Source organism: Rhinolophus hipposideros, assembly GCF_964194185.1.
Source record: "Rhinolophus hipposideros genome assembly, chromosome: 6".
NCBI classification, from domain to species: Eukaryota; Metazoa; Chordata; class Mammalia; order Chiroptera; family Rhinolophidae; genus Rhinolophus; species Rhinolophus hipposideros.
Window position 1 is genome coordinate 85,185,072 of NC_138052.1, and position 101,553 is coordinate 85,286,624.

The window sequence follows — 101,553 nt, forward strand, 5'->3', positions numbered from 1 at the left end:
CTCAGGTTTTCTGACTTAGGCCGGGTGCCATAGAGGCTGTTCTTCCGAGGTGGCTTTACCGGACCTTCGCCCCTGCCCTCTGTGTCCCGCCTCTCTGGAGGCTCCAACCGACTGCCTGGCTCCGGCCGGTCCGGGAGGAACCCCTTGCGGCTGCACGCCGCCTGCTGGTCCCCGGCTGGGACGGCTGGCCTCCGCCAATGCCTGTGGGCGGCCGAGGACCGGATGCTGCACAGTTTGAGACCCAGGGTGCCGATCCCTTAGACTGCCCTACCGAGCTGAGCCCCGCAGCCTACCTGCGAAGGCCGACCCCGAGAATCTGCCACCGCTTGGCCGCTGCCCGCGGGTCAGTGGCCTCGTCATCAGCGCCGTCACTATTAGCGAGCCCTTGCCACTGCTACCGGCCCGCTTTCCTGCTGCCAGAACCGCGGGAGCTCTGGCCTAAAGCCCTTAGGATCTCGATTCACATTCTGACTGCCCTGGGTGACCTTGGGCAGGTGACTTAACCTCCCCGAGTCCTTGGCATCGGTGAAAAGGAGACAGTAATTCCAACCTGAAAGCGTTGTTGTGACGTATCAAGATGTTTGTTGACACTGAAGAGGAAAAAACATGGAAATTCTGATATCGTGGCTGATTTTGACTTTCCCATCCGCTTCTGTCCCTAAGCCGTGGCAGGATCAGCGACCTGCATCTTAACACCTTCAGTGCTCAGATGGAGGCCTCAGCAGAAGCTATTCTTTCTAAGTGTCATTTTCATTTCTTGCAAGAATGGGTTTTTTCATCTATTTCTGCTTTTCCTTATGTGCCTTTCATTTTCTAGCTGTCTCGCTTCACTGGGGAAATTCATTAGGAAATGCTCCATGTGCCATTGGCACACATTTGAGAAACCTGTCTCCCGGGCTAGTCAGTTGGAAAGGATTCACCTGCCTCTCCTACCATAGTGTTTCCTAGGGCAAGGGCTGTCTGACAACACAACACAGCAGGATAAAATAACTAGTATGGCAACTTTCTATCAACAAAATAGTTAATTGACTTAGGCAAGGCATGGAAAGAAATACAGTGAAATATGACAAGGTCTCCTTTCCCAGTGGACTTGCCATCTGGTTGGGAGAACAAGACTCATTCATAAAAAAGAAAACTGACAAGGGCATAGAGTGAGGCTGCTTTGGGAAATGGGGTCATGGTCTCCACAGAGCAAGAACCCTTGGTGATTACAGAACACGTGGCCTCGTGCAGACCTTCCTTGGCTCTCTTTTTCCATTGTCACTCCCACCCCAGCAGAATGAATATCATAAGAGATTTTAGCTATTTAGGCAAAACCCTAAAACTCTTTGACCTCCAGGTTCAGATTCATTTGTGAAACTGGGATAACTGCAGATTGTGAAGACTAGATGAATTTAGGGATGTGTAGAGACGCAGCAAAGCGCTGTGTAAGCAACTGTCTGGATTCTTAGAGCATTTTATTAATTTATTTTAGTGCATGTAGCACATCACACTGCATTTATTTGTGTACATGTCCATCTTACTAGATAGCAAATTTGGTGAAGGTAATTGTCTCAGCCATCTTTCTGTCCCTAGTTCCTAGCATGGTGCTTAGCACATGGTAGGCATTTGCTAAGTGAGCATCAGATGAATTGTTTCACTTCAGAGATGGGACTAAAATTAGGGTAGAAGTCTAAGAAGCCAGAAGTTACAAATTGCCTCTCAGAAATGTTTTGTTTGGCCCTCACAGTGTTAACCCCTGTAGCATTTAGAATATGGGGGAAAAATCAGAAATTGTCTTTGTGTTGGGGCATCCCCAAGACCACCCCCATGTTAGGAGGTTAGCTAGAAGGACTCAGCATAAAGTTGTACCCATAACTAAGGTTTATTACAGCGATATAGGAAGGATACACCACTGGATGGTAAAGGGAAAAGACACATGGGGAGTCTAGAGGAATCTATGCCCTCTCCCTCCCATAAGGGCTTACAAAGTGTGTTCCTCCTTCAGAATGAAAATGGAGCAACATTTCCCTGCAGTGTTTCTGCCAAAGGAATTCCATTAGACACACAGTACCCAAGGTCTTATTGGGGGCTGGTCACATAGGCACCTCTGCATTGCACATACCAAAATTCCAGACTCCTAGAAGAAAAGCAGGTGTTCAACATAAACCATATTATTTACACAAACAGTCTAGGCACAGTGAACCATCACTGTTTGTTAACTGCTGATTGGGAACACTCCAAAAGCCAAGTTTCCAGGTGCCAGCCAAGGACCAACCTTGCAAGCAGGCCTTTCTAAGGGTAGTAATCTCAGGCCTGCTATGTTAACTTTTTCTTCACGGTCATATAAAAATGCAGATTTCTAGCTTTTACTGAAAAGAACTGAAAGATCTGGCCAAAGTAGGCCTGCATTCCCATTTGGCAACACTGGTAGGCAGAATAATAGGTCCCCCCAACCCCCCGAAGATGTCCACATTCTAATCCCCAAGAACCTGTGACTATGTATGTTCTGGGAAAAAGGCTTTGCAGATGTGATTAAGGTAAAGATCTTGAGATAATTCTGGATTTTCTGGGTGGGCCCAAAGTAATCACAAGGGTTCTTATAAACGGAAGAGGAAGGCACCGGGTCAGAGTAAGGGAAGCAGAGGTCAGAAGCAGAGGTCAGAGTGATTTGATTGTTGGCTTTCAAGATGGAAGAGAGCAATGAGTCAGGCATATGGGCAGCCTCTAGAAGATGGGAAAAGTGAGGAACAGATTCTTCTCTAGAGTTTCTAGAAGGAGGCAACCGTGCCAACATCTTGAGTTTAGCCCTGTAAAACCAATTTTGGACTTCCAATCTCCAGAACTATAAAATAATCTGTGTTGTTTTAAGCTAAGAAGTTTGCAACAATTTGTTTCAGCAGCAACAGGAAACCAACAGGGCAACACATGGAGCTGGGTAGTGGCTATCTTCTTAGAATGGACAACAAGCTGCTCAGGTTCACTTCGTTCTCACCACTCTGTGTCTCCCTGACACAGGTGATGAGTGTTTGTTGTCATTTAATATCATCTGCTCAGCCCACCTTACACATTTATGTTACCCTGGCCCCTGTAGCAAGGAGTTCACAACCCCTGAGCAGGCCTTCTGGCAAGGAAAATGGACAGGACAAAGGTGCAGGGAGAAGTGCCTAAGGCATGTTAGTGGGATACAGGTTCTGCTTCTGAGTGTGTGTGTGTGTGTGTGTGTGTGTGTGTCCTCAGGATATATACAGATGCCGCTGAATTAGAGCCATAAGGTCTGGGTGGGTGTGCAGGTAACAGTTCATATAAACAGATTGAAAGCTTTTAGACATTCGCATACACGTACAGAATCTAGAAGATGATTCCAGGCAATTCTTCACTCCTGCCATTAAATAACCACTTAATTTATCTACCCTACATAGGTATCCAGCAGGCCACTCTTTGGATTTCTCTCCCTCTTCCCTTTGCCCATTGTTATCTCCATCTTTTCCAGCCCTTTCCCAGAATCTCACACCTTCATCTTGGAGCAGTGCAGCAAGGTCCTCAAAGTTTCAAATGACCCCACTAGTTGTACTGGGAGAAGTGGCGCTGAGCCTTAGTGCACATCCTACTGTTTTTCCAGGCTGGAGCATCGACCAGCTGTCCACCTTCTCACAGCACAACCTTTCTAAAGGGCTATCTATGTCTTTTCTCTCCTCCCCACTCTCCCTGCAGGCTTGGTTCCTGTGCTTCACTGAGATCCTCTTGCCAAGGTCTCTGGTGACCTCCAGTTGTCAAAGCCAAAGGTCACATCTCTGTCTTCATCTTTCTCAGCCTCTCAGCCGTGTTCAACAGAGGTGATCCTTCTTCCTTGAAACACTTCCTTCTTGGCTTTAATGACATCCCCTCCCCACCCCCATTTTTTGTTCTGGCCACTCCTTCTTGGTGGTTTTTGATGGCTTGCTTCTAAGGGTGTTCCCCCTAGCTCAGTCCCAGGCTCTGTCTTTTCTTTGTTTTTCTCCCTGCAGGAGCAATTGTTGAAGGTGGGTGATCTGAGTATATGGTGTTTTATTATATTATCTCCACTTTGGGAAAATTGTGTAATGTCCTTAGTAAAAAGTTTTTGTAACATTTCTAGAGTTATTCAAAAAGGAACAGAGTGAGAGTATATACATTCCCAAACCATAGTGAAAGTAAGGAATCATGAGAAAGCAATATGCTGATAACTCTCAAATTTGTGTCTCCGTTTGGGACCTCTCTGAACTTCAGACTCACACAACTATTCGCCTTCTTGACATCTCCACTTGAGAGCCTGTTAGACATCTCAAATATAACGCATTCAAGAGTGGAACTTCCCATATCCTGCCCTTACCCCACTCACGGCCAATCCTGTTTCTGCCCTAGGCTTCTGAGACTAAGGAACAATATCACCTCCCAACCACATGCTTAAGTGAAAAACCTAGGATCATCCTGCATTCCTCTCTTTCCCTCACTCCTCCTCCTCTTTTTTTAGTTAGAATGTTTTTCCCTACACACCACGCTTTAGGCATTTTTTTTTAAATTGGGGAATATTGGGGAACAGTGTGTTTTTCCAGGACCCATCAGCTCCAAGTCAAGTCATTGTCCTTCAATCTAGTTGAGGAGGGCGCAGCTCAGCCCCAAGTCCAGCGGCCATTTTCAGTCTTAGGTGAAGGGGGAGCAGCCCACCATACCCTGCGGGAATCGAACCAGCAACCTTGTTGTTAAGAGCTTGTGCTCTAACCAACTGAGCTATCCAGCCACCCAGTTTGAATTTTTTTTGGCTGCAAATAACGGAAAGCTTGACTAACAGTGGCTTAAACATTGAGAATATTTATTATCCCACAACAAATCTGAGTGTAGGACGATTCCCAGGTTGATTTAGTGCTGTCACCAATAACTCCGGTATTTCCAGCTTTCTGCTCTGGAATCCTCCATGGGCTGGTGACATCTTCCCTCATAACCATAAGATGGCTGCAAGCAGCTCCAAGTATCATGTCTTCATATGACACTGTCCTAAGGCAGGAAAGGGGGGTTTCCTCCCACATCTCTTTATCAGAGAGAAAAACCTTTCCTTAAACCAGACTTCCGCTTATATCTCACGAACACCATGCCTACACCAGTCACTAGAAGGAGGGAATAGAATTACCATGAATGGTTTAGACTGCCTTATAGCCATAGATCTAAGGAAAGGCCATCTTCCTTGAGCAAGTGGAAAGGTGAGTAATTAAACAAAATCAGGACCCTGCCAGCAAAGAAGTGAAGGCAGGGGCAGGTAAGGCTGTTGGGTACAGCTGCCTCACGCCACTTTAGCATGTCCCCTTACTTGGAACCCAGCTACTTCCCTTCATCCCTGCTGTAGTCCAAGCTCCCACCCCCTCATTTCTGGATGCCAACAGTAGCCTCCTAACCAACTTCCTGCTTCTGCTTTTGAACCACTATAATGCATTCTCCACACAGCAGCTGCAATACTCTTTCTGAAACACAAACTAAGCAATCATGCTTGCTTAACCTCCCCCCATTGCACTTGTAATAAAAGCCCTTCTCCTCCCAAGGCTCCTTTACCTGCGTGATCTCATATAGCTCCCTTCCTTATTCTATTTTCTTGAGTACATGGGGCTCGCTCCTACCTAGGAACCTTTGCACTGTCTATTCTCTCTGCCTGGATCACTCTTATCCAGATCTCGCCATGGCTGACACCTTTTGATTCAGTCTCTGTTTAAATAGTACCTTTTTAGAGAGCTGCTCCCTCTCAGTTTTAGCCCCCCCCCACCTCCCATCTCTTTCTGTGTCATTATCCTGTTTTGCTTTCTTCACGTGCCTATTGCGATGTGAAACTGTCTCCTTTATTCATTATGTATCTCCTCATGAAAACGTCAGTTCCTTGGGAGCATGCACTTTTTTGAGCACCGCTGTATCCCCGGTACCTGGAACAGTGTTTGGCACATAGCAGATGTTCAATAAATATTTGTGGAAGGAATTCAGAGTATTAATTGTCCCTCATTTTATAACTTAGATACATTAAAATGCTTTCAAAACCTCAGTCTCTCTATCCTGTTTTACATAAGAGCCCTCCCCGCACCTGCCTTTAGGATAATTTTCTTTTCAGAGTTGGTGATGTCTAGGTTGACTCTGAGATGCCCAATGTTGAAGACCAGTTGGGGGAAGTTGAAGTGCTGGACAAAAGAGTTTTGGGCCCAGTGAGCCCTCTGGGCCCCAAATCCCTCCATCTGGATAATAATTCCTCTGGATGCTAATTCCTGAGGTCTATGGCTTCAACTCGTGGAAGTCTGAGCTTCCTTAGACTTTGAAGTGGTGGTTGGCAGTGTCTTCTCTCTGAGGATTTTGACCTCTTACTTCCAGATAGAAAAGACCAGTCCACAGCCAAAGTTATCAAGAGTTAACCATCTTGATATTCTGGTTCACTCCTTAGTATATGATGAAAAGACTCTGACAAAACCCCTACCTCAAAATAACCCTTACCATTTGCCACAGTGACTGAAATTTCACATTAGCAATTACTTCCTGGATAGGGTTTCTAGGTAAAATTCTTTTATGTGCTAAATCTGGCATTTCTATTCTGGGTCATGGTTGCTATCTGGAAGAGTGACAGGAGAGATGTAGTGTGATTTCCAGGCAGCATTAGGGTCCATTTAATGTGACCAGTCATGCATTTGAAGTCAGATCTGTCAGCTTGGTTCTGGGTTTTTCCACTGTTTAGCTGGGTCAGTATAGGCACAGAGTTGGTGAAGAAATGGGTTCAGTCAAACAAGGCTGCTGACGCTAGAGGGAGGCAAGGAAGTTAGGGGTACACAAGAGAGTGATCACCACTGACCATGTAAGTTAAGATGGGAAGGAAGGAAATAAAGACACAGGAGGGGGATGAGGGACAATGACAGCTCATCCACGGGGACAAAGGAGAAGCACTGAACCTGAATCCCAAATGAATCTTAATTCTACCACTAATTAAACCCATGTAACCTTGGGTAAGACACAAGAGGCTTCAATTTCCTTTTCTTCATCATGGGAATGGAGGCCCCGCCTTGCCTACCTCACAAAGTTGCTGAGGGACTCAAAGGAGATAAGGGGTGAAGCCTGCCTTAAGAACTACAAAGCAGGAACAAATGCCAGAGATGAACATTTTGTATTTCATAATTTTGCCTAAGGCCATTTCTCCATACAAGGCAACTCTTTCTGTGGAGAAATCAGGCTAGGCTAGACCAGCAATGACTTGCACTAACATAGGGAGAGACACTGACAAATAGCCCCAAGCCCTGCTCATCAGCTTGCTTTCCCTGTGGAGAAAAACAGCAATTCTGGAAATGTTATCTTGTTTAACCCTTACAATACTACTTCTCCCCATTCTACAGATGAGAAAACTGAGGCAAGATGTTAAATGCTACAGACATGGCTCAAACCAAGCGGTAGTTCCCTATGTTCTATGATAGTCTGAGTTTCTACCCAGAAGGCCCTGAGGTTGATCTCTTGCCCCCGTTTTCCTTATTTCTGGTTCACTGCAGACTCTTAGTAGCCCCACCCACACTCCAACTCGTTCCCCTCTTTGGGCCCAGGCCTGGTAATCAAGTCAACAGGCCTGCCATCCTGGGGATGTTTCGAACAACATTCCCACCCTGAGAGCAGACCAGAGAGGATAAGGAGGCTGGTAGCTGTGGGTCTCTCACAGACCCATCCCCACCTTCCATCTAGCAGCAGACAGAAAGACAGTGTGGGGACAGAGCTCCAGAGAGCAATTTCCAGGCTCTCGGCCTCACATAGAAAGGTGCTGGCTCAGATAGTAAATGGCCATCAACTGTGATTGGATGGTCATCAGTTGTGGCTAGTTGGCCGTCAGCGGTAACCAGTGAGCCATTGGCCACTAATATAACTTCTGTGGCTACGGTAGCAGAAAATGGGGGGCTAGCAAGAAGATGGTGGTTGAGCCTGCAAGCGGAGCAGTGAGGCTTGTGAACAGTGTGGCTCCTGCTTCCTGTGTCTCCAACCCAGCCGCCATCGAGAATATAGTGGTATGACTCCCCTATCTATGGCTCCATGGGTGTTCCTTTTTGGCCTCACCATGTCCTGCCTTTTTATGTGGGGAGCGGGAGCTGACACCCCGCATGATACCAGACCCCTCACGACAGACAGATGACCCCAGCTAGCTCCCAGCCAGGCAGCATGGTGAGCAGGGGTGGGGTGCATGCAAGTGAGAGTCCCAGTAGGCCCAGGTGGGTGGTGTGAGGGACCTTTGGGAGTACAGATGTTTACGGGACTAGGTGTGAGTAGGTGCAGTGGGGAAGGGGAAAGGAGCCTTACAGATGTGAGTGCGGCACCTCCATGTGTGTTGGTATGTGGGGCATACTCAGGGGGTGCAGAAGAACAGGCGATGGTAACCAGGATGTGGCTCTGAGCCTGGGCTCAGAGGCAGGGCTGCTGAAAACCTCTAAAGTTAGTGGTAGGGAGTGTGGGGTAAGCAGGACTGCAGCAGAAAAATGTAGGCATTTTCCTACAAACCCTGGGCCCCACAGCAGACTCACCGTGGTCTCACCTCCCAGCTGTGGGGACACATCTTCATAGCCCTGCCATTTGCAGTTATTATCAGTGGGGAGAGAGAGAAGGAGGAAGGAGAGGGAGAGTGCTCTCATTTATCGAGAATTGGCTGGGCTTGGGCTCATCTGATATCTTTAACATGTCTCCCCACCAGGCAGGATAGAAGAGCAGTTAAGAGCTAGTTGCTTAACCTCTCTGAGACTCAGTTTCCTTATTTGTAAAATGGGTTAATAAAAATACCTACCTCGGGGGGTTGTTGTGAAAATTAAATGAGATAATGTGTATGAAGCACTTAGCACAGTGATTGGCACCTAACTAGTGCTTAATAAATGGGAACTAATCATTATACTCACAGTGATAAAGCTTGCTGGTTCAGGTATGAAACTATATTATTTTTATAGTCAAAAGAAAAAGGAGCTAGAGCAACTGAAGTGAAGTAACTTGTCTGAAGTCATAGAGGAACAGGGCTTTGAGGCCAAGTCTGTGTGACTCCCAGGGCTCAGTTCTTTGCCCCAATGTAAAGGGCATCATTTCCAGCATCACAGGAATACCCAAGAGGTCAGAGATGCTTGGCATGGGCCAGCAGTTGGGGGGACCAGGACTGTGTGTGGCTTTGTAGACAGAGCCTGGGCAAGCTTGGAAGTGCAGCAGCTGATGCTGGCCTCGCCAGCTGATTGGTGAGTTGGGTTGGCCCTTCCTCCTGGACCTGGGGATTTCTGAACTCCTTGTCCCTCAATCCCTCCCAGTTTAATTCATTGCCTCTCTTACTACGACAGAAAGAGTTGGGGGATGGGGAGCTGTAGGGGGATATGTATGGTGCACCCTAACATGTGTCACAAAACGAGCCAGGCCACGTGCATGCATTCTTTCATTTGATCCTCATAAGAATTCTAGGGGGCTCTTTTTTTAGGGGGCTCTTATTATCACCCCCGTGTCACAGGGGAGGACACCCACAGAGAGGTTAAGACTCTTGCTCAAAGCAAGTAGAGAAGTAATAGGGCTGGGATACAAATGATTTATGGATTAATCCCAGTCATCTAAAAATCATAAGAAGTCAAGGCCCTTATGTCATATAAAAATGGCAGTGACTTGTTAAATTTACGGAGGAAGCATCCTCATTAAAGATTTATGAAATATTTCAGACATGCAAAAAAGTATAAAGAATAATATAATGAATGCCTGCTACCCACTTTAAGAAATAGAATCTCTGCATTCGCCTGTACCAGAGAGAACCATTACTCCAAATTTGGTGTTAATAGTTTCCCTTGCCTTTTTTTAAAAAAGATTTTTATTAAAAATATAGCTAACATGAAATATTATGGGTGTACACTATAGTTATTCAACAATTATATACCTAAAGAAGTGATCACCATGATAAATCCAGCAACTACGTGACACTCTACTATGCTATCATAATATTATTTCCCTTGCTTTCTTTAGTTTTGTTGCAATACACACACATTATAAGGATATATAGTAAATATATAACTTCATCTGTAAATGATGCATCATATTATTTTACAAGTTAAAGATTTATATAAATGGTATCATATTGTATGATTCTTCTTAATTTGCTTTTTATCTGGTGAGAATTTTTGGGGTAAGATTCTGCCTTGTATTTCATTCATTTCCACTTCCAAATCATTCTTTAACCATTTTCTCCTGCTGAAGGACACTTAATTGGCTTCCATTGCTATGGTGCTATGAGAGTTTTTGCACCTGTTTTCTTGTTTACCTGGGTAAGAATCTCTCTAGAGCACAAACACCTTCAGCTTTCCTAGACAGTGCCAAATTACTCTCCAGAAGAGACGTACCACTGGCGCCTTCTACCACAGTGGAAGAGTTCACATTATTCCACACCCTCCACATTACTAAGCCTTAACGTTTGGGGAAACACGATGAATGTGCTCGTTTTGTTTTTAAGGTCTGTGGTAATCACTTCTCAAGCAGAGCTGGGAGACATATTCTGGTACCCCACTTACCCCACTGTCACACATATATCTGTTAACGTATGAAACTCTCCTTTCCCTACACAGCTTCAGGAGGGCAGCGACCAAGTATTAGGTGTTATGGATAGCCAGGGTCAGCACAGTGTTCAGCATAGTAGAGGCTCAATAAATGGGATACAGCGAGTGGGCCGCCTCCTTGATTCTCACGGGCTCCCCAGGAAGGACACTGACCTTTCTCATTTCTAGGACCAAACAGGTGATCCCAGTCCTGCATCAGGGCCAAGAGTTTGTTGACCACCAGCCTTGAATCACGTGGGGAAGACCTTTCTTCCTAGTTCCAGAACCATGCTGTGGGAACAGAGCCAGGACAGCAGTTTCCAGGCTCTCGGTCTCATGTGGAGAGGTGCTGGCTTGAGTAGTAGATGGCCATCAGCTGTGACTAGTTGGTCGTCAGCTGTTACCGGTTAGCCATTGGCCACTAATATAACGGCCGTGGCTGCACTAGCAGCGGATGGTGGCTGGCAAGTGCAGATTGTGGATTGCAGAGAGGCGCGGCTTGCAGTTGGCAAGTGAGGTTGGTTGGCAGAAAAGCGGACGGCAGGTTGCGGATCGTGTGGCTCCTGCTTCCTGCATCTCCAAACCAGCCGCCAGCGAGACTATTAGCGGTATGACTCCCCCATCCATGGCTCCGTGGGTGTTCCTTTTTGGCCTCACCATATCCTGCACTGTTATGCAGGGAGCGGGACTAGAGACCCCGCATAACACCCTGCATGACACATGCACACCCTAGAGAGGAAAGAATAGTGCGTGCACATCCATTTCAAGCCCACTTTTCCCTTCCTTGCTGGCATTTCTATCTGTAACAAGAATCCAGAGTTCCTTCTGCTTTTTCTACACCTCTTCCTTATCTCTGACCCATGAAAACTCACTTGTTTCCCTCAACAGTGGCCCTTAATTTCTTTCTGAATATGAGGGGGTTTATTCTGCCAGACTCATTTGATCCCCTCAACATTCCTCAAGACGCTTAGTCACTGAGCAGGACTCTGGAATCTTAGAACTGCCCACATATTCTGTTTTGGTCCAACCCCCAGAGCCAATGCCTGTTGGTCCTCAGTGCCACCAGTAAATACTGAGACACAGGAAGTAGGGCAAGGACAGCAGAGTCCAGGAAGCTTTGCGCTCAGCAGGAGAACTACTCAAGGAAGGAAGGCAGGAATCGTGTCCAGGCTTACTATGCTTTCTCTGTTCACTGTGTTCTCTGCCCTTTGCCCACTCAGCGTGAAGGTATTTCAGTCCACGTGGGGCAGGGTGGTGTGCAGACGGGCAATGCCTGCTGGGAGCTGTACTGCTTGGAATGGGGAATCCAACCACATGGGCAGATGCCCAGCGACAAGACCAGTGGAGGAGAGGACGACTGTCTCAGGGCCTTCTTTAGGGAAACTGGAGCTGCAAAGCACGTGGATTGGAGCGCACCGTGATTGGTGAGTGATGACCAGTCTGTGCCATGGCCTTGTCCCAGGTACCACAGCAAGCCTTTCTCTAGAACAGGAGGACCCTGGAGCCTGTGGCTCCCGGTTGCTGCTGCCGATTAGAACTCCAGATCGGCAGAACTACTGTCGCTCAGCTCCAGAGTCTCAAGGTCCCTCCATATCCCTTTCTTTTTCATTGAAGAACACTTAAAGTCAAGGACAATACAGTAGCCTGAATGGAGCTCCTCCAGGGTAGAACTTGGGGGCTTGGATACCCCACCCTATCTGGGTACCTTGGGGCTCTGGGAACCAGGCTGCGAGAGGAGGGCGCCTAAAACTCTGTTCATTACAGATGAAGTTCAGATGGGCACATACCACCAACTTTTCCATCCAGAGCAGCTCATCACAGGCAAGGAAGATGCTGCCAGTAAGTATGCCCGAAGCCACTATACCATTGGAAAGGAGCTCATCGACCTGGTGCTGGGCCGGATTCAGAAGCTGGTGAGAGAAGGGCTAAGGGCTGGGGAAAAGGGATTCTGGATTCCTGTTGTGAAGTGGTCTGGAGACCAGATGGGCGATGGGCCACTTCAGCCTTTGGGAGAGAGGCTCCTGGAAAAGTCTTAAACACACAGGATCAGGGCCCTGCATTCTGATCAGAGGAGGCAGGGCGTGCGCTCCAGCATGGAGCTGGCTGTCTTCTCTCTCTCTTATAGCAATGTGTCCAATGTTGGGCAGAGTGACCACCAGGGCAAACCTTTCCATGGGCTGCCTGGCCAAGCTATGGGGGTCCAGAAGCATTCCCAGAATATCATCTTGTATCATAGGGGTGTGGGCAGAAGGCTCTGTGAAAAACAGGGATCCAAATAATGCCAGTCCGGGGCTACAAGATGGACTTCTACCAAGGATGGGGATTGAGTTCCTAGATTGTTGATCTCAGTAGAGAAGCTCTGCAGAAACATCTGAAGTTGAATCAGGAGGACTCAAGTATGAAGTTGGGTGGAGCTGTCGAGTTATGATGACAATCCTACGTCACGGGATTCAAGAGAGCTGCCTGTTAGAGGCCTCAGGAGGTGTCAGAGGAAGAGGGACGAGGAGGAGAGAGAGTGGGCCTACCCCAGGGGACCTCTGTTGTGCTCTTGGAAAAGTCTTCTAAGGATTTTATGAAACTTTTGGGGCAATTTGAAACAGCACAAGCTGGTTCTTTCCCATTTGTCAGCTGTGCTTCACACCCCACATTTCTCTTTGCCTTCACTTGCGAGGCCAACCAGTGCACAGGACTTCAGGGCTTCCTGGTCTTCCACAGCTTTGGGGGTGGCACCGGCTCCGGCTTCACCTCGCTCTTGATGGAGCGGCTCTCTGTTGACTACGGCAAGAAATCCAAGCTGGAGTTCTCCATCTACCCAGCCCCCCAGGTGTCCACAGCCGTGGTCGAGCCCTACAACTCCATCCTGACCACCCACACCACCCTGGAGCACTCAGACTGTGCCTTCATGGTGGACAACGAAGCCATCTATGACATCTGCCGTCGCAACCTGGACATCGAGCGCCCCACCTACACCAACCTCAACCACCTCATCAGCCAGATCGTCTCTTCCATCACAGCCTCCCTGTGCTTCGACGGGGCCCTCAACGTGGACCTGATGGAGTTCCAGACCAACCTGGTGCCCTACCCCCGCATCCACTTCCCCCTGGCCACCTACGCGCCCGTCATCTCTGCCGAGAAGGCCTACCACGAGCAGCTGTCGGTGGCTGAGATCACCAATTCCTGCTTCGAGCCTGCCAACCAGATGGTGAAGTGCGATCCCCGTCATGGCAAGTACATGGCCTGCTGCCTGCTGTACCGTGGAGACGTGGTGCCCAAGGATGTCAATGCCGCCATTGCTGCCATCAAGACCAAGCGCAGTATTCAATTTGTGGACTGGTGTCCCACGGGCTTCAAGGTTGGTATCAACTACCAGCCGCCCACTGTGGTGCCCGGGGGTGACCTGGCCAAGGTGCAGCGTGCTGTGTGTATGCTGAGCAACACAACCGCCATTGCCGAGGCCTGGGCCCACCTGGACCACAAGTTCGACCTGATGTATGCCAAGAGGGCGTTTGTGCATTGGTATGTGGGCGAGGGCATGGAGGAGGGTGAGTTCTCCGAGGCCCGGGAGGATATGGCTGCCCTGGAGAAGGATTACGAGGAGTTGGGCATGCATAGTGTGGAGGGGGAGGGGGAAGAAGGAGAGAGGGTTTAATACTAGGGGGATGCTTTTGTATCTGTGCTAAATAAGGTGCTGTGGCCTTATTGTCTCACAAATGTCTTTTTCTCTTGGGAAAAACCATGAGAGGAGGGCTTCTCCTTCATGAGGGATAGAAAGGCTGGTATCTTAGTCTAGACTCCCCCAGAAAGCAGATCTGATTTTAGATTTCAATAAAGAGTACAATTCCAGGAAGCGGAATGGGGGCCCAAGTAAAGCAAGGAAGGAGGGAGAATTTACCCTAGCGAAAAGGTAGCTGAATAAATGGCATCTCAGAACCATTGCTTGGGTGAGAGAGTAAGAGAGGTGGTGAGGGTGGGGGAATTTATGCACTGGCTCCATTCTTCAGTTGGTTAAAATGTTGCCCTATTAAGCATGAGCCCCCCTCTGTTCTTCTGGGTTGCACACACTTGGGCTTCAGGGTCAACAGAGAAACCCTGGGGCAGGAGGCAAGATGATGTTAGGTCCGTGCCCCACAGGCTGCAACAAGTGCCTGGTGGGGCCAGGAGGTGCCTTAGAGTAGTCTGATACAGCTGATATAGCTGGTGTTCATCCTATAGATTCGGGTTTTGTTTTCTTCAGGCAGGAGGTTTGGGTTTAGAGAGTTCAGAAACTGGCATTAAGACAGAACAGTGGCACAGTGGCAGCAACAATTGGAGAATGGCTGGCAGTTGTGGGGGAAGGGGGGGTGGCTTCCCTTCCTCCAGTAAGCTCCATCAACCCTCAGTAGACAATTGACCCTTTTTTCAATCCTATGCCGCGTATTATGCAAGTACAGTTTCAAGCCCCACTTCCAACCAGATGGCTGCCCCTTAAATCCTTGTACATGGACTTTCTGTAGCCCCAGCTGGGCTGGAAGGATGGTTTAACCGTTGGAAATTTAGACAAGCCAACCTCACAGAGATTCAGTGCTCAGTGTTGCCTTCCGTTCTGTCCTTCCTGCAGTCTCCCCTTTCCCCAATATCTCACAGGAGGTGAGCTGAGGCCTTTTGAGAGGCCAGCAGGAGAGGCCAACAGAGAGGTGAGTCTTCAATGGCTGGGCATCCAGAGAGGCCGCCGGGCAGCCCTCCTGTCTGCTGTACCAGCCAGCCCACCCTGGGCAGCTGTAGGGTCGTCTCCTCTCAGACCCCGAGAGGCCACAGGCTCAGCAGGCCTGGGAAGGCAGCCCAAAGGTCAGCAACACTAAGAAGCTGCTATCATTCCAGAGCTGAAGATTAAGGGATGAGATGGTGATGGCAGAGCTTTGGAGCTAGAGCCACAGCAGAGCTACCCAGAGGGAGCAGGAGGGACCAAGGAGGGAGGGACATTGGGGAGGATGCAGAGCCATGCAGTGGACACAAGCACCATCAGAGATGCCCCCTGGTTTAGAGAGAAGGAGAGAATTACCCTGGCTTCTCCCTTCCTCTCACCCTCAATCTCCAGCCAGCAGCTCTGGTTGGCTGAACCTAGACAGATGCTAGTTGGCAAAAGGCCTAGAGAAAATGGGGTGCAGTCTTGTGAGATACAGAGCAGAGTAGAGAAGGTGGAGGAATAGATCTCAGAGAAAACAGACAAATAAAACACACAATCAGCACTGGAAATGGACTGACTCCTGCTTTTCCTTATCTGACCCATCACCTGTCCCTGTCACACTTGTCCCAATAATTACTTTGTCATAAGTAGTGGATGGAGTGGAAGCAACAGGATGGTGGGGGGTTTAGAGAAGAAAATGGGCATGCCCAGCGTAGCAGTTCCCGCCTCCTATTTTGGAATCATTTGCCCAGAGAGAGCAAATATTCTCCACTTTAATTTGAGAATTTAAGCTCACAGGGGAAGCTCTGTCCTAGGAAGACAGAGGCCTGCAGTTGTGTGTATATATGTATGTGTGGTGGTGCTGGGAAAGGGGTAATTTAATTCACAGGGAGTATTTAGAAGCCCATTTTGGCTGAATAGCTCAGCTATGTCCTCACACCCGTTTTATTTTTCCACTAAATGGACTGAATTCCAAATCTCTATTTGATTCCTGTGTCTTTCTCTCAACTGGTTTCAAACTTGGCAAAGGAAGAGGGGTTATTTTGGGAGCCCTTCAAACCCCAAGAAATGGCTGCCATTTATTGAGCATCTACTATGCACCAGACCCTGTAGCCATATTATCTCCTTTAATCCTGAGGTAAAGACAATTATACCCACTGGACTGGAAGCTTTATGGGAACAAGGCCTATTCTACTCTCAGCACCAGAATGTTGCCCAACATATATTAAATATTCAATATTTGTTGACTAGACTTGTGAAATGTGGCGACTGATGCTCAGAGAAGTTATGTAACTTGCCCAAAGTTACTCAGCTAGTAAAGGGAAAAATAAAGACTTACACCCAGGTCAGCCTGGGCCAAAACTTATGCTGATGTGCTCCCCTTCCTCATATGAACTCCCCTCCTGCCCACAGCAGTTCTAGGTACCCCTCCGGACAGCGCCTCTTCTGAGCCTGTCAAGTTCCCAGTGCCCAGACAGTGACTCAGGTGCCTTGAAGGCAGGGAGGGGGGTGACACTCCCCTTGACACTCCCATGCCCAGGCACTGTGGTGGAAGGCATGTGTTGGGGAGGTGCAGGGACCCAGCTTCTGAGCTGAACGAGGGAAGCGGCCTCTTTGGGGCCAAGTTTTGGGGCTGTAAGTGCCCTCTGGAAAGTCCTCCTCCCACCCCCGATCTCACAGGAGCTGAGGCCTTTGAGAGGCCAGCAGGGAAGGCCAAAAGGGAGGTGAATCTTCAATGGCTGGGCATCCAGAGAGGCCGCCAGGCCGCCCTCCTGTCTGCTGTACCAGCCCACCCTGGGCAGCTATAGGGCCATCTCCTCTCAGACCCTGAGAAGCCATCCAGCTAGAAACTGTGCTAGTAGAGACCAGCAGGCCTCGGTTGGACTAGGTGTGGGAGTGGGGAGGTGGCAATCCAGAGCTCCATGGGGCAGCTGGGAGTGCCATCCAGCCTGGCTCCTGGGCACTCCCTCAGTGCAGGGGAATGCTTTCATCCTTGACGCTTCTAAAGCCAGGCTACAATTACCTTCTGCAGACAGGTGCAAGAGACAGATTCCCAGCCATGGAATCCACTCGCCACATTTATTCCCTCGCCTCTGATGTGTCAGGAACATGCTTGCCTCCAGAGTTGTGTTCTCACCATTCCCTCCTTCTGGAATGTCACCTCCCCCTGCTTGTCTCGGTGTTGCCATTCCTTCCAGCTTAGGTCATGGTTACCCAGAACCCACCCAACCCTGGGCAGCTCTCCTTCCTCTAGATTCTCCTGGCACTTTCTGTGTTTCTATCACTCATTTGGTACTTGGCATGGACTTCCTTGTACGATAGCACTTAGCTTCTTGCCAATATCCTATTTCCCCAAATAGATTTTAATTCTGTATATGTTTGTACAGTTAGTATGTGCACATCCTTCAGAATTCAAAAACTACCAAAGCTGTTTACAAACAGCAAAAATAAGTCTATACAGTGAAAATGTCTCCTTATTGGTTCCCCTCTTGGCAGCCACAACTGTTGCCTTTTTTGTTAGTGTTTCCTTCCAGATACATCTACATTCGCATCTACATTCACGTATATACTAACGTGTGTATGTACATTTAGATACACGTTTTTCTATACCTGTTTTTTCACTTAGTAAATCTAGAAGATGGTCCATATCAGTTCATGTAAATGTACTCCATTCTTTCTGGTGACAGAATAGTATTCCATTGTATTCCATTCCATCACTTATTTAACCAGCCTGCTATTAATGAGTATTTAGGTTGATTCCAGTTCTTTGCTGTTGAAAAGAATGCTGCAACCCTTGTACATACTTCTTTGCACATATGTACGACCATAAATTATTAGAATTGGAATTGCTGGTCAAAGGCTATGTACCTTTAATTTTGATACACCTCAGATTGCTCTCTTTAGAATTTATACCAAATTTCCTTCCCTCTACGAGTGTATAAGAATGCCTGTTCCCACAGCCTTGCCCCTACGATGTGTTAAACTTTTTGATCTTCATCAATCATCTGATAAGTGAAACAGTATTTTGTCGCTGTTTTCCTTTATAATTCTCTTGTTAAGAGATTAAGCATCTTTTCATATATTTAAAAGCCAGTATTTTCTGAGGTGTCTTGTCTGTGTCCTTTGCCCATTTAAAAAATGGCATTCTTTTGTCTTATTAATTTGTTGGAATTCTTTGTGAACAAAGAAAATTGACCATTTGTTAGATGCAATTAATTTCCCCCAGCTGTCTATGTCCCAATTAGATTTTCATGTCCTTGAGTACAGGGACTGAAACTTAAACCTCTCTCTGTTCCTATTCTTAATATAATATCACATACTCATACATGTAGGTGCTAGACAAATGTCTGTGGAGATAAAAGAAGTAAGATAGAGATTTAGAAGATTTTCGAGTGACCTAACCTAACCTATTCCTTCCTCTTATACCAAGATCAGTCAGGACTCCTGTTGTAAAAAGCAGAAACTAGCTGGCAAATTACACACACACACACACACACACACACACACACACACACACACACACGGTAGCACACAGAATCAATACGAGGGCTGCCAATAAGGCTCCGCAAACAGGTAGGCACCGAGGTAAGCTGGACAGCCAGCACCATAGTCAAGGTCAGGGCACATGATAGCATGCTTAAAACACCCCTGACCCCTCTACGCACTGCGGGGAGGCCCCCTCCCACCTAGGCACCGAGGCTAACATTTCCTTCTGTAGACACTAGAGGCCGCCGCTGGCTCTGCCGCCATCACCACCCTTGCAGAAATGAATTCTCAACTGCCCCAGCTTCTCTGTGACTTGCTCCAGATTCAAAGTCCCAGTGGGAGCTTCTGATTGGCAGAGACTATGTCTTTTACCTGCACCCTTGGAGCCGAGAAGTCTGGGAGAGCAAGCGTCCGAGCTTTGTGGCAGGCCACCCATCAAGGCCTACGTAATGGGAATTCCCCAAATGTGGGCAGGAGACTCCAACTGTGAGCAGCCAGGAAAACTGGACAAATGCACACCACCCTCTTTTCTCATATCTGGTTCAAGCCCTTCTCTTTGGTGAAGCATTTCTGGGTCACCCGGTCTAAAAACACTCTTCTGGACTCACATAACAATTGCTTGGGTCAATCACGATGCCAGAGAGGATTTGTGCTAAGACCTACTATGAACAACGCCTCCTCTGACTTTCAAATAGCGCTGGTGTTACCTGTAGGGAGGACAAACTGAGTCCTCAGAGGTTTCCCCAAGTCACACAGTAGAGCCACCTTGCTCTATTGTTTCCAAAGCCTGGAGGTTTCCCAGTGGGCTGTATTAATGGACTGGTATCTTATCCAGTTGGAGCTCTGGGGAGGCAGGGATTGGGCCACATTCTTCTTTTTACAACGTGGCAGCATCTAGTATGTAGAAGATGCTCAATTAATACTTGGTGGATTGGCCTGGATGATATCAAACGGGAGCCTATTCTGGAGGGTTCGCTAACTCTCCCATGAGGTCTGAGCCCAGGAATCATTTTGAGGTGGAAGAATTCTATTCAGGATCACTTTGGGAAGAAAAACCTTGAATCCAGGGATTTCCTTTACTCTTTGTCTTCCTTTTACCCTTTAACCCCATCTCCTCAAACGTGTCAAAACAGGCAACAAGGGGTTTGCATTTGTTCATTATTTGATCATCAGTGATTGTTTTTTAACCCCACCATTGCCCTAACACTCCAGTAGGAGAAAAAGACACAATCTCTGCTCTGCGGAATTTATATTCTAGTGGAGGAGATGAACGTCAATTAAATAATCAAACAAATAAATGCTAATTCGTAGGATGCTCTGAGATGCTATCCGAGGCAGATCCGACCTATCCAGTTAAGTAGGGGCAGCCTCCTTTGAGGACCTGGCGTTAGAGCTGGGATCTGGAGGAGGGGGGGGGAGGATTTAAGCTCAGAGGAGAATCCCAGTTCTTGAGGTGGCGATTTCCTCAGGGGTGAGTCACCATGAATCATCGAGCCTGTTTATAGAAAAGCGACAGAGGGACCTGGAGCCGGGTGGCCTGTTTGTTTGCGAGTGCGTCATGCCTGGATGGAGCCGGCCGTTGTCTCGCAAGTCCCAGTTGGGAACGCTGCCGTCCCGGTGCAGGCCCAATATAGCCGGCTCCGCCCCCATCTCCCGGCAGCCCCTGCAGCAGCACCCCCACCCCCACCCCGGGTGACTGGCCCAGCCGGCCTCCTCTGGGTTTCTCTAGTAGTTTCCGAGCAGCTGACGCATGCTTGCGCGCACAGCTGGGCCGGGCGCGTCCTACGCAGCAGCCGCGAGCCGGACAGCCGGTGCCAGACGGTTCCCGGCGGGGGGCAGGGGCGGGGCGCCGCAGGAGCCTGGGACTCCGGGCGGAGGAGGTGTGGACAGGGTGCCCCGTCAGGCTGAGGGTCCTGGCCGGGCTGCGGAGTTACGGGTTTGCGCTGGGCTCCCCGGGCCTGGGCACCGAGATAGTCGGTGGCATCGACCTGCGGGGGCCGATAAGGCTGCCCGAGCGAGCCTAGTCACCGCCGCAAGCAGCGCTCAGTGGGCTCCGCTTCCCCCTAGGAGCGCCTCCCGCCACCCCGGGGCGGGGGCTCCAGCCCCAGGGAGGGGCGCTTGGGTCTTTCCGCCTGACTCGTCCTTCTCTCCTGCACCCCCGAGGAGGCCCGCCGGCCTGCTGACGAGTTGCCATGGCATCCTACTACGACATCCTAGACGTGCCGCGAAGTGCGTCCGCTGATGACATCAAGAAGGCGTAAGTGCCTCCGCTGCGCCTCACAAAGCCTTTCACCCCCCGCCCCCCATCCCCACTCTCACCATTATGGGGCCCTTCAGAGGCCGTGTGAGGGAACCAGGTCCTTGACACCTGTAGACCCCTGGATGAGTAGGAGAAAGTCCATAGAGTGAAGTTCTCCTGGGAGCTGCACTCTGTCCTCCAGTAAACCCTCCCTTCCCCTCCTCTCCACTCCTGTCTCACCCCCAGCCCCTAGGTGTGGGCTTTCTCAGGATGCAGTGCAAAAATGCCCAGGCAATGTGACCAGAAAGGACCCAGTGCCCCTGTACTGTCCCTGGCCACATATCCCCTGGACCTTTGGAACCCCAGCCCCAGAGATCCCCAGGGAGGGTTAGGGCTGGGGCCTTCTCATCCTCACGTTTATCGTCTGCGCATACAAACAAGTAGCCCTAGCACTGGCTGCAGAGGGGAGATAGGGATCCCATTAAAACATCATAGCAGAGGCAGCTCCAGCAACTGCGGTGGACTGGGCTCTGAGCGGTGAAAGGACAGTGGTTGGCTAGTGGGAAAATGGGTCATTCTGTTCCCTAGTGGGAAGTACCGCATTTGTCCCGACCCAACCCTCTAAACTCACGTCCTGCAGGTATCGTCGGAAGGCTCTACAGTGGCATCCGGACAAGAACCCGGATAATAAAGAGTTTGCTGAGAGGAAGTTCAAGGAGGTGGCGGAGGCATATGAAGTGCTGTCGGACAGTAAGGGCCGGGGCTCAGGGCAAGGCATCACCCGTGCCCCCCCTCATGCCCCATTGCACTCCTTCCCATCCCAAAGCCATGCTGCCACCACCCCTGTCTCTTCCATGCCTGTTCCAACCTGGCATTTAAGGGCCCCCCTTCCACAGGGACTCTGGGACTTTTTCCTCTTTTTGCTTCAAATGAGCACCTACTGTGTGCAAAGTACCTTTTTCTTCTTCCCCTCGTCCCCTGTGCTCAGTGTCTGCTCCCCAGGATCTGGTAGTTGCAGCATGGGCCCTGACAAAGAAGGACGCAGGGCAGGTAACCAATGTGTGCCAAGCCTCCTCTGTGCCAGGTGGTGGTGGTCATCACCTCCATGAGTCTTCACAGTCATCCTGTGAGGCAGGATTTATCACCCCCATTTTACAGGCAAGGAAACTGAGGCTGGGAGAGGTGAAGTAACTTGCTCAAGGTCACGCAGACCTGGACCATGAATCCAGGTCTTATATTCATTCAAAAAATATTTGCTGAATGCTTGTGTTGCTGGGCCCTTGTTTGGTACTGCGGAACAATGGAGTGAAAAATCGGCAGTGTCCTTGTCCTGATGGGTTTGTTACATCTGGTCAGGGAAGGTGGACATTAACCAAGTTAATATATAGACAAGAGTATTCCAAAGAAAAGTAGCAGGGGGATGTGATAAGGAACAATGGGCACTGATTTTTGTTACGGTGATCCCAGAAGGTTTCTCTGAGGAGGTGACATTTAGGCTAAGCCCTGATCAGTAATAACACATTAATAATTGGCTAACATTTATGGAACACTTACTCTGTTAGGCTCTGTGCTAAGCTGTTTGTGTGGAGTATCTCATTTCATCCTTGCAACAACCCTATGAGATAGGTGCTGTTGTCATGTCCATTTTACAGATAAGAAGGAGCCACTGTGTGAAGGGCTGAGCTACTGCTGAAACCTATAGTCTGTGTCCCCTGTGTACCGTGCTGTCCCCCAAGTGTCAATCTCTGGGCAACCTCTGAGGGTCTTAGCCCAGAAGGGAAGGCTGGCATCCCGGAGGGAGGGAGAAATGATCCAGTCTCTCTTTCCAGAGCATAAGCGAGAGGTCTACGACCGCTATGGCCGGGAAGGGCTAACTGGAGCAGGTAGGTGGAACGGTGGGGCCTAGGGATAGAAGTGGGTCAGGGAGGAGAGAGGAAGGGCAGGTTCTTACAACGGATGCTCTCTTGGGGATCCTACCCATGTTTTAGGTGGGGTCCCCTAGCTTTGGCAAGATGCACGCCCTAAGCCCCCTCCTCATCCTGCCTCTCCCCCAGGAACTGGCCCATCTCGGGCAGAAGCTGGCAGTGGTGGGCCTGGCTTCACCTTCACCTTCCGCAGCCCTGAGGAGGTCTTCCGGGAGTTCTTTGGGAGTGGAGACCCTTTTTCGGAGCTCTTTGGTGAGCTGACCCAGGAGGCCTCTGACTAGTAGACTTCCCCCTCCATGCCCACCCTCCGTCAGCTGGGAGGCCCTCAGGGCGGAGGCTGAGAGGGAAGCAGAATTCCAGAATGAAGATTTTGTGGGGGTGGATCCAGTGTGAGCTGGGACAGAACCGACTCACGTGACCCTGTAGTGACACTTCAGAGACTTGCCTTATTAAACGATAACAACAACACATTGTTAGACCTCAACAATGACAGCCATGAAAGCAAGATTCAAAGCATCACGTGACAATAATAATGCCATTGCCAACAACAGATACCATTTTTTGGAATGATTAATATGAACCCTGTGAGGTAGATAATTTTATCCCCATTTGCAGATGAGGAAACTGAGGCGCATTCAAATAACTTGCTTCGGGTCACAAAGCAGATGGCAGAGCCAGAAGTGGAGCAGTGTCTGCCTGACATCACATCATGCTGGTCTTCTTAGACTGAAGGAGCTATCTATCTGTCTTCCCTCTTTGCCTTCCCCACTCCTTCCTTTATTCTTTATTGTGGACAGAATTTACTAATGAATTTTTTCGTATATTAAAAAGGAATTTAATTTGTAAATAAGTCCAAGCAGAAAAGTTAAAAAATCCGAAATGTACCCCGTTGCTTAGCAGCTTATATTTAGACTTAAAAGCAGGATTTGCACATTTTTGGGGGGAAATCTCTTCACCAGGTGATGGTTAATCTGCTTGTTTGTTGTAGATGACCTGGGTCCTTTCTCAGAGCTTCAGAACCGAGGATCCCGACACTCGGGCCCCTTCTTCACCTTCTCTTCCTCCTTCCCTGGGCACTCTGGTAAGTGCTGTCCCTTCCCATTTTGCAAGCTCTGAGTTTCGGAACCCCTCATCTCAGTTTGTGGCTTTTCTAAGCCTTCTTTCTGGTGCATCTGGAGCCCTGCCTCCGGGCAGCTCTGCAGACTGAGCCCATAGGTACCTGGCCCATTGTGACTGCAGCCTGCTGCTTACAGCCCGTCTAACAACCTCTCTTCCTCCTCCTCCATCCCAATGCCAGATTTCTCCTCCTCATCTTTCTCCTTCAGTCCTGGGGCCGGTGCTTTTCGCTCTGTTTCTATGTCTACCACCTTTGTCCAAGGACGCCGCATCACGACACGCAGGTGAGGGCTCCTCTGGGACCGTACTGGGTGGAGGGGAGCTGCAGACAACTAGAAAGTCAGCCCGTTGAGGGCAGCGCCCAGATTGTCCTGTTCACTGTGGCATCCCAGAGCCTGGATGAGTGCCGGCAGGACTCAGACATGCCCACTGAATGACCTGTGCTGTCTCCCACAGAATCATGGAGAACGGGCAGGAACGGGTGGAAGTGGAGGAAGATGGGCAGCTGAAGTCAGTCACAATCAATGGTAAGGAGTAGCTCTGCCACCCAGTGCCTGGCAGGAGGCCTCAGCCCCCAAAGCTCCCTCCCCAAACTGCTCCTGTCTAAACTCCCTTGGGGCATGGAGGGAATGGCAGCCACAGGCCAGACTAGCAGGAGCCAAGATGGTGATCATGGGGAAGGGGGCTAGGACAGGGAATTGAGAGGGCTGGCTAATCACCGTCATTAGTGGGGTGTCTGGAGTTTGCAGAGCACTTTCCTGTTTTTAAAGCACTTGCACACATACCATACCCCCTGTATTGTTCAAACAGCCAGGGGGAAAGCACGGCAGTTGGTGTGCACCCTGTTTTTCATTTGAAGTGGCTGCATCTCAGCACAGTTAAATGGCTCTAATGTCCCAGCTGGACAAGGCTCCATGGCCCTAATCCCCCAGGCCCAAGGCTCTGTCCTGCTTAGTAAGTGGGAAATCCAGGAATGAAACTCAGGACGCAGTATTCCTAGAGCTGAACTGTTCCCCACAATGCCTCGCTGTACAGGGTAGTCACCATGGCTACCCTTTCATGTCTGCTGACCCTGGAAATACTATGCTGTCTTATTTAATCATTGGAACAATTTAACAGTATAAATACTCTCATCATTTCCAATTTATAGATGAAGAAAGGGAGGCTCAGGGAGGTTGAAAAACTTGCCCAAAGAGATACTAGGTTCATGCAAAAGTAATTGCGGTTTAAATGGTTAATTGCAAAAGCTGCAATTACCTTTGCACCAACCTAATAGCTCTTACCGGCTGGAGCTGAGTACCTGCCCATGCTCATAACCACGATACGAGGTGTCAAAATGCCTATGTGCTATTTCCAAAGGAGGGACTAGAAGTGGTCAGAGTTGTTGCTGCATGAGGCAGCCTGGCAGCATTTCCCTGGCCTGGGCCAGAGGGCCTCATGGTGGCCATGACTCTTGCAGGTGTCCCAGATGACCTGGCACTAGGCTTGGAGCTGAGCCGTCGCGAGCAGCAACAGTCTGTCACCTCCAGATCTGGGGGCATGCAGATGCGGCAGACCCCTGCATCACGCCCCTCTGACAGTGACCTCTCTGAGGATGACGAAGACCTTCAGCTCGCCATGGCCTACAGCCTGTCAGAGATGGAGGCAGCTGGGAAGAAACCAGCAGGTGGGCGGGAGGCACAGAGACGACGACGACAAGGGCCCCTCAAGGCCCAGTACCAAGATCTGGGCATGCAGGGGACCCATGAAGGTGCAAGGGGTGACACAGCCAAACCCAGCCCAACCCTAGAGGAGAAGGCCTCTCGCTGCCTCATCCTCTGATCACCAGGCCCAACCCACCCCAATTCAGGTTGACTAGGGTCCTGCTCATGTCAGGAGAGTGGAGAGGTGTGTGGCCCTTTGAACTCCATGCCTCCTCTGCAGGTTCCCCCCAGGTCCCCTGCACTCCAGTGTGGACTCAAGCTTTGCTCTGCTGAGCTGATAGGTCCCTGGTGAAGCCCAGGACAGGGGCCTCAGGGCAGTGGGAGGGCCTGAGGAGCCAGGATGCACTTCTTCTTAGGGGCATTAGTGGTTTGGGGAGGTCCTTTTGTGCCCAGGTCTTCTGCCACCTATGTTGCTGATGTCAAGGAAGGAGGACTTGGCCTGGGGTTCTCTGAGCCTGAGTTGGCAGCTACACTGGGGAATCTCTGGCTCTCCTTGTCTAGCTGCGGACACCCCCCACCCTGGTTTCTGTGCAGTGTTGAGCTCTGACTGTCTCTGTTGCTTCTCTTCTGGTGCCGTTTCTTCCTCACTCTCTCCTCTCTGCAATTCCCCATGGGCCTCATCGCTTGCTTTCACTGCCGTCTGGCTAGGACTCCCTTCTTCCTTCCCTGAGAAGGCCTCAGTGTGTCGAGGAAGATGCTGTGGCCGGTAGGGCCATAAGGTCTTCCGGGGAGGCTAGCTGGGTGGGGCGGGAGCCTCTCGGCCGTCCAGATTCGGAACCGGAGCCCACTCCTCCTCCCTTCCTCTTGCTGCCTCAGCCTGCCCCAGGCCTCGGGACTAGGCAGAGGTGAGGCTGGCCAACCCTGGAGAGGTGGGATAGGGCCAGGGTGCCCCAGGAGGGAGGCCTAGGAGGGGACTGTGCCCCGTCCTACTTCACCATGCATCAGGGTGCAGGGAGAGGCCACAGGGCTAGCCCAGGTCTGCATGCTTGGCACCATCCTCCACGGCTTGCTGCTGACCCTCTCTCCTGTCACCCGCCCCCGCTCTCTCCCCAGATGTGTTCTGAGCTGGATGTCCAGGATCCAGAGTTGCTGCACAGTTCCAACAGGACAGCGCTCTCCCCTGTGCACTGGGAGGGGACCCTCCATTCCTGTCCCTCACCCGTGCAGGGCTAGAGCTGGGCCTGGGTGGTGGGTGGGGGCTGGGTGGGAGGCGTTGGTAGTCTTAGCCTGTAAACTCTTCCCTGGGTGTTTGATGTCGTCTCTTGTGGACTACATGTCCCAGAATGCAATGCGCCCTCCTTCCATTTCTGCTTGCCGGAAGCAGTGAGTGGTTATAGAGCTGTGCATCTTGGGACAAGTAGTTCCAACCCAGTTTGGCCTGTTAACTCTCTGTGAGATGGGGAGTTCTTACCATTTAGTCTGTCCCTGGCAGGGGTGGTGAGAATGTGGATGAAGGGGTAATGTTCTGAGCTTCATTCCCCTGACACCTCTTGTTAGTGCCGGGGTTAGAGTGTACAAATCAAAGTCCCGTGGCATCTGGGAGAGGCTCTTTTCCTGTGGGCAGTACGGGGTCTGAGGCCTGGGTGGGATCACTAAGCAATGTAATGGGCTTAGACCAGCAGAGAGCTTGAATTAAAGGGCATTCCCGTGTGTGTGTGTGTGTGTGCGTGTGTGTGTGTCCAGGATTGGCATGTGATGGGTGCTCCAGGCATGTTGCTGCTTGTATGGCTTCTTTGGCCTCTGACCCTGCTGCCCATTCTCTCTCCAGTACACAGCTGAGCTGCCTCTCCTCCTCCCTGCCTGGGGAGCCCAGTGGCCAGGGAGGGGAGTGGTGGAGCCAGGTTGTTGCCAGACCCTGTGACATCGTGTCTCAGAGACCTATCAAAGCCAGCTGGGCTGAGCTCAGACCAGAGGGAAACACTGGAATTCAATAAAGCTGAGTTTTCAGAGCTTGGTGGTGTGTTGTGTTGGAGTGTTCTTCCTTTCCAGGGAGGCCTGGATGACCTATGGGACCAGTGGGTGACACGCCCCCCTTTATTGCCCAAACATTGAGGTTGCAAGTTTTCCCCACTGACAGCAGAAGTCCCCACTTTGACCAGGCTGCCCTCCCCAAGTATGCTGTGGAATCCCGAGAATTGCTCACATTCTTCTGTCCTCACCTCCTGGGGTCCCACCAATGGCTTTCCCCAGGCAGCTGTGTTTCCCTACTCAGGGACCCACTACCCAATACTCGGCAGCACAGCTAGGACCAGACTAAGGTATGATTTGACTGAAAGCATGGAGACCACAGAAAGCAGGGAGCACTTGAAAACCTGTAAAGACATGTTCTCGAGGTCTGTAGACTGAGCCTCTCTACAGGTTTACTTAGCCCAGAGCCAGGGGGGAGTCTCAGAGGCCCGCCTCTCCCCACATGGCATGGTACAAATCCACCCCACAGGGGTCCAGGCCCACAACTCTCCGGACACCTATAGAGATGCCCTTCTGGCCATGGGACAAGCATCTTTCCATTGCCAAGCAGGGCACTGTGGCTCCCCACCAACTCTCTTAATCCAGGACAAGCACTTGGCTTCATCTTCAATAGCCAAAGGGGCTATAGCACATTTTTGTCAAAGCAAGGAAGCAGCCTGCCCTGAAAGAATTTCAAGCCGAGAGAGAGACTGGTGGAAGTTTGTAAATGACTGTTGTGCTGATTTCTAGCCTTTGAGATGCCATACTGGAGTTGTAGGCACCTCAGCTGAGCCCAGGTGAGGCGTAAAAGGCGGTCTGCTTGCCGGTTCCTTCTCTCCCTGCACAAGGCAGATGGTACTCGCCCCGTTTTCCATGTGAGGGGACAGCCTTCTTGGCAAGGTTAAGTGGCCCTAACTTCCAAGTAGCACCAGACCCAAGACTCTTTCTGCCTCGTTCCCATGTCCATCACCATTGTCCAAGGATGCCTCATGAAAGGCAAGTGAGGGCTTCTCTGGGACCATACAGGGTAGAGGGTTCTGGGAGCCATGGGAAGGGGGTGGGGGAGGGAGAAGGTACCGCATGTCCCCATGTGAATGCCTGTTGTGACATCTCACAGGCCTGGTCTAATAGTCACTATCAGGCTAGGACCTCATCAAGTCCTAATCCAGTCTACGAACTTGATTCCTGAGGCCCAAGAGCACCGAGCAGCTACCCCAGAACTGAAAGGAGAGATTCAGCACGCCCAGCTGGAATCCTAAGAAAAGCGATGGCCTCGTTGTTAGCTTCCATCCAAACCCTGGGGAGCCTGACTGCAGCCTGGCTCTCCCATCACACTCAGCATCTCCGGAGAAATGCAGCAGGCCTGGCTCCAGACTGAGGCTGGGGCAGAGCAGACAGAAGTTGGTAGGAGTCCAGGTTGCAGCTGCACACACGACACTAACTTTATTCATATTGATACAAAAGTAGATTTTTCTAGAAATGTTCTGCGCCAGAGGGAGAGAGTTAGTTGAGTGGCATGTGGGAGGAGGGCAGGGGATTGGGGAGAGGAGCTCTGAGGGAGGGGACCAGAAGGGTGGGGGCCAGAGTGTGGGTCAGGGAGGCAGGACAGGGCAGCAGGAGCTAGGACTTGGAAAGCAGGGGAGCTGGGTGTGGCAGCCCCTCCACCCTGTTCTGTCCACAGAGACACGTTAGGATGTTAGGAGCATCCCGAATGGCAAGAGATGGGGCCAGGGAACTCCAGCAGGAGAAGGCACTGGGTGTGATAACTACCCATGACTTTCCTCCTCCTGGCCGGCTGCCAGCTCCCCCACAGGATACCCCCAGGCTCTGGCATGCACAAGACTGGGCAGGCCTGCCTCTTCCCACTAGCCCTACCTTCCTTACACACTCCTCTTGGAAGGGCTAAGCCTGCCCAGGAGGGGCCAAGATGCGGGTGGGGGACCGCAGAGTAGATACACAGATAGACGTTCACACAGGCAAGAAAGAGGGAATGGAGGCTGGCTGCCCACCGAGGGGACTCCCGGGGCTCATTGGGGCAAGGCCTTGAGGATGGCATTCACCTCCTCCGCCACAGCTGTCAGGGCAAATTCAAACTGGTCCTGGGAAGGGAGGGGGAGAGGATGGTCGTGGGTAGGCCTGGTTTCTGCTCTGGCCCCAGTGGGAAGGGCCTTTGGGGGAGGGGAGCTGGGGAGTCACTTGGAAGAGGGAAAAGTCCTTTTGGGGGAGGTACAGAGGCAGGTGGGAGAGGCAGGCGGGAGAGGCAGGCTGCTACTGGCGTCCCTGGGCAAGGGTGGCATCAAGGGTTGGGACAGTCACCTTAGAGCGGACAAGGCCAGGCCGCTGGTCACGGACATGCTCCAGGGTGGCGGCAATGTCAATCTCCTTCACTCCTGGGGGCAGGAGGCACGGGACTGCTCAGTGGATGTCCAGAGGAGGATAAGACCCGGAAACCCTGGGCCGTCCTGGGGTGGGAAGCTTGGAGGACTGGACAAAGCCTGGGGCTGAGCCTGGGCACTATGGGGACGGTCCTTACCTTTGGCCATGCGGTTCAGTACCATGTCGATGAGAACGTAGGTGCCAGTGCGCCCTGCACCATCGCTGAAACAGGAGATGGTGTCAGGCTCAGCTCAGCTCAGGATCCAGCAGAAAGGGGAGGGGGGCAAGGGACATGGAGGCTTGGGGTGGGGAGGACACTGGTGGAGCCATAGGGTTGGTTTGAGGAGGGAGTGAGTGAGCTGAGATGAAGGGAGTGGTCATAGCACCTGGGCCCTGAATCGGGCCTTGAGTTGGAAGCCTGTGACCCATGGCGTGTCACTTGGGCAGTGGGCCAATGAGAAAGGAGAGCCCTAGCTCAGCCGCTCAGCCCTGGGGTGGAGGCAGCAGGAGGAAATGGGATTGGGTTTCCAGGCTCTGGCCAGGCTTTTTGTTCAACACATTTTTGTGTGTGTAAATGGCCAGATGGTAAATATTTTCAACTTTGTGGGCCACATATAGTCTCCACTGCAGTCTTCTTTTTCCTTCCCTTTAACCATTACAAACCGTGAACACCATTCTTAGTTCACGGGCCATTAAAAAAACATGGTATGCTGAATGTGGCCTCCAGGCTGTAGATTGCAGGCATCCAGGGGACAGGCAGGCAGTGTAGTGTGCAGGGGAGCCGGGCACAGAGGGGCGGGAATGAGGAATGCCCACCGCAGGGCCCTCTGGCCAGGACCACCCTGAACCCTTCCATCCCCACCCGTCCCACAGCCCCTCTCCACGCACCTGCAGTGCACGATGATGGGGCAGGAACGGCCCCGGTAGCACTTGTTCACCTTCCTGCAACAAGAAATAGGTATGAGGGCCAGGGGCACTAGCAGAGGAAAAAGGGAACTGAAACACACACGTGTGGGCCTCTCTTTCTTTCTCTTCTACCCACATGCCCAGGACGGAGTAGGAAAGAGGGCTGGAGAAAGGAGTCAGGGCTGAAGACAAAGAACCAGAGATGATGTGGGCAGCACTGGGCTTGCCTTGTCACTTACAAGCTCTGTGCCCAAACTATGCACCTGGAACAACTGATTTCACCTCTTTCAGCCTCAGTTTTCTTACCTGTAGAAAGGGTATGATAATCATAATAACCTTCTCCTTAAGGTTCCTCTTATGATTACATGAGATAATCCATGTAATGAACTAAGTGCAAGGTCTGGCACACAGATGCTCAATAAATGGTAGCTATTATTAATGATAATACATAATAATATTAACAGCCACCTCTGCCAGAAGTCTGAGGATGGCAGGCTTTTGCTGACTTCAGGGGTGTCAACCATGCCGCATCCCTGCTCTGATCCTCTGCCCTCCTCTACGACTGCCCAGGCTGTTCTCCTCCCGACTCAGGCTCCCTTTGGTCCTCATCAGCTGTGAGGTCAGGCAGACCTGGGCACAAGTCCCTTTGGCCAGGGGAGGACAATCCCTCAACTCTGAACATTGTGCTGCTCCGTATCCCCCTGGATCAGCCTCATCTCAGCACAGGTGCTCTGTGGTTGGGTCATATTCAGACTTGGGGTCCACTTGGATCTCAGACTCTTTGCTGCCCTACCGCAGCTTAGCAAGGAGCAGGGGATTTCTCCCTCCTTTGGTGGCCCAGTCTAACTTGCCCTTGCCTGCACACTCCTGACACCTCCAATGGTTTAGGAATAGGGAGAACCTTCTTAGGGGTTAGCAGACTGTTTCAGGGGCAGCTTCCTGGCTCCACCAGCCTTGTAGGGACCAGGTGAATCTGAATAGTTTCACAGGAGCCCACCTGGTTTTCTAGCACATTGGCTCGTACGTCAGAGGGCTGGGGTTGAACGGAAGCTGCAACAGTGGCTTCCAACCATTTAATAATAATGATAATAAATAGTATCTAGAATTGAGCCTTGCTGTGTACCAGGCACTTCAACTGGATTTTATAGACTTTATCCTATGGACTCTTTCAACAACCCCCTAAAGTGTGGGTCATCATCCTCATTTCACAGGTAAGGAAACAGAGGAAGGTCAAAGAACTTGCTGTGGGTCACTTTCTGGGACTTTAAAACATTATTTTGCCTTCTCTCTGGTGGACCTTCACCAAATTATAGTTATTAAGCAGCAATGAATTTGTTCTGGGTACCTAATGCCAACTGACTTGACATAATTCTAGCTGAAAGCAAAGGAACGTAACCTTTTAGCTTCCCTGTCCAGTCTTAAAAAGGGTCCATGCTCTACAAGGATTTTTGAAATGTGGAAAACAGGAAATAGCTCCGGTGCCCCTGGCATTGCTTTGAAGAAGCAATGTGCCTCCGGCCCCAGTTAGAAACCATTGTTCTGAGGCTCAGAAACTATTCCTAGAAGCTGCCCGGCTCTGCTCCTCTGCTCTCCGCCCAGCATCGAGGGACCTCGGGCCAGCCTGGCAAAGCTAGGAGAAGCAGGAGGAGGTCGCAGGGTGAGGGAGGCCCCTGCCAGAGGTGACAGGCTTCTCAGCCACCTGTCTGGGAGGGGGAAGGCAGAGGAGCAAGAGGCCTGGTCTGGATGCGGTTTCAGTTTCGGTGTCAGGACGGTAAGTCCCTCAGTTAGCGTCCCAGGCCAGCCCCCAGCGTCCCACTGAGTCCCCAAGAACCCAGAGATCCTCCAGCCCTCCCTCTGGTAGTATTTGTCTCTTCCCTGTGTCCCCCGAGCCCTCAGCTCCCCCAGCGGCCTTTGGGGTGGTCTCTGAGTCCACATGTCCTGTCTGTCCCGTTCATGCAGCGGCCACACCTGCCAATGATCACTTTTGTGACTATGCAACTGGAGTGAGAGTACTAGTTGCAGATCACAAAAATGACACTGGCAGCTGTGAGAGAGAGAGAGAGAGAGAGAGAGAGAGAGAGAGAGACAGAGGAGGGAGGGGAGAGGGACGGACGGGGGGGGGGGGACAGTGACATGCAGGGGATGAGACACAGACAGAGGGGCAGAGAAGGGAGGGAAGTGAAGCAAAAGGGGGAGGGAAGAGACAGAACAAGAGAGAGAAATGGGACCGAGGGTAAAAAAGGGACAGAATGATAGAGACATTGTATCATTGAGGGAAGGTAGAGGGAGACAGAAGAGGAAAGGGAAGGGAGGGGAAAGAGAAGGAAAGAGAGCGGGAGAGAAACAAAAACAGGCAAAGAGGCAGAGGGATGAGAGGGGGCGATGGGCGCGAGCGTGCAGCGGGCACAGAGAACCGCCCTGCGGCAGGGGCCCAGCAGGGCCGGGGAGAGAGGGAAGCAGCCGGCAAAACGGTGAGCCGTGCTTGGAGAAGCGGGTAAAAGAGAAGGAGCCAGTGAGGCAGGGAGCAAAAGAGGCCCTGAGAGGGAGACAGCGAAAGGAGCCGGACCGTACGGGTGGCGGGGTGGGCACCGCGAGACAGTCCTGGTTTGGGTGCCTCGAAGGGGGCGGCGGGAGGTCAGCGGCCCGACCGCTCCTCTGCAGGAGGAGCCCGGCTCCCGGCCCCCGCTCCCGCGCTGCCGTCTCCGCGCCGCAGGCCCGCACCCCGCAGCCTTCCGGGCGCCCGGGATGCTCACCTACGGAAGTCCAGCAGGGGCCGAGTGGAGGCCGGAGTGCCCTCTGCCGGCCAGCTGAGGAAGTGGAACTGCGTGAGCGTGCGCGTCTCCTGGGTCTGCACGTTCTTCAGGTAGAAGCTCCGCACCAGGAAGTCCTCGCACCAAATGTGCTCCGACACCAGGTTCACCTGCCGAGGAGTGGGTTCGGGCCTGACCCATCAGGCCTCTCTAGGGCTGTGTGCCCGCCCCCTGCTCTCTCCACATCCTCCCCGCTGCCCAGGCCGCTTCAAATTCTAAATCTTCCAGGAAGCTGACCCACCCCCCTACCCGACTGTCCCAGGTGTCTCCAATGACCCTAGCTGTCTGTGTCACTGTTCTGCTGCTGAGGACAATGTGTGGCTTTTCCATCTACATATAACTATTGTGAGCTTCTCAAGGCCAGTCTTTTTCTTCCTCTTCCTCACAGAGTCTAGCAACGTTTCTGTGCTATACACACAGAAACGTTGCTGAAATTCTGTAATTTAATTTTTTTCTTTAACATGAGTAAGACCAAAAAAAAAAAAAAACCAACTTAAAAAAGAAAAGCTGTTGCGTGTTCACCTGGTAATGAATAATCTACTATCCAGTACTCACCTGGTGATGAGAAACTTCTGTTGTGCTCTTCAAGTCTCTTGTCTTACCGGGGGTCACCTTCTCTCACTGGTCCGGAATCTGTTCCTCCTTCCCCTGCCTTTTTTCAGCCCCTTTTCCTCTTACCTATCCCATCCCCTAATGAAAAAGTTTGTTTCTATTTTTCATAAGCAACATATTTCTTTCTTTACTTTGGCCTCCAGGGAACTCAGGCCTAAATTAGGCTTAATTGAAGTAAGTCTTAATCTTGGTCTTTTGGCACACTTACCCTCCCTGTCTCATACTCTTGGCTCTTAGCTTCTTACTTCAGTTTTGGCGGTTTTATAGTTTTATTTCTGTACCTTTCATGATAGGTCCCTACAAATGCTTTTGGGCCCTAGACTGGACACACATTCACATGTGTGTGTGTATATACATACATATATATACACACACACATATATATGTATATACACACACAGAGGGTGCCAAAAAATGTACACATATCTTAAGAAAGGAAAATTGTATTAAAATTGTAATAATATATACTGATAACAAAAGATGGATACAAGTCACGTTTGACTTCTGCAATGACAAGAGGTGCTCAAAGTGGTTCCCATCAGCATCCAGACACTTCTGATTACAGCGAACTACTGCCTGAGCAACGCTGACCAAAGTGTTCATTTGTATACATTTTTTTGGCACCCCCAGTGTAGAAATATATTCATGTATGTATGAATGTTTACCGTCCACTTTTCCTATTCCCATTTTCCCGTAGCCATGGGGACCTGCTGACCTCATATATATGGTAGAGGGAGGAGCCCTCATCTGGCCAGTAGCGATCACATTGCTTGACACCATCCTCCACCAGCGGGGTCAGCATGACAATGACGGTGCAGCCACTCTCCCATACCATCTAGGGACAGAGACTCAGGTAAGCTCCATCCTAACCTCCTGGGACCTGGCTGGCCCTGGCTGCCCACAGGGCCCGTTTCCTGGAGAAGCCTCCCTCCAAGAGCCCACCTGCCAGAAGTCAGCGATGGTATGGGACAGCGGGCCCTGCGTGGCTATGTAGGCTGGCATCCTAGGGTCGTGCTCAATCTGGGGGCAGGAAAGATATATCATGAGCCAGAATGGGAAATGCTACTATGGAGAAGCTTGGTCAAAGGGAGCAGGCCAAGGTCTGCGGGAGCCTGAGGACCCTCCATTTCCACGCTAGGACATCAGGCCCCATCCACGGCTTCCGATGGGGAGGATGGTGATTATATGGGAATGGAGTTTATAGGAGGATTATGAAAACGGGGCAGAGATGGGGGCAGGAGCCAGGGCCACTCACAATGGGGCTGGCATTGATGTAATCACTCCGAGACGGGCTGCTCTCCACCTTCAGCTTGATGCGGGCGTGGTCATCTGCACAGACCCCACATCCCACCCCCAGGTTCCCCTCTAGTCATTGGGGTCCTGGCACCTCTGCCACTCAACCTGAGCCAGGAGTCCAGTCCCTTCCCCCACGCCCTCCAGAGTTCCCAGCAGAGAGAAGCTGGGCCAGGTCGGCCAGCAGGACTCACTCACAGGGCAGGAAGTCGGGGTGGCGGTTCTTTTTGATGTTGCCCTCTCCCTGAGCCGTGGCACAGGTGTTGGGCTCTGCCTGGTAGGCGCACAGGGCCTGCCACTCCTTGGCCAAGCGGTCACGGTTCCGCAGATGGTCCTCCATGTATGCCTGCAGGGACACCACAGACTGGCTCTGGCCCGCCCCACCAGCCCTGCCCCTCCTGCCATCCTGTCCCCTCACACGCTCTGGGCCCAGGCCCCGTCCTGACCAGAATCATGTGTCCCGTGGAAATGTCCATGTTGGCCTGGGCGGGCTCCTCGCACCAGGATGGTGTGCTGCTGTGGGAGCTGGGGCTGGCCTGGGCCGCGTCGCTGAACTGGGAGGACACGCTGCTCACTCGAGAAGGCTCCGATGGACCCTCTGCCCGGTTGAACAGGGACTTCGTGGCCATGTGCTGGCGGCACAGGTCCTGCAAAGGAAGGATCAGGCAGGGTCCAAGCGTCCCTGAAGCCTTTGCAACAGGGTCCTGAGTTCAATCTTGGGTCCTAGGCTCATCCTTGATAGACCTGAATGACCTCCTCTTCTGCCCTGGTCCTCGTCCTTTTTGGGAGCTGTTCTGCTTGGGTGGTGCCTATGCCAACCTCAGATATTACAGAGCTGAATCTCAGAATGCCAGAATCGTCACACTGGAAGAACCTAGTGACCATCTGCTCCCAATTCCCATCCATTCAAAACACCCTCCCAACACCCCTCCTGGGGCTCCTCCAGTACCCCCCATAAAACATCCCAAGAGATGGGTGCTGACTCCCCACCCAACTCCCCACTCTAACCCCATGTGAGACCCAGGCCCCCACACCCCTTCCATTCCCTCTCCTCAACAAGCTTCTGGGCTGCACACCTGGTACTCAAATGTAGTGTCGCCATGGGCCCCCTCGGGTCCCAAGGCTGCCAGGCGCTCCTTGTCCCGCTGCCGTGCATGCTGCCGCATACACAGAGCCACTGCCAGAGCCACCAGCAGCCCGGCCACACCTGCCAGGGCCACCAGAGTGAGCAGCACTGAGCGCATGGGAGACATGCTGCGGGCCGGTCTGGGAAGAACTGCAGCTGCCTCCTCCCTCTGTGGGAACAAGGCTAGAATCAAGAGGGGGCAGTGGTGGGGAAAGATTTAGGAGCTGCTTCTGCTCCCTGCTGGATACCTTCTGGGGCAAAGCTAGGGGGCAAGGGGCATGCCGGTACTGGCGGAAGGGTTCAGATGGACCCAAGAAACTCCTTCTCAATCCCCATCAGCCCAACTCGGCCAAACTACACTGCCAGAGACTGAGTGGGTGACCCCCACCAGGAGTATTTGCATTTAAAAATGGACGTAGAGAAGTGGAGAGAAAAACCCAAGGAATGCAATAATAGAATATGAGGCATCAGCGTTAGCTGCAGGATAGAACCATATTTTGAGTTCAGTGTTCTGTGTAAGGTTGTCCCTTGGAATTTAGAGATGGCTCCGAAGGCTCTGGGCATCTCAGGCAGTTCTTGCCTAGCGGAAATTCCGCCTTCCTCTGGAAGGCTGGGACTGCAGGAAGAGCCACTGGGGCCATCTGCTGGCCAGAAAGAAAACGGCAGGGGGAGGGCTGCTTTGGAGAAGTGGGTTGGGCCAGCCAGGTATAGGTTCCAGCTTCAGTTCTGTCAAGTTTGCCTTGGTCTCTTGGGGGCGATGTCAGGCCTCTGGGGCTTTGCCTGATTCTCCAGTTAGCTCATACCTGTCCCACTCCTGTCTGCAAGATCTGGAGCCCTGTCTGTGCTTCCAGTTCAGACTTCACCAGCCCTGCAGGGAGGACACTGGTCAGGCTCTCTCCAGCTCCATGTGGTCCCCACCCCATGCCATGTTCGGCCAGGTGGCTGGCACAGCCCATGTGGGCTTAGACTATTTCAAGGGGAGCATCGGCCACAGCCTGGGTGTATCCTGCTAGGGCTGGAGCTGGGGCCAGGCAGTATTTACCAGCTTGCTGGGTCACATCAGCCAAAGACAGGTTCTGTTCGTTGTGCCGTATGCGGAAGGTGAGGGCTGGTCCCACCACACTGCCAAATACGAGTTATGTTACTACCTCACCAACTGTAGACCCCAGGCTCTAGAACAGCGGCCAGCTCTGACTCTCTCCACATTAGAGGGTGGGGCTGCAGCTGATCAGAGATGCCCTACAAAGGTGTTTGAGGCCAGGGAGATACTGGATGGGGCCAGCAACAGGCCTAGGTGTGGCTGTACCTGCAATGCAGCTGGGAACATCTCTGACCCAGAGCTTGTCTTCCCCTCTTCCCCGAGCTCCTCTAGCCACCCTCCCCCCACTCAAGGCACTTCTAGATTCCTGCCTCCCCAGCCAGACAGCAGCCCCACCTGATGTTGATGAAGCTGCCCGAGGACATGTGCACATGCTCAGCCAGGATCTCCAGCAGCTTCACTCCTGCAGCCAGACTCAGGGGCCTGGAGGTAGGCAGCAGGCAGAGGAAGGAAGGTGGGGATCCTCTTGGCCACCTTCTTGAAACGGGCCACCTCCAGGAGTGCAGAGCAGCCCATCCCTCTCTCTACTTCACATCTGGATTTCTACTCTCTGCTTCCTGCCAGGCAGGCCAGCCCAACCCCTAGGGGACTGGAAGACTTCCCCAGCTGGAGCCCTTACTTCTGGTCAGTGACAATGTAGCCATACTCCTCCGCTGATGGCTGAGCTGAAGGCTGCCCCGCTGCTGTGCGCTGGCTCTGGCCCAGTGGACTTTTCTTCTCTATCAGGACAGGCATGGCAGGGGGGCCAGCAGCTTTGGGGGGCTCAGAGGTTCCAGAGCTCAGCACCTGCTGGGCTTTATTGGAGGTGGGGCCGGCAGTGGGGTATCCCGGCTGGGAAGGTGTAGGGGGTGGAGGCTCTGCTGTGTCTCCAGCCTGCATCTGCTCCTCCACTGTCTGTTTAGAAGAGAGGATATGGTCTCTGGGCAGTAGAGGGGCTCGGGGGGAGGAGTCCACACCTTAGACCCTGAGTTCCCTACAGTGGAGCTTAGGACTTGCTTCTCTTTCTATCCCCAGGGCCCAGTTCAGGGTTGGATACAGAGTGGGCACCCAGAAAAGTGAGCCAAGTAGATGAATGAATGAATGAGTGAATGAATGAATGAAAGGAACATGATAAGTGATAATCCACAGGATGGTGCTGGAGTAGGGAGAATCTTTGGAGCACGGTTATAAGGTGAATAGGCAGGCAATGCTTTTTAGATTTTGGTTTAGCCATGGAATCTTAGATGTCCAACACATGAAACAGATAGAGTTCCTCAAGTTCCAGGGGTGTCAGGAGCCTGCCTGCTCACAACTCCCCTCTTCCCCTAGGGCTCCTCAGAGCATGGTCTCAAATGATTGTAGTGGAAAAAAGCAGTGAATCAGAATTCTAGCTTATTGCCACGGAGCTGCCAGAGGGCCAGCCAGATGGCTCTGTTGGTTAGAGCGCGAGCTCTCAACAACAAGGTTGCCAGTTCAATTCCTGCATGGGATGGTGGGCTGGGCCCCCCACAACGAAAGATTGCAAATAGCGACAGGACTTGGAGCTGAGCTGCTCCCTCCATAACTAGATTGAAGGACAATGACTTGGAGCTGATGGGCCCTGATGGGTCCTGGAGAAGCACACTCTTCCCCAATAAAATAAAATAAAAAAGAATTCTAGCTTACGATGGATCCCGGAAAAACACACTTAAAATAAACAAAAGTTAAAAAAAAAATTCTAGCTTATAGTCTGAGTTCTGCCATCAACTTGAGGTGAGACTTAGGCAATGCGCAGTCTGTGGGCCTTGGTTTCCCCAAAATGAGGGTTTGGAGGATTTAGATTCTGGGTCCTGATCTTGAGGTTTAGATTTCGGCAAGGGGGTTTGCTGCCATGGGGCATGTATGGGTCAGGGAGGTGCTGGAACTCACTTTCTTGCTGTCAGCTCCAATGTTTACCATCCCTCCTGTAGAGACAGGAAAAACAAGACTCTGGCCAAAGGGCCAAGGCCAAAGTCCACACAAGGCATGTGGGAGAAGGGGCAGAGGCCCTAAGCCTGTTACATCTGCTGTGGCCGCTTTCCTCTCAGTCAGTGACTAAGACCCAGTCACTGGGCTCATCCTAAGCATGGCCTCATGCCACTGTGCTTCTGTCTTATAATTCTTTGTTTTATCAACTCTTCCCTCTGACATTGGCCACACCTCTCAAAGCTATTCGTTCTGTCCTCCCTCTACCTATACATCGTTGGCTTCTCCTCCGCATTGGCCATGCCTGTCTTTAGGTCCTCACTGTCATCCACCCACCCTTCTCATGCCTCGGATTCCTGCTCACTCCCCTGTACCCCGCCCCCACCCCCGTTGGCTTCTTTGTCCATTACTTCCACCCTCCAGTCCTTTCCAGTCCAGCTCTAACTCCTCAGCTCTCATTGCACCCCCTTGCTCCTTGCCCTTTGCTGCCAAGGACCCCAGCAAAAGAACTCCCTTCCCTGACCCTGACCCTTCCCCTCTAGGCGGCTCCATGGGGGCAACAGGCTTCCATGGGGCTGGTAGGTGCTGGTCTCTCTGCCTGGACACTCACCCAGATTTCGTCCCGCACCCTTGGGCAGAAGCTGCAGCAGGGTCGAGAGGGTAGAGAGCTGCTCAGGGGTCAGCTGACGAAGCTCCACCCCGTAGCCCGCCAGCACAGATGCCAGTCTCTGCAGAGTCACATCTGCTGGGAGCCAGACACAGAGGTAAGAGCTGGTGGCGAGATGCACTTGTGGGTTACAGATGGGTGAGTTGGGGGTGGGAGGGGGCTAGCATATCTAAGAGCGTCTTCTCAAACACCAGGACACTGATGCCCGCCCTCTTCTTCCAGCCCTTGTCCACACTTTGGGGGAAAGACCTTCCTGGGGCCAAGACCACACTTCAGGCCCACCAGGGACATCTGGACTCTCCCTGTGAAGAAGAGTCATGTCACCTCCAGCCCCCACTGTACCCCTACTACCTACCTACTGCCTGGCATTGATCGGGTTGTCAGTAGACATTAGTTAAATGTATGAATGACTTAAAGGGCAAGTTCACAAGTGCATGGATAGTCAAGAAGGAGTCCCCCAAAGCAGCCCCCACAGGCACGGAGTGGATGAAGACTGTCACCTGGCTGCTCTGCTGGGAAAGGAGGCTTCTCCCCACGACCCTCGAGTCCTTCCTCCTCTGAGGAGTCTTCTGCCCGGCTGCTGCCGCCTTGCTCTGGCAGCCTTGGTGCCCTGGCCCTGCTGGGCACTGGCAGCTCCTGGGCCAAGTAGAGCAGCCCTGACTCCTGGAAAAGCTGAGCAGGTGAAGGTCCTGGAGGGTCCCCATAGGAGTGGCCAGGGTGAGCCCCAAACATGCCCTTGGGGGCAGTTCTACTGAAGAGGGCAGGGGGATCGGCCTTGGGCAGGGGGCCGACACTGACCATCCCTGGGGAGCTCTCTGAGCCCTGGGAGCCATCTCGGGAGCCAAACTGTGGAAAACCAGAGATCCAGGTAAGCAGACATTAGGACTGGAGGGTTGGGGTTAGTGTGGGGCCGGTTTGTGGGGCTCACCTGATGGAACAGGTAAGGCTGCAGGAGGGTAGGTTCATAACTCAGGGCAGGGTGGGGTGGCTGCGGGGGCAGCAGCAGATGCTCCAAGAGAGGGGGCAGTAGCTCAGCCTGCAGAGGAGTCAGGGAGGAGCCCGCCCCAGCTCCGTCCCCACCCACTGGAGGTCGAGGAAGCCGGTGCTGGGCAGCAGGCGCAGAGCCCGTAGGGATGCCTTGTAAAAGCAGTTCCCCAGAGGGACCAGGTCTCCTGGGCACCAAGCCGGATCTGGGGAGGAAAGCAAAGTGTGTGTGTGTGTGTGTGTGTGTGTTGACTGTGTGGCAAGGGCATACAGAGCCTATGAGGCAGAGCTGGTGAGGCCAGGAGTGTAGAGTGAGTCTGACCTCTGAAGAAATGAGGCAGCCTCCGGGGAGGAGCGAGTACATGAGGAGGAGGCAGGGGCAGAGGTCATTGCCTCCTGGTAAGCATGCCTGGGTCCCTGAAACACAGCGGCAGAGGCTAGGGAAGTGCGAGGCTAAGAAGGAGAAGGGAATGGCAGGAGCAGGGGGAGGCAGCTGGCAACCTCTCTAGGTGAACCGTGTCTGCAGCTTGCCCATTGTCCCTGGGTGCATATCTCACGTCTGGCTCTCCAAGTACAGGTTCAAATATTCAACACTGTGGCCTCCTGCTCTGTCCCCACCCCCATCCCTCTGCCTTCTTCATCCTGGTGTCATCACCTGAGCTCCACGCCCTCATTTACTTTGCTTCACAGGGCCCGAACGATACCTTCCGAGTCCCTAACCACAGAAGATGGCTATATCTTCTACCGGATACAATTCCACATAGTAATGAAACTGAACATTAAACAACTTCAATCCAACACATTTCTAATTTTCCCATGATGACTACTTTGATGCTTCTTTGAAAATACCAAATATCCAAGTTTTTCACAACATTTAAAAAATACCTCTGTTTTGCTGGATCCCCAGGAATGACCTCAGCTCCTCCTGGGTGTGTGGGCATGTCAGATGACCATTCTTGAACTCCTTGTACCCATGCCCCAGGCTGCTGACGTTGGTGCCCACACCCCTCCATCTTTCTCCATCCATCAGGAAGATGCCAGACCCACCAGCCTTGCCATGCTAGAGTGGTTGAGAAAGAGTACTTACCTGTCCTTTGGATGAGGCTCTGGGGGGCGAAGCCTGGGGATGCGTTCCATCTCCTGGGAGATCACATACTGGGTGAGATCATCATGCCAGGACAATCCTGCCAGGGCACAGGACAGGGTGAGATTGGATCAGGACAGCCTGAGGGCCTAGGAACAGGGACCAGTGGAGATCAAAACTGCAACCCCTGCCCTGCAGTGTATTGAGTGTGAAAGAGCAAAAGGACAGTGGAGGGAGTCCAGAGACCTGGTGGGTGATCTGAAGTGTCCTTTTCCTACCCTCAGGAACAGATTTTGGAATTAGACTGCCTCCAGTCTGACTGGGTTTGAATTCTCTGCCACTTACTAATTGTGTGACCTTGGGCAATTTACTGAAACTGTCTGAGCCTCAATTCTCTCATCTGTAAAATGGGAGCTTATGCCTCCTAAGATTGTTGTGATAATTAAAATAACACAATATAAAATGGTTATAATAGTACCTGTCACATAGTGAACTTTCAATAAATGTTATTATCATCATCATCATAATTATTATTCCTATTCTTCTTTGTGTTGATCTTGAACTTTAGTTTTCTTTATTTGTAAAGTGGGAATAATATATACTTCATGGGATGTTGTGAAGTTCAAGTGCGATGAAGGAAATGAAAGTGCTTAGAAAACTCTAAAGCACTATACCCCTGTTTTAAACCTCATCCTCTGATCCATCACCATCACCGCCACCACCATCATCATCATCACCATCATAATCATCTCATCCTGAGGCAGATCCCCTGTTTAACCCTTTCCCACCAGGAAAGGTCAGTCAGCCGTTCTAAAGGAATAAATCTCCCACTCTCCACTTCCATTCCTTCTTCCCTGGCTCTGGATTAACAGTCTGTGCTGCTCTTAACTCCTTCCTGGGGTCTACCAGCACTCATATCTCTCCTTTCATGCTAATGTCAACGTAATTAACATTACACGGACTGTGTTCTTATTTAAGGCCAATTCCTCCACTTGAGCCCTAGATCTCATCCTCCACCACCTACTCAAGAACATCTTCCCTGCAATTCTCCCTTATATACTACACCATCATCTCCTGTATTCTACAGAATTATTCCCATTAGCATACAAACAGGATGAAATTTCAAAAACAATGCTTGATCTCACATTCCCTCGCATCACCCCACCTCTTTGCTTTTCTTTATAGCAAAATTCCTGGACAGTGTTACCTATACTGGCTGTATCCAATTGTTCTTCCCTCCCATTTCCTCTCAGACCACTCTATTCAGGATTTTATTCCCAACTATTTATTCCCAAGACTGCTTTTATCAAGATCACCGGTGACTTCGGTATATCTAAATCCAGTGGTCAATTCTCAGATCTCATCTTTCTTAACCTACCATCTTTCCACACTGTTAATCACTCCTTCTTCCTTGATACAATTTCACGTGATTTCTATGATACCAAACACTCTTGTTTTTTCTCCTACCTCACTGGATCCCCTTTTTCAGTCTCCCTTGTTGGTTCTTCCCCTCCTCTTGGTCCTCTAAGTATTAGAATTCTCTAGGGCTCTTTTCTTCATAAACACTCAATCCTTTGGTTATCTCATCCACTCCATGGGTTGAATTACCATCTACATATCAAAGAATTCCAAATTTGTATCTCCACTGCAGACCTCTCTCCCTCTTTCAAAACCCAATCTATGTACTCAACCGCCCACTCTACTTGAATGGGCATCTTAAACTCAATATATTCAAAACCAAACACTCCTTCCCCCAAGCTGATCCTCCCACATAGTTCACGACATCTCCATCAACCCAGTTGTTTACTCAGTAAAACCTGGGTGTCATCCTTGACTCCTGCCTTTATTTCATAGCCATATCCAATCGTTCATGAAATCATGCTAACTACCTTAAAAATATATACAGAATTCTGTCATTCCTCCCTACCTGCCTGCAACCACTCTGGTCCAGGCCACGTATATATATCTCTTACATGAATTGTTGTGGTAGCTTTTAATGGTCTCTCTGTTTCTAACCTTGAATCCCTACATTCTATTCTCAACAGAGCAGCAAAAATGATGCTTTTAAAGTAGAAGTGAGGTCATGCACTCCATGCCGAAAACCTTGTGATGGTTTCCTCTTATTCAGAGTCGAGCTGATATCTATACATCTCCTCTAAGGCCCTGTAGTGAACTGCATCCCTTGCCCAGGAGCTACTAGAATGCATCTTCTACGCTGCCTCTGGGTCACTCTCGACAGCCACACTATAGAGGTGGTCTCCACGGTGTGCCTCAAACTCACACTTCGACCTGAGGGCTTTCATTCTAGCTCTTTGGTTGATGTGAACTACAATCTCCCCAGGTAACCTTCTGGAAAACACCTCCACTTCCTTGATGTCTTTCTTCAAATTTCATAGGCTCAATGAGGTCTGTCTTAATCAATTTAATACTGTAGCTTCCTCCCTCACCATTTCTGGTGACTGTAGCCTGTTGCAATATTTGCTTTTTCTATGGCACTATCACCTTCCAACATACTACTTATTTTCAATTTATATAGTGTATTCCCTCTCCTCACCCTGGAAAGTAAACTCCAGTAGACAGAGACCTTTGTCTGTTTTATTCCCTGATAAGTCCCAAGCCCCTAAAACTGTGTTTGCCACATAGTAAATACCCAGTAAGTATTTGCTGAATGAGTGAACTGGATGAGTGGGGTGTTCTTCTGACTGAGGACTCCAGAATTCATAGGTCTGGAGCACTCAGACCGTTCCAGGGACTGAGATGGCCCTAAGGGGATGGATGCTGGCCTCTTACAGTGGCTTCTTCTAGAAGCCTCCTTTGAACTTCTCAAGAGTCTACATATGAGCAGCCCATCTCTAGGGTTCCACAACACTCCTGTTTCGCCTACTTCTCCAGTAAGGTGTGGGAAGGTGAGGCCCTAGGAATGGTGTGATAGGAATGTTCCATGAGAGAAATCCTTGAGTCAGGTGACCCTTCCCTTTCCCATCCTTATCTAATCAAGTTCCAGTCCCTCTCCTCCAATGACTCTACACCTCACCTTGGGACATAAGCTGTCGGAGCACGCCTTGTAAGCGTTGAAGAACAGGGGAGGTGACCTGCAAAAGGGGCCGAGCCTGCCCCATTCCCACCTGGCACTGTCCAAATAAGCCATCTAAAAAGACAAAAGTGGTGTCAGTAGGTGGTTTGGACAACAGGCCTTCCAAAGTCCAGGTTGCAAATGGGCAGGACTCTCTTCATCTCCTCTCTTGGCTTCAGAGAGCTCTGCTCCTCCAGGCCAGTCCCCCATTTTCCCAAGCCCAGTACCCCTTCTCCCTTCCAGGCCTCCCCCCAGTCTTTGTTATTGTGTCCCCCCATCTTGTAAATCCTGTGCCTGGGCCTCACTCACCCTGAATACAGACTTCAAGGTGAGAGCAGAGTCTTCGGTCAAACAGACAACCTGTAGAGGGAAAAGTGAGCAGAGGCTCAGACACCCACACACATAGCATGGATGGACATGCTGAGCGAGTGGGAAGCATATGGGTCCATTCTTTCATTCTAAGGAAGACTTTAAGCTGAGAGGAGAAGAGGGAAAACGCCTAGAATACTTAAGAGAAGGAAACACAGGGTATGGCTTTGGATTGTAAGGATCTGTGAGTCTGGATGCTTTCCCTAAAAACTTCAGTTTGCTTAACTGAGTGATGGGGAGAAGAAGCCTTCCAGGTGCACGGGGGCAGTGACAGTGGAGGAGCACACACTTGTACTCTCATGGAATTACTATGGGGGACGTTTACCGCCAAATTTTGAGGAGAAGAGGACTTTCCTTCCCAAAGCTCCAAACACATCCTAACTGATGGCCTGGACCCCAGAAAAGGTAAAAACCCTAGCACGTCTCCCCCCTCATGTGGGAAAGGAGGAAGGATGGGGTGTGTTTAAGGCAATGCGTCCTACACTGTCCCTACAGTCCGTGGACCCTGTGACGCTGGCTCTGTCCGCGGTGCTGAAGCTCTGAGCCTGGGCCGCAGAGGACTTGCCTGGAAGCAGTTATGGGGGAGGGAGGGGTGACAAGGAGAGGAGTCTCCAAGTGACGTGACCCCTCCGCTGCTCCAGCATTCATCTACCATCCTACTAACCCACAGCGCCACAGGAAGTACCCTGCAGTGGCCTCCAAGCCCAGTGGTGAAGGAGGGAGTGTGACAGCTGGGCTGCGCCCCTTCCGCCACGCGCCCCTCGCCCCCACCCTCCCCTGGCCCATGAGTCAGCGCTGACTGTCTCTGTCCTCTAAGATGTGAGTCAGCACCGGGGCCAGGCTGTGGGGAGGGGGACCGGAGAGGACCCTTCCTTCTTCGCTCTCTTCCGCCCTCTCCCCCAGCTGTACCCCTTATCGGAGATCAGACCGAAGCAATTGACCTCTCGAGCGTAAAGAGAAACGCTGAGCCTTTCCTCGGCCCGATTTTCTACGGGGACCTGGGACCCCGAGGCTCTCGGCCCAGACTCCGACTACCGGGAGCTCGGAGTTCCCTCTCCCTCCCCCTACCGCCCTCTCCACCTCTCAGCGCCAGTGGCCACTCCTTTGGCGCCTCGGTGCAGCTTGCTTCGCCCGAGGTCTTGTAGCCCCTCGTTAAGTCCCTTTGTCCATTTGCACCCCCGTGCTTCCGCCCAAACCCGCAATCTTCCCGGAGTCCGCTCCTCCTGGGTCCCGCCCCCGTATTCCCAGCCCCACCTCCAGGCCTACGCCCCTTTCCTCTCAGACGCCCTCTCATCTTCCTCATCTCACAATGCCCCTCCTCACCCCACTCCACACATATTCTACGCGAGCTTCCTACCTTCGAGACACTTCCCCGCACCCCCACCGAGTTTTGCTCCCGGCACCATATTGCTCCCCCCGCGCTCCCCGGCTTTCTCCTGACCGTGGGCACTAATGGCGCTGCAGCCCCCCGGACGGCTGCTCAGCAGTAGGAGGCAGAGGAGCACCCGAAGCCCGCCGGATCCTCCGGGACCCCCAGGCCGCCGCGGGTGCCGCATCCCACCCGGCTCCGCGCGCTCGCTCTGCTGCCGGGGCCGCAGCAACGCGGAGCTCAGCCTCCCAGAGGGTCCGGGGCGGGGCCTGCCACTCCCCACCCCCCCACGAGGCGGGATCTACACGCCCCTGTCGCCGCTCCTCGGCCAACCGGGAGGGCGGTGACGACATCTCCACCCCCGGCTCTTACGCTTACTTGCGTCACAAGTGGCGTCAGAGCACTGTCTTAGCAGGGGACCTACCCACCCCGTCCCTCGTCCACCAAATAGGCGCCTCACTAGAATTCCCACTCGGCTTTACCCTCTTTTGACATAGGCTTCTCCCCAAAGACCACCACCTTTATTCCCCAGTCCCGGGGTTGACGAAAAGGGTTATTGTAGTTGGATGGAAACCAGGAAAGATACGGGAGTCGGGTCGCATAAACACTAAGATGACGAGCATAAAAAGGAATAGGACAGGTACTCTTACGCATGTCAATTAATGGCACCGATGTCATCCTCAAGAGCAGGAATAGCTATGCGTGTGTGCCTAGATTCCAGTTCTAGCGATGCCACCTACTAAGGGTATACCTTTGGGCAAGTGGATTAATCTCTCTGCGCCCACATTTCCTGATCTGTAAAATGGAGTGCTGATAGTACGTTGTTTACCAGGTGGTTGTGAGGATGACAGGAATTAAACTCCTGTGAGTCACTTAGCAGAACAACTGCCCTGGCACATGCGAAACACTCGACGCACATTCACTTTTGTTATTAGCCTTGACTCTCCTTTCTTTCACCCTCTTCTACCTCGAGTCTATCAACAATCTCATGGTTTCTACCTGCAAATGTTTTATGGTTTATATCTGCCATCAGACCACTGCTCTCCATACTCCTGTCCTATCCAAACCGCTGTGCTCTTTCTTCATGACTATTGCAGTAATCAACTAACTAGTCTTTTGCTTCCACTCCTGCCACTCAATAAGCTAGGAAGGGAGCTTTGTGATTTGCTCACTTTACTTTCAAATCTGATCACTTTACTTTCTTGCTTTTCAGTAAAAATTTTCCAAAATACAAAAAAAGATAGTAGTGCATAGGTAGTAAATACTCATACACTCATCATCTAGACTTAACAGTTACTGACATTTTGCCATATTTGCTTCTTTTTAGTTTTAAAAGTAAAAAATAGACATCATATTTCCCATATAAATACTTCAATATACATATCCAAGAAATAACGATATTTCCCACATAACAAAAATGCCACTGACATCCAACAAAATTTACAATAATGCCCAAGTATCATTTGATGCTCAGTTCATGTTCATATTTCTCAAATTGTTTCCAAAAATACCTTTTTTTCAGCTGTTTTGTTTAAAATAGGAGTCATAGACTACCATCGCTTTTTGTTGTTTCTTAATTCTGTTTAAATTCGCATAGACAGGGCGCCCCCTCCTCCTCCATCCTATTTTTGACATTTTGTTGAAGAGACCAGGTCAGCTTTTCTTGACAACTCCCCACCTTCTGGATTTGTCTTGGTTGTTTTCTCATGATATAGTTCCCTATAGTTCCCCTGTTTATATTCTGTATTTACCCTGCATTTCCTGTAAACTAAAAGTTATAGCCAAAGTCTTGTTTGGGTCGGGTTAAAATTTTTTTTAAAGCAAAATGCTTTACAGGTGATGCTGTATGCCCTGATTGCATCATTTCAGGAAGTGCGTAATGTCTGACTGTCCCACTATTAGTGATGCTAGATTGATCACTGATTTAAGGTAGAGACAGCCAGATCTCTGTATGTACAGTTATGTTTTCCTCTAGTGACCAATACGAGTTCTGACAATTAAGTTTGTGAACTTGTAACGACGTTGCTAACTTTTTTTAATATCAGAGGGATTATTCATTCTGAATTTGTACCAACTGGACAAACAGTTAACCAAGTTTACTATTTGGAAGTGCTGAAAAGGCTGCATGAAAAAGTTAGACGAAAACGACCTGAAATTTTCGCCAACAATTCATGACTCTTGCATCACGACAATGCACCAGCTCACACAGCACTGTCTGTGAGGGACTTTTAAGCCAGTAAATAAATAACTGTATTGGAACACCCTCCCTACTCACCTGAACTGGCTCCCAATGACTTCTTTCTTTTCCCAAAGATAAAGAAAATATTGAAAGGAAGACATTTTGAGGACATTCGGGACATCAATGGTAACACAAAGACAGCACTGATGGCCATTCCAGAAAAAGAGTCGCAAAATTGCTTTGAAGGGTGGACTAGGCTCTGGCATTGGTGCGTAGCTTCCCGAGGGGAGTACTTCGGGGGTGACCATAGTGATATTCAGCGATGAGGTATGTAGCACTTTTTCTAGGATGAGTTCACAAACTTAATTGTCAGACCTCATATGTAATCCATGGGAAAATATTTTGGCATGCTGAGAATATCTAGTTCCCTATCAACTTTTCACTTAATGGTTTGCCAGATACTTGACTAAATGATTTCATTAGAGGTTGCAAAATGGTGATTTTTTTCCCCTATCATTCCTTTAACATTTGTTAACTGATATTATTTCACAAAGAGGAGCTTTCTCCCATCTACTGGTCTTAGTTACCCTGAAATATAATTCCAACTGGAGAAGTGGCATACATTCTTAGTTTTTTTTTCTTTTTACCTACCACTTTTCAGAGTAATGAGCTGGTATAATAGTTACCTCCAACAATGACAAGGTTTTAAAAAAAAAATTTATGACTTTTCTTGTTTGAGCACTACTATGAAAATATGGATTTTTATATATTCAGTGTGTATCAATCAGTTGCAGTAATTATTCTCTTTGATATTCAAATTGTTCCCGAGTAAGTCAATAAAGATTCCTTTAAACTGGTTCTGGTCTCCTTCTGAAACATCTCATTAATCACTGAACGCTCCCTTGCTTTCTAGCACTCTCAGGTGTAGTGGGTTCATCTGTTTTTATTCCCTGACCGAGACCTGGAAGCAGCCATTCCTCCAAAGAGACTTGGTAGCTTTCAGTAAGGACTGATCTTAGGACTGATCTTTTAGGAGTGATTAATGGCTACCGAGCTGATGTGCTTCTAGGCCTTTCAGTGCACAGAGCTAGGATATTAAGACATGCACACTATTTCTGATTAAAATTTAACTGTGACTTTTACTGAACTCTTGATTTATACTTGTATCTCCTTATTCTTATACTGAAAATGTTGGTTTCTAATGACAACATACTCACTTCTATGTTCAGTGCTACGATACGCATACAATTTATAAATAATAATATAGTCTGCTAATAAATAATGAATACGTTTAAGACTTTTGGTAGTTTATTTTGTCCTTAGACTATAACCCCTAGGAGTATACCATCAAAATATTGTGTTCTAAAGTAATTTGAAACAGTTCTTTTGTTTGTGTAGTCATTTTTAACAATTTGATATATAATTTGGTATATTTCTTTCGGTTTGTTTTCAATTTTAGGGTTTGATTTTTTATTGTTATGTAATTTTATTTTTTGAACAATGTAAAATATTTATATTGTTCAAAAAATTAAAACTATATATACTCAGGGAAGTTTCTGCACCTTCCACAATTCCCCCTGCCCTCTTGATCACTTCATGCCATCTATTTCCTTTTTAAAAAACTTTGTAAATTGTGAAATAGAACAGACAGAAAAATGCATAAAACAAAAATAGACAGCTCAATAAATGATCACAAAGTGAATACTCATGTAACCCTAGACAAGAAATAGAACACTTGGGCTGGCCCAGTGGCTCAGGCGGTTAGAGCTCCATGCTCCTAACTCCTAAAGCTGCCGGTTCGATTCCCACATGGCCCAGTGGGCTCTCAATTCCTCGAGTCCCTCAAGGGATAGTGGGCAGCGCCCCCTGCAACTAAGATTGAACACTGAGCTGCCGCTGAGCTCCCGGATGGCTCAGTTGGTTGGAGCAAGTCCTCTCAACCACAAAGGTTGCCAGTTTGACTCCTGGAAGGGATGGTGGGCTGTGCCCTCTGCAACTAGAAATGGCAACTGGACCTGGAGCTGAGCTGCGCCCTCCACAACTAAGACTGAAAGGACAACAACTTGACTTGGAGAAAAGTCCTGGAAGTACACACTCTTCCCCAATAAAGTTCTGTTCCCCTTCCCCAATAAAGAAAATATTCAACACTCATTAGTTATAAAAAAAAGAAATAGAACACTTCCTGTACCCTAGAAGCTTTATCCGTAGAAGCCTTATTGTGTCCCCCAGTCATTATTTGTTTCCAATTATTTGTTTGCTTTTCTTTACAATTTTATAATCTCAGGACACATGCTTAGGTTATAAAACTGTAAAGGAAAGCCAAGAAACACGAGTTTTGGATTACCCCCAGTCTTGAGTTATCATTAATACATAGTGTGACTGTGTATCGTCTTATACATGTTTCCTATGGCACATGTGTGCCAGGGGAGGCAGACAACCTGTAACAACCTCACAGGGAGGAAGCTGGAGAAATAAATAATTGCTCCTCACTCTTCATTCTCTCTCTTTGATCTCTTTTTAGGTATTCCCATTGTGCTAACCTTATCATAATCCAGAGGAAGAAGGAGTTCCTTGAAGTAGTGCAGCCTCTTTGGGCAGAAAACAGGGTGAAGACAAGTGGAGAGTAGATCCAGGGGCCAAACTTAAGGTTTCTGTTCAGTTGATACCCTTCTCTCTGTTTAAAAACATTTTGGAGAAATCATTTGTCAGTATATTTGTTACTCTTTTGTAGGTAACTTGTCTTTGGTTGTTAACAGTTTTACTAAGCTGTGACCAGGGAGGGGTTTCTTTTTATTTCCTCTCCTTGAGATTCAAAGGATTTCTTGACTCTGTAGCTTGATATCTTTCATCACCTTTGAAACATTCTCAGAAAGAACTGCTTACATTGCAACCTGGGACTGTTGCAGAACTGTTTCTCGCTTCAGGCCATACTAGGAGAGTCTGATGGATTAATGGTAAATGGGTCAGAGTAGCACATTGAAATGTGTTCGTTGTATTTTGCCTCAACTGCCAAAGGGGCCCGTTCTTTCACAAAGGGTATTATCTCTCCCTCATTTTTTTTTATTGTGGTAGATATCCTAGGTGAAGTAACTTGTCTCACTTTCAAGAGGATATAGCAACATGCCACAGACAGTTGGACCCTAGAAAGTTCACTGATGTGGCAGGACTCTGAGCTTTCTTGATGTTCCTCTTCCATGCATATGTCTTATGGCATCTAGGGCACTTGCTGCCTCCTGCTCACCATATCCAGTTGGCACAATATCATCCAAGTAATGGACTAGTGTGATTTTCTGTGGGATATCAAAGTAAAAAATGTCTTTCCAAACCATATTTTTACAGAGGATGGACAGGGGAGATGACATAGCCTTAATTCTTTTTTACTTAAAAAAATGTGACTACTAGAAATTTAAAAATTATATATACAATTATAAATTATATTTCTATATAATTTATACAACCACTGACTTAGAAAAATCTTTCTTTTCCATTCTTGTTAGGAAAGACAGCTGAAAGAAGTTTGCATTCACATAGCAGCAAAGACAATATTATACCCTAAGACTGTCCTATTTAAGCTGTAAGAGTTTATAGATATTCTTTATTTAATGTACTATTTTTTACTTTATCTTTAGCATTTTTGTTTCCTCTTTAAGAAATTTTCTCCAACTCTTAGGACACGGAGTTATTTTCTTATACTATCTTCCAAATGTTTCATCCAGAAAGTTTTGTAGAGTAGGCGTTCCTAAAATCAAACTAAAACTGCCAAATGGCTTTAAGTTATGGAGTAAGCTTCATTGTTTAATTCTTCACATTGGCTTATAATCCACTGGATTCTATTTGTGTGTATGTTTTAAGTTATGGATAAAAGTGAATTTTTCTTCTACAAGGGCTCCCAGGGGTTCTTGAACTACAAGTGTGTATTAAAAAGATTACCCTTTCTTCTCCGCAGTACCATCTTTATTATAAAGTGTCCACATTGTTCTGTGTCTGTCTATCAGCTCTGTATTTCATAGATCTACCTGTCATCTTTGCATCAATACGACACTTTCTTAATTACTACAACTTCATGCTCAGTCTTGATATCAGGTAGAGCAAATCGTTCCATCTTCTTTTCAAAAACATTTTTCTCTTATTCACTTCTTACATTTTGAGAGGTTCATAGTTACTATTATTTATTATTAAAGCATAACTTATATCCAGTAATGTATATAAACTTATGTTTATAACTGTATGATTATTAATATAAGTGTACAACTCTGTTACTCCTTAGAAACAGTAAATCTCGATGTCTGTCTATTTGCTGACCCCTGTGAGTATCCAACGAGTGAGAGGACTTTGAGAAGTATAAAGCTTAGCAAATAAAGTATCCTGGTGTTTGGTTGGGCTGAGCATGGGTGGTCAGATTACCCACTCCCTTTTAAGAATTTAAGCTAGTAGGAGCAAACTGGCATCGAAATAGTTAATGTCTGTACACTTTAATCATAGCACGCCCCTGATGATTCCTGGTAACTAGATGAGTGGGAAAGCCCTGGTAGGGGCTGTAATGCTGGAGGTGGAGACCCCCATAAAACAGCAGGGTGCAGGCCTGTTTGATGGAAGGGCGGGCAACTAGACCACCCAGTGTAGCTGGGTGTGGGTGGGGAAGGCTGACATTCCAACTGTAGTACCATCCTCACTTTCTCCACTTCAGGAATGGTCCCTGAGAGGAAAACCAGACAGAGACCAGCCTCCATGAGCACTGTCTGAGGAGCTGTGCTCTCCTCACCCACACCCCTGCTCTGGTCCTGCCTCCTTTACTTTGGAGGCTCTGACCAGGTCCAAACCCTACCCATCCTTCCTCAAAACAAGGCACAGAAAGACTTTGCATGAAAGTCCACTTTCATGATCCAGAATTGGGTGGTCCTAGAACTGCCCCCTCTGGAGGGCAATGGAGAGGGCAGCGGGACAGAGAGCCTTCTCACAAGGTCTCAGTCAGTGACAAGGTTGTGGCTCACAGTGGGGGCAGCCCAAAGAAGGCCTAAAACAAGAAGAAACAAAGGATTGGAATCAGTTCGTAGGGAGGTGGCCCCTCCCTCACCTACTCTCCTTTCATAACAGCCTGTTTTGAGCAAGCCCACAGTGACTCAGCCCACTGACTGAGCTTGTCCCCATGGCTCCCACATATAGTTTATACTCACTCCTGTGATTTTCCCTTGGTCTCAGAGCTGAAGAAGAATGGCAACACCTTGTTTGCACTGGCAGAAGCACCACGGCAACCAGTCCCTCACAGGTGGGTCTGCCATTTAGCTCTGAGTGCGTTAACCCAGCAACCAATCCAGGCTTAGGAAGCCCAGCTGCCACCTTACAAGAGTGGGGACCAAGAGAACCGGTTTCCTAGGAGAGCAGGAGGGGCTGGAAGCCCCCTGAGGTATAGGCTGCCTCTGGATGGAGTGCACAGCCAGCTGGGGGTGCTAGCTCCTCTGTCACCACCCCCGTCCAGGCCACCTAGGTCTCCCCTGGACCTGGATGATCCATTTCTTACGGGCCTCTCAGTTTTCACTCTTGGTGTTTTCACAATCCATTCTCCAACATCACTAGAGTGGCCTTTTAAAATCGTCTACCAATCACATTGTGACATCTCCTTCCTTAAAATTTCCCAGTTAACCTGCCATTATACTTAAAATAAAACCCAATTAAAAAAAGTTTTTTAACATGATCCATGAGGCCCTGTACGGTCAGTCCTGAGCTTCCGTCTCCAATCTAATCTTCTAGCACTGACTTTTCTGTCTGCTTCTCTAACATACCATGGTATCCTTGTCTGAGGGCATTTGTCATTGCAGTGCTCTCGCCTGGGAAGCCCTTCCTTTACAGCTTCCTCTAGTTGCCACCTTCTTGTAATTTTGGTCTTAGTCCAAAAAACAAACAAACAAACAAAAACGACTTTTGGCAATGTGGAAAGGCCTGATGTTTGGCACAGCCCAACCCCCACTGTGGTCCCTATGAAAAAAGGCAGGAGCTGTGCAGGGGACCTGGCTCCAGTCTTGCCTCTACCATAAATCTGGTGTCAGTCTTAAGTAAGTCCCTTGACCAGCCTGGACCCCAGCGTCTCAGCTAAAAAGATAGATGGGAGTGCTAGATGGGTGTTTTCAATCTGGATTCTGAAGAATTCAAGCATCTCAGGGAAATAACTCAGAGCTCTACCCAGATGACTGGCCCAAGCCACAGAGTAGAGCAAGGTAGTGTGTGTGTGTATGTGTGTGTGTGTGTGTGTGTTCTGAATGTGAAAGTCCCTGAGCTACCTCTCCTATTTATCCAAAGGAACTTTGCTATCACTTGATATAAACAAGGGAATGTATGGAGCAAAGGAGGATCTTTAATTTTGAAAACTGCAGTTTTCAATGCTTATACATGAAACTATATATCATCTCACCCTTAGAGGCTCCCGCTTCCTTGCCCTCCCAGCCTCTTATGCGGATTCCCACAGGTGGTCTGTGAGAGAGAAAAGGAAAGCGGGGGTACCCTTTGATTGGGAAAAGAAATATCTTTTCTTCAGCTTATCCATTCCACCTCAATACCCACTCCCTTCTTCATGCCTGCCTCCCTCATTTCAACAGGTCCTTGAGGATTCCAACCTCCCTAGAAAAAGTGAGCCCCTCACCTTGACAGGCTTGGTCATCTCTTGTTTTAGGGCCTTCAAAACCACTTTGGAGGTATAGCACTGATCCTTGTTCACCTCGACCACTGGGCTCCGTGAGGAGGGAAGAAGGAGTGAAGGAGGCAGAAAAGGGTAACAAAGCCCCAGAAGGAAAGAGATGGGACCCAAAGTCAGAGACTTAAAATTCTTTAGAAGGTGTATGAGCCTCACCTTGGGGAAAAGGAGTCGAAGTTTCTCCTCTTGCTTGTCCCCTAGAAGAGGCAGGAAGCTAGGCTTTCTAACATCCACAGATATCATTAATGCCTCATGGAGTGGTTTCCTACAGATCCTAGGCATGACCTCTAAACCATTCTCAACATGCTCTTGGCAGCTCTTACCTGCAGTTTTAATACCTGTTCTCTCCCTGCTCTGTCTGTCCACCAGACAACATGGGCTGACCATAGACCTCATGCACCTCACCCGTGGTTTTGGTGGGGAAGGCTCCCTGCCCATCCCTCAGACAGGGATCTTGGGGGTGGAGTATGCTGATGTGCTCCATCTTCTGCGTCATCATATCCTGGGTGATGTCATCCTTCCAGAACAAACCTGCAGGGTGAAAGGATGCAGTGAATTGACCTGTGGGACACACAGGCCCACTCCAGGGACCAGGTGAGATTAACACTACTCCTCTCCCTCAAGTAGGTAAATGATCACAATTTGTGGAGAGAATTAAATGAGATGGCATATAAAAGCTGTTTAGCATAGCGCCTGGCATTTAATATTCACTTAGGATTAGGATTATATTCTCTTTGCTGAGTCATTTGATGCTATTGTGAGAATTAAATGAGACTAGGGAGATAAAGAGTGCTTACAAAACGGTAAAGCACTGATTCCCAACCTTTAGTGTGCATTAGAATCTCCTGGTTTGTTAAGATGCAGATTGCTGTTCCCCACCCCTAGAGTATCTGATTCAGTAGTTCTGGAATTAGCTCAAGAATTAGCATTTCTAACAAGTTTCCTGATACTTCTGGTCCTAGGACACATTTTGAGAACCACTGTTCTAAGGCATTATATACATATTAGACAACAGTAGTAGTAGTAGTAGTAGTAGTAGTAGTAGTAGTAGTAGGGGTAGTAGTAATATGAACTCTAGATAGAGTTCTTATCTGACCTTCTCCCCATTCATGAAACTGCTTTAAGGAAGGGTAAGCCATCTGTCTCCAAGGGACTCTCCACTCCCTTTCATTCCTCCCCTGTATTTGTCATACAATTTGCTCTGCTTCCTGCTCAGACACAGGGGTGGGTGTGTGTTCTCCTGGCTGAGAATTTAAGGATTCCTGACTCTGGAAACACTCAGATAGGGCCAGGGGTTGAGACTAGTCCAAAGGAGTTAGACGCTAACTTCTTTTGGTGGTTTCTTCTAGAAGCCTGTGCTGGGCTCTTTCCAAGAGTGTTTAAGGGCAAACAGCCCACCTGTACAACTCCACCCTGCCTCTGGTCTCACCCCTTCTCCATGAGATGAGCATGACGGGAAAGTTTCAAGTAGAGACATTTGAGAAAGGAAGGTTGTCGTCAGATCAAAGAGCCCCTCACTGTCCCTCCTGCCCTCAGATCTGACCAGCCCAGCCTCTCTTCTCTAGGTCTTACTCACCTCGGGGCACAATCTGCTGGAGTACAACTTGCAAGTGTTGGAAGACTGGGGTAGTAAATCCTTGTAAGGGCCAGAGCTGCCCCACTCCCACTTGGCCCTGACCTTCTCAGGGCAAAATAGTGGCTTCAGCAAGGAACTTAGCCAGAAGACTTCCAACTCCAAGTTGAAGAAAAGCAGCTTCCACTATGACCTCTGGGTTCCCTAGTCTCTCTTCCCCCCTCCCCAACCAGGTCTCTTCCTCCTTTCAAGTGTTCCTTCTTTTCATTTCTCCCTGCCCCCATCACCACCTGCCCTGTTCTTCAGGCCCTTGCACCTCATTCACCTTTGGTACCAACTTCCAGGTAAGAACCAAGCTTACAGGCAGAATAGCCTGTGGGGGTTGAGGTAAGCAGAAACAGCTACACACATGGAATGCATAAGCAGGTGAAGAGATGGGGCTTTGGGAAGCAGGTGAGCTGCATCTCGTGGAAAGATTTGAAGGTATGAGGAGAGGAGGTCTGGAATCCGCATAGGGGAAAGTACTGGTATGTGTAGGGGTTGAGTGTGTCTGGATCCTTGTCCTGAAAGCCAGTTTGCCCAACTGTGCATAGACAAAGGACAAAGGGTGAGGAAGGATAGTGCCTAATGCTGTACACACCTTTCTTATTCCAGGCAGATGTGGTGGGGTTGGAGGAGAGTCCATTTTTTTTTCTGTGGTGGAATTACCATGAATCGTTATGGATATGCCTTAGGAAAAGGGAATTTTCCCCCAATCAAATGGGTCCTAAAATCAATTTCCTGGCTTTAGGTAGGAGCAGAACCTCCAGCATCCTACTGAGAAGGAAAAGGGCTTCTGGAAGGGAAGAGGCAGCGCTCCCAAGATTGATAGGAAAAGAGAGTTGGACACCCTCGGTCAGACCCACGGGAGGCCTGGTGCTGTCCGTGGTGCTGAGAGGTGTCCGGAGCCTGGGAAAGAGGCAGCTCTGGGCGGTAAGCGGGCAAGGCATTCCCACAAGGCTTGACCTTCCTCCCTACCTCCCGCCCCCACCCGTTTTGTCATCCGCCACCAGGCCTCTTCCCACAGTTCTTCGCGAGTCTTCTGCACAGGCCTCCAAATCCAAAACTCGGGAGGGGTTGGGGAGGGTTGGCCGCGGACGAGGACCTTGCGCCGTCTCCCCCCAGCGCCGCGCACCGCATCCTCGCGTCTGCGCAGTTCGTCTCTGGCTCCTCATTTAATTCTGCGCTGCTCGGCGGGCGCGGAGTGGAGGGGGGAGGAAGAAGGATGGACGCTTTCCCACTCCACCCTCTTTTACTCCAGCCTAGCCTTCCCCTTATAGGAAACAGGATTGCAGACACCAGACTCGCGGGGCTTATGAAGAAGCCCTGGCTTGTCTCGGCCCAGCCTTCCTGCCGGAGCGAAGCCCGATACCCGCGGTCTCTGCGCCTACTGGTCCCCTGCCTGTCCCTCCTCCCCGGGCGTCTCGTCTCTGGCCCCTCGGCGAGTCTTGCTCCTCCTGTGGTCGCATAGGCCGTTTCTCCTTTCCTCCTCCCACTTGTTTTTGCGCCCTCCTCCCGATCCCCCCGTTTTCCCGAGTTCCCTTCTCTCTTAGGTCCAGATCCCACAGGCGGAGCCCCACCGCAAGCTTGCGCCTCTTTCTGTGAGACGTTCTCTACATGTATCTCTTTTCACGCCCCCAAACACATTCTTTTCCTATTAACTTCCTAACCTCGAGGACTCCTGACCCACTTCTTTGGGGATCGCTATCTGGCCCTGCCTGCACCCCCAAGGTTTCGGTTTCCTCGGGACTGTGGCCGCTGCTGCCCCCTGGGCGGCCGTTGTGCAGTGGGAGGCAGAGGAGCAGACGGAGCCGCCCGGAGTCCCCAGAGCACAGCAGGCGCCGTCCTCCTGGGCTCCGCGCCTGCTCCCCACCTACGTCTCAGAGAAGGTGGAGACGGCAGCTGCAGGGGCCAGGCGGGACTGGTGCTTTCCACCCGCTAAGGAAAACGAGCCTAGGCAGCTCCGCCAATCGCGGGCAGGCCTTGCCCCTGCAAAAGCCGACCCAACTCCTGCTGGCCTTTCGGTCCACGCAGCCACCTGACGCCCAGGGGCCTGCTCCTTTTTTATGTAAATCAGGTCCAAAGTTGGAGAAATGGATTGCAAGTAAGATGTGGGTGCGAATTGTACCTACCTCGTAAGTTTGTTGTGAGGAGTAAATATGAACAACGACTAAACTGTAGATACTCAGTGCCTTTAGTCCATTTTTATTACCCTTGACGCTCACTTTACCCTCATCCTCCTAAAGACCTTCAACATACACGGACTTGACCTGCAAAATACAGAGGGTGCCAAAAATATGTATACACGTTTTAAGAAAGGAAAAAACTGTATTAAAATTACGCTGATGGGAACCACTTTGAGCACCTCTTGTCATTGCAGAAGTCACACGTGACTTGTAGTCATCTTTTGTTATCATATCAGTATATATTGAGTATTACAATTTTTTAAGAATTTAATTTAATGTTATTTAAGGAGGGTGCCACTCACAGTGGTCCGTGTGGGGATGAAACCGGCAACCTTGGTGTTATTGGCACCACACTCCAACGAACTGAGCCAACCAGCCACCCTGAGTATTATAATTTTAATACAGTCTTTTACTTTCTTAAAACGTGTGTACATTTTTTTGGCACCCTCTGTGCACCACACATCCATCCACTTCTCTCCACGTTGCCGCCATTTCTCTGGTTCAGACCACTATGCTCTTCTTAATAGAGTTATTGCAATAACAAACTGGCTAACAAACTGACTGATCGTTTGTTTCCACTCTTGTTTAGTCATAGGTTAGTGTGTGAGCTTTCTAAACTCTGGATTGGCATTTCAATATTTTGTGTATTAAGCTTAAAAATTATTATGAAAATTTTCAATTAAAGCAGAGGATCTAATGAATGCGCACATAACTACCACCCAGACTAACAATTAAGATTTTATCACAATTGCTTCTTTCTCTTAATGAAGTATTTAAAGGTAATTTACAGACTTCATGACATTTCACTCCTAAATAATTCAATACACATCTCTTAGAATTAATGATAGTTTTACTATACATATCCACAATACTTATGACATCTCCAGTAGCCTGAATAATGGCCCCTAAAAACGTTGACGTCTGAATCTCTGGAACCTGTGAATGTTACTTTACATGGTAAGAAGCATTTTGCTGGTGTGATTAACCTTAGAAGGTGATTAACCTCAGATGAGAGAGGGGAGTGTCCTGGATTTTCTGGGTGTGCCCAATATAACCACAAAGATCTTTGTAAGAGAGAAGCAGCAGAGAGTCAGAATCAGTAATGGGACATGTGACATTGGAAGCAAGAGGTTGGAATACTGCCAGGAAGGGGTCCCAAACCAAGGAATGCAAAAAGCCTCTAGACACTGAAAAAGGCCAGGAAATTGGTTCTCCCTGTAAGACTCCAGAAGGATCACATCTCAGTTGACACCTTGAGTTTAGACTTCGGACTTCCAGAACTGTAAGATAAATGTTTGTTGCTTTAAACTGGTAAGTTTGAGGTGATTTATTACAGCAGCAATTGGAAATGAATACAATATCTAAAAATATTTACAATCCCTAATTTACATAATTCTCTGAGTACTTCTGGATAGCACTCCTTTATCAAATAAATGGTTTTTTTGAATAGTTTCTCTAGTTCTGAACATTTCATTTTAAGTTTCTTAATAGTGTCTTTTGAGGAGCAAAATACTTTAATTTTGAGGAAGTTCAATTTATTAATTTTGTCTTTTATGGCTAATGCTGTGTTCTTAGAAATATTTGTCTACCCCAGACTTACAAAGATTTTTCCCCTGTTTTCTTCCAAAAGTCTGGTTATGCTGGCCTCATAAAATCAGTCAGAAAGCATTGCCTCTTTTGTTATGCTCTGAAAGAGTTTAAGATTGCTATTTCTTCTTCTTTAAGTGTTTGGACCTGAGTTTCTTTGTGAGAAAGTTTTATTACAATTAAATTTTTGGCAGAAAAACCTTGAAGCCTGATTATTTTAGGGCCGGAGTATTTTGGCTCTGTCTTAATCCTCGGCTGTTTCCCTTAGTCCTGGCCTTTGTATTTACAGTATATCTAAGGCATGGTCTTTTAAGGATTTTCAATAAAAACCCCAAGGTGTTTACCAAGGCCCTCTCATGTTATGGGTCCTAACCTCCAAACTTGGTCTCCCTAACACTGTGGCAGCTTCTAAAAAATCCCTGTTCAGCTATTTAACTTTTCTACTAGGCTTCTTGAAATCTCACCCTGCATGTGTGCCATTTTAGAAAGTAGCTAAGGATCTGAGGGAAACTTGTATGTGGATATTGGGTTCACCTCTCTGTAGCTCACTCATTTCCCAGCTTTCTCCCTCAATTTCCAGCTACTCTGGTGTTTCTGTACTCCAGCCTCTGCTTCCTCGGCCAGGCAGACTGTCACTTTCTGCCTGAGCTCTGTTTCCCTGTGGGCTGCAGGGAATGGTGAAGTGTCTTTAGGAAAAAGCCTGTTAAATGTGGTACTCACCCCAGTAGGCTTTGCTTTTTTCAAGAATTAAATTCCTTCTATGTAGTCACACAACAGCCTAGCCAACTGTCCCCCCGTGTCTTTCCTTCAGGAAAGAAGAGTCTCTGAGACTGTGCCTTTCTCGGACTCTGTTCCATCCTTGTGTTTACACCTTATGTCTGTCTGGCCCCCAAGTATGGTTTGCAGCCAAAGACGGGTAAGATATCTCACGGGAGATACAACCTAAGCCAGGTGGAACCGAGTGGGGACCCCCAATGAGCTGCCTTAGAAAAATATGGGAAGGGGCCTTGCCTCCCTTCCCCACTGCCTGGGAAAAGCTGTTGTGGGCCCTGGCTTTTCCCTTGCACCTGTTTGTGAGAGAAGTCATGAGGACAACAAAGATCAGTTCTCTCCACTTATCTCAATGGAGCTGTTACAATATGAGAGACTTGACCCTGAGAGGGTACATACCTTAATTAAGACATCATGGGACCTTGTGCTCTGGCTGTTTACAGACAAAGGGTGATTGGAATAAACATTTTTCTGCTATGATGTATGAGTCTCACAGACCGTGTAAGAAACAATGTTACTTTCTTGTATGTGTATACCTATCAATAAAAACCTTCAGTTGGTCTTATCCTGGGCTCCAGTCCTCTGAGACTGAGAGACTCCTGGCCTTCTGAGAGATTTACTGCATTAAGTCTCTGTTTCTTTCTTTCTTAAAAACTTAACCCAAGCCACCCCTTCTCGCACCCTCACTGCCCATGTTGCGCTGGACGCGACACTTCTAGTTTGTCTTGCTTTTGGTAGGTCTCCATGCTTTCATACAGTTATTTTTATATTTTGTCATGTTAACAGGAGAGTCTGACACAAACTACTTGTCATGCCAGGAACTGGAGTTTTACCTGGTTATAATAGATTTGTGTTACCCATAATACTTTAAAATTATTTACAGAAACAATTTGAGGTCTAGGAGCAAATGAGTGTGAACCTTCTTTGAGAAGTATAATGCTACAGGAAAAAGGGACATAATGGCCTTTGGATGGGTTGAGCATAGGTGGGTGTGCTTCTCTCTCCCTTTTCAGATGTCAAACTACCAGGAAATAGCTACGAGAATGATGAATTACACATGCATTGATACTGTACTTTTCGCTATTCGTTGGAGGGGGCCCTGATGCTGAGAGTAATATCCTCAGGAGACTGAGTAGGTTCTCAGGCCTATTGGACTTGGGGTTCAAAGGAAGCTCCTTTCCCAAAGGGAAAAAGACCACCATAAAGTGTAGTGGGTAGAGGCAGGGGAGTGCTTGAGGAAAGATTGCAATTCAGTTGTGGTCCTACCTTGCCTTGCATTCACATTATGAATGATATGCCGAAGGAGAAAAGATTCAGAAACCAGGCCTCCGTCTGCACCAAAAATCTATATCCCTACTCCAAATGTCCCTTCTGTTCTGGTCCTACATAGTTTACTTCAGAGGGTCTGGCTGGAGCCCACCTTGTTTGGTGTCCTGACACCAAACAAGGCTACAGAAGGAATTTGAACAAAACCCACTTTAAAAGTCCAGAGCAGTTTGTCCTAGATTAGTCTGAATGGCGATGCAGGGGTGGGGGATGTGGGACACCTCCAAGTTTTGCTCAGAGAAGGAAACAGTTCAAGGAAGCTCTGGGACTTGGAATTTGTATGTTTATGTGCTGGAGGACCCCCCTCTGCAATGAAAACTCCCCCTCCCCAATAAATGACAGGCTCTAGTAGCAGTCCTGATTTGGGTAAGTCCTGAGGCACAGTGACTCAGCAGCTGCCTGATAGCTGGCTTCTCCTTGGTCCCCTTCTGATCTCTCCCTCCCCTGATTTTCCCTTAGTGTAGAGCTAGTCAAGGACCTAACCTTGAGAAGAATGGCAGATTCTTCTTTACATACTTTAGCACCACGGCAACCAGTTCCCATTGTGGGCATCAGTCACTTGGTGCTGATGATGTCACCCCAGCGACCAGTCCAGACAGATAAAACATGGTTGCCATGGTGACAGGAGTCAGAAGCTGTTTCCTTGGAGAGCATGAGGGTCTGGATGCCCCCTCAGTTTCAGGCTGCCTCTGGTAGAGTGCATGGCCCAACTGGAGGTGCTCAACTCACTGTGATAGCCCAGTCCAAGCCACCAGTGTCCCCTGGACCAAAACAATACTTCCTAATAGGTCTGTCTACCTGTTCCATTCTTGCCCTCTATCAATACATTCTCCAACAGTGCTAGCTGATGGTGTTTAAGTCCCAATCTGAGTTCAAAGGCCCGAGAACCAGGAGCACCAATGTCCAAGGGCAGGAGATGGATGTACCAGCTCAAGCAAAGAAAGCAAATTCACTCTTTTTCCACCTTTTTGTTCTATTTGGGCTCTCAATGGATTAGATGATGCTCAACTCCAATGGTGAGGGTAATCTTCTTCCCTCAGTCTACCTATTCAAATGCGAGTCTCTTCCAGAGAAACCCTCACAGACACACTCAGAAATCATGTCTTACCAGCTATCTGGGCCCAGTCAAACTGACATGTAAAGTTAACCATCACAGTGGGCAACTGGGAGTGAACCCTACTGGGAGCCCCCAAGAATCCGTATAGAATGTGTCTCAGGTTTACCCATCAAGGGAAAGATATGCTGGCATATTTCTCCAGTAAACTCAATCTTTAACTGGTTGAGGGCTGCCTTGGGGGGAGGGGGATTGTTAAATCCAGACACTTCATGGCTGTCTTGAGCACAGGTAGGTGACTTCTTCTGGTATTCTAGAACACCCATAGGAGAAGCAGAGAGCCCAGGGATTGAGGTGGGAAGCTGTCAGCATGTACAGATACTTTCCACCTGCAGCTGCAGGTAAGCTCGGATTCAGACCAGGGGATGAGGCAGGGCAACTGCAGGGTCTGCTACACAGGTATTCAATAACCATCCATCGCATGAATATGTTACGCTTATGACTCACTTCTCTGACTAGTCTTCAATTGCTTTGAGGCAGGAACCGTGTATTGCAGTGGCCAGGACAGTGAATGTATGATGGGAAAAAGTAGGGCAGGTGGTCGGAGTCAACATAACTAATGAGAACTAGATAGGTGCTGTATAAATTGATATGATGAATTAAGTATTATATTTAGTTATGTCCTTAGATGCAAGGATGAAGGGAGAAGATATACATTGGCAGCATGATTAAGCCTATATTACTAGAATGGTGTCTGTTAATTTCTATGGGTTCTATAAGTGGATGGGTGCTATAGTCTGAATGTTTGTGTTCCCCACCCCCACCCCAAATTCATATGTTGAAAACCTAAGCTCTAAGGTGACAGTATTTGGAAATGGGCCTTTGGGAGTGATTAGGCCATGAGGATGGAGTCCTCATGAATGGGATTAGTGCCCTTATAAAGGAGGCCTCAGAGAGATCTCTCGCCCCTTCCACCATGTAAGGTCACAGCAAGAAGGCACTTTCAACGAATCAGGAAGTAGGCCCTCACCAGACACCAAATCTGCCAGTACCCTGATCTTGGGCTTTCCAGCCTCTAGAACTGTGAGAAATAAATTTCCATTGTTTATAAGCCTCCCATTCTATGTGATTCTGTTATAGCAGCCCGAATGGACTAAGACAGTAGCTTGGATACTTCCCCATGTGCTCTCATTTGTGAGGATCCAATGAGCTGAGTATGAAGATGCTTTGAGAAATATAAAGCTCATGGTGTGGGACATCTGGAGTTTGGATAGGTTGAGCAATGTTGGCTGGTCTCCCGTTTCCCAGGGGTAAACTGACCATAGGCATCAAAATGTTAAATGTGCATAGCCTTTGGTTATAGAATTCTTTGTATGGTTTCTTGGCGTTGGAGCTGGTATGACTGCTCTGTACAGGACCCTAATGCCTGGAGGGTACTGTGAACCTCAAAAGGCAGAGCAAAGTCCAAGGCTTGCCTGATCTGGGTCTGGAGGGAAGGATTTCCTTCTACAAAAGGAAAGAAGATCAAGAAGACACATCTGAAAGCTGTAGGTGGGGATAGCTATCATTCTAGCTGCAATTCTGCTTTGCCTTCACCAGCTTTAGAAATGATCTGTGGGAGGAGAAAGGGATCTAAAACCAGGCATTCAGCACAACCAGGGGCTGTGTTCTCCATACCCCACACCCCATCCTTCCCATGTCACCTCAGAGACTCTGGTCAGGTCCAAACCCCACCCATCCTGCCTCCGGAAAAGTCTGTAGAAAGAGTTTGCTTGGAAATTGGCTTTAATAATCCAGTTTTGGGTCAGCCTGAAATTGCCCTTCTTGAGAGCACAAGGGAAAGTGTGGGGGATAAGAGGCTCCCCAGACTCCTTAATCAGCTATAAGGTTGTGACTCAGAATAGGGAATGGCTCCAAGACATGCTAAAATGGGGAGAAACAAGGGGTTTTCAATGAATGCACTGAGACACGGATTGTCACTTCCTCCCCCACCAAATTCAGAATAAGCCTCAATAGCAGTCTGGAACTGAATAAGCCATGAGACGAGACGAGTGACTCAGGCACTTCTGAAAGTTGGAAGACCTGTGAAATAGATTTCTATAGGCCGTTGCCTGGGCTCCATCTCTAATCCTGCATCCTTTCTGGGATTGTCCATGAGACAGACCTGGTTGGTCCCCTGAGCCTGGAAGAGAATGGCAGCAACTTGTTTGCATACTTAATAGAACCATGACAACCAGTCCCCATCATGAGGTCAGTCACAGGACCAGCGATGTGGTCCAGCAAGCAATCTAAGCTAAGGCGGCATGGCTGCCATGGTGACGGGGATGGAGACCAGTTTGTTCGAAAGGGATGAGGGGCTGGAGCACCAGTGGGGTGCAGACTGCCCTGGATGGAGCCCAGCTAGGAGCTTCCCAATGGCGCTGCCATTATCTCAGCCCAAGGTACCACCCGATCCCAACTGGACAACTCAAGAGCCCCAAACGTGTCTACCTGTTTCTACTCTTGTCCATTTCAGAATCCATTTTCCAGCACCCTCAGTATATCTTTATAAAATGTTTATCATATTGTCCTATTCCCTTCGTTTAAAATCCCCCAATAATTTCCCCCTGCACTTTGAATAAAACCCAATCCCTGCCTATAGGCTACAAGCCCTAAGCAATCCTGGGCCTACTGTCCAAGCTCACCTCCCACCACAGGCCATTCTGTGTGTTGTCCTAAGGAGACCTGCAATCTCAGGTAAGGGAAATTATTTGTAATTCTCTCTGCCTTGGGGACTCTTCCTCCAGATCTTTCCCTGGCTGCTTCCTTGCGCCATTTAGGTCAAAGTTCAAATGTCACTTGCTCAGGCTCTCCGTAGTATGGAGGGATGTATGAAACAGGTCACACTGTACTGGGGTCTGTGAAGAAGGGCTGCGGGCTGTGCAGGCAGAAGGCTGGGAGTCCGGACACCTGGTCCAGCCCTGATCCATGCTTGTCCACTCCATTTTTCAGCTGGAAAGGTGGGTAGATAACTACTAGATGGGTGGGTTTTTTTTATCTGGGCTCCAAGGAGCTCAAGGGTCCCAAGAGATGTCTGAGAGCCTTGCCCAGGTGACTTCCTCAACACCACAGGGCAGAGCAAGGGGAGGCTGAATGTGAGGGGCTCTGGGCACCACTCTTCTCCTATTTAACGACAGAAGCTATATAGGATGGGGATTAGTGTCATGTCATACTCAAGATTTTCTTAGAAAAACAGAGAGCCCATATATTTTAAAAGTTGGATGACCTCTGAAGTAGACTCCTACAGGCCCCTCACACTCTGTGCTTGATCTTCCAGAACAAGAGGCGGGTGCAGGCTCCCAGCCTTGGCACCCACAGTGGCTAAAATGTGTGGACAGGTGTCTGTGAGAGACTGAGAAAGTGTGGGCGCCCTCTAGTGGTAAAAGCAAGAATTTCCCTTCAATCCAGCAACCTTGGCAAGCATTTTTCATGTCTGTGATCTCCATAGAAACTTAGGAGAGTTGCTATTATTGCCATCCCCATTTCAAGAAGGAACTTGAAGAGCTTAGGTAATGTGCCCAAGGTCACAACTGGGCAGCGACAGAGCCAAGATTGACCTGGCTCTGTCTGTATTGAAAGCCCTGTTCTTTCCCAACCTCTATGCCCCCTCTTCCAGAAGGTTCTCCATCAGGCTCATTAGCCAATGTCTATCTCTTTCTTCATCCTGACTCCCTCTTTAAACAGGCGCTTGCTGGGTTCAGTCTTCCTGGACAAGGCCAGGCCCTCTCACCTGCAGCAGGGTCTTGCCATGGTTGGTCAGCTCTTGCTCCAGGACTTTTGGAACCACTTCAGCAGTGCTCTTCAAGCAGTGCTCTCTCTTCACCTCAGTCACTGGACTCTGAGGGGAAGGAAGCCAGGAGTCAAGGGTGAAGAGAAAAGGACGGAAGGGCCCAGAGGGAAAGAGATGGGGCTCATATGAAGGATTTCAAAAATCCTGAGGGAATCTCACCTTAGGGAACAATAGCTGAAGTTTCTCTTCATGCTTGCCCCTAGAAGACAAAGATTAAGCCAGGGGCAGCAAATAGGAGCCATGCATCCTAACCCCTTCCTTTAGCAGACATCACTAATGGATCATGGGATTGCTTCTGGCTGAAATCAGATAGGCTATTCACTGGACTCCTGACAGTTCCTACCTGTAGCCGTAACACTCATTCCCTTCCCACTCGCTCAGTCTACCAAACCACAGGCCTCACACACCTCAGCTCAGTGGTTTTGGTGGCAAAGTCTGCCTGCCCATTCCTCATGCAGGTCTCTGGGGCATGGAGCCTGGGTGTCTTCTGGGTCTTCACCCCTGGAGTGACACCATCCTTCCACAACAGTCCTGCAAGGTTAAAGGATAGAGTGAGTTTACCCTTGGGACAGTCTGATTGGCCCATGCCAGAAATCAGAGTGTAATTAGAATTTGTTTTTCCCAAAGTGCATAGGGACCACAGGGCATTGGAGGGGTCAGACTGGCTGGTGGACAGGAGTTTGCCTTCTGCCCACCTCTGCATTTGGATTCCTGCTCTTAGCTCTGTGACCCTGGGAAACTTAATTCAACTTGCTGAGCTTCAGCTTTCTTACCCATGAAATGACTAACATCATAGGATTGGTGAGAAAATTAAAGGAGGTAATGCATAAAAGTTTCTTAGCACAGTGGTTGGCATATAGTGAGCAATCAAATGGGAATTTAATAATGATGCTGTCAGAATCAAATCAGGTTGAGGATGGAGAGTGCTTTTAAAACACTAAGGCATTATACTCACACATCAGACCCTATGATTATTAGTAGTAGTGACTGGAACTCAAAGCAGAGCTCCCTTCTGAACCCCGCAACCATGAAAATTCTGCTTTCAGGAAGGGTCACACTTTTTTCCGAGGAATCACCTCCCATTCTCCATCCCCCATCTTTCATGTCTTCTATTTGCCATACACTCTGAGCATCTCACTGCCCCAGTTCAGAGTCTGGGATATGTGGGAGGGAGGGGTTCTGGTTGGGGACCTCATGATTCTTGGTTCTGGAGCACTCGGAGAGCACCAGGGGGTTGGACCAGTTCCAAGGAAACGGATGCTGGCCTCTTCCAGGGGCTTCTAGTTGCCTCTACTGTGCCTTCTAAAGAGTCCAAGTGTGAACAGTTCCCCTGTGGGGCTGGGAGACCAGCACCCCTGTCTCGCCCAGGGTCTGGGTAGGGGAGGCTCTAGAGGTGGGTATGATGACAAAGCTCAGGCAGAAAAGTTTGAGGAAGAAGCTTTCAATGCCAAGTTAGGGATTCCCTCTCTACCTCAATATCTGACAGGTCCAGCCTCTCTCCTACAGCGCTTCTGGTCTCTCCTGGAGGCAGGAGCTTCTGGAGCACACCTTACCAGTATCTCCCCACTCTTCCTTCACTTCCTCCCTTTGCCTCTTCGTCTTCTGGGTCTCACTCACCCTTGGCACTGACTTCTACGCAAGAGCAGAGACTTCGGGCAAAGAGGCAGCCTGTGGACAGACAGGTGAGAAGGGCCTCAGATGGCTACAAAAATTGAATGAACAGACAGACGGACAGGCTAGGGATGGAGGAAGGAATTCAGCTGCTTCCTGAGAAGAGAGCTGCAAGGAGTTCTGTAATCCTTGGAAGAATAAAGCATGGGACCTGGCTTCAGAGAGTTAGGGCTGGCCAGTCAGTTTTTTTCCTGTCAGCCACAGTATGCCCACCTACACAATGTGGGGAATGACCTTTCTACCATACAGGCTCTCCTCAATCCAGGTAGATGGAGTCGGATGGGAGAGAATCCAGTTTGTTTTTTTCCATCCTGAATCTCTCTCCTCCTCCAACTCACAAGCAGATCCTAACAATGATGCAAAAAGGTGAAGACCCCAATAAAAAGACAAATAACCCAGTTTTAAAATATCCATTCAGAAGGATCTGAATAGACATTTCTCCAAAGAAGATCGTCAAACAGCCAATAAGCACATAAAAAGATGCTAAACACCATTAGCCATCAGGGAAATGCAAATCAAAACCACTGTGCGATACCATGTCACACCTACGAGGATGGCTAGAATAAAAAAGACAGATAATACCAAGTGCTAACAAGTGCGGGTGAGGATGTGGAGAAACTAGAACCTTTATATACTGTTGGTGGGAATGTAAAGTGGTGCAGCTGCTGTGGAAAACGGTCTGGTGGTTCATCAAAAAGACTAAACATAGAATTACCATACGATTCAGCCAATCCACTCCTAGGTGTACACACAAAAGAAATGAAAACATATGTCCGCTCAAAATTTTCTATATGAAGGTTCATAGCAGCATTACTCACAAGAGCCAAAAAGGTAGAAACAAGTGTCCATCAACTGATGAATGGACTAATAAAATATGGTATAGCCATATGATAGAATATTATTCATTAATGAAAAAATGAAGTGGATGCATTTACAACATGGATGAGCCTTGAAAACATTATTGTAAGTGAAAGGAGACAGTCACAAAAGATTACGTATTGTATGATTCCATTGATATGAAATGTCCAGAATAGATAAATGCGTAGAGACAGAAAGTAAATTGGTAGTTGTCTAAATTGGTTGAGTGGGGCTGTGATTAGAAGGAAGAATGGCTAGTGATTGCTAAAGAGGATGGGTTTCTTTGGGGGATAATGAAATGTTATAAAATTGATTGTGGTGATGGTTGCACAACTCCATGAATATGCTAAAAACCACTAAATGGGTGAATTATGTCTCAATAAAGTTATTTATAAGTCACCAATAAATGTAGTTTATCAAAATGGAAGCATTATAGTTTAACACAACTGTCATGCGGGGTGTCATGCAGGGTCTCTGGTCCCGCTCACCACATAAGAACGCAGGACATGGTGAGGCCAAAAAGGAACACCCACGGAGCCATAGATAGGGGAGTCATACCACTATATTCTTGCTGGCGGATGGGTGAGACACATGAAGTAGGATCCACACAATCTGCAATCCGTCTTCCACTTCTCTGCCTGCCTGCCTGCCTGCAAACCAACCAACCACCAACGCAGTCGCAGAAGTTATATCAGTGGCCAATGCTAACTGGTTACAGCTGACGGCCAACTAGTCACAGCTGATGGCCATCTACTACCGGAGCCAGCACCTCTCCACTTGAGGCCGAGAGCCTGGGAACTGCTCTCTGGGACTCTGTCCCCACAACAACATTCCCCAAACTGCAGTTATTTGATAACCACTGGCATGATGTTTTGGCTTACCTTTGTGCCACTGTACTGTTAACCGCTTACTCCTTCACATTGATTCATGGTTTTCATTCAAGTAAAATTATTTTAAGAGGAAACTTAACCACTGTCTCCTGACATAGATAGAAGATAATTATCAAAAATAAAGAAGAGAATTTAAAACGAGACAGAGAGAGAGAGAGAGAGAGAGAGAGAGAGAGAGAGAGAGAGAGAGAGAGAGAGAGAGATTGATTTCGGGAGGGGGGCTGTGTCTTTGAGGTAGAGATCCCAGGACTGAAAGGCAAAGGGTAAAGGGAGCGACTCTGGACACAGGCCCTGCAGTCACCAGGACTGGAAACCCTGGGCCGGGCGCAGGGCGCGGGGGGACTGAGGCGGCTCCCGAATGGAGGCCCCGCTGTGAAGGTGAAAGGGCCCGGTGACCGCATAGAGCCTGGCGCGCTTCGCGCCCACCCAGCCCTCTAAGAACCCCCAGCGCCGCAGAAAGTGCTCTGCATTGGCCTCCAAGTTCAAAGACCCGCGCACAGACACGGTGGAGGGGAAAAGGCGCGAGAGCAAGGCAGGCTAGAAGCCCTCCCCATCCTCTGCCGCTCCCTCCCGCAGCCATCCCTCTAAGGTGCGATCGTGTCACCCCCACCCTCCTCCCCAGGCTGGAGGGGAAGCCGTAGCGCCGAGGTCGGGACTGGATGCCCGCGGGCGGCCCCTTCTGCCCAGCCCTCAGCTCCAGGCACCTCCGCCTGGACCCTCGGCGCTTCCTGTTTCTCCAGGGGCCTCGCGGCCTGGATCTGTGTCCCTGGGACCACTCGGAGGTCCTCTCCATTCCTCCTGCGGAACCGCCCCCCCACCCCCAAATGTCCGCTTGTCTTCGGTCCTGCCTCCGTCTTCCGAGTTTTAACCACCACCCCTCCCCCGTCGCCAAGACGCCATCTAATTTCCTCTTCCCGCCGCCTACGGTTCCCGAGCTTCCGAGCTTTGTGCACCCACCGCCCCGCAACCCCTCCTCCCGGGACCGCCCCCGCCCTGCCCGGCTGTCCTCCTGACCCTGGGGACTGACGGCGTCCCAGCCCCCGGGGCGGCTGCTCAACAGTAGGAAGCAAAGAATCAGACGCGTCCCGGCCGGGCCCCGGGCCCCTCGCGCCAGCCCCGGCCGCTGCGTGGTCTCGCCCGGCGCGCTCGCTGCGCTGCGGGAACCGCAACCGGAGCCGCAGCTCTGCGCACCCCTCTCTGGGGGCGCGGCCAGTCATGGAGGGTGGTGACAAGGCCCCCAGCCCCGCTCTTCCCTGTCCTGGCGTCAGAGCCCTGCTTTAAGAGTGGGCTGCTGTTGACATCGTTGACCCCCCTCTCCAGAATCCCCACTAAACAGTGTAGAGCAACTGGAATTCTGATATATTTCTGGTGGGTGAGTAAAATGCATAGCCATTTTGTAAAATTATTTGGCTGTTTCTTATAAAGATAAATGTGCATCTACTCTATAACCTAGCAATTCTCGTATCTTTCCAAAAGTAATGAGTATTTATATACAAATATACTGGTATAAGAATGTTCCTAAGAGCTTTATTCATCAAACACTGAAAGCAACCCAAATGTCATCAGGATAAAAAAAAAAAATCATGGTGTATTCACATAAAGAAATAATATTCAGCAATAAAAAAGATAACTACTTCCACATGAAACAACATAGGTAAATCTCAAAAGTAATTATGTCGATCAACAGCCTGACACATTTGGGGGACAAAAGAATCTGTACAAAAAGAGTATATGGTTACATATATGCAATTTGTGGAATTCAAAAACCAACAAATCTATAGTAATGTTTTGTCAACCTTCTGTATTTTATTCTTCTGTATCTTATTTTAGGTGTATCTCTTGTAAACAGCTATAATTTTTTATGTTGAGCCTGACAATCTTTGTATTTTAACTGAAATACTTAGTTCACTTATTTTTTTTAAAATAACAAACTTATTGATATAATTAGTCCATTTATTTGGAATGTTATATACAACTAGATATATTTGAGTTTCAGTCTGCCATCTTAGTGCTTTCTATTGCTTCACCTTTTTTTTCTCCCCTTCTTTTGAATTTTTAAAAAATTATCCCCACAATTTTAGTATAAAAATGTTCAAACATACAAAAAATTTGAAAGAATAGTACAATGAACACCCATCATCTCTCCACATCGAGTCAATACTTTTTGACCTGGATTCAATCCATTTCACTCCATTACCTACATATATGTACGTAATATGGTTTTGCTGAACCATTTGAAGTTGCAGAATGGGCTGATTATTTTTTATTATCCCATTTTCCCCACTCAATTAGTTTGAAGTTGTATTTGTTTCCCAGGCCTGCTGTAACAAAATACCAAAATACTGGGTGGTTTAAAACAGTAGAAATTTATTGTCTTAAGAGTTCTGGAGGCTAGAATTCAGAAAGCCAGTTGTCGGCAGGGTCATCATGCTCCTCTGAAACCTATAGGGAAAGCTCCTTGCCTCTTCCAGTTTCTGGTTGTTTACCAATGATCTTTGGCATTCCTTGGCTTGTAGAAGCGTTAACTCCAATGCCCTTTTCACATGGCACTCTCCGCATCTTCGTCTCTTCTTCCCTCTGCACATGTCTGTGTCCAAATTTCCCTTTTGTAAGGACAGTCATACTGGATTCGGGCCCACTCTGATGACCTCATATTGATCTTCAGCAAACAAATACTTCCAAATAAATACTTCCTACTTCCAAATAAAATCACACTGACAGGTACCCGGGTTAGGATTTCAACATCTTTTCGGGGGACAAAATTCAACCCATAACAGAGGCTATAAAGTCTTAAAATTCCTTTAATGGTTTTCCTAAAAATTACAGTATATATTCTTGACTTCATAGTATTCCTTCATTTTCTTTCTGGACATTGCAAGAACCTTGATACACCTGAACCTGTTGGCTTCTCCGGAGTTGTATGCTATTGTGATCATAGTTTATGTAAACCTAGTTTATCTTAAACCCCACAAGCATTAGTAATGTTTTATGCATCATATTAAGTGGTTAAAAGAACTTGGGTCATATTTATATAGAAATTTTTATATTGGTATCCAGAAAATTGGAACACTGGTTAGCGCAATTATTTTGATGGAAGAGTTTTTAAGGAGACTGCGACTTTTCCTATTTTGATTTTTTCAGTGATAATCGTTTTGCTTGGTAATAGATTATCAAGTAACAGCAGCAGCTGCTGACAAGTGAACTGAATGATGCAGGGTGATGCTAAAGCCCAGACTGTACCCTTCTCTTTTTCCAGTGCCTGGGAGGGGCAGGGAGGGATGAGAGTGAGAGACAGTCTGGGCAGCCCAGGGCAGCTTGGGGACAGAGCAGGTGGGGCTAATGTTAAGTCCTGAGACGTCAGAGGGCTGAGCTGGGCGTCAGGACTATTCTGGGATGGAAGTAGGGAAGAGCATTGAGGCCACTTCCCAAAAGGGAGGACAGAAGATGGGAGAAATGACCTTCCCACTGTGGATCTACCTACCCTTTGCCCACTGCAGGCATGAGTTTAAGGAAAAGAGATTGGAAATGAGGCTGCCATCAACTCCCAAGTGTTGTGGTCTTCTCTACCTGCACCCCACCCCACCCCACCCCCTCTGTTCTGGTTCCAGAGGTTTAAGTCAGGCTGAACTCCCACTCCTCCAATCGCCAAATAAGCACAACAGCATGAGTTTGTGTGAAAAATCCACTTTAATAATCCAGCTTCGGCTCAGCTGAGAACTTCCCCTCTCAAGTGCAAGAGAAGTGTTTCCAAGAGGCCTCAATCCACCAAGAGGTTACGGCTCAGAGAAGGGAAGAGCTCAAAGAAGCCCTAAAATGGGAGGCAACATGGGATGTGGAATCAGTGGAGACGAGATGCGGATGCCCTGCCACTCATTTCCTGCCAACACAGGCCCCAGCAAGACAAGTGTAGTTGCTTCACCCACATTTGACAACAGCCCCCGTCTTCCCATCCCCGCTCGATCCCTTCTCTGTCCCCTCACTGTCTTCTGGGGGCTGATCAGGGCCCCTGCGCCTTGAGAAGGGGGATCCTTCTTTTGCTACCTGGTGGCACCAACACAACCAGCCCCATCACCTAGGCCATCCACTTAATGATGGCGATGTTGCCCTAGCAACCAATCCAGGTACTAGAGGAGGAAGGAGCCCAGCTGAGTCACCTTGAAGAGGGTGAGGGTCTGCAGTACTCCGGTGGTGCAGGCTGTCTCCCGGATGGAGTGCATGGCCAGCTGGGGGCTGCCTAAATCCAGTACTCGCAGCCCCAGCCGAGAAGCCAAGATAGGTCCAATGGTGGTCCCACAGGGGGAGTCATTCCGGACCATGAGATCCTGGGGAAAGAAGAGGGTCACGAACAACATGGGGTATGTGCTCATGCAGGCCAAGGAGGAAGTCACCTTACAACTGCAGGGCTGAAAGCCGCCTGCAGACAGTCTACTTCTACCGCCTCAGAGAGTGGATGGGATCAGCATAAAATCACAAAACCAACATTAAATGGCAGGCCCAAAGGACAGTATATTCTGAATTTGTCCTAGTCTCTCCATGTACACCACCACCACCCTATTTCCAGCTCCCATCATCCTGTCTCCCATAAAGAATCCATTCTCCACATAGCAGGCAAGAGGAAAAAAAAAAGTATCCTTTATGCTACCCTCTTGCTTAATACATACTCACCACCCCCTACCCCATACACACATCAAGGAAAATAACCCAGTAGTTTTAGTGTTTTTAAAAATATTGCTATTGACATTAAAAAGATAAGAAAATTATGTTAGATATCTAGATTTTCAGTGTAAAGGAAAACAATTATAAAATCAAATAAATGAATAACTATTGTTATTTTTAAAATAAGAATTATAGTACTAATGATTTTCAAAATACATATCCTTTTTCCTAGCTATGTCCCCATCCCCCCAATAACAACGAACACTCATGGTGCCAGACCATGGTCTCGAATATCATTATGCATCAAACGCTACCAAGTGGGGGGAGAGAAATGAACAAGCTGAGCCTGCAATTTCTTATTGGGCCAAAAAGCAAGAAAACTTCCAAGAGTCATGTCCAAGGACACAGGAGTTACACTGAAAGGGCTCCCACTGGTCAGTTATGACAATGTGAGGATGAAATAAAATGAACGTGGTGCATCATTCAATTGATTCATTGAATCAATGAAAATCTATGATTTTTATGACAGTCAGAAAAGGAAAAGACAAAAAAAACACCCTAGTTGTCACCATTTGAGGAGGCTATTAAAACACTTCCCCTTGAAAATTGGTTATTAAAGGAAAAGAATGAGCATTTATCCTGTCTTTCTAGTGAGAACCGTACTTCATGATAACCAAATTGCACTCGTTGATGGGAGAAAAGTTCCACTTCACAGAACAATGGCAGCTAATAAATGTAAAAGAAATGAAATGTAGAAGGGATGAATGGGGGGGAGGGGAGGAGTGGTTTTTAGTAAACTCTAATGAAATTATTGATTTAGGCAAGGATTATCAAATGGTGTTAAAACCTTTCGATGTCTGGTTGATGGGGACTCATCGCTCATTAGTGTCCAGTCCAACAAGGAAAACCCCCACATGATGGAGGGATGGGAGAGCACCCCCAATCCAGCGGTCACTCTTATCATCGCTAAAGGTGGATCACACAGATAAGAGTTGTATGATACAACGTGAAGTACACCAGCCATGATGTCTTCTGGCCCAAAATATTTAACTTGAATCCATCAAGACTTTAGATATGAATTCAGTTTACAGGAAATACAGAAGCTAGAAACACAAGCTGAACACACCGTGAAGAAGCAACCAGCAAACTCAAGAAGCGAGAATTACATGGGATGATCAGCCTGGTTTCTTTAACAAGCCCCAAAGTCAATATTATCAAAAATAAAAATAATAATGATAATAATAATAAAAGGAGGGGGAGTGTGCTACATTAAAAGACATTTAAGCAACATATCAACCAGATATAACATGTGGTCCTGAACTGGATATTAAGTTGGCACAAACAACCGTAAAAAATATTTTTGGGATAAGTGGGGAAATCTGAAAGATTAGATGAGATATAAATGTGCTCAAATAAAAATTTACTGAAATAGAAAAAGAGAGTGTACTGAGTGAAAAGAAGAAGCTAAAACTACATCCAAGATGATTTCATTTCTTAAAACTGGGTGTTAAGTGCTATCCAGTAAATACACCCGTGGTAAGAAAGCAAAACAGCCTTATTGCTGATATGGAGAAAGTTTTACCGGTCTGGATAGATCAAACCAGCTACAACATTCCCTTAAGCCAAAGCCTAATCCAAAGCAAGGCCCTAACTATATTCAATTCTATGAAAGCTGAGAGGTGAGGGAGCTGCAGAAGAAAAGTTTGGAGCTAGAAGAGGTTGGTTCATGAGGTTTAAGGAAAGAAGCCATCCCTGTAACATGAATGTGCAAGCTGAAGCAGCAAGTGCTGGTGCAGAAGCTGCAGCAAGTTCTCCAGAAGGTTAGCTAAGATATTAATAGAGGTGGCTACACTGAACAGATTTTCAATGTAAACAAAACAGTTTATACTGGAAGACGCCATCTAGGACTTTCACAGTTAGAGAGGAGAAGTCAATGCCTGGCTTCAAAGGACAGGCTGACTCTCTTGTTAGGGGCTAATGCAGCTGTGACTAAGTTGAAGCCCATGTTTCAAGTCCTAGGACGTTTAAGAATTATGCTAAATCGACTCGGCCTGGGCTCTAGAAATGGAACAATAAAGGCTGGCTGACAGCACATCTGTTTACAACATGGTTTACTGAGTATCTGAAGCCCACTGTTGGGACCTATTGCTCAGAAAACAAAGATTTCTTTCAAAATATTACTACTCGTTGACAATGCACCTGGTTACCCAAGAGCTCTGATGGAGATAGACAATGAAATAAATGTTTTCATGCCTGCTAACACAACATCCATTCTGCAGCACGTGGTTCAAGGAGTAATTTCAACATTTAAGTCTTATTATTTAAGAAATACATTTTGTAAAGCTACAGCTGCCATGATGATTCCTCCGATGGATTTGGGCAAAGTAATTGAAAACCTTCTGAAAAGGATTCACCATTCTAGATGCCATTAAGAACACTTGTGATTCGTGGGAAGAGGTCAAAATGTCAACACTTTGGAGTTTGGAAGGATTCCAACCCTCACCGATGACCCTGAGGGCCTCAAGACTTCAGTGGAGGAAGTGACTGCAGATGTGGTGAGAAGAGCACGTAAACTGAAGATAAGGCTGAACTGCTGCAATCTCGTGATACAGCCACAACCCTGATTAAGCCAGCGGCCATCAACATCAAGGTGACTCTCCACCAGAAAAAGATTGTGACTTACTGAAGGCTCAGGTGATGGTTAGCCTTTTTTAGCAGCAAAGCATTTTTAAATCACGGTATATATGTTATTTTTTTAGACATAATGCTGTAATGCAATATAGTGTAAACGTAACTTTTATACGCACTGGGAAACCAAAAGATTTGTGTGACTTGCTGTATTAACTTTATTGTGGTGGTCTGAACCAAACCCACAACGTCTCCAAGGGATACCTGTGTCTACACCTGCACCTATGGACTAGATGGGCCATTACCAAGGCAGAATGAAAAGGAGCAGTTGGAGCTCCAAGCTCCCCCACCCTGAAGTTCCCTTATGGAAGCTCCCAGGCTGTGTCAGAGGCACAGGAGAGCTGAGTGTGCCAAGAGCACACTAACTTTAATCCTCACAGAAATCCAACAGAATAGGCATTGTTATTAGCCCCATTTTACAGAAACGGAGACTAAGAGAAATTAGGGGACTAGTCCAATGTCACAGGGCTAGCACCACGGCAGAACTAGCATTGATACCAGCTCTGTCGATATCCCAAACCCGCTTTCCTCTCTCTACTGGGACCCCCTCTACTACAGGTTATCTACCAGGCTCCCCCACATTGGAGGCCCATCTGCCTGTGCTGCCCGTGCTCCATCCATCATGCCTTCCCAGGCAGGGCCCACTCTCACCTGTAGGGGCACCCCGACATTGTTGGCCAACTTGCGGATCAGGGCCTCTGAAACTACATTGGAGGCATAGCGTTGATTGGTGTTCACCTTGATCACAGGGCCCTGGGGAGACGGAAACCAGGAATCGAGGGGGAGGTAGAGATGGATGACAGGCCCAGAGGGAATGAGATGGGGCCCAGAACCAGCCAGGCTTCCAAGTCCCCAAGGAGAAACAGGAACACCTCACCTTATGGAATAAAGGCCGATGGTTCTCCTCATGCTTGTCCCTGTAGGAGACAGATTAAGGGCCAGTGATGACAAAGGGGAGCTGGGCCTGTCAACACCTCCCACCTCTCCCACAACACACATCACTAATGGATCACTGCATGCTTTCCCACACAGACCAACAGGACCACAGTTTTGCTAAACAGTGTTCCAGGCAGCCTCTAGCAATATATGGAAATAAGTTTGTAGCTAGGGCCTGTTCAACATATCTGGGTTTGGCATTCCACGGCTTTCACCAAGCTGGGCCTTGGAACAGTCAAAAGGAAGCCCACACTGAACCTCGCAGTTGAATGAAGAAGGGGAAGAGGGAAGGGCTGAAGGCCAGGGTTACGTGCGGGGCTCCAGCTGTGTGAGAACAGGCACGGTACACTCACGGGTAGTTGGGGTGCACGGCGTGGGCCATATCTGCACTGATCATGAAGGACTTGGGTATGGCTTCCTCGAAGGCTGTCAGGTGCTGGGGTGAGGCTGAGATGCGCCGCAGCACCAGCTCCGTCAGCAGCGACCGTGCCCCCTGGGCGCTCTCAGACCCCACCTGGCAATAGCAGAGATCTGGCTCTGGGGGTCTGGGCTGAGGGGCCCAATGCCCACGCTGGCCCAGAACCCCACTGAGTCAGTGGGTGAGGAATGTGGGGTGTTATCATCATCAACTTCCCCAACCCTGTGCCACAAAAACACCTGAAGGTGGACTGGGGCCAAATAATCCTGTCATCTCAGGGAAAGAAACCAGCACTTTCTGCACTGCCTGCCTTCCTTCTCCACTGACCCTCATTTTATCTGGGGCTCAGCACAGATGCCCTACCACAAAGGCCAATCCTCTTTTATGCATGTGACAGAGACCGCTAATTGTCCATGATATCTTCTATAACAGAACCCCAAGTTGCAGCTAAGCACATGATTACCCAGCTAGAGATGACATTCCCAGCTTCCCTTGCAGCTAAACACAGCCATGCTTTCTGCGGAATGAAGGCAGTGATAAATGCCACCTTTGGGTCATGCCCTTAAAAGGCTGGGCACACACTCCCCCTGTGCCCTTTCTCCCTTCCTACTCAGTATAGACATGGTGGCATGAGCTGGAACAGCCACGCTGGATCCCGAGAAGGAAGCCAGGTGTTCAGGATGGCGGAGACCTGTCCTGAACTGCTAACTGACTGGTGGCGTTACAAGATGGCAAACTACCCAGCTGTTCAAGCTCCCTTACAACTGCACCCTAACGTAAGCAGGCATGAGGACCCACCATGTGCTGAGCCCTGGAGCTTTGAGGACGAAAGGGCAGTCTTGCCCTCCAGGAGCTCACCATGTGGCACACAGAGAACTATGAGAGGTATGGTCACACCAGAGGCAGGGGCAGATAAATGCTGAGCCAGAGGGGACCAAGTGCTAAGGGAGCACAGACAGCATCTCCCCCGCTGGCTCACAGTGGGTGCCTGGCTCAGGCTGGCCATGAAAGACTCCCCAGAGGGGACCCTCCCCAGAGCCCTCCGTGTACCTCTTCGTTGTCATAGAGGGCAACCACGCGCACGTGGGGATCTGTGGCCAGCGAGTCAGGGGCTGCACAGGAATCGATCAAGGCCTGGTTTGGAGACGGATCAAGAATATCACCCTCACCCCTCCTGCTTTCATAACTCAGCCCACCAACACCTTGGAGTCACTGCCCGCCTTCTGTCATCATGGCCAGAGGGAAGCAGGCTTAGGCTTTCACTGGCTTTCATCTCAGGGGGCACTGCCTGGCAAAGGGCAATGGGGGATCTTTCCAATGGGATGGGAGAAGCCACCCTTTCGGTGTTCTTCTCCCATACCTTCCCATGCAAAAGGCAGGAGGATGTGGAAGGTGGAGGGGAAGGGCTGAGAATCCCATCAAGTCAAAAGGACTACATAGTTCAGGCAAACTAATTGGCCTCCGTGAAAAGATGAGGGTCCAAAGAGGTGACTGGCTTCATCAAGGTGCTATAACTGGCTGGCTGGCAGCAGAGGCGATTGAGTCCCAGGTCTGGCTCTGGTCTCAATGACAGCCCAAAGCCTGTCTCCAAGAACAGGCTGGGGAAAGAAGGAGAGGTGTGAAAAGGGTAGATAGAGGGGTGTGGATAACAGAAGAGAGAGGGAACCGACAAGTGTGGAAAGAAGGTGAAAACATCACGGTGGCTAAGAGGAAGGAAGACCACCCCACTGAGATTCCAAGGCACAAAAAGAAGGCTGAGTGGGCTTATGCCTCGCGGGTGGGGAGCAGAAGGAAGTGGGTGATACTGCCTGATGGGCTGCTAAGGCCTTTTCCTCGTAAAGGGAAACTTAGGCAGCAGGAACAGGACAGGACACCATGGTGCCTGAAACAACCCCTCAGCCTTCCTCACCACAGCCCCAGGCCCCAGGCCCCAGGCCATTGCAAGGATGTGGCGGAAACGTGAGGCTGACAGCATTTAGGCCCCTCCCCGTGGTCCACCAGCACCAGCAGACTGTGGGGGTGGCCAGAGCCTATCTCACCACCTGCTGGGGCTTGAGGCAGTCGCCCTGGTGCTGTGTGCTGCCCGGGGATGCCCTAGCTCCTCACCTGCAGGGCGCAGAAGCAGCTATGCAGATTGTCCAGTCGAGGGGCAAAGATGAACTCCCCAAAGGCACCACCTAGTACCTAGAAAGATAAGACAGTTAGCCTGACCTTTAATCCCATGCCTGACTCACCTGCTTCTCCCTGCTCCCCAGGGCTTTAGCATAAGCTGCCTCCTTGGTTCCTTGTACAACCTGTCCCTGACCCCTGGCTTTGGACTATGGTCCTGCTGTGTAGGGCTGAGCAGAGAATGGTGAATGGGGCTAGGCTGGAGCTGAGGGATGGAACGGTGGAGGCCTGCTCTTCCTGACCAGAGCCTGTGGGACAGGAAAAGGGGCTGAATGGTCACAAGAAAAGCTAAAGAAATAATGAGAGGAGGAGATCAGCCAAGACACAGAAACTTAGTATACATTCAAACAGGATCAGACATTCAAACAGGATCAGACATCCAAAGTCTTAGCAATCTCCAATTGTCGGCAACTGGCAGGGACTTGCGGACAGGCTCCAGAAAAAGGGTGGCCACATGGAGCCCTCTTGCCTTCAGAGGTTCCGAGCTAGGATGGGTCAAAGTAGACAGGAACAACTCTAGCAAAAACTCCCGGAGAATCTGTGGAAAAGCCAATTCCCAGGCCCCACCCCAGAAAGCCCCAGGAGGCAGGGCTGGAGCAGGAAACTGTCGTTTTTGAGAACCACAGTCCTGGACACAGGGGAAGAGTGTCTACTGGAAAGAACGGGGACGAGAGTACTGACAGACTGCAGAGCTGACAGTGCTGCAGGAGACATACTGGGGCAGGCTGTTATCCCCGAGGCTCCCCCGCTCACAAGTTCCTGCTGTCATTCCTTACCGCAGGCTGGGTGTCTGCCAGGCAGAGCTCCATTTCCACGATATCCTCAGGACTCAGCCCCAGATCAGCACAGAGAACAGACATGAGCACTGAGTGATGCCGGTCATCCTGCAGGGCGGAAGGGTGCTGGGAGGAGGCTCTGCTCTTCTCCTCTCCCCTTCTAAGGGGATCAGTCCCTTCCCCACCTGCTCACCCCTCCCTGTGAACAAGGGACTGTCTTACTGCAGCATTGAGGGGCCCTGGCTCAGGAGTCCCCTTCTCTAGCTCCTCCTGGACTGCTGTGGCAAGAATGGGAACTCTGTGGGGAGACAAGTGAGGAGGGATTGTGGGGAGGGCACAGCAGGGTGGGGTACCCCTAAGCTCAGGTATCTCCTGATGGGGAACAGCCCTCACCCTTTAATTCCCAATTCGCCCCCCGAATGGCAGAATTGTTGAGCACCCTCGGACATCAAGTGGGTCCCAAAAACAGAACCTGACTGTGACCACCATGAGATAGCGACCTCCCAAGTCCCACTGGGGCCATTCCGTCACCTGGGGCCACACCCCATCCCTCTCGGTCGCCACAACCCTCGCCCAGTCTCACAAGTGCATCTCCGTGTTGGGCCCAAAGTTCTCATTGATATTTCGCTGCAGATGGATGGCCAGGTGGGGGATGCGAAGAATGGGCCGGTCCACATGCACCAGCCGCTGCTCCAGACTGCCTGAGACAGGGCACTGTGGCCGACCAGCCAGGGTCAGCCCAGGGTGCCTCCCAATCAGTTAGTTAAAGCTCCCACTTCACACAGACCAGCCAAGGTGGTCCTCTGACCTGGACTGCCCCTACCCACCCCCTTCCCTGTGGGGGAGGGCTCTCCACAGGTCCTCTGAAGGAAGGTGACAATCAATCTTCAGGTGGCTGAAGCTGAGAACCTCCCAGGTTCAACCCCAATTACTACCTTGACAATGACGCGTCCAGCCAAGGTCAGGTCACGGTCAAACCAGGTGCTCCAGATCCCACCACCATAGGTCTCCACACCAACCTGCAGGAAGCCCACCTGGCTGCGACGTGATCGCCGTTTTACCTGAGTGTGAAGACGGAGAATGGGAAGTCAGAGAAGGCTGCACGACATGATCTGTAAACGAGATAGACTATCCACAAGTGAAGTACCATAGAAGGAACACTAGTGACAGAAGGACCCAAAGTGTGAAGAAGGGGAAGACAAAACTTTTTCCCTGCTCCAAGGAATAGATCCCCCAATGTGTACCTCCCAGCTCTCTTCTGCCCACTTCTCTCCCCCTTTGATGCCTCCCCATCCCAGAACAGCCCAGTTCCTCACCCTGAGGCAGGGGCTGTCTGTGTGGGCCCCAATGAGGCTGAAACCGTTGCCCGGAACATACTGGCCTCCCACAGCAAAAGCGATGATGGTGGAGGAGTTCCTGGTCAGGAAGTACTGGGGGGTGGGGTGGGTGTTGTTGAATTAGATTAGCCAGCCAGGTGGCACACGGGACTTTGAGTCCCTGCCTAGGGAGCTGCCTTTCAGTCTCTACCCCACCCCTAGTACCTTGCTCTCGGGCTTGATATCCCAGCTCTCGGTCTCCTTGAGTTCATGGAAGCCAGCCTGGAGGAGGCGGCTGCGGCATTCGGCAACAACTATAGAGAAAGAACCCTTTCACCGTGACAGAAGCCGGTAGGGGGCACACCCGCCCCACCCTCCTCCGCTGCCCTGGTCACTTACCGTGGAAAGGAGAGGGGCTCCTGTTTACGAACTTGAGGAGTTCTCGTGCCGCGGCCTGCACCGCCTCTTTGCGGGCCCTGCCGCTCATGGCCACCTAGGAGAGGGGAGCGCTCTAAATAACACCGACTATCATCCAGGCTCCAGGGACTTCCACCCCAACCCCCCAAAGTGACCGATCCAAGGCTCAGACCTCTGTTTCCGCCCGTTTCCCCACAGAGAGACGCAGATGTCGGGCCGAACCTCTCTCCGCTGAAAGTTTGTGCCTTCCAGCCAATGTATCGTCACTCCTACGGTGCTCCACGCCCAGCTCGTCCAAGACACCCCGCCCCCCAGTCCGAGCATTAGCCCCGCCCGCTAAGTCCCACCCCCACGTGTCCGCCAGGCTGGGAAATCCCGGTCGGGTTCCCGACTCCGAGCTCCCAAACCGGCTCCTAACTCTGAGCTGGTCTGAACCACGTGCGCGACCCCCTTCTCTAACTAAAGCCCCGTTCACCAGGGAATACCTCTCCTCCCCCCATCCCTTGCTCCCACCCCACCCCAGTCTCTCCCAGGCTACCCCTTTGCAACCCCAGGAAGGGCAGGTCACTCCGGGCCAGGCTTTCGGTTTCGTTTTGGGTCGGGCTCGGCCCCCACCTCAGCGTGCTGCTGAGCTTGGGCCCGAGCGGGCGCCGGGCCGGGTCTGAGCTAGAAATTCGAGCGGGGCAAGCGGTGGGCACGTACCTGCATGGCCCCGCACACCGCCTAGTATCCGCTCACCTGGGCCCTGCAGTCGGCCCGCCCCCACTCCTGCCGCCGGGCCCGCCCCGCGCGGCGCTGCTCCAGGCTTCACAGTCCGCCCCGCCCCCGCTGTTCGCCCCGCCCCGCTCGGGGGCTCGGCGTCCGCCCCGCCCCCATCGTTCGCCCCGCCTCGCGCCAGGACTAGTCTTCCTCCCCGCCCTCTCCGCGCCCTCAGCGGCGGTGGCGGGAGCCCTCTGCCGGCCGGGAGGTAGTAGGACAGCCACCTACCATCGCCCCCCACCCATCCTCAAGGTCAGAAAGTCAGAGAAGAAACTCGCCCCACCAGCTCACCTGGTCGGACAGGTACTGTACAAAGTGCTCTTTCTCGCCTCAGGCACCCTGTGATAATGATAGGAACATGGCTAATGGTCATAGAGTTCTCACCATGAGCTTTAGATGTATGATTAAGCTTAAGTGTTATCTCGTTTAATCTTCACAATTGCCCTATCAACTTTGTACTTTTACTGTCATTTTATGTGAACAAACCTAAATAGAGAGATGACTAACCTAGCCAAAGTAGTAAATGGCAGAGGTGGGGTTTGGACTAAATTAATTCCAGGGGCCTGGAACAACCCATTTCTGGGCGTTTCTTTGTCTTGGTAAGTGTTAATGTTACATGGGAGGTCCCTGAGGGACAGAGAAGTTAATGACTTGCCTAAGATCACACAGCTGTCTGGAAGCATCTGGGATTTGACTCTAATACCTGTCTGTATTATTTCCACATCTTAAGACTCAGGAAAAAAAAAAAAAACAAGTTCCATGTATTCTTGGAGGCAATTCCAATATTTCTGTGTCAGAAGTGGTGAATAGCTATTTTAAAAACGCATGCACCTGCCTAACCATAGATACTGGTCAGGGCTCTTGGTGGCCCTGAGGTCCTGCCACGAGGGGTGTTATCAACGTTCCAGGGGTGACGGATGGAGCATTTATGTACTGGGGTGAGAATGTCCAGGGAGTGGGGAGTAGTGGGAAAGGTCCTACACCCCTCACTTCAAAGGAGTAGCTCTTTCAGGGGAGTATTCAAGAATATACACACCAGTGATGGGTTAAATGCATGGCATTCCTTAACCAATTATTGAAATGCCATTATCTACAAAGTTTCAGTGCTGAGTGGGACATGGAGAGAACATTCTTGTCCAGCTACTGGGGAAGAGACACATTTGAGGACAGTGAAAAGAGCTGAAACGGGTACAATGTATAAAGGAAGGAGACTTAAAGAAATATCTTTAATGTTCCTCTGATCACAAAAACAGAGTACACGTTAATGTGAAAAATTCGAGTATCACCAAAATGGGTAACTTAGAAAGTGAACGTAAATGATAAATTGAACATCCGTTCTTGATAAAACAAAACAAAATCATCTTACGAAACTAGGAAGAGGAAGGATAAAGGGTATCTGCTAGAAATCTACAGCAGACATTAGTGGGGAAATACAGAAGTGCTCTTATTCAAATCAGGAGTAAGACACTGATGAGCTGTTGCCAGTAGTAGTCAGTGTGGACCTGCAGTCAGAGCCAGTGCCACAAAACAAAACAAACAATTATATAGTATATGGGAAAATAAAATTTGTCATTATTTGTAGGTTATGTTATAGCATTACCTAGAACCTTCAAGAAAATAAACTGACAGTTTTTTAGAACTGGTAGGAGGGGTGGCCTGATTTTCAAATCATTGGCTTGCCTGTACAATAATCAACTGGAAAATATAATAGTAAAAACATCCTATAAGAAATACTATTAGAAGTCCTAGGAATGAACATATGAGAGACCCAGTCTCACTGAAACTAGGGAAATGCATTTTGATTTGTCAGTATAGCAAAAATGAAAAGAACTGGTAATACCAAGAGTTGGAGAAGGCTTGGGGTAATGCATGCCTTTATACTCAATTTCTGTGGGGTAAATAAATACTCCCTGTGGCAATTCCAGGTTGCCATCATGAACTAAACATAGAATTGGGAAGAGATGCTCAAAAGCATAGCATTATATAGATTTCCATCATAGACTTAAAATTGACATAACCTCAAGAGCATAGATTTATGGTAAGATAATTAGGAAAGTGATGATTTTTGAGTATTTATTAAATGTGTTTGTAATATGACTTATTTAATTGTAAGTTTATATAATTTAATTTACTTTTTATTTAAAAAAAATTTTCTTTTAGATTTTATTGGGGAAGGGGAACAGGACTTTATTGGGGATCAGTGTGTACTTCCAGGCCTTTTTTCCAAGTCAAGGTGTTGTCCTTTCAATCTTAGTTGTGGAGGGCACAGCTCAGCTCTCGGTCCAGTTACCGTTGCTAGTTGCAGGGGGCACAGCCCACCATTCCTTGTGGGAGTTGAGGAATTGAACTGGCAACCTTGTGGTTGAGAGGATGCACTCCAACCAACTGAGCCATCCGGGAGCTCAGTGGCAGCTCAGCTCAAGGTGCCGTGTTCAATCTTAGTTGCAGGGGGCGGAGCCCACCATCCCTTGCGGGACTCGAAGAGTTGAACCGGCAACCTTGTGGTTGAGAGCCCACTGGCCCATGTGGGATTCGAACCGGCAGCCTTCAGAGCTAGGAGCTCTAACCGCCTGAGCCACCGGGCGGCCCTATAATTTAATTTTTTAATGATTGCTGTGTTTAACAATAGGATCACAAAATTCCTGGAAATTTGACAATCAGTTCCTATGAGCTGGTCCAACTTGGCTCTAGCACACAACTTCACCGATACTCTACATTGTTATTCCTCAAAGTGTGGTTTGTTGACCTGGGAACTTTTAGAAATGCAGAACCCCAGCACTTACCCAATCCTACCCAATCAGAATCTGAGTCTTAGCAAGATCTCCAGCTGATTTGAATGCACATTAATGTTTGATACACAGTGATTGAATACCATGTGGCTGTAAAAAAATAATGTGAGGTCAATCTTTATGTATTATAGAAAAAAACTCCAAATATATTTTTGAGTGAAAAAAAGCAATTTGCAGAATAATATTTATAGGACAAGAGCATTTAAGTAAAATTTACACAATGAGCTAAGTTTCTAAATTTTGTGTATATATATGTGTGTGTATACATATATATATATATTTTTTATTCCCCCAGGTTTGGAAGGCGTGTGGTCATCTGTGGACAAGGGGATGGTACTGGATATGAAGCTAACCAAGAAGAGTTTCTGAGACTCATTCTTGCCCTCAGCCTCCTGAGAAAATCTTCCCCCCAGTCCTTAGCTGGTGTTTACAATGCTACCATTTATTTATCTTCTTGGTTTAACACGTGCCTGTAAGTTAATACTGCAGTCGGTGACACACACTTCAGTGTGAGTTGATTTGTTATGCATGTCCCTTCTGACCCATTAGTTTATGAGAGAAGCTTCCTACGTAGTAATTTGTCACATAATTATTAAGGGTGATTTAGGATACAAAAGACCCAAGCACTGCTGTAAGGAAGAGAAGGTATGGTGTGTGTGTGTGTGTGTGTGTGTGTGTGTGTGTGTGTGTGTGTGTCCTGCTGCTGTCTGCTAAAATGCGTGCAGAGAGGAGCTGAATCAGGTGATCTTGATTTCCTGATGCCATGACAGCTCTGGGTATCTCATTCCTGGTAGTTGTCTTGGTGCTTTAAATTAATAAATACTCCGCTTCTGGGTATAATGACAGGAGCTTGCATAACGCAGTATGTGTACTTTGTCCTCTGACGGTGTTGTTGGAGAGCACTTTAGTTTCCAAAACGTGTCTTCTGCTCAAGTTCTGTTTTCCGAGCAAGACTGAACTGATTAAGAACGAAATCCCAGGATGCCTTGAGGTGAGTAGCTCACGCAAGATTACAATTTTCAACCAATTATGTTCTAGGAGGGAGGTTTAAAAAGTCCTTTATATGGTTATAAAAAAAAAAATGAAGCACCTCCATAGGTACTGATAGGGAGCGATTTCCACGATCTACTAAGTGAGAAAACAAGGTGCAGAATAGCCCTTACGATATGCTGCCATTCGTGTGTGTAGACCATAGGCACACACATATATTTTTACATGTTTAAAATATGTCAGGAGTCACAAGAAAATGGTAACTGACTGGGGAGAAGAAATGGAGGGGCTGAAGGTCTAGAATGAAAGGGACAGTTCCTTTTTCTTGCAAATCCTTTTGCACTTTAAAAATTTTTTCTACATACACTTATTACCTACTTTTAAAAACTAAATAAATAAATATTAAAAGTAACAGGTGAAAAGATGAATTTTTAAGTACTTTCTGTGAGTATAATTTTTGTTTTCTTCTGCACGCTGATTAAGTTAGTAAGCATTTATTGGTTAGCATTTAACACTAAAGCCTTCCGAAAGCTGTATTGCGTTCTGATTTGGAAATTGTATCTACAATTTGGAAGGGAGAATGAATGGAAGGGAGAGTGAATGGAATGTTTCTTTGGATGTTAATATTTTAAACAAAACATATACTGCGGTAAGGATGAGATAGGGAAACCTTCACAAAAAAGTACCTAACTCCATTAATGCTTCACCTACACAACTACAAACTAGTAATCCTATCTTTTCCCTGTTCTTCTCCTCTGGTCTCTGTTTTCCTCTTATCCAGCATACATCACAGGTTCCATCATTGTCATCACTCCCTGGCGTGTACCTTCAAGTCTGTTGCCCACACTGGATTTGCTTACTTGCTGGGCAAAAACCCAAACCCTGACTGCAGCCTGTTCCATGACTGCACCATGGGTACACGTAGTAGATATACAATGAATATTTATTGAATGAATGAAATTTTTAAAATAATTGTTCTCTGTGAAAATGAATACTCCCCAGCTATAAAAAGGAACAAACTGTTGAAATTGAAACAACTTGGCTGAATCTCACGGGCGTTATCCTGAGTGAAAAAAATGACCAAATTATAGAGATGAACCACAGATGGGTGGTTGCCAATGGCTAGGGAGGATGGGGAAGGGATGGGTCTGACGGGAAAGGAGTAGCACAGGGAACATCTTTGTGCTGGTGGAAAAGTTCTAGACCTTGATGGTAGTCATTGCATGACTCTACACGTGAGAAAATGAAGCTGCCAGATAAAATACAGGATACCCCGCTAAATTTCAGATAAAGAATAATTTATTAGCATAAGTATGTCCCAAATATTGCATGGGATATACTTACACTAAAAAAAAAAAAAAAAAGTTTTAACTGAGTGTCCCGTATTTTTATTTGCTAAATCTGGCAATCCTAGAAAAAATGGCATAGAACTATACACACACATTTTAACAGTGTCACTTGCCTGGTTGTGAGATTGTACTGTAGTCATGTAAGATGTAACTATTAAGGGAAACTGGGTGAAGGGTACACAAGACCTCTCTGTACTATTTTTGCAACCTCCTGTGAATGTATAGTTATTTCAGAATAAAAGGTTTTTTAAATGACCCTCTAAAGAAAACCAACTATTTCTGTTGGTGATAAAAGCAAGGAGACATAAGGAAGTGCTGATTATTAACCTTGGAAGCTTTATGGAGCATTGTAAAACTGGCATTTTGCAAAGGTCTTAAGATGCATTCCTCTTGAATGTCAACGATCTTATGTAGCTGTTGACAATGTAACAAAGTGGTTATGCACATGGGCTTAGGATCAGACAGACATGGGTCCAAATCCTGGCTCCTCCATTGATTAGCTACCCGCCATATTTGCAGTGTTATGCTGGAGCCAGCTCACACCCATCTCTTTGCAACTCCACATACAATGACATCAGGCTGGTAGCTTGAAACTGGCCTGGCAGGATTCATACTACCAACATTGGCAAACACAACAAATCAGGGCTTTTTTTTTCTTCCAAAGAGCTAGGTGTTTAACATTTACCATCATAGCACAGACTTTGAGCCTCAGTTTCCTCATCTGTAAAATGGGGGGAAATAACAGTAATAACCTCATAATGTTATGAGGATTAAATGAGATAATGCCTTATCGTGAAGTTTGTCGAATAGTAAGTGAGTAATAAATGTCAGCCATTATTATCTCTCATGTTAAACTGTGAGCAACTTGAGACCAGGTTTATGCCTCAAGATATCAAGATGCCTCTTGATATCTTCAGTGACTGGCACAGGGCGTGAAACACAGCAAGAGCTAAACAAATGTTCGCTAAATTACTGAAAAAATGGCAAATAATAGTGACTTGAGGTACTCCACCTTCCAGAGAATTCTCCAGAGAAGTCTCATTATATCAGAGACCTTTTAGGGCACACTTCTTGATCTTTAATCGTGAGCTTTTTTAGATCCTGTGGCAGGCTACCAGGAAGGTCTGGGGAGCACTCATGCTCCCCAAAGGTAATGTCTGCCCTTGAAGGCCTGGCCCTGGCCTCCCAAAGCAGCGCTCCCAGAGCACACCCCTAGGTAGCAGGGACAGGCTCTCACCTCTCCTTCCTCAGGAAGCTGAGATGGGCCATTTCTGGCTCTGAGCTTGTCTGACTAGAGGTCATGTAATCCTTGCTGGATTTGTCCTGTTTATTTTAGTGAACAGGGCTATTTACTTTCAGTTCGTATTTCTAGGGATGCTTGCTCATTTTGTTTCCGTTTTATTTACTCTTTGCAAGCACTTGGGGTTGAGTAAATATGTCTATAAAGTTCCGGGGACTTGGTTATTCTGTGTCTGGTATTTTAATGGCCTTTAAACAGTGTCTGCTCAGGTAAGCATTTTATAGATGGGTCGAAAAGATAGAGAATTCTGTTCTCAATAGCCTCTGATTCCTTCCAAGCTGATAGCTGGCCACCAGCAGTCTATGAATCATGGCTTTTTATCAATAATAAAAATACTGAAAGCCCACACCCATCTTGACAGAGAAACCGACTGACCCTGCTCAGCCAGACGTGGGATTTGGGAACTGTGGTAGGTGTTTCAATGCTAGGGCAGTGCCTAGGGTAAGAATGACCTAGAGTGATTTTTTAAATGCAGATTCATGAGCCCCACACTTGAAAATTCTGATTTGGAAAGTTTGGGCTGAGGCCCAGGGATGTACATTTTTAACCCATGCTGCAAATAATTCTGCTATCCTTAGACCACCCTGAGAAGAAACACTCATCTGTAATCTCAAAAACACATGTGCCATGGGGGCTGTCCTTGAGCTCACTGCCACATTGTGGGGCGACATGAAGAGAAGCTCAGGACCAGACTGGCTGGTTGGAATGACTCCATCAACTCTTAGCACAGGGCTCCTCCTGAGTTAGCCAAGAGGATGAGGAGTTGTGTTCTGGTAAACCACTTGCTCAGGGTCTAATTTGTCAGCAACTTGAGGGCAGGGACCATGTTTCGTTCATCTTTTTATCCCCCACAGCCCGTAAGACACTGCATGGCTCACACAGTGGCACTCTGCACTGGCTGGGACACTCCCACTGAAGACAAACCTAGAGACAGGCCTCATGGCAGCCTGGGAGCCAGTTGTTGGGAACGGAGGCGGCATAAACGCTGAGCGCCGTGGTCACCTGCTTGCCTCCTCTCCAGCCAGGTCTTTCAGAGGCTGAAAGGACAATGCCTGGACCTACTGCCTTCTTTTTAGAAGCTCCTCCCCCTCTCTCAGCCCCTCTGCCCCAACTTGCAGCGTCCTTAGTCTGTGCCACAGGGTCCATTATGACATCATCAATGCAGTTTGATACAGGAATGGCCAATATCTAAATGATGATCGCTGCGCGCAAGGAGGGTTCCTGTATTCCAGGAGGCTACAGATACAGCCTTTCTTCTTTATTTGAAGAGCTCCACCGTCGTGCTCAGGCTCAGCCTTTGTTACCTTCCCCAGTCAGTGTGCTAATGATTTTATTTGTGTGTTTTCTTATCCACCAGAAGGTGAGCTCCAGGAGAGCACAGCCCACGGCTGCCTTGTTCACTGCTGAAACCCCAGTGCCTAGAACAGTGCCTGACACAGTAAGTGCTCAGTCAAGATTTCTGGGGTGCACGGACACGAGAGGCTTCGCTAGCTCCAGCCACCCATTCATGTATCCATCCGAGGAGCACGTTTTGTGCAGCTGCTGGGGATCAGGCTCTCATCAGCCTGAATAACTCCTGTTTTGCTCTGAAGAGCTCCCAGCCTCGTGGTGGCATGCTGGAAACACATCCTGTGTGTAATGCGCCCTGACAGGGGCTATATATCCGAGGTTTAACGGCGATGGGGTTGCTGGGGGGAGCACAGGGTGGCCATGACAGGCTCTTAAGCCAGAGATATGGTATGTGGTCTGGCAGGATTTCCCGGCCCGATTCAGGGAGCCTCATCTGCCCCTAGGCCTCTGCTGACAACTACGCTGCTTGTTTCTGCTAATATTGCAGCAGGGTTCATCTATAGAAGCAATCTATAAAACACCATTTACAGCCATGACGAAACCACAAAAATCAATCCTGACTCACTCCCGTCAACAAACATGCGTGGAGGGCCTCTTGAGTATACGCATAGCTTTAAGACGCCATGGGAGATACAGGGATGAATGGAATGTGGACTGTGAGCCAGGGGGTTCTGATTGCCCTGGAGAGACAGGACACGTGGGGATGAGATGTTGAAATGATAATATTTTGAGTGTATTGTGTTAAGTATACTATATTATCAAAATCAATCTCACCTGTTTCTTTTACTTTTAAAAAAATGTGGCTACTAGAATTTTAATTTCTTTTTTAAAATGTGGCTACTACAACATTTAGGATTGCATATGTGGCTCCCATTGTATTTATTTTGGATAGCACTGGTCTAGTTGTTGAGGGGACCCAGTGAGGGACCTGGGCTTCTGCAGCTGGGAAGAATTCTGAGGAAATACAACAATTAGGAATGGGCGATGGAATACTGAGGAAGGGGTGGGAAGACATTTGAGAAGCTTGATCATGAAGGGAAGAAAGGAGGAAGGCAGCTTAAGGAGGCAACAGAGTCCCAGGATCAATACACATTGGTAACACCCAGCTCTTCCTTCCCCTCATGCCATCTTCTGAAAAGATAGACCCTGGACGCCGCCAGCCACCTTCCCATCCAAGGACTCTAGAGTCAGGCTCCTTCCTCGCAATCCTGGAGAGTGGGGAGTTGGCCAGAGAGCTGGTTTGGATGCTAAGTATTAGGCAAGTTAATCCCTACCCAGACCATTCATTGCAAGGTGGATTAAAACCACATTACCCCTCCCTGCCTCCCAGCCCCGGACCCTGGACAAAGGGCACTGGTGGGGAGGGGAAGGAGATCAGGGACCCTGATGCAGGTAAAGCTGGGAGTTTGGTCATTGTTTGAGACGGGGAGCATTTCTCAGAGGAACAGTGTGGCCCAGGAGTAGGAAGTCAGGCTCCAATCCTGGCCAGACAAAGCTTCCACTAGGAACACACTTCATCGGGGCAATCAGCCTGGACCTGATATTTCTGCCTCTGCCCTCCCACTCAGCCACACGGAGAAGTCATAAACACTCAAATGCAAGGATTAACTCTGCATGTGGTGTCTGGGACATTGTGAACGACTCTTGGTGGCAGTGTTGATGTCTGTATTAGATTGATCTTTGTAACCCCCAGCATCTAGGACGTCAGGCTTGGTACATAGCCAGCGTTCAAGAAATATGATGGGGGCCAGCCTGGTGGCTCAGGCGGTTGGAGCTCCATGGCTGCCGGTTCGATTCCCACATGGGACAGTGGGCTCTCAACCAAGGTTGCCTCCAAGGTTCAACTCCTCGAGTCCTGCAAGGGATGTTGGGCTCTGCCCCCTGCAACAAAGATTGAACACGGCACCTTGAGCTGAGCTGCCTCCCGGATGGCTCAGTTGGTTGGAACGCGTCCTCTCAACCACAAGGTTGTCGGTTCGACTCCCACAAGGGATGGTGGGCTGTGCCCCCTGCAACTAACAACAGCAACTGGACCTGGAGCTGAGCTGCACCCTCCACAACTAAGACTGAAAGGACAACTTGAAGCTGAACAGCACCCTCCACAACTAAGATTGAAAAGACAATAACTTGACTTGGAAAAAAATCCTGGAAGTACACACTGTTCCCCAATAAAGTCCTGTTCCCCTTCCCCAATAAAATCTTTAAAAAAAAAATAAAAATATGATGGATAGAGGGAAAAAGGGAGGAAAGGAGAGAGGAAGCGGGGTGAACAAATGACAAACCTATAGAAGCCCAGAAACAGATACTTGAAACGGGCTATGCTTATTCTATGCTAAATATTTGGATGTGGACAGCAAGAGGGGTCTCTCACCAGCCAGATCCCACGGTGTCCAGGTCAGAAGACAACTGATGCTCAACACACAGCATTACACCATCCTACCTCCCTGCCTCAGGGCGCTGGACCCACAAACTTTGAGAGACAGTGTATGTCCAGGCTGTAGCCTTCCTGGGCTAACGCTCTGCCCCTAGTCTCTCATCCTATTAAGTACTTTTTAAAAGCCCCTAAGGCCTCTGTAAAAGGAAAGATACAGTGAAGAATTCCAGTTGGGTTAGATAAGCCTGGCCTGGGGTGGGGTGGCTGAGTTAGTTTCTGGACCAGCAAAGGGACTCGCCAAACACTTCAGGAAGGCTGCATTTCCCCGCTATGGCCATTGGAGGGCACTTCGACCATGTAATACCAGATCTCCATCACCTCCCCTGTCTTTGGACAGCTGCGATTCAACTCTACAAACGTTTTAAAATCATAATATCAATAGCTCTCCTGGGTTGAATATCCAATATGGTGCTAAACGCCTTAAACATATATCATCTCTAATATTCACTACAATTCTTGTGAGTTATCTTGGCTATTTAGGGAAAAAACTGAGGCTTAAAGAAGCCAAATAACTTACCTAAGGTGGCTCAGCTAAATACAATTTGCGAGTAAAGACTCCAATCCAGGCCCTTGGGCACCGACCATCAATGCACAGAAGCTGAAAAGGGGACTGTCTGGGGCGAAGCGGAGAGATAAGTATGCTACACAGATTTCGTTAGGGAACAACTTACACACCTATGACATAGGAAGATGGTTCATGGACAATTTGTACAAGTCATGGTAATGTTTCTTTTTTTCCCCTCTGAAACGATGTTATTAAATAAAGGAAGTGTTTCACAATTCGTGGTGTCTTAACTTGGAGGAAATAAAGTCATTGTAATACAAAACAAGAGAAGAGAATTTTTGTTTAACATTTAAAAAGCACTCACTGTGTACCTAGAACTATTCTAAGCATTTTACATAAATAACTCAATTAGTCCTCATAGCCATCTCTGAGGGAGGCGCTGTTATAATCCCCATTTAAAGATGAGGAAACAGAGGGAAGCAACCCGCCCACGGTCAAGTGGCTAGTAAGAGGCAGAACTGAGATTAGGGACCCAGGTGTTCTGGTTCCACAGTCTGTACTCAGGAATTTGGGAAGTTGGGTTGGAGCAGGCCTTCCGCAAAGGTGGGAAAGCAGGTGAAGAGTCAGGATTGTCTCAGACGGGGACTACAGTGGCGCCAGATGGCAGAGGGCTGTGTAGCCAGAGCTCCTTAGGGCCTCCTACGGGTGTGGAGAAGAGGAGGGGTTCAGCAGGAGGGCCCCGCAAGGGGTAGGGGGTGCACCAGTCCAGGGAAGAGCTGAGGCCACCCTACCCCCACCCCTCTCCAGGGACTGGCAGTTTGGGAAGTGCAGTGTGTGCTCAGGAAATGGCCAGATTGGATTACAGGGAAGATTAAAGGAGCTAAATTGGGCCTGGGGCTGGGGGAGGTGTCTGAGAAGGGAACTGCAGAGGGCCAGCAGCTGGACGGCCTGGAGAGGCTGAGGAAGCTAAGGGTGGGGGCAGGGATCTCACACTAAGCAGGAAGCCCTCCTGACCCAGTAAGGCTGGAATGTGGGGTCAGCAAGTAAGGGCATCCCCTCAGTTGGAGCTGGGGGTGGGGGCAGAGACCCTGACACCAGAGAGGGGAAGGGGGCAGAGACCGTGGGGGAGGTGGAGACAGACCTAGAGGTGGAGGTGTCCAGGCAGGATTGGGGAAGAGGCCTGACGTGGAGAGGGAGGGAAGGGGGCAGGAACCAGGGAGGGCGAAGACGCTGGGGCGGAGTCGCAGCCTGAGCCCCTTCCTGAGAGGGTGTCTGGGGCTCCAAGCTTGTCCTGGCTGGGAAGTGGGGGCACCAGTTGTTTTTAGGGTGTTGGTGGGAAGCTCTGCACCACACAGAGGAGCAACTGGAAACAGCTAGGGTCCCCGGAGCGCCCTGCCACAGTCCCCCTCCTCTTCCCAGACCCCTCCCCCAGCCTGAGTGGCAGCACCAGCTGTGGCCCCTCCCAGTCTCCAGGGCAGGTGGTCAGTGGTCTATTCTGGTGTGCAGGGTGGCTGGGGAGCCTGAAGAAGGACAGAGGGGGAGGGCTTGGCCCACCTCTTTGAGACTGGATGGGGAGGGTCACTAGGGGGGCTCTTCGGGAAGGTTGGGGTGTAGGGTTCTTACTGCTGTGGGTGGGAGAAAAAACTCCAGTGCTCTGTTTTCAACAAACTGTATATCGAGATCTTTAAAATTGGGAAGGGGAGTGTATCTGGGACGTTTCTAGGTGGCTCTGGGGCCTGGGTTCTGGGGCAGTGGAAATCCCCAAGAGCTGACAGTGAGCCCCTCATTTCTTTTGAATCCTGCTGCTGCAGGATCAAGCCCCACCCCCTGCCTAGTCCTCCAGGCAGCCTCTCCGGGACAGTTGAGGGTGCTGCTGCCGAGGCCTTCTCCTAGGCCAGTTGGGGGCAGTCTGGGGCCAGGGTGCACTCGGGGGAGCCTCTCCAACTTGTAGGGGAGCCCCAGTGCCTGGCTGGCCTGAGGGTGGCACAGGGCAGAGCAGCCCCCACTGGCCTCTTTATTCCCCACATAGGGGATCTGCAGTGTCCCCAGGTCCTGCAGTATAAAGACCAGACATTTCCGCTAATGGGACCTGACTCCTTAACAACCCACTTCCTTCCAGCCCAGGCTCCTCTCTGGAAAACAGGGTGGGTGGGGAGAGGAGCAGAGCAGAATGTTGGGAGGGACTTGCCCACTACTGGATAAGGGGCTTTTCAGTGGACATCCCCTGATAGGGCTGAGTTAAAATGGGAAGGACCTAGAACTGAGCCTGTTAAGTCAATCTGTGGCAAAGCCTTAGAGATCACACACAGAAATTAGTCGGGCTTCTAGAGAGCCATTGACTAAGGTTCAAATCCAGACTTGGTGCTTACTTGCTGTGCAACCTTAGGGAACTTACCTAACCTCGCTGAGCTTAGTATCTATAATTGTAAAATGAGAATAATAGTTATTTTTTCCCAGCGTTGTGAGGATTAGAGATACAGTGATTTCTATATGGCAGGTATCCAGAATACCATGCCTACTATATAGTAGGTACTCAATAAGTGGTAACTGCATTATTTTCAGAAGCAGCATAGCTTCTGATAGAGAGCTTTGGTCTGAGAGATTTGGAGTTAGGCAGTCTTGGCTGTTAATCTTGGCCCTACACCTGCTGACCTGAAGCAATGATTCAAGTCTGTCCGTGGACCTCCGTGAACTAGTTTCTTTATCAGTCAAAGGGGATGAAATTTTAGTAATGGGTGACAGTTACTAAATGCTCACTGTGCACAGGCACTATGCTAAGTGCTTTATAGTTTCTCACTTAATCTTCCCAACAAACCTATGCTGTTATTGTCATTTTACAGACAAGGAAACTGAGTCCCCAAGAGGTGAAGTAACTCACCCAAGAGTGATAGATCCAGGATTTAAACCCAGGTACTGGCCCAGCAGCTGCTCCCCATACCTCCCCATATCTCTGGAGTCAAATGTGATTTAAGCTATTGGCTGGCTATCTGGACAGGTGTGAGAAGATAAAGGGATGAAGGACTGGGGCTATAAAAATACTGAGAGCCCAAGAGGAGGTGTCTTCTGGAATCCAAGACTCAAAACCACTAGGATGGTTTGGAGAATAAAGCATCCCACCCAACAGCCAGAACAGCTCAAGGTGCTGTGGGGGTCTGCGGTCTGGAGTGGCAGAGAAGGCCCTGGGGTCTGAGTGGACCCCAAGCTTACTGTGACTCAGCTGGCTGGAGGAAGAGGAGGATGATCCTATAAGGCTATATATAGCAACTGTGCATAGTGGCCCTGTGAGGTCATTGCTAGCCTGCTCAGGCTCTGTTTAAAGCACCCCCACAGCCTCAGAGGGATGTAGGAAACCTGGAAAGGGCCCAGGACAGCAAGGATATGACCAAACTGGAGGGGCTAAAACCAAAAAAAGCCAATGAGGGAAGATGAAAGGAATGAATGAATCAGGGAGGAGAAAGGGATGAGTGATGGCACTAAGAACCTGACAAGAGAATTCCAGGGAAGAGAGGAAGATGCTTTTCTCCATCTGGGTTAAGGTCAGAGAAAGAAAGAAGGGGCTGACAGAGGGATTAGAGTTAGGCCTCAGAGGCTGTCTAGGGTGTGAATCCAGGGATAGGTGAAGGAGCCTGTGAAATCTTCCATGGAGGGTGGAGTGGGGCTGAGTGCTATTCTGTACGGCTCAGTTTCTCCCAACTCGCCCCAAGACACTCCCACCCCAGTTCTCAGGCACCCCTTCCCCTCTTTCACCCAGGTATCCCCAGCCAACAAGCATTTTCTCCAGGGGGCTCCTCTGCCTCTGATCTCTGCCTCTTCAGGAAAAGGCTCAGGACCGAGTGGGATTTAGAGAAGCTTAGGGGTATGTCCTGCAGACTGCTGGGAATTGTGGGGAGGTAGAAGGATGTGGTGAAGGGCCAACTGAAACTCTGAGAGCCTGTAAGGGGGGCTGCATTTATTTTGTTGGGCAGGACCAAGTGCTCACACAGTGAAGATGGAGACCTGGGGAGAGGGCAGAGAGGGGGCCTGGCAGGCGGGAGGAACCAAGGGGTAGGGAGAACATATGCCTAAGGAGGAAGCTGATTCAATTTCTGCTGGCAGGTGTAGCCACATCTTATCAACGTGTGGTAGGATTGGTGCTATTCTGGGGTCCCGCTTGATGGTGAGTCTGTGGTGAGCAGAGAGGCTTTGGACAAGGCTGCCCAGGGAGGCACCAAATCTTTGATTCTGAAGAAAGGGCCTCTCTCACTCCTTTCCTTGGAGTCAGAATATAGGGAGGGATATCCAGAATATTTTACTTTAAACAAGGAGAAATTGTGATCCAGAGACCCAGAAATTGTGACCCAGAGAGGGGATGTGGCCAGTCCAACATCACACAGCATATCCAGAGTTGACCAGCACTCTGGCCTCCCAACTCAATTCCCAGCCATATGCTGGGTGTCTTCCCAGGGACCTTCCCTTAATGCTGTCAAAGTCCCCTCCCCTTCCCTTGACTTGATTTCTATCCCCATCCTCCCCAATCCCTTCTCTTACTGATGCAAATAACACCTGAAATTTACAAGATGCTCACAGTCTGTAAAGCACATTCACCTCCAACGTCTCTCGATTAGCTCCTCCCCCTTGAGGCTCAGCTTTCTCCTCCCCCTCCTCCTTTTCCTCTCTCCCCCACATTCTGGGAGATGTCCTATTTGGTAGAAGTTGGGGGCTGGGAGGAGGTGAGATTAGCCTCAGACTTCTCCTACTTTGGCAGAAACCCTTGG

At 49.0% G+C, this 101,553-nt stretch overlaps 4 protein-coding genes and 1 long non-coding RNA gene across 19 annotated transcripts; 3 read left to right on the top strand and 2 right to left on the bottom strand.

Moving 5' to 3' along the window:
* Nucleotides 1–11,605: 11,605 nt before the first annotated feature.
* Nucleotides 11,606–16,167, top strand: LOC308499362 (tubulin alpha-1B chain-like). Of its 2 annotated transcripts, none has more exons than XM_081052686.1 (3): nt 11,606–11,953; nt 12,294–12,442; nt 12,655–16,167. In XM_081052686.1, exon 3 carries the CDS (start codon nt 13,102–13,104, stop codon nt 14,176–14,178), a length of 1,077 nt encoding a protein of 358 aa, XP_080908812.1. In that variant the 5' UTR covers nt 11,606–11,953; nt 12,294–12,442; nt 12,655–13,101; the 3' UTR covers nt 14,179–16,167. The 2 variants fall into 2 exon arrangements, with proteins under 2 accessions (XP_080908812.1, XP_080908811.1); XM_081052685.1 differs by having other exon boundaries at nt 11,817–11,953; nt 13,245–16,167.
* Nucleotides 16,168–20,376: 4,209 nt separating this feature from the next.
* DNAJB2 (DnaJ heat shock protein family (Hsp40) member B2) lies at nt 20,377–27,615 on the top strand. Of its 7 annotated transcripts, none has more exons than XM_081052693.1 (10): nt 20,386–20,489; nt 20,845–20,935; nt 21,558–21,667; nt 22,747–22,800; nt 22,972–23,094; nt 23,831–23,923; nt 24,140–24,242; nt 24,415–24,485; nt 25,418–25,624; nt 26,715–27,615. In XM_081052693.1, exons 2-10 carry the CDS (start codon nt 20,871–20,873, stop codon nt 26,723–26,725), a joined length of 837 nt encoding a protein of 278 aa, XP_080908819.1. In that variant the 5' UTR covers nt 20,386–20,489; nt 20,845–20,870; the 3' UTR covers nt 26,726–27,615. The 7 variants fall into 7 exon arrangements, with proteins under 7 accessions (XP_080908813.1, XP_080908819.1, XP_080908816.1 ...); XM_081052692.1 differs by having other exon boundaries at nt 20,397–20,558; nt 20,842–20,935; XM_081052691.1 differs by having other exon boundaries at nt 20,421–20,558; nt 20,746–20,935.
* A 1,410-nt stretch (nt 27,616–29,025) lies between these two features.
* PTPRN (protein tyrosine phosphatase receptor type N) lies at nt 29,026–72,737 on the bottom strand. Of its 5 annotated transcripts, XM_081051514.1 has the most exons (29): nt 70,000–72,737; nt 68,936–69,059; nt 68,688–68,727; nt 68,469–68,576; nt 56,569–56,694; nt 56,320–56,360; nt 56,113–56,195; nt 45,871–45,921; nt 45,523–45,636; nt 42,492–42,588; nt 41,349–41,610; nt 40,921–41,266; nt 40,364–40,495; nt 39,718–39,752; nt 38,450–38,724; nt 38,167–38,253; nt 37,774–37,853; nt 37,535–37,599; nt 36,682–36,900; nt 36,052–36,252; nt 35,804–35,951; nt 35,568–35,641; nt 35,255–35,332; nt 35,028–35,147; nt 33,644–33,810; nt 30,873–30,926; nt 30,142–30,206; nt 29,925–29,998; nt 29,026–29,707 (listed from the first exon to the last, which is right to left on the bottom strand). In XM_081051514.1, the coding sequence occupies exons 5-29, from the start codon at nt 56,599–56,601 to the stop codon at nt 29,636–29,638; spliced, it is 2,973 nt and encodes a 990-aa protein (XP_080907640.1). In that variant the 5' UTR covers nt 56,602–56,694; nt 68,469–68,576; nt 68,688–68,727; nt 68,936–69,059; nt 70,000–72,737; the 3' UTR covers nt 29,026–29,635. The 5 variants fall into 5 exon arrangements, with proteins under 5 accessions (XP_080907640.1, XP_080907638.1, XP_080907636.1 ...); XM_081051512.1 differs by lacking the exons at nt 56,113–56,195; nt 56,320–56,360; nt 56,569–56,694; ... (2 more) ...; nt 68,936–69,059; nt 70,000–72,737 and adding an exon at nt 52,019–52,152; XM_081051510.1 differs by lacking the exons at nt 56,113–56,195; nt 56,320–56,360; nt 56,569–56,694; ... (2 more) ...; nt 68,936–69,059; nt 70,000–72,737 and adding an exon at nt 47,372–47,579.
* Nucleotides 72,738–75,612: 2,875 nt separating this feature from the next.
* DNPEP (aspartyl aminopeptidase) lies at nt 75,613–86,162 on the bottom strand. Of its 4 annotated transcripts, none has more exons than XM_081052709.1 (15): nt 86,026–86,153; nt 85,306–85,399; nt 85,132–85,220; nt 84,907–85,020; nt 84,526–84,651; nt 84,174–84,304; nt 83,813–83,888; nt 83,591–83,698; nt 82,752–82,829; nt 81,696–81,779; nt 80,581–80,741; nt 80,169–80,208; nt 79,943–80,044; nt 76,102–76,269; nt 75,613–75,755 (listed from the first exon to the last, which is right to left on the bottom strand). In XM_081052709.1, the coding sequence occupies exons 1-15, from the start codon at nt 86,029–86,031 to the stop codon at nt 75,705–75,707; spliced, it is 1,428 nt and encodes a 475-aa protein (XP_080908835.1). In that variant the 5' UTR covers nt 86,032–86,153; the 3' UTR covers nt 75,613–75,704. The 4 variants fall into 4 exon arrangements, with proteins under 4 accessions (XP_080908835.1, XP_080908836.1, XP_080908837.1 ...); XM_081052710.1 differs by having other exon boundaries at nt 75,614–75,755; nt 85,496–86,150; XM_081052711.1 differs by having other exon boundaries at nt 75,618–75,755; nt 86,062–86,162.
* A 93-nt stretch (nt 86,163–86,255) lies between these two features.
* Nucleotides 86,256–97,117, top strand: LOC308498698. Its single transcript, XR_013993503.1, has 4 exons — nt 86,256–86,385; nt 89,167–89,343; nt 93,868–93,948; nt 95,000–97,117. It is a non-coding gene; the product is annotated as an uncharacterized lncRNA (long non-coding RNA).
* Nucleotides 97,118–101,553: the final 4,436 nt, after the last annotated feature.

What these genes read in the sequence shown, in the direction of transcription:
- LOC308499362 (XM_081052685.1), top strand. Translation starts at nt 12,294, where the DNA reads ATGAAGTTCAGATGGGCACATACCACCAACTTTTCCATCCAGAGCAGC. An exon ending in TGGGCCGGATTCAGAAGCTG is followed by an intron (nt 12,443 to 13,244) that starts GTGAGAGAAGGG and finishes GGTCTTCCACAG; the next exon opens with CTTTGGGGGTGGCACCGGCT.
- PTPRN (XM_081051514.1), bottom strand. Translation starts at nt 56,601, where the DNA reads ATGGGCAGGGAGCCTTCCCCACCAAAACCACGG. An exon ending in AGCCTTACCTGTTCCATCAG is followed by an intron (nt 41,267 to 41,348) that starts GTGAGCCCCACA and finishes GGTTTTCCACAG; the next exon opens with TTTGGCTCCCGAGATGGCTC. An exon ending in ACATCAATGCCAGCCCCATT is followed by an intron (nt 35,333 to 35,567) that starts GTGAGTGGCCCT and finishes TCCTGCCCCCAG; the next exon opens with ATTGAGCACGACCCTAGGAT.
- DNAJB2 (XM_081052687.1), top strand. Translation starts at nt 20,871, where the DNA reads ATGGCATCCTACTACGACATCCTAGACGTGCCGCGAAGTGCGTCCGCT. An exon ending in GCTGATGACATCAAGAAGGC is followed by an intron (nt 20,936 to 21,557) that starts GTAAGTGCCTCC and finishes CACGTCCTGCAG; the next exon opens with GTATCGTCGGAAGGCTCTAC. An exon ending in GAAGTCAGTCACAATCAATG is followed by an intron (nt 24,486 to 25,417) that starts GTAAGGAGTAGC and finishes TGACTCTTGCAG; the next exon opens with GTGTCCCAGATGACCTGGCA.
- DNPEP (XM_081052709.1), bottom strand. An exon ending in ATATCAAGCCCGAGAGCAAG is followed by an intron (nt 85,021 to 85,131) that starts GTACTAGGGGTG and finishes CCCACCCCCCAG; the next exon opens with TACTTCCTGACCAGGAACTC. An exon ending in GCTGCTTCTGCGCCCTGCAG is followed by an intron (nt 81,780 to 82,751) that starts GTGAGGAGCTAG and finishes TCTCCAAACCAG; the next exon opens with GCCTTGATCGATTCCTGTGC.